Consider the following 123,094-nt stretch of genomic DNA (forward strand, 5'->3'; position numbering starts at 1 on the left):
AGTCTTTTGCTAATGTCATCAGCTTCCAGCTACGCGGAGCAGCGTACACGCTTCAGAGCATGTATCATGCAAACCTCAAATATGCACAGCTTGAACTCCTTTTAAGTTCATTGACCCCATCTGCAAAAATCCTTTGAAAATCCATAAAAAATTCCTGGATCACTTCCTTGTGTCATTATCAACTTTTCCTGCAAGTTTCGTTCAAATCCATTCTCAGCTTTTAGAGTTATTTTGCAAACAAACAAACCAACACCAGTGAAAACATAACCTCCTCCTTCCTTAACGGACATAGTAATGGGGATAGCTACGTTTCAATGACTGGCCAATCTCACAGCCATAGGAGAATAAAAAGGAGCAGATACCGTTGAGCTTTGAGCTTAAATAATTTTTCCATGAAATCAAAAACTCTCATTCCCCGAGGATATTTCATTGCATATATTGCATTTCTCATAGTCCATCGGATATGACATTAAATGGAGGTCCCCTTTGCTAGCCATGACACTTCATCAATTCATTGCACAGAGCAAGGTGCCAACCAACCCAACAGTCAGCAGACGGTATCAAACCAGGCACACTGTGCCATATGCCTGAATGAATATCTAACAAAACCACATCCTCCACAAAAACACACAAACAAACAAACAAACACACCTATATCTAGCAAGCACACTCTCAAGACTAATACCGATACAATACACGTAGTAGAATAATTCTCCATAACATGTTTTTCTTCCACAGATCAATGGCAAAATGGTCATTGTTATATGACATAGTACAATAGTCTTGTGTCCATTGGCAAACCCACCAGTCAGGTTGTTTGCTTTCCCCAGGGCACAAATGCAGGTCTACACTAGGGACAACAATGAAAGCCCTGGCCTTGTTTGCAGTGCACTCACTGTGTCATCAAATATTGCTGTTCAAAGTTATCAATCTACCATCTTCAAATTGTACATGTTCAGTGTAGCTTACAATACCACAATAATGGAAATCGGAAGTGCATAACATTACGAGGCTTCCCCAGTGTCCTCCCTCAATGTGAAGATTTCTCTTTTTATCATATTTACAGCCAGCTGTTCACACCAAATACTCCTAAAGTACATGCATATTTTTCAGTCACACCCCCCCCCCCCACACACACACACACACACATATCTCTGGTGGGTTTGCCAATGGACACGAGGTCACAGAGACATCTTGGACATCCCGCAGACAAAATTACTGTCAAACACAACATATTTGCGGTATGAAATTTTTTTCGCATTGCCACCAACATTCAATGCACATAGTTAATAGCAAGATCTTTCATGTGCAGTTTAAATCTTGGCTCTTGTGAAATTTGTGGAATTAAAATGCACACAAGCATACCTCATTTCACAGTACTCATATATGTATTTTGACTTGGGCTTGACATGAAGATCCATAGCCACGTGCTCTTAGCCAGCACACATTATGAATGCAAAGCACAACATCCAGATATCCAAATCTAGGAATCTTGTGTATGCAGATGCTTTCTAGTGATATCAACTTAAGCCTAATTTACTTTACAGCTTTAGAGATGTACTTTGGGCAAGATAACTTTAGGTAAATTAAGAAGATTAAAGACATACACCTGATGAAGGTCACACACAGCGGTAGTGGGGGAAAATTCAATCATGAGTGGAAGGTCTTGAAAGAAAAAAAGGCTGCGAAGTGGAAGAGTCGGCATCTCTACTAGGATACATTAGACTACTTTTGTAAACACAGTCCTAACTATGCAAACAATCTCTTAGTTGTTTTGTTTTTTCCCTTTTTTCTGTTTCTTTCATGTTTTTCATTTGTATCAGTTGATATCGGCTATTGTATTCAAAATGAAAATTTGTATTCCTGTATACAGTGTAAGTGAGTAGTTAAATTTACTATGCAGGAGGCATTAGGATATGATTTGGCAACTACAAATGTATTTTGCTGAAAAAAAAAAAAAATAAATGAATTTACAGACTTCCATCTCTGACATGATCTCCATTGCGTTATTGCTGGTCAATATTATATGTTTGTTTGGGTTTTTTGTTTTTTTTTCATGATCCCTCTTCTGGTCTGGACAATAATTCCAGCCGCTCCCCCCCCCCCCCCAAAAAAAAAAAAAAGAAAGGAGATAAAAGATAAATAATCAAAATCAACTTGCCCCTTCAATTACAGGTAAGAACAAGCTTTTGCTTATAATCATGTAACACAAGAATCTCTGTGTTTGAAGAATATAATTCTGGAGTAACCCCTCCCCCTCTTTATAGATTAAAAAAAAAAATGATGTTGACTGAACAGGTTTCCATTAACCATGACAAGTCAAAGCCTCAGCTCAACTTTGAAGTGTGAAGTTCATTGTACTTTCAAGCTTAAGAAAACTGAAAAAGGGAAAAAGGACACTGCCATATTCCACTAAGATGATGCTCTTCCCAGATTTACAAGAGAAAACAGCATTGCCAGCTATTATCCAATCATCCCTTAGCAATTATTCAAACATTCCAGGATTCACTAGAGAAAGCATTGACATCCTATATATGAATACAAAGTATGTTAGATGTTTTAGATTTTCAAAATATGCCAATTCCTGCTCATACATATGTTGAGTTGATACCATGTTCTTTGCTTCAAGTTGTCGAGCTTTTGTGCATTAGATCTATTTTCCCTCACTCATTATACGGTAAAACACAATATACATGTATTTGTGGCATGAAAATTTGGCGAATTGGAGTCGACAGCCTTTCTCGCAGCATGAAATTTTCGCGACTTGCCACTGGCATCCAATGCATATTGTGTAGGCAAGAACTTTTGTGTGCATTTTAATTTCGCGAATGTTGCCGCTCGCGAAATTCGCGAAATAAAAATGCACGCGAACATTCGTTTTACAGTACTTCTTTATTGCCATGCCTCATTTTCTCCACCTTGCGTTGTACCATCCTACAAATGTACATCTCATTTCCTGTTGTGCAATAATTTGTACAGTCCATCTATTCCATTCCTGAAGCTTATGTCCGATATATAATAATGCTGTATTTTATTCTCATTGTATAATCAGTGTTATTGTACATTTGCGATTTCTGTCCTGGTGAATCCCATGTAAAGCAACTGTATCACTCTTACAGCTGCTTGATTGTTATCTTACATTTTCATGTTACATGCACCCGACAATCACGCATATCGCAAACTGTACAGTTGTGAATTTTACAGTGTATGAACAAATTTTCGGCAGACTACAGTACAGGACTACCTCACCCCCATATATCAGATGATGATGATGATTTGAACAATCAACTAAATATTATTATTATTATTATTACTGTTATTATTATTATATCATTATCATCATTATTAATATGAAATATTGGTGAGCAACATAATTTCGAGTCTGTATGAGGCTGAAAATCTACATACACTGTACAATGTACATGTGACTTTCACACTGTACAAGTTCTGTAATAACTCCCCACAGGATTAAGATTTGAACCATTCTTGTAGTTGAATTCCTCTCAAAAACAGCTGCATTTCAGTGTATATACATAGCTCCCTCCGAATAACTCAATATCAAGATAATATTTGCTATATAGAACAATATAATGATTTATCCAACGAAACTTCAAAAAAGTACAGCAGACATGGTTTATGGAAGTCCAACCCTTCACAAGTAAATATTCCTTGTTGAAATCTTCTGTACGTATTTCCATAATTCCTATAGTATTGTTGGTTGCATCTTTCACACATAACATAGATCTTTTTAATTTGATATGCATGGTTTTTACACGACCACCACACCCCCCCCCCCAAAAAAAAAGTTTTATTTATGGGACATTTTATTTGTACACACTGCAAAAGCCTTTTTCAGTATGAAAGGACTGAAGCACACTACCCAGTACTACACTACACATAGAGTCAGCTCTACTTTAAAGTACTTTGCTGATTTTGAGGCAGTAGCAACTCATGTAGAGGTCTAGTTATTATGTTGCAACTGATTGACAAATTGCCCTACATCGACATAGTAAATGTGTCTATGAGCACTGAATTGATCAGTGTTTTAGTAGTAGTCGTGATTTTTTTTTTTTTTTTTTAATCATGGGCACCCATTTCCTCAAGCAGGATTTGAACCTACGACCTCCTGATCTCCGGACAGGCGTCATCTCCACTAGACCACTGAGCTTCTGCCCGACAGCAAGTGTTGGTTCTATTAAATCCTGTATGCAGCGGGTACAGCGTAATTATTCAAATTCATGAAATTCTTTCCGTCGAGGTGTTCTAATTGTGAGTTATTTTGAATGCATTATCTGCGTTGAACAAATATTGCAGAAAACTGGGGGTTTTACTCTATAAAACGCCATTTGATTTGGTGGGGCTGCATTCACGAATATTTTTTATGCTGTGGTCCATGTGGAATAAAGCTCTATCACCACCGCCGCGCCGTGCTTCATGGCTTACATGGCATGGGGCTGAATTCATTCACGAGTACGAGTATAATTCAATTTCATTTAATTAAACGTTGATGTAAAGGTAATGAAAGCGATGAGAACGGGAAGGAAGGTCGGTCATGACCATGCACGCGGGCTATTCCAAGTTTGTGCCCTTCATAGCAGTCAGTGAAAGCACTAACGACACGTTAGGCCTACACCACCATGACCACCGAGTGACTACCCGGCCGGCCGGCCCATGAGCCATGCATTGGGCCAGCAGGCGGCAAGCACGCAAGCGGCTTGCCACAAGACACTGTGCTGCAACAAAGTAACGCTTTTTCGGCTCGTGAAGAAGCGAACAACCTCACTCAGTCCGCACATTCACAGTGCAGTGCGGTACATGCGGCTTTAGCATACAGACAAAGCAAAACGTTTGAGCTTACCCATCCGACTATGAATGAAAACGTTGGAGTGGTCTGACTGTTTTTTTCGTTATATTCCTCTGAGTTGTGGATGACCGAAGTAAGAAAATTGGCCTCGTAAGGTGGGTCATCTAACCCACGTGTGCAACAAGTTTTTAAAGTTTACAAACTCCAAAACTTCAAGGAGATTTTCGCACGGATCCTCGATTTCTACGTGTCGTGTGCACCGGCTTCGAGCGAAAAGATGGCGGGTCGTGTGTAAAGGTTCCGCACCGCCTGAAGTCACGTGACTTATATGCATAAATTAATTCACTATATTCTAGAATTTACCAAGAGGCGGCTGTTCTGCGCATGACAGATATACAAATAAGCTCGAAACAGATTGTCATAGAAAAGTGAGTTAGCCTGCTATCTTCAGCAATTCCAGTACAGTACTTGGTTCAGTACTAGTGGTTAGATGCGGGCGGGCGCATGTGGTGAGTGTATACGATGCTCCACGGGCAGGACCACCGTAGTGTTTTGCACCGATATCAACTTGTCATCAAAGAACCGAGGTTTAGTAGGACCTAGGGGCATTTTCATGAAGCATTTTGTCCGACAAAGTTGTCTGACAAATTTGCTCTCAGCCAATCAGATGCAAGGATTTCAGTAGCTTGTAACAGTTTGTCAGAAAAATATCCGACCAAAACGCTTCATGAAATGCCCCCCAGATGTTGACATTCCACATGATAATGTAAAGGCAACTTGAGTTCCATTTTCATCACTACTCGATTCATTCATTTGCTTGGTTCGTTTCAACCCCTTTTGAAGGTTGCATGCATTTTTTTTTAATCCACCGACGAATGCAACAAATGATTAATAAAGGCCATCATTATACTCTCAACTTGAGTCTGAAAAACTGTCGTCCATCAACAGGCCAAAAATGATAACGATAATAACAAACATGAATGATGATACAATGTATAAAAGAAACTATGTACAATTGTGAAATTAGAAAGACCAAAATGTTAAGGTATACTGTACACTAGTGCGTTTATAAGGTTATCATCTCGCTGATTTACACTATTCCGTAAGCAAAATATTTAATTATGATCCTTAGTGCTTTTGACAATTCACTTTTCGTGGAATTTGCCTACCGTAATATCACGTATAAAGACAATTTACTGATCAGTTCAAATAATTCTAAAACGAAGTATATAACCTCATATTTTACGCTCTCAAAGCTGATTTTTCTGGGAGGGGGGATGGGAATAGGTTTGACGATAAAGACTTGCCATTTTTTAATAGGGATTTAAAAAAATACATTTTTATTCATTTTTTTTATTCATTTTTTCTCCATCACAACATAATCAATGACATACTGTATACGTGAAAGTAAAGAGTTTCAGCTTAATTAATCAATAAAAATGGAGGTACATTATACATGCAAATAAGCATTAAAGTGGCAAATTAATCAGAGGATGGAGATAAGAAACCCACAGAAAAGCTAAGCTTAAGAGATTGTGGACCCCTATTTGCAACATACAATGTACTTATAAACGAGAGGGGAAAAAAAAGAGAAGATATTCGTGGTCACCAAACCCATGATTCATATTGCTTGAACGATTGACCAGATTAAACATCCGGGATACACACAAAAGTTCGTATTCATTCATTTTCAATACACTAAATGAAACACAAAATTATCCAGCGTAGACGAGACTAACAGCTCAAACAAGGAAGATTATGAGACAAGTGCATGAACTAAGACACATCGAAAGAACACAGTTCCAGAGTCTCACAAAATTTCACGATTCTGCAGCTTTCTCATGTTTACCTGGTTTCCATTCAAATCTTTGTTGTTTTCTTTTCTGTGTTTCTGACATTTTAATCGGAATAAATCTTAAATGATATTCATCTGTTCGTAAACATCATTACACATGAACAATACCGAGCGGGGAAATATACACATGCTTTATAAAGGATAAAATGAGTCCCAAATTAGATAGTGGATTGTAGATTGAATGAATTCAAAATATTGTAGAAATATCAGTAAAGTTTGAGGAAAATCGGACAATCCATTCAGATGATATGAATGTTCAACGTTTCAGTGTAGAGATGAGAAAAGTATAACTCCCGTGGATAACCCATTCTCTTGTAAACCTGAAGAAAAAAAAAGATTTGTTTCATTTAGTATAGAAGCAACCCCACTGATAAAAATAGACAAAACATGTGAATTATAAAAACACGCTCGCTATCCCAGAAGAGAATGTTTTATGTTAACCAGATAATCAATTATAAAACTGATATGAAGAATATTTGTAAAACAATAAAAGAAGTTATGAATACACCTAATGATGTGTATAGTATTTCAGAAGTATGATGGAGTAAAACCTCAAGCAATATACCCGCTGGCATGGATTATTTTTATCTATTCATTTTTTTTTTTTTTTTTTTGTTGCGTAGATTGGGAAAAAATTGTCACAATCATCCCTCTATCTAGTAAAGTGTTTTACAATTTTTTAAGATACACCTAATCCCAAAACTATATTTTTGGACCCCACATATAATGAAGAAGATATCAACATTGTTTATAATGTGAAAGAAGGGAAAAGCCCAAGTTGTGATGGAATCGATAATTATTTCGTTGAAAAGTATAATTCCCCAAATAATAGATCCCTTAGTACACATTATTTTAACTTACCGCTTATGACTGGACTTGTACCAAATAAGATGAAGACTGCAATATTTATTGCTATGATAATATTATATAAGAAAGGGGAGAAGAATGATGTCAAAAATTACAGACCAATATCGTTATTAACTTCAATTTCCAAAATTTTTGAAAAAAAAAAGTATTTATCCTGACCGTGATGGGGTTTTTTTTTTAAACAAGAGTAATATATTTTCTAATTTTCAATTTGGATTTAGAGAAAATCACAATACCACACACGCTTTACTTACCTTGCTGAGAAGATTATACGCACTCGATACATTTTCACATACGTTAGTAGGCATCTTCTTGGACTTTTCCAAGGCTTTTGATACGATTAATCATGATGTACTTCTCCCACGTAAATACGGCATACGCGGAAAGCCTTACAGTGGTTCATGAGTAAATATCTAACAGATTTCTATATTTAAATGTTATCGGTTTTGATTCTTCAATTAAAAAAAAAATAATGAATGTTGCGTTGCACAAGGAAGTTTGTTATGCCCACTGTTATTCACAGTTTGCATTAATGATTTTTTAGGTCTTCAGATAAGCACTCTTTTATTATTTGCGGATGATTCCAATCTTTTTTATTCCCATTCTGACCGTAATATTTTGATTATATAGAACATACAGTGGATCATGAATGTCGCACAATGGATTTATGCAAATGAATTGTTACTGCATATTAAAAAAACAAAATATATATATACGTTTTTCAATTCCTTAGATAGATTTCTAGATAATGTCGTATTGACACTACTCCCCTACACTGTAAAAACATCGGTGTTAGATTTAACACCATGAATGTTAAATCTAACACCGATCAAACTTCAATAGAGGACCACACCCACATAGAAAATGTATTGTGACGGTGTTAAAAAGTGTTCGCCTGGCACTTCGTGGTGTTAATTTGACACTGTGGCTGGTGATATTTTTGACACTGCGCTAGAGTTAATTCAATAATGACACCGCATGGTGTTGATTTGATATTGGTGGTGTTAATTTGATTCTAGATATGTGTGTGTATATACTTGTGTATCTATATGCTATATTAACTTTTTACCCTGTTGTTATTCCTTGGGTTCTTTTTTTTTTCTTTTTCTTTTTCATCTCTTTTATTTTCTTTTTCCTTTGTACCTTGATAATTTAGTTTTTATATAGTTTCGTCATTATCACTTTGTGTCCTATCTCCATTGAATGCATATCAAATTTACACTGGTATATTTTCTTGGAACCTGCGTTTACAAGCTTTGCTTTTGCGGTTCCATCATATTTCACAAGTTATAGAGAATTGTCTTATGTACGTTTCAACTTTTGAAAAAAATGTTCGGTTTTGAACATGATAAATTTATTACGTATTTGTTTCTTTTACTTAAATACTATATTTATGTATGTAAATTTCAGAATAAACCACTAAGCTTCGAAGGATATAAATGCCTTATTATGACCAATAAAGAACTTGAATTTTGTATCGCAAAGAAAAATAATAAGCTCCCTTTACATTTCCAGAAATGGAGATTTGTTTTTTGAATACATGACATTGTATAATAATAATCGTTACGCTGTTCAATTTGTTTTTGTTTGAATTGATGTACCAAGGGACACCACGCGTGGGGGTGCATGGGCCGAGATTCCTTTCAAGTGATATGGGTTTTGCTTTGTTTCTTTTCAGTTATATCCAAATGTACTATAGAATTAATTATGTCTTGAATATAATTGTTCAGTTCTGTGATAAAATGCATAGAAATCAGTCCCGTGCCCTCCTGTGGGTGTTGATTAACGGTTCTTTTGGCATTTTAAAATCATTTCCTCGTATCAATTGTACGTAACACAAATTTATAATCTATGTTATTTTTGTGTTATCTACTTCCAATTTTCTTTAAGAATATATTATATCGTATCATATTAAACCTTGTTATACATAGATATTATCTTGTATGAGACAAAGTGACTGCTTTTAAAGCACATCTAGAACTATTTGCTATTACATGGGTAGTGCTGCCTCTTTTTTTTTTTTCCTTTTTTCCCTTTTTTATATTTCTCTTTTTCCCGATGATTGTTCTTATTTACATGTTCATGTATGTATTGATTTGTTTTTTACTCCAATAAAACACATAAAAAAAATGTACATTATATACGCTGACACACTTTCTGTCCATGCCCCGATTTATAACATATTTTGTATCTTGCTTGGTTTGTATTCTTTTTAGTGTATTTTGATGAAATGTATATCTCATGTGAAATATGAAAATAAATATGCTGGAACTGTTTACTGTGTCTCGAGTGTAAGACCGGTGCAGTTTCAGTAATTCAATTCAATTCAATTCAATTTCAATGGTATAACACCCGTCCAGCTTCAATAGGGGACCACACCAACTGGTGTTACTGTGGTGTAAATGTATTTACATATTTTTTTTTTTCAAAAATTAAGTACTTTATCGGAAAATTCTTTATCGTCTTGTTCAAGTTCAAAATTAACAAGAAGTGCAGTAACTAAGAAACTATTCAAAAAACAATTTTAAATTTTGAAATGACACCCGGAGGTGTTAATCTAACACCATGAATGAGCACCGGAAATTTAACACCAGCTCGGTGTTTCATATTTAATACCGGACTTTTTGCAGTGTAAAAGAAGTCTCGTCTATCAATTATTTAGGTGTTTGTGTTGATTACAAGCTTTCAAGGAAGTGTCCATATTTGTAATGTAATTTCACGTAGTATATAGGTATGATAAACAGTTGAAAAATTATCTCCCTTATCAAGTTTTGTATTACCGTATTTAAGTGTATGGAATTCTTGCTTGGGGGAATACATTTTGACATTGCTAGACAACCTTTTATCCATCAAAAAGATGGCGCTCAGAATTGTTTTTAACCTTCATATCCGAGCATATACTGATAATTTCTTCTCGGAACATAAAATCTTGAAAATAAAAGATTTGTATTTATTTACACTTGGTCAATTTATGTTTAATTACAACTTAATACCCAAAATATTTAATCTTTTATTCTAACGTAACAGCCACGTATACATAACTATCCCACAAGATTGATTGATTGATTGATTTTATTTCTGCCTTTTTCCAAATCACACATAACAAAAGAATACACATATTTAGAAATTAACGTTACACGACATTTAAGCAAGCATATACTGTCTTGCAAATTAATTCAAGGTACATATACACACACACTATGAACGTGACAGTATTCGATGTATAAGACGTGTAGCATATCATTCACCAAAAAAAAAAAAAGTTCGGAGGCGAATCGTAAGATCAACACTTGTAGAGTATGTAAATAATAACTGATTATTCATTCAGAGTATATCACGTCGTTTCATTAAACGAATTTTAGAAAAAAAAAGATTATAACACAGGGGATATGAATAAATTGATTTTTAAAATTCAATATTTTTTGGTTATTATAATAACAGAAAAGTAGGAGACCGCGATCATAAGCAGCAGCTTGACATGGATCGAGGCCTCGGGGTAAAATTCGAGACTTAAAATCGATTTACATATCTGATAATCCAATGAATTCCATCTTCCATCAATGAGAACTGTACACACTCAAAATACATTTTTTTTTTTTTTGTATAGCTTAGATAATAATTTATAGGAAACTGTTAAGATAATCACATTCAAATATAAACTGAAGAAATACTTGCTTTCCACATATACCAGTTAATTGTGTTGATGAAAAATCCTCCATATTTTTTACTTGTCCTTGAGATTGTGTAGCTTGTCCACGAAATCTTCCATTCCTTTCTTCTTCTTTTTCTTTCTCCATTCTTCCCTGCTCCTCTTTCCTCGTTCTTCGTTATCTCTAGTTGCGTGTGTGCATTTTTCTTCATTTCTGTTATTTCTGTGTTTTGTTCTTGCTGTCATCGTTGTTGTTGTTTTGTGTGACCACGTGTATAATTTATCTTCTCTTTAGGTCACATTCTTCTTCTTCTTCTTCTTCTTCTTCTTCTTCTTCTTCTTCTTCTTCTTGTATATTTCTTCTTCTTGTATATTAAGATTAAGAGTTTTATGAGTACATATATGATTGGTGTTGTATTATATTGGTATCACATATTCAGATAGGGCCTCATCCACGTCAAGCTCTTATGATGATGGTCCCCTGTATTGATTTCTCCTTTGTTAATAGATACAGTATGCCTTAATATATGTTATTTTGATTCATATGTCACTTCAGACTAATGTTGTTACGCAAATGATATTTTTTTTTTTTTGTATTGATTTGTATGTTATCTGTATCATTCTGTTTTCATTTGCAATTGTATTCGGAGAAAGAAAATGGAAAAATAAACCAAACAAACAATAATGTTACTGTCCAACACCCCTAAGTTTGTATAGCGGATCGAGGATTCGGCTGTTTTGAAGGAGTCCTTATTTATAATGCCGGTGACTGTCGGTGATGGGAGTGCGTTCCAATCTGTGATTGTTCTTGGGATGAATGAGTACAATAATAACAGTATTTTGTTTGTGGCGATTGGGATATCTCTTGTAGAAGATGACTTCCGGAGAACCCTTCGGACCGGACGCAGGGCTTTCCTGGCATTTTCCTGGTATATACACGGCTAAATAGTGTCTCTGCCATAACATTGCTATGTTATGATACATTATTATGTTACATTCTGAAATCATTGTAAATTATATATGCCTGTATTATCAGCATCCCATCAATGATTAAGATGTACAATGGCATGCATATTGATGAATTTAATGTGAATATATATTGTCGGTATATTGGTGTTGCTGTCGTTTTCATTCCAGTGTTCCACGTCCTACAAGCTTGGCTTATTTAGTGAAACACTCTTTTCCGTCGTTATGATTACTTACTTATTGAAATTCAAAGATGTGATGCACACTTTGTGTGAAAGATTTGGAAAACTTTCGATCAAAACAATAAGATTATTGATACGTTGGTTATCAATTTTAAAAAAGAAACCAAAGGCAACTAATTATTGTTTCTTGACTTTTCCGTTTACTGCTGAAATTAATTGAAAATATATCATCTAAGTGCAGCGACTGAAAGGGCTTAAGGGGGATATTTCTTTCGCAAGGGAGGGTTTGCATTTTTACAATTGTATTTCTACAATTTGGTGCAAACTTTGGGTGAAATATTTAGAAAATTATCAATCAAAACAGTGAGGCGAAACGATGGTTGAGTTGCAAAGAATTTTTTATGCTCTATTATTATCATTATTTTTTTTTTTTTCAAACCGAACCCAGGATCCAACGATTAACTGTAGAAAGGTCCCTTTAAATTCATGCCGCAGTCACTGTGCGCCCGGAAAAAGCAGATACACCAGAGATTAACAGAAAGTTTTAGAAGGAGCCTTTTTACTTTCACCTGTAGAGTTTTGACCATTGCTGTTTCATTTGATTTGATTTGATTTGATTTGGTATTATTCTTTGTATGGCATGCTTTACAATCACATCATCTTTTATAGTATACTTATGTATATAATTATGTACTAGATATTACCAAAAAAAAAATATTCCACTTTTGATCCTTGATAGTTTAAAAACAATATATCAGATAAAACTTGCATTTATTGTGCTCTATTGTCAACCCTCAGTATACAAAACTAACTTTGCACAGGGGTCATTGGTATGTGTGGCAGTGTGTGGTTAACACCCAGACGATGGTCCTATAAACAAGGGCTATAAGGTTTAATGTTTTATTATTAACTTATGAGGAATTTAACTATGAACAGCTATCTATTATCCTGAAATGTGGTGTATGCAACCGCATTGAAACATGTGCTTACTTTTTTCATGTGCAAGCATTTCACCCTTTACCATGAATTCACACCTAACAGTGTCCAGAGCACTCCATCATGAATAACTAATAAAGCATTCATGTTCCTTGGAGCAAGAGATCAGAAGCCTTGTCAGGAGAGCCCTGAACAGGTGCTGGTATTCATGTCCATTGTTCAGGGTCATTGTAAGCACACACTATACACATCAGTTTGTCATTGGTTCCTGTATAAAGTTTAAGTTTTGTACAGAAGGCTGAAATAAGAGCAAAATCTGAAACTTAACTTCAAGTTTAACACTGGATTTAATGAAACTGGTTTATGCTTTTTCAAATCGTCTCCAACTAAATTGTACACTATTCAGCTATTACTCATATCAATGACACTATTATGTATAGAAATATATGAATATATAAATTATATATATATATATATGTATATATATATATATATATATATATATATATATATATATATATATATATATAACTTATTCATTATTTACTTATCTGTATCATCACGGTATACATCTTATAATTTCCATGCAGAACAACTGTCTGGCAACTGTTAATGTGGACAACCTTATATGACACCATATAATATAACAAAACGGAGGGGTCCAATGTGTATGACGTTCTTGGAATCAAGGGTTTAGGAAGAGAGAGAGAGAGATTAAGGCGAGAGAGAGAAAAAATGTGGAAAGGGATGATAGAAACCTTCCGATGCTAATCTTGCCAGATCATCTCGCCACGCATTTTACGTGTATTATTATATAACATATATTTTCATAAAACACAGTAATGCTGTTGATATATTTAATGACGTCATAAAATTAAATTCAATAATTTCAATTCAATTCCGGGAAGAAAAATTAATCAATATACAACAAAATTCCCATTTAAATAGGCATGTTGTAAGGCGTAACCCCTCCCCTTCCCCTCCAACTTGTTTCAATATATAATTTGAAAACGTTTGATATATTGTAACAATGAGGTACTTTAAAAGAATAACGCAAGTATTAACTCTTTTGTTGTTTTTTTTTTTTGCCAATGAGTCAAATGTGCATAAATTTCATGCCCAAACCTGTATGGACAGGCAACTAATGTGCCATGCAAAGGGTTAAAAAAAAATAAGCAATGATGTGATTAGTTATTGATCGATGAAGTTATTTAAGGTTACATTATAATGTGTGATGTTGAAACGACATCTGATTTGTCATTGAAATTAATTTGTCATGGCAGAGTTACAATCCACTACGGAGGGCTTTTAAGAAAGCTGCACAAAGTCAAATTGGGGGGAAAGCATCAAAAGTAATCAATGTGCAATCAATAATACATGACGTCATTGCAATTAAAATAACAAACAAAACACGATGTTCGATTCGTTTTAAACAGAGCAAAACGGGTCAACTCCAGAACGCTTCGAAGCTCGGGGAATTCACCTATCTGCAAAAGATCAAAATAAATGAGGGCATAGAGTTGCGAAACACGTTTTCAGTCACCGAACCAACCGGCGAACCAAGGGCAGTTCAGTGCAAAACTGGTGAAATTATTCAACGAGTATTATCTCCAAACCATTATGTGTGACATTTTCATGAGGAGAAAACTAATTAATTCATATTCGAATCAGCATGATTGGCTGTGTAATGTTACTGTGAGTTTTGGACAGTGCTGTCAACTCGCTTTCATTCCAAACGATATTGAAAAAAAAGAGGTAAGCGTACTTGAACCAGAACTCTGTGCTTTCCCTTGATATGAATTATTGCTCTCTTCCGTTGCACGGAAGATCACAGAGTACCCTGAACCGTAAAGGTCTCATCACCCTGTACACAATGTTGACCAGCCCGAGATCCATTGTATTGTTATATGAATGATGCTAAGATAAATTGGTGGGGGAAATAATTCTAAAAATAAGCTAAGCCATGCCTGTCAGCAATTAAGTATAGGTGTGGTTGATGAGGGAAAATCCTTCTCCAAAATACACCTCATCAGGAGGCTGGACACGCTTCATTGTATATTAATTATTGCAAATTAAAGTTATTTTGGCGTATGCTTTAAAAAAAGAATGTATACCTTTAAACCCGTTGAACCGTTCTTATAGAACAGTTTGAACAGGAAAAAAAAACTTCAAATTTCATAATTGAAGACGTGAAACAAGTTGGTTTACTTAGACAATATCAAATACGAATTCAGACAGTGAATCTTTCATGAATTTTATACATTTTTGTTATGATCATTATTTTAATCTATAACACTTGTGTCTGGGGATAATAGAACTGCAGGTGAGAGACCTGAACGCATCCCATCCGGCAAAAAGCATAGGCGAAGTTTGTCATAGATGACGCACTTCAATATTAACGATATCTTGACACGCATGGAACCGATGTACACTGTCAGAATCGTCGCTTATGTACTTCCATCATACTAACCACACCATATATACGTTACCAATTGGCCTTCACATGGCCGGCGGAACCGGAGGGGGGGGGGGGGAGGGGCAGGGAGGCTCGCCCCCCCCCCCCACTATTTTTTTTTTGCCCCATACAAAGGAATACATAAGGTGTCACCACTCCCCCCCCCCCCACACTTTTTTTTTTTTTTTTTTTGCTTGTCAGCTGAAGAAACCCGGAAGTGGCACCAGAAGTTGCGCAGAAGGCCTTTATGAAACCCGAAAGTGGCATGACATTTTGAAGTTTTGCTAATTTCTGCAAACAGTTCTTGTAAGGTGGATATGAATATGTCTGAGCTAACCATATTGCCATAACCTCACAATTTTCCATTGATCGTGTAAAAAAAATAATGAGAATTCACTGTTTCTGTCATTGAAGTCTGAAACATGGTGTTATTCCTGGTTGAATAACTTCAGAATAGTGATCAGTTAGATATACCGGGCAGGATTTGAGCCTCGGGCATAATAATTGCATTGTAATGAAAAACTGGCAATTTCAAAATTGTATGTACAAACTATATGGCAAGTTGTGAGGGGATGACACGCTCGCTTTGCCATTTGCATATTCATATTGCCCGTTCAAGAAAACTGAAAACTTCAAAATGTCATAACTTCCTAATTTTTCACCCGATTATATACAATCAAAATTTAACCGTTGAACTCATAATATCTTACTCTTTCTTATCAGACTAACTTATATTTGGACTGGATTTCCCCTTTAAACGTATTTCGTGAGGGTGAAGATAATAAGTATGTGAAGGGGGGGGGGGGGGGCATATGCATGCCTGGCTGCAATTTCAACGTCTAACAGAAACATTTTATAATATAGTCCCTTGGATTTTTCTTCCCTCTCTCTTCCTCTCGCTCTTCAAAATGCCAACAAACAACCAGAAGTAAAATAATTTAGTTATTGCAACAACCGAAGTTTCTCCATGCATTGTCTGTCCTCTCCAAGCACGATCAAAGCATCTCTGAGTCAAGAATATACACTGGAATATCTTGGGCCCTGATGCATGTGGGTTATTTGCCAAATCAAAAGGATTTGGCCACTTAATACGTCCCTCTACAATTCCTCATTCATGTTGGTACCCTGAAATTTTAGATCTATTAAGAGATTGTAAAGTGGAGTTTAGAACTAGTAATAAAAAATCATGCAAGGAATTAGAATTGAAACACTAGATGGCGCTGTACATAAAAGTTCGCTGGGAGGAGATGGGTCTTTTCGGATTGTCTCAGTTTTAGGTGGTTTTCAACGGGGAAACTTTTTTTTTTTGTGGGGGGGGGGGGGAGCATAGATATGTACCTTGTACACTGATATTGTTTCATTATTTAAAAAAAAAAGACATACACAACCAAAAAAACCCTTCCCCCCCCCACAAAAAAAAGGGAAACAAACCCCGGAACTTGACTTCCATGCCAACAACTCTATGCCAACAACCCCCCCAAATGTATTCCCTTAGGCCTGGAATGCAAGAACCGTCGGTTTTGTTTTCCCTTTTTTTTTGTGGGGGGCGGGAAGGGTTCTTTTTTGGTGGTGTCATACGGTCTTTTTTTTTTTTTAATAATGAAAACATCATTCAGTGTGTACAATGTATTATTATCTATGCTCCCCCCCCCCCCAAAAAAAAAAAAAAAGTTTCCCCGTTGAAAACATTCTAAAACTGAGCCAATCCGAAAAGAACCCATCTCCTCCAAGCTTCAGCGAACTTTTATGTACAGCGCCATCTAGTGTTTCTAATTCCCTTGATGATTTTTCTCCATACCGTACCCTCCACTCCACTTTACATTCTCTTATTGTAAATTTCAGGTTCAACATGAATTAGGAATAGGAGGAAGGGACGTATTAAGTGGCCAAATCCTTTTGATTTGGCCAAATAACCACATGCATCAGGGCCCAAGATGTTCTAGTGTATATTGTTGAACTCAGAGATTGTTTGATGTGCTTGGAGAGGACAGACAATGGAGAAATTTCGGTCATCGACGAGCTTCTCTGCGAGTACGAGCGTAAACTGCGTTTCCAATGGTGGCAATGTATTATCGCCAACAACAATAGATCATCTGCCTGTCAACAGGGCCATGTCCGTGTCCCCTTCCCATGGCACCAGAGCAAGCACAGCTCCACAATCTGCTGTCCAACAGAGGGGATTTTCTTCTACTGGACATGAGGGAACGCGTGTGCCCGAGATGACTGGCAATGAAGAATCTGTCTCTAGCAAGCTGGAAGCTTCAATAAGGTTTGTTAGAAGCATGTAACATGGCAATGACACAATGTCGTGTGTATGACATGGGCCATAACAAATCATTATGAAATCTGACCCTTGGCTTGGCCTTACTACCCCCATATTTGCTAGTGACAACATAGTGTTGACATAACATAGTGTTGACTTTTTTTTCTTTTTTTTTTTTCCAGAAACTTGGCTTATGATCTTCATATGAATCTGTGCTTGAAATCATGGAAAATGCCAATGTGACACTGCCATCATCATAATGCATCTAATTTACAATACTGTAGGCCCTAGATTACTAGAACTAGGCCTATGTATGGTTGAGGGGTCTAGATATCGCGCACGAAAATTTGAAATGCTCTTATAATAGAAGTTGTTCCATAATCGTACCTGAATTTCTCCATGAAAATCACGAAAATGCAGAAAAATCACCTCCCAGAATCTCCTGATGATACGATAACGGAGTAGTGCGCTGTCGCCGTTTGTATGTCGCACTTTTTTTTATGCGTTCAATTTTTCGGGGTATGTAAAGATCGCGCAGCTGCCCTCTGTAGTTTCATGCGTGAAAGTATCTGCCCCTCTGCGGCTGTAACGTGCTCCGGCTTTCGTAGAATATTTTTTCACTTGATATTAAATTTGTCCCTGTTAAGCAACAGCAGTTTTACCTAACTTGTGTATATTATTGTTATTATTATTATATGTGTTATTATTATTATTATTATTATTATTATTATCATCATTATTACTATTATCACCACCATCACGCATCGATCATCATAATCATCATCATTATCATTTTCATTATTATTATTATTATCACTTCCACCACCATCATCATTTTATCATTCTTATTATCATTATTTTTTATCATTGATATTTTCATAATATATATATTTTCATATATATATTTTCATTTATAAAGTTTTCTTACAATATTTCTAATCACTTCAACCAATAATATACACGTAATATAAAATGGAAAAAAGTAAAATATGAACATATATTTTGTGTGTGTGTGTTTGTGTGTGTTTGCTTACCCATTCGTCACCCTCTCATTTTCGTCACCCATTTGTCACATTCTCATCTAATTTGTTTTCTTCAGTATCATTATGGCCCTCCCCTGTCACAAATATATCACAAGTTAGCGCAAGAAATCACAAGCAAATTCAAATTGAAATCACACTTCAACTTCGATAGACTGAAATATTTATTCCTTTGTAATATTATAATCGTTGTGTTAAAATTTGACTTAAAACAACATTTATTAACAGTATTTCAGCGTAGCTGGCAGCATACATTGTTCTTGTGTATGATGACGTCACGTGGTAAACGATCGATCGAACAAATTACGAATTCTATCGACTACGAACGAGACAAGCGAGACGACACGTCTAGGCTACAACATCCTTAGAACAGATTTTAAGGGAAGGTAGGTTTGTACAAGGTAAAAATTTCGAAATTTAGTGGAAAATTTGTTGGAAATCAAAATTTCTTACCTGCTTCCTTCTCATGTTGAGCGGTAAGTCAGGTATGTTTATTCCATGGGCGTATCGGCAAATTTTGCGCTTAGTCCTACGCGTAATATCGCTTGCTATACGCAGTTACGCTATGCGCGATCATTAGGTCCCTGCGCGAGACCTAGTACCCTTACTATACATGTAGGTAGGACCTAGGCCCTAACGTTACATTTGTATAGTGTATCACTATGGAAGGAGGCTGGATTATTATAATTTGGTCTGGTTATAAATCCAGTGCTAGTGCCTGTTTAAAGATGTTTCTCTTACATTAGCTCTGGTAATTGAGCTGGAGACACTGAGTTGAGACTGATTCTTTCATTTTCACCGTCCTATGCTGTGCTTGTGGTGTTACGTAGCATTCGTCATTCAGCACTAGATGGCGCTCTGGCGTATGTACATCGTTTTCTACACACACAGTGTGCTCAGTTTCTGAGCCCATCACGACGATCGCTAGCTGTAGCAGTTATGACAGGGGTGCATTAATATCATTTTTTTCAAAAGTAATACGGCCGTACTGCAAACAACATGTTCGAATCACAAACCTGAACTACTTTTGCCATCCTGTGTGTGGGTTTGCGTCTGCTACCTACCGCTAGTACACATCTCGAGGAGGACGATCTGTTTGGCATGCTAACTCGAAATTTCGCACTTATTTGTCGTGACCTTGGGTGTATTTTTGTACCTAGTCCACATTGCGCAAAATATGGCAGTATCGAAACTTCACTTTTTTCAAAATTGAAGTGTTTTTTGATTTTTTGAAAGGAAAATTTATCGACCTCACGTAGGCTCAGTATGTTACAACGGTACACGAAATGGACCTTGCAATGCCTGTTTCAGTGAAATTGGCTGGCCTGATCGGAGCCCGTGAAGAGCTTCGCGCTTGCTGCCGCGGGAGTCGCTATGGGTGTTGTGTGATTTACGACTGCCCGCGGACGCCGCGCGCGCTGGCTCAGCTCTCTACTTACTATGATCGGCGAATCGAAGCCGCTAGGCCCGGGGCGCTCGCTACTACAATGGGAAAATTGTAAACGCGAAAAGTTATTAAAATGCAAGATTTTTACAAGAAAACGAAAAAATCGGCTGATTTCAACACTTTTCATGTGTATATTATGTATCAATCTACTGATAATTCATCTCATTTCATGGCTTGGTGTACATCTGATTTTTATATGAAAAACGCTACCTGTGGTAGGTGGTGTACATGAATTTCTTTGTGTGCTTGCGCTTGTCGGCTAAAGCTGCTTTCCCAGTGCCTCATGGTTTATTTCTGGACAAACTTGGGTTTGAGTGGTCACCTCAGCTCTGTCCAAGTTCCATGTCAACATACAGTATGATGGATTAATGAGCATGCTGGCTATTAATTAGAAAAATATTATGCATTCGATTCTCGCTATCGCCAATGACGTAAAAAGTACCCGGATGTGGCTTTTTCGTCAAGATTTAGTGCACTTCTGGGACTGGGGCACTTCCGGCGCAGGGCATATTTTGCACAGCGCTAGCGTGCATCAGTACGTGTACCTTACCTCACGGATACTTGTACAGTAGGCGGCTGTACCCGAGCCAGCCAGTGGCCAACCCTGTGATACTCGTACACTGTAGCTATAGCCCCCGCATTGCCCTAGGCCTTGCATTAGCATGCACCACCCACCCCCGCATGCATACAAGCTAGACATACCGGTACATCGTACTGCTTGATCATGCGATCGCACTAGTGAATGTGCACGTCACTGATCAGTCATCTCTGCATACGCTGAAAATATGCTGGAAAATATTCACCCACCTGCATGGATATCGTCATGGAATGCCCATCTTTTTTTTATTTGTTCTCTGTCGAGGTGCCGCGAGCACAATCGGGAACGAACCGTGATCTCGAACTTATCTTGTCTCCGAGGCATATTTCTTCCAAGCAAGTACTACTACTAGTAAGTCGCGTGCGCCCTTGCGCTGTGGAGTCACCCGCAAACTTCACCCACGCGGCCACGTCACGTCTCGCATGCCAGTAAGGGACCTATTTCTGTAGAATTTGTTCATTTATTGTTGTGCGAACAACACATGGCAGCTTCGCAGTAACAGCAATTCCTTAAAAACAGCAATTCCTTAAAAATGGAGAAATTTCAAATCATATTAAAGCTAAAATTCTAAGTCGAGAAAACAGTAAGTACACGTAGAATACAGTCTGTTGTATGTGTAAAAAGCATTAGTCACGTATCACGCGCGTACGAACGGAAGTGACTTGGCTCCCGGACTATCCCATAATGCACCGTAAATGACGCTTAAATCAACATCCGGGTGCTTTTTACGTCATTGGCGATAGCGAGAATTGATACGTAAGCAGCATTTGATAAATGAACCCTTGAGAAACCATTGTCAGATATAGATTTCAATACTGTTTTTGAACAGATGCATTCAGAAATAGAATGTAAGTTTTGACACCATTGCACAAGGTGCTGGTTATACATATAGAAAATGTAAAGCGATAACATTTGACTGTGTGACAACGATATCGCAGGTCAGTATGTTACAAAAAGTAATCTACACCATGATATTGAAACGACTCAGATAGCCTTCTTGACATGGCCATAAATATCTCCTGCCTCTGATTTCATATATTGCTGTGGTTTATAGGGAAGTTAAATTTGAGCAATTGATGCAGAATATGAGCAGGAAGCGAAGTTGATTGTTGACTTACATAAATGTATTATCTTCGAATTTTGCAGAAACATGCATGACAGACACCAGAACAACAACAACAAAAGTAAAGAAAGAAAGAAAATGAATGGTGTTCAGCTTATCTAGTAATGTAGAAGGTCCAGTGCAATCTGAGATTATGTTACATTTTTGTTAGGGACCGATACTGATACCAATATCGATGCTGCACACTGGCACTAGTCCGACAATCCCTGACCAGTAAGATTTTCGGGAATGGACCACTAAAAATGGAAAAACTGGGTACCTACTCTCTGTCGGACCAGTAGGGAAAATGGTTTAGTGTGCAGCCTTGCATATATATTTAAACATGATTCCAAGGTCATAACATTGATATTACATACGTGTGTGTACATGTAATGATGTCAAGCCCAGTACAATGGCTTAAATTTGAATGAGTAAGGCAGGGCTCCACACTAACTTTTATTTTTGGTGGCCGAAAGGCAAACATCCGACCTTTTTTGGTGGCCCGATCAGGCTACCACATTCTTAATTTCTGAAATTTTGGTGGCCCGACGTGCATTTCTTGGTGCATCAGACTGTATCCTTAAAGCAAGCTTACTCTCTAATTTAACTCCAGTCACAAGCTCGAACATGCTGTTTACCATTTTCACAACATGTTTCGAAGCCTCCAAGAACCGGTATGAAGGGAAGGTTGTCATAGCAACACTAATGCCTTTATGGTGCAATAAAGAGGACCTAGTCATCTTCCATACCTAGCATTATGTGTCCTGATTACAAATGTAGCATCATTCAAAACTTATGACAGCACTTGGATATAAGAGAGAGAAATTACCCCCCCCCCCCAAACCTGCTTCACAGATTTTTGAGATGGTATTTTCTAAAGTCATTGGAAAGTTTGTTGAAGAACTCTGGGGTAGTATTTTTTTTTTTCTGCTGTATTCAAGTTACAGTGCTACTGCAGATTTCATTCTCTTGATGTTTGTTTGTTTTTCATTAGTTGCTTGATACAGTGGCTTGGGCCCTTCTGCGGACCAGCCAATACCTCCCCATTTTTAGAACCCTCAGTTCAATGTTACTTGCCTTTGTATTTAATTGATTTGCCTCCTTCTAGAGTGTGCAACATCTGCAAACATCTTCACTATTGACTCAGCCTTGGCATGATCCGGATGAAGGGTATTGGTATACTCCAGAAAACAAAACAAAACAAAACACAGAAGATACCAGCCTCCAGCCACCAACCCCCCCCCCCCCAATAAAGAACCTTACTCCCACTTCATGTAATGACACACCCATACACATTACGGTAATACCTCAATCTTACACTTAGTTTGTACAGACTGTGTCAATGATCTGTCATTATTGTACAATGTACTTGAGAAAACATACAGGGGTACTCGGGTCTTTTCTTCCATGTGTACCATACTCTCACACAGTGACACACACATACAGTCTGTACTCACACACAAATGATAACGATTATTCGTTCTGAAGACAGAATGATTTTCTTTAAAAACAAAGGTATCATTTTAAAGTTAACGCTTGGTAGTCCTTACGTCAATATTAACAGTATCACTTATGGAATTATGTGACTAGAGAATGATATTCACGTTTGTGTGAAAAGAGGTGCTCTGATATTGGTATGATTTTGACATTTATAAATGTTTTAATGCAATATACTTATTGATGAGGTCATTTTTATTGGATTGAAAGATAACTTCCCTTTCCCAAGCTAGGACCTTTTCATTTAATGCTGTCATGAATCTTTGTTTTATTACATGTAGTTAGTCTTTGTCTGCTTTGTTAGTATTTGTCTGCCATGGTACAGAACTTTGTACTGTACACGCCGTTATTTTCGCGAGGGTTTAATTTTCGCGAAATTGGCGAATTGCAGTTGGATCGCGAAATTTAAAAACACGCGAAATTGTCTCCATGCGCTTTGTTAGTAGAGAATTAACGTAAGCGTCGGCGTCAATTCGCGAAAACAACATCTCGCGAAAATGTCTATGACCTCGTCATTCACGAAAATATCTGTACGCGAAAATAACGGCGTATACAGTATTTGTATTTATAATGGCTGATTTACATGCATTTTGGTAAAGTGAATAAAGTACAAAATCTTCCCCCCCCCCAATATTGTATTTCCCACTCCCATTTGATATGACTTTGTTTAGATATGTCTCAGTACATAAAATGTGTGGTGTTCTGATGTACAACTCGATAGAGATTGGCATCATGTTCAGAATCAGCACTTGGCTCTTAAAAGTCTGCATTGTGCAGGCAAACCCCACGTGCATCAATCAGTGCATCACACTGTAATGTTCAGGGAAACCCCATGTGCATTAACCAGCAAATGCACAAGATACAGACAGACAGACACACACACTTACTGTAATCTGTCGGTCTGTCGCTCTGTCTGTCTGGCGCTCTCTCTTTCTACTTCCCTCTTGCATGGACATACTATCGGTCTGTTGCTCTGTCTGTCTGGTGCTCTCTCTTTCTACTTCCCTCTTGCATGGACATACAATGTACATTTTACACAGACACCGCATTGCTGTGCTATTGTACAATGTAAGTTTGACCTGGGAAGTATTATAGTTTCTCTGCCAGGCTTTTTCCTTTTAAATACGAGGCTTTGTCCCACGGTAATATGGTGGATCCAGCGCAGTGCGTGCCTTCAATATTTTAAAAGGCATAGGCATAACATGTAATGGTGGTTCAAATTCACAGGTATTCAGATTACATTTTAGTGATGCATCAGTTCCAGTGAGGGAGTGTGATGCAATTGTTTCAGATTTATGTACATTGTTCATGTACTGTAAAACCTGAAACATTTGCGAATCAGCGCCAACGACCTTTTTTGCAGCATGATACTTTTGCAACTTGGCGACCATGAAAAAGTTACAAGTATTCACATTGTTCATACCAAAACTTTTTGTTTCCATTTTACTTTCATGAATCTTGGCTCTAAGCTAAATTCAGGAAGTTTCACACACCTGAAAATTTCTGGTTTTACAGCAGGGGCCTATAGTTCAAGAAGCGTTCCGGAGCCGAAGGAAAGTGCAAATTAAAGATTATTTAATAATTCAGCAAGCTTCTGACATACTACATTGTAGTTTGTAAAAGCATAGTGGTCATTCAAAACAGTATGCATTTCTAGGGGTGGGGTTGGGAAAAAAGTTAAAGTCAGTAGAACTGGATGCATTTGTAGGGAATACAATGAGAATTGTTTAATATGTTGCTATGTATACATGGTCATGGTGTTAGAGATCTCATAGAACTGTAAGAAAGTGTAACACCTTGTAGACCCATGACCCAAATCCACGGAAGCATTCTCATAAGATGGACTGCCAAATGAAAGTAGACATAAAGAGAGAGGGAGATAGACAGAGAGAAAGAATTAGAAAGACAGAAAGATTTATAAGAAAAGGACACAGATTGTCATTCTAGCAGCTAAGATTGATCCCGATATGTGATAATAGTGCTATTCTGTGGTCTCAAGTATAAGGCCAAAAAAAAAAAATTGTTGCATTGGCGTAACATGAGATTTTCAAATAGGGTCGGTCGGGCGGATTTTTTTTTTTTTTTTGCTACCTGCATTTTACGTGTAAAACTCGTGCTCAGCTCAGTAAACAGTTACAACTACTGCACCGAATGTGCCGTGTTCATCTATTCTACAAATCATTTATGAGGCCGATATTACTGGAATTATACCCCTTCACAGAATTTAAAGATGTTGAAATCCCTATCCTGAATGTTTTCACTTCATATTTTACTATTTTGACTTAGATAAGATAGATGCAAATTGACCCATATGTATGATCTTTTCATCGCACACGGCGATCTCTATTACAGTCCCACATATACAGATTCGTGTAAGTTCTCCACACAAGAAACCTACGGCAAAACTGTGCACAATACATCGCAGTCTGAATGTTACGTATACACTGAATAAATCTTGTTAGAGTACGTGTCCGTGTTGGAAACAGATGACGTACTGATCAAGGAAGGCTTATGCGAGGCGCTAGATCTCTTCCTCGTACATCCGATATCCCCAGAGAATTTCCACTTCCGGGTTTGTGCGATCGCGATCGCAATCAACAAGATATTTGATATCGATACCAAAAAAAAATAATAAAAAAACATGGGGTCGGCGGAATTTTTAGGGTCGGGCGGGTTATGCCAATGCAACAATTTTTTTTTTTTTTTTGGCCTAAGTGGAATCTTGTGGTTTGGGAGCAGTTTTATTTGCAGTGCCAATGAAGATTTTGCAGCTTGTGGAAGTACCTGGTTCTAAGAAGGATCCTTAAAAACTACTTACCATCCCCCTAATCCTCCCTTACTTCTCTCCACATTTCAAGCTTCAATGAAAACTACTTTGTTCTCTTCTGAGTCATCATTGTGTCATGTAAATGTGTTGAGTGTACACGTATTTGCTTGTAAAACTGTGGTAACAACGGAAGTAATGATTTTGAAAAAGTCGTGAGAACTTCCATTATTACTTTTTTTTAGTATTCTTACATCTAAATTCTCCAGCTCTTTTGACATTGTATTTTATGAGGCCCCCATCCATTTCAAGCTTAATCGCTTTGATATGTTGATTATGTTAGTATTCTGTATAAACTTTGAAATTTTGGTATGATATTGGCCTGTTAAATGCTGTTATCCCAGTCTAAAGGCCCGGTCCCACTGGCCGACGGACACAAAGCGTATACAGAAAGGACACAGCGGACGAGCAAAATTTCGGGGATGGCTTCATCCGCTTTCATCCGCTCCAGAAATTGACAAAATTGGCGAAAATTGGCGGTAACAGAACGGAAATAGAACGGACGTGGGTAGTATGTAGCGGGGATGTTAAACGGATGTTCATCGGAAGCCTAGCGGATGAAAGCGGATGGAAGGGGATGACAGCTCCGAAGGGGTTACCGGAGATAATTGCGAAACGGACGCATAGCAGAAAAAGCGGATGCAGAGTGGATGCAGAGCGGATGCAGGGGGATGCTTTCGAAATGCTTTATATACGAGATGCATACGCTTACATCCTTTCTATTAACGTGCTATTAACGATGTAAAGACGTTCCACGTACCATATCTTTCCTCCCTCTTTCCTTTTTTAGCTGCAGCGGATGTGAGTTGCGAGGATGCCCAGAGGATGCAGAGAGGATGCAGCGGACGTTTAAGGGATGCCGCACGGACATACAACGTTTGTTGCTCGTATGTCGCGGATTTACATCGTACACAGCGGAAAGTTCATCCGTTCTAAAAGTTTTAAGCAGCTTAAAACTTTTTGCGCGGATGAAATCACAGTGGACGGATGCTCGATGGATAGAGCTGATGAAACACGTATGCGATGGGTACACAGCGGATTCGTAGCGTTTTCCAACGGATGGCAAGATTTTTTGTACGCTTTACATCCTCTTTGCATCCGTAAGTGCAGTGGGACCGGGCCTTAAAGAACCGAGTTTAATCATTTCTATGTGTTATAGGTTGTGTTGTCTTAATAATATTTCCCCCTTCCCCTTGTTTAACAAACAACAGTGTAGTTCACTGTGATTATGGACACACATGTAAGAGTTTTCTGGCAGAAATGAGGACCAAAAGTGAGAGTGCGATGCCCTCCTATGAGTACTACTACCCGGAATAATCGTGACGATTGGTGGCTGTATGAATGGGCATTGCACAAAGGGGAAATGCTGTACTCAGGGTTATTAGTTTTTTGGAAGGAAAGCTTCGAATCAAAAGCAGTAGATGGGTGGAGATGGAGTAAAAAGGGTCACTACTGTACAATCGGAAGCGCAGCATGCTCGAGTAGGAGTACATGTATTAGAGCCATGTGACATGTTGTCGTTAGTGAGTCTCGGCACCGCAGCCGCTTGCTCGCGTGACTCTGCCAGCAGTTGGTCATACATTTTCTCTTGTTTTCATTCCATTTTGCGTGATAGAGATGTTTGTCGGGGACCCCTTTTCTGGTATATCAAGGACGTGATTATATATTCGTACATTGCATCCTCAAAACAAGGAAGTAAAATCTTCGTACAAATTCAAGGAGAGTGAGACCTAGTCCTCTTTAGCACAATGCAAACAAATAGTGCAATGTACGGGAGGTGTTTTTGCTCCATGAACAGTAACTACAATGTACTGTGGGTTCTTTTTGTATTCTTGAAATTAACATGTACAGTGTAATTATCAAGCAGCTAATGAACCAAATACAAAACAAACAGATGGATCGAAAGACATTTTCATTAAATCACTCTTATGATACAAAAGATACATAGAGAAAAGTTCCATGGGTTTTTGCAAGTCAGTCATACAGCCTGTAGTGCTCTTTGGCTTAATCACAGATGAAGTTGAGTTCCTTTGGCCTATATATGGATCTGTACTAGATTTGCTAAAATGATGATATCCTTTGTGTCTTATTGCAGAGATGTTTGTAATAACTAGGCACATGTGTAGCACCAAAGACTTTTAGGCATAGGGACACGTAGATGTTGACCAAAACCTGGTTATGTAATATCAGCAGTGTAAATACATTTTTGAGGAGTCTAGATGATGACATCATAGTCCTGTAATTTAAATATTTGGTTGTGACCAGCAGCTCCATAATTTTTAATGAAACATGCAAGACACTTACGTGTAAGTTCTATAACTTTCTCATTCTATGTCTGATTGTATAGTGAATTTTCTCAATCATTCTGTACAAGGTGTATTTGCACTATACATTACTGTATACACCAATATTTTTGCGTACAGATATTTTCGCGAATCACGGTATCAGTGGCATTTTTGCATGTTGTTAAATTCGCGATTGATACTAGTAGTAGTAGGGTCTACTGCCAAGCCCGAGAAACATGTTCAAAGACTTGCCAACGTACTCATAGCGTTTTTTTTCCGTTTGCATTGTGACTTCCCAAACATGACAATAGAAAAGACACAGTAGAAGATTTATAAAATGAAACAATAATTACAGGAACTTGCAGTGAGACACTCACACACAGCATTCACAAGTACCTACCAAATGTTGCAACAAATAGATGTAGACTACAAAGTTTCAGAGCTGCGCTAGCGCTAGAGAAAGATTTACGTGCATCCCTAACTGTTAGGCATCACCCAACCACGTCGAGCTGGTGTTCGTTCGCGTAGGGTAACGTAGCACGGAGATTGCACATTTTGATGCATGTTTATCATCGTACTGCACTTCCAGAATCGGTCGCACCGTACGCACTGGATTTTGTCATCAATTTGTACATACATGTACATGTAAGGTATGACGGGGTAATATTTTCGCGTGTCTTTCACGGAAATAAAACCCTCGTGAAAATAACAGTGTATACAGTAGTTTAAAACATGGAGTAGGTCCCCCTATGTGAGTTCTGTACACTGTGTACTTCACAAGTTTGAGATTGTGTGCCACCATTCAGTAATGAGAATTTGTCGCTATTCAATTTTGCATGCACTTCAACACCTTGGTGCAAAGTGCTTGTTTCTGTTGGCAGATCCTCTTGAGAAAGTCCTAATCACTGGCTTTGACACCATTGAGCTTTCAAAAGAATTCAACTAGTTCTTTTTTTCTTTTTTTTGTTGTTGTTGCAATGTGCAGCAGGGGTCGCACTTAACTTTTTTTTAAACTAGCCAGGCGGACTACTTAGAATCAATTTTAACACTGAAGCAATATTTTGGCTAGCCAGACGGACTAGTAACTTCAGAATTTTATGATTTTTAGCTAGTCCGACATGATTTTGGGTGGCCAATGGCCAGCGGACCATCGCCAATTTCGAACCCTGCGCAGGTAGGTGTTCTTGCATCATAGGCAAAAGCACTGGCTGAACCATGTGCTCTTTCAGAAGAGAGAATTATGGCAAACAAAATTTATTGCCATTTACCATCTTACCGTTAGAGAAGGAAGCCTTTGAAAGACATTATTATCAAGGAGCTTGAAGCTCCTTGTTATTATGGAGCATCTGTCACAGAGGTAGGCAAAAGCCATCAGCTGCATAAGTGCAGTTTGACCTTGATTGAAAGATGGTTTGTAGTTTTGTCTCAAGGACAGCCACAAGATGCCAGAAGCATTCAAGGAAAGACACATTTCAAACACTTTCTGTCATCTTTGCCAAACGATTGTATTACTTGTTTGATAGTCAGCATACATAATTGTATCTGTACAGGGAGGTGAGACAGTCACTTCATACTCTGTTAGTGAAGGAGCATTTGTGGGGAGTTTTTTCTTTAATTTTATTCTTTAGAATCATACATGTGTGTGTCAGTGATGATTGCTTGTAACTGGAGCTACCGCACTGTAATTTCTTACATACATGTACAGTGTACAAGTTGTAGCTTGTCAGAATAACATTGAAGAAAAAATATTTTCATTATATATATCAAGTATATAGTGGTATTTTAGGTGAGGTTTGAGTTCCAAAAAGCGCTACTTTGTGTTTGTTTGTGTGTGTGTGTAAGGGAAGGGCAGAAAGCACTCAGAGAGCCTATAGCACAATGCGGTAACAGATAATGCTTTGTTCTGAATATTTGTTGTTGTTGGTTTTTTTTTTTTTTTTTTTTTTTTTGGGGGGGGGGGGGAGTTGCAAAGTGAGCAGCAAGCTTGTGGCCAATTTGAGCTGTGATTTTGACTCGCTTTCCCGAAGTGCACAAAACACCTGCCTGACACCGATTTTCACTTGCCCCAGACAATCGGGCAAGCGCTTGTAAATGTAACACCTATTGCACATTTTGCCTAACCTGAGGAGCATTCAACGATATCACCCTCAAATAATGTATGTTTACCTGTAGTTGTCCTTTGAAAGTGCCATGCCATAGAGCTAGAGTATACATGACTGATGGGTTGGGGTTAAAGTTCGTGGTCGTCATTCCGCTCCATACCAGCAAAGCCTGTGATGGTACTGACAATCATCTGTCATAGGATAGTGGCATGTACAGTATGCATGCATGCTGTGACTACAAATAGCTGAACTGTCCCATATGCCATAGTTCCAAGTGTATTTGACCTAATTATGTCAAACTGGGTATGTGCAGTGCCATGACAGTATTTTAAAGACAGGAGTCAAAGGTCATATCAAATTAGCAAAGAGCAGAATGTAGTGATCTTAAACATAATATATTTGACAGCACGTATTTTGAAAGTTGCTACGGTGCACAACTCGAGATACACTGTGGTGAGATGGCACATGGCATATTTAGTGGATGCTCATGAGTGCCATGTTACATGATATACTGTCGCATGAGGTGAAAGATGAGACGCTAGTCATTGAGGCAAAGCGGAGTTAGAAAAAGAGCGTCTCATTTCGCGGTGGGGATAGCAAATCTTAATCCATTGCCAGAATAAAGACCGTTCACTGTTTGTACAACACTTTTCAGACAAAAACGAACATGGTCTCCAAGCCAAGGCCTAGGTATTAAAAACAACAAACATTTTTTTTTTCTTTTCTTTTTTGTCAGGGCAAAGCAAATGGGAAACTGAGGTTGTTAACTTTAGACTCGATGCAAAACTTTTATTTGCATGCTGTGTAATGGCACTGTAATAGAGGATGGATGTGATGAGCACTGGACCAATTACTGTACTTACATGTATCATACAAGAAGCATGTCAGTCAACATGGTTTGTGTACATGTAGTAGAGTTGGCATGTTATATGTATTCTATTACACTCCACTTAAGCCAAGTGGGTCTAAATTTCTAGAATGAAATAAAACTTATTTTGATGTTTTTGTTAATACTGTATGGTCATTAGGTAGAGCAGCAAGATTCACTGCAGTGTTGCGTCTTTGTGTCTTTATATGTTTGTCCATGTGTGTGTGTGTGCAGGTGTGTTTGTTTTTGTGCTTGACCGTTACTGAAATGCAATATATGGCATGACGGATAGCCCCCTGAAATTGACTTCTGATGACCATTTCATCAGGCCAAAGCAGCCATTAAGGAGGGAATGTAGAAGAAGGTGTTGCCATCTTGAATAATTTAGTGCTGCTCCATTTCAGGGTCAGCCCTGCTATCGTCAGGCGCACGCGCAACGTCCCGAAAGTAATCTTTTCTATCGTTGAGAGTCGTAATTGGATACTCCTGCCGTGTAACATGTCTGTCATGATCTCCTACTAAATCATAACATAGTGTCCTCTGCTAGTTCGATTGGAAACTGACAAACTCATCATACATCATACCTTTGCAGCAGGTTTAGAATTTTGTGCGCGACGTTGAGCAGAATGTGGAGGAATTCAAAGAGCATGAAATTACACACGAAAGAATTTTTCTTCTTTCTCCAGCCTGAAAATAAAAGCCTGAAATGTAAAAAGGTAAACTTTGGGTTTCGAAGTTAAATCTGTAGTGTAGTTATGAAAATCCCAAGAAAAAGTAGTGTCGAGGTTTCCCCTGAACTTTCTGAAGCGTGCATACCAGGTACGATGTGCAGGATTAGACAAGAATGTTTCTGAGAGATCAAACATAAGAAAATCCTCTATTTTAAGTACTACCACTCTCAAATCCCTGTTTCTATGGTAGAACTTTTTGCAAGTCTGGCAGTTCAGTTCAGCTTTTCAGTCGTCATCATTGGAAATGTGTATAGTACCAGTGTGTATACTTTCATATTATTTTATGTACAAGTTGTAAGTTTCTGCCTGTTTCTGCATGCACTTGCCACGCCATGCAACTGTACATCTACAATGTATGGGGCTTTGCTGAATTTCTCCAGCTACGGTCAAAGTGTCAAATGCATGCATAGCTGACCAGTTGATGGAGAAAATCGGATGAAAGCGTGGTGCGTAGCTCTCCCTGGTGTCATCAGGAATGTGCTTGATTATTCTCTGTTTATTCTATTGTTTTCAAAGTGCAGCTAGCCGTTCTACTTCACTTTCACGTTTATCTTAGAATGATTCATTGATTAATGTACTTGGTACTCTGGATTTTCAGTGAGACATTTACAATGTCTTCCCATTGGATGCTATAAGAATATTAGGTGTGATGCAAATAAATCATTCTCACTGTGCAAATACATGTTGTACACAGATGATGGGAAGGGGGAAAGGCTTATGCGGGGAAAATATATTGACCTATCTTCTTTCTTTTTTAGACCCTTCCTGTTGAAATGTACATTTGGTAGTACATGATCTGTGGAATAAACTGATGTTGGCCATGCGTCACCTCTCGTGCATGCATAACTCTTTGAATCAGCCCAACACGGGGGATGGGGATATGTCATAATTCAGATTGTGGTTTGCATTGACACACCTCTGTTGCTGTGTTGAAACAACCCACATTTTTCTTGTAATAGCAGTACGAGGACAGCTGGGGCCGCTGTTTACGTCAAATCAGTAGGCCTACATTCCATGTTGTGGTTTGTTGGGTGCACACTTCAGACGTCAAAAGAAGAGTTTTCCCCATCTTCAGCTAAGTTTGTTTTGTCAGTCTTCTTGGAAAGTGTGGCGTCATATTGAACAGGAGAGTCCCATGGGAGAAAAACAAAATACGGGGACCTAAATAAACATTTTGTGAATCTCAACTCGGGCAGCAAAGGGATTCATTTGCTATAACATGAATCTGCTTGAATTTCTCCTTACGTGACATGAAAGCTAAAATCTTAAGCTCTCTGATTCCAGATGTAAGCATGTTTTCAATCCATATCAATTGATGAAAAGTAGCAAGGATAATTTTGATGATGCAGTGTAGATTCATTCAAATCTGCTTTCATTTTTGAGAATATAACTTTGTGAGCTCGAATTGTCTTTTTCAGCACATTTACAAATGAGTTTGGTTCCAAATCCGAAAGGGCATTGGATGTCATGTTGTCATGGTGATTGATTCCGTACAAAGCTAGGGTCAAATGCAAGCATTAGATGATGAACTCACACCCCCCCCCCCTCCCCATGTTCTAAGTTAGTGGGTCACAACTATACCTGTCTACATTTTACCACTCTGTTGAGTCTTGAAATGATTTATGGCGCATGCTACGAGACATGAAAAGACACATGATCACTGAATATCAATTTCGTCGGGTAGAAGAACACTAGGACTCACTGAAACCTGCCATTGCTATCACATTAGCCTATCAATTGTCAGCATTTCCCAAGGAATCACTTTAGAGGGCCATTTACGTCATACACTGTATAGCTGCTGCTTACATGTCGGCCCGATTCCCCCTCCCCCTTTCTCCAGTATTCTCTCAAACTTGTTGAGACATAAGAGTCCAGCATCATGTTCAGGTGCTGTAAATCAGTGGCTCGTTATGTGAGCAAGGGGAGACCAGAACATTTTATCACGCCACACAGGCTCGTGGAGTGCACTGTTGATAGCAGACTTAGTTGAATCATGTGTGCATACAGTGTAGATGCTATCCATCAGTTAGTCAGGTGGGACCATCATACTTTGCTATGTTGCACTCATAATGGGCTTTTGTAATGGTATAGTTATTTTATTTTTCCCACTTTGTGCCCCCCCCCCCCCCATATGGTAGGGCAAGGAGGAGGATGAAGAGGGGGGGGGGGGGAAACAACAACCCAGCAGAGAAAGAAAACTTAAATCCATTTGGGAGTCAGAAAACTTCACAGCAACCTGTAGAATATGCTGGACAGTGTGAGTGCAGGCAAAGCAGAGAAGATTTGATGATTATGATGCCTGTACCCTGGTAATGGCATCTAGGCACCAGCATCAGGCCAGTGGGACAATGATGGCCATGCTCAAAATAATGTCTTGTACATCTTTTGCTCCTCAGCAAGCACATGACATAAACTTGCTAGACGCTGCATGCAGAGTTTGGCTACTTGCAATCAAGTATGGCAATTCAGCATACAACTGTAGTAAAATTACTACATACGGCGTATGTTTCGTGAGGGTTTCATTTTTGTGAATTTTGTGAGTCGGGTGCTCTTCCCGAATTTAACAACACACACTCTGATCTCGATATGAATGGGATGTGCACACATACAAGTCTCCGTTTGTTGTTGTACTCAATGACTGTGAATTTAACAACTCGTGAAATTGTCTGAAAGTCCCGACTCATGTAGAATTAAACTTGCTGAATATATGGTGTACACAGCAAATAATGCAATGAAGAAAGTACAGGACAGGTAAATGGTACAAGCTATTATTTTAGACTACAGATACTTTCGTGAATGAGGTCAGACATTTTTGTGAGATGATGTTTCTGTAAATTGACACTGAGGCTATCGTAATTGCACTATTAGCCCAGCACATGGTGACCTTTTCATGTGTTCACTTTTCATGTAAATTTGCGGTCCAACAGTGATTTGTGAAATTCACAAAACTTACATCCTTGGGAAAATAACAGCTTACACTGTATACAGTTTTTTTTTTTTCTTCTTTTTTTTTTCAGAGTGGCAGTCACATTCAGAATGCATTATTCAGCAGTGGGGTTTACAATGAAATCATATCATTTCTTCATTGATTTTTACATAATATGGCACATTCTGTAAATTTTGTTGGTGTTTTTTTTTTTTCTAAATGAGTTATTGCATTAGTGCATATCATGGTTTGGGTTTGAGCAGATTCAATTTTATTTGCCCTATGTCCTAGAGCAACCACTATTTTGAGATCCTGTTGTTTGACATCATAATTAGATTGAGATATTTAACAATTGTGTCTGTGTCTATAGCACAGTTATAGTGTAGGTGCCCTGTTTATTTTATTTTGTTCTTCTTCTTCTTCTGTATAATCAAGCAAACAACGTACAATCTTTGACATTTCTGGCTGGATCCACACCCGTTGCCATGGCTACCCCTGGATATCGACCGGTGGCGTCTGTTTATCAATTGATGCTTGCTTTGTGTGCAACCAAAATAAGTAATATCGCTGGGGCGATCGTTTTGTGAAAGGAGGAGTTTCTATGATTTAATGGAAAAACAACAACATTATACAAATGTAAATATCATATTTCTTCTGTCATTGTTTGTCCACTGTTTTCTTCTGATAACTATTGATTCTATGTTGGGGTTTATTTCTTTCACAGTGATTTACTGTACAAGTTCTTTTCTCTTTGATTTCTTCTTGTTCTGACTGATTTTTTATTGTGAATGGTAAATCTATTCAGTGCTCTCTTGTAACTTCATTGATGCTACCTGTATGAACAAGTGATTGTAAAAGTGGAGCATTTGATTTGTTGTCTCTACCACAAAGTGATGTTAGGGGACTCTGCTGAGTCTGTGTCTGTTGTATTAGCATAGTGTGACTACAATTATCGGGAGGGCGACTTTTTCCTAATGGAAACTTGGTCAATATACATGAGCATACATATGCTATACAGACTCAGGAGTATCAGGGACATGAGGTCAAAGGTCAGAGGGTCTGGGTTAAAGCTGGCCATGTGTTGTATTGCAAGCATTTCATACAAGAAGCATTTAAATATGAATTTTATATTCAGTTGGTAGAGTGATTAGCTGTATGGTATCATAGGCATTCCATTCACTCTTTGTGTACAAGTATGCAGAGCCTTCATATGGCGAAGTTATGGTACAAATATAGTGGGTCTAACGCTGAAGATCAACATCTCGTGGGTATGGTTAAAAATGTATGGTTTATTGAAATGAACTTTGGTACTTTTTTTAACCACTAAGACATTAGCTAGAAAATGGAACTAGAATGCTTTTAGTCATTAAGAGAGAGAGAGAGAGAGCTCTATTTCCTTTTCTAAACATGCAAATGCAAGAGTATGTGTTGAGCTGTGTGTGATGTTAGGAACCCCCCCCCCAAAAAAAAAAAAAAAAACCAAACAAACAGACAAACAAAATTAAGTCAAAATGAATGAGAGTGAACAAGCACTGTGCATGCAAAAAAAAAAATAAAAAATGGAATGGGTGTGTGTGTTTTGCTTCAAAGAACAGTGAATGGGATTTAATGAGACTGTCATGTACTTTATTGTTTCTTGTTTGTGTGTGTGAGCCTTTTTTTAGGAACTGCTTCACATGAAGCTCGACCTTATCGTGACTCAGGGTTGTATGTATGAGCAAAGAAATTGCAATGACATCATTCATAGCAATTACAGCATAATCGGCTACAAATCAATTATAAGTGGGCCATCGCTGGTTGTACGCTGGTTGTGTGTAAAATAAGTAGTCCCATCTTGTGATGGCCAGACTCCGACAACAGATTGACAATGCGCGACAAGACATGTGGAATGATGCACATAGGACACATTGTTAAGCTATGGCCATGTCTGCAATAATTAGATTGAAACAGGGAAGTGTGTGTGTCGGGGGGGGGGGGGGGTTGAAGCTGAAAGTGCTTATGAGGTGGCTAAAGATGATTGCTACAGCCTTTATAGGTGGGCAGTACGCACTTTTATTAATTTATTTTATTTTGCTTTGTAGGAGTCAAGAGGAATCATGCAGTTTTGGTTGAGACCTAATTTCAGGTTTCTAACATTTTTTTTTTTTTTTTGGTGAAATAATGAGGAACCTCTCATGAAATATGAAAGAGCATGTATTCTATGAGGAGTTCAACATTTATTTGATGAAAATCGGTTTTGAAATGGCTGAGATATCCAAAAAAGAGCAATTCTAATAGTGTGGAACCCACACTTTATAATGATCTTTTTGTTTTACTTTGTTTTTGGATGTTTCAGTCATTCCAAACCCAATTTTTAGCAAATAAACTTTGATTTCCTCTTAAAATGGTATGCTCTATACTATTTCATGAGTGTTTTCTTGGTGGTATCTTGCAAAAAGTTAAAACCCCCATTCTCATCTCCACCAATACTGTACCATCCCTTTAAGGCTTTCTGCCTGTGAAACAATCAGGGACTGTTGAACGTGACACCGAACTGGTCTAGTGTGGTGGCCCTCGCTTCTTTTGTTGGTGCCCTTGTATGTGTTATGCAACACCTAAACTGCCCTTCCCTTTTGTGTTCACTAAAGGGTGTTGAGAGGTCACTTGGAGGGCATCGTACCTGCAAATTTAAGACAACATTGGCATCACAGGATGTCTCTCAAATATTATGATTTCATGTTGGTTTCCGGTGTGAGATGGCAAGCCTCAAACTCGTGAATAGTTTGAATAGCAAAGAGGAACTTGACAGCAGTACAAATACACGTACGGTATAACGTAACAAAATAATCTAGGATGGTAATAAAGCTGCCCGGTTATCTGCTTATTAACTGCTCACATCATGTGATGTCTACTTTTATGGCATCACAAAAAAAAAAAAAAATATTTCATTTTTTTTTCACCTTGTAGCTTTCTATTAAAAAAACAACAATGCTGTAGTCAGACATGAAGCACTAATTACCCTACTGGGAATTTAAGTTAAGATACACATTACTTGGGCAGTTTTTACTTTGGGTTTTATTGGCAGAACTCTATTGTGAGCGCAAGGTTAAGAAGAAAGTTTCTACCAGGTCAAGCATTCTGTAAAGAGTTTTTTATATTGTATGGCTTGAATTAACAAACTTTGATAAAAAAAAAAATTAAAAAAAAAATCTCGCGCAAATTACTTGAGATGAACATGTAATGTCAGCAGTGTGTGAGGCCATCCACTACAGCTCCCATGCGGGCCTTGTTTGGAGAAAAGTCCTCAAGTTAACAATAATTTGCAACTATCATGACACCAGCGAGGCAGCAGCCAATCAGCCAGTAAGCATACTAGTATTTGTTGTTGCCGTGGCCACAGTGATAATGCAACTCGTCATAATTGCTTGCAAGCATGTCTGTATGAAATGAGGCCTTAGAGATTTTCAGGACTTTATCCTGATGTGTATTAATGGCATTTACAGTCTGTAGTATATATTCCCCAGGCATGTCTCACCTCAGTGTATAGGTTTCAGGAAAGATGTGATGAGAGAGATTCTTGGTGGTAGGAACAAAATGGTCTCTGGTTCCCCCTTTTTTTCCTCTGTTCCTGCAAAGACGTCAAATCTTGATGCAATATAATGCAATTGGTAAAAGGGATCGTATAGATTTGGTTGATACCTAATTTCAGGTTTCTAACATTTTTTGGTGAGATAATGAGAAACTTCTTATGAAATATGAAAGAGCATGTAATTCTATGAGGAATTCAACATTTATTTGATGAAAATTGGTTTTGAAATGGCTGAGATATCAAAAAAAGAGCGATTCTAATAAAGTGTGGGACCCACGCGTTATTATGCTCGCTCTGTTTTACCTTGTTTTTGGATGTGTCAGTCATTCCAAACCCGATTTTCATCAAATAAACTTTGAATTCCTCTTAAAATGGTATATTCTGTACTATATCGTAAGTGTTTTCTTAGTATCTCGCAAAAAGTTAAAAGCCCAATTCTCATCTCCACCAATACTGTTTTAAAGGCACTACAAATTCAGGATGACACCACAAGGTGGTACTACATCAACCAACATGAGGCAGAATGAAGGGAACCACCCCCATGTAACCCTTGATTGGATTCAATTCTAGTAATCCTGCCCCCCCCCCCCCACACACACACACACAACATTTAGTAAATAACACAATTTAAGTTGTAAAAAGATTTGTCTATCATTGGGATTGGTGGATACATTTGCACTATTTAGCAACAAAGTATTCCTAGGGTGTTGGTGTTTTTGTGTTTTTGTGTGTGTGGTTTTTTTTTAAACATTTCTATTTCATGTAGGGCCTATACATAAAGTGCCCCAAGAATGGTCTCCAAGCTTGACACCTGGTATTTTGTCCCCTGTGAGCATCATTTAATTGGCCAATCACAGTAAATTCTGTGGCCTTCAGTGGCAACCAGAAAGAAACGAGGAATCTCTCAGTGAACATTCAAGGGTTACAGAAAATATATCCCAGAAAATGCCCTTGGTGCAGTTTATCCACTTAAAGTAGGAAAGTGCTGTATTGGGCATGTAGGCCTACTTGTAAGCATGTTCATTATGTTAGATTTGGTATGATGCTCAGTCATGTCATTTTTGATGTGGTATTTTTGAAACAGCCTTTTTCCAATCAGAGGTGATATAGATCTTGCAACGAATACCTTTCAATTTCTGTAATATTCATTGATGCTGGTTTTGAACAAAGAGAAAAAAAAAAAAAAACACCAATTAACATGTACATGAAAGTTATAAGATTGAAGACCTAGACATAATTCTATGTATACATAAACTTTGCATGAGTTAGACTGCAGTAAGTAAAGACTGTAGACGTTGGAATGTCACTGTGTTTGACCATTTTGATCAGGTCAAAATGGCTGACAGAATGATCATTGGAATTGTGATGTATCATATCAGTGCTTTATTGATATATGCTTTATTCAATTTAGGATCAAATTATGTTGGTTTTATTCTTCTTCATCTGTTTGAGATGGCAAAAAGTCAAAAGTTTGTAATCACGTTTGTGAAATGCTTTCTCAAACGTGTGAAGAGTTCTAACATTGTTAGATACGCCTCGTTGTTGAGAGCAAACTACTAACGACATGCCGAACCACACAGCTGTGTTGCAAAGTCGTAGTCTGCTGTCATTTCAGCGTGCAGCTTGTGGAGCGCATGCATGCCAGAGCATAGGTACGTACAGTGTAGTATACAGTGTACTTGCAAGCTCTGCACACATCTTACACAAGCTAGTATTGTCCAAAGACTGTACAATTTATTGCAGAAGTGTTTGAAAGGTCAAGTAAAACTCCACTGCCCCGAATGCATTGTCTTTCTAAGAAACTAAACGCATAGAACCATTCAGGTGACCAGTATGCATTGGAATCCAACAAAAACTTGATTTGGAAAGGGACTCTGGCCTACTATTGGATTGAAATCAAACTTCAAAAAGTAAGTGGTTGTGTCAGAGTCAGTAAAGCAGTCCTGTTATAAATTGTTATACAATGTACATGTAATAACTGTAAATTGAACAGTAACATGAATTTTCATGTGCCTGTCACATATATCAGGTAGTGTATATTGCATCACAAGAAGACAACCTGATATAAATGCATTATATTCATGAGCAAAGATTCAGAGGTCAATGATTAGATGGAGGTTGGAAGGAGCAAATTATGAATATTAGAAAAAAAGGGGGGCAAAAATGCAAACACAAAGGTACAGATAAAGCAGAAAAGAGAATGGATAGCTACTCTAGTAGTATGTGTATGATACATGCACAGGTGTAAATTACAAACTAGACAATAGCACACAGATGCTTTTGTGTTATTTCTAATATTGCATGATTTTGTGAGACAACAGAGTGGGACCTTGTAAACTGCTTTTCGACATTTGCTGGTGTTTTTGGAGATAATGCAATATAATGGTCAACCGTATTGGGTGTTGTAGACAACAAACATGTAAGCCTACATTGTAGTTGTACAGGTAAATGACCTGTAAGAGTATGATCATGTTGTATATCATTATTAGTTAGCAACCAACAAGAAGGGTTTGTGTGGTAATGTTGCAAGGATTATCGCCAGCCTGCAATGCATCCCAGCTGATAGTATCAATAATGTCTGCATTTTGCCTGATGAGGCTGCGACTGACGCTCACAGTTTACCAAACTTGTAATCCACAAATGTCATACATTCAAAGTGCATTCTGTTATTTGAAGTGTTAGCTGCATAAACAGTATATTTGCTGTGATACAGGGTATGGTGTATACAGTGTCTGTGCAAGCATCCATTTGGCGAGTCCAGAAAAACAAGCTCCTCTTTACTGTTGCTTTGTTCCTCATATTACGGGTCCAAAGGTCAGGCGATTGAGTCACGTCCCTGTTGTTTTTACCCACATGTGCCATGCACACACACACACGTGTTGATATTTCCCCATTGAGTGCTTGTCAGTCGGTCTGTCTTCGGTCTGAGGTCTGCTCTCTCTATACCTGGCTGGCTTATTGATCGGCAGGTCAGCACGGGTTGATGGTGGCGTAGTACATTTGTAACTCGAGATGGTCATCACAGGGTATAATTTTGCAGTCGATATGTCGTCAAGCGTTAGCCAAAGATTAATCTAGTGGAGCGGAGCAAGTTGAAAAGCAAGAGAAGACAAACGAATGAACAAGTGAATGAGAAAAACAGAGCCTAAAATTAAAGGGTGTGTACAGTTCTGGTCGAGGTGAAGATTTAGCTTTTAACGTTTTGCGAGATATTCAGAAACCACTCTTTGAGATGTCAATGAGCATGCAGTTCTAAGGGGTATCAAAAGTTTATTCGATGAAAATCGGTTTTGAAATGACTGAGATATCCAAAAACAATGTGAAACAAAGAGATCCTAATAAAGTTGTGGCATGTCGCCTTTTATTATTAGCACTTTTTTGGATATCTGAGCCATTTGAAAACCAATTTTCATCAAATAAAAAGTTGAATCCTTCTTCAAATTACATGCTCTTTCATACTTCATAAGAGGCTTTTCATTATCTCACTTAGGAATGTTCAAAACCTGAATCCCTACCTCAACCAGTACTGTACAGTCCCTTTAATCCACAGATGTAGGTGTAAGGTTGATTTTGCGGTTGAAACAATCTTGTCACAACAGATTGTCTATTGTCATGCTTTTATAGCCCTTTCTCGACAAGTTCATCTCATCTTTTAGAATCAAACTTGTATTTGCCTTTGTGTGTATGTGTGTGTGTGTGTTTGTGTGTATGTGTGTGTGTGTGTTTGTGTGTAGATTATTTTTATTTTGTTTTCTCATGTCTTGGATGTACAGTAATCTGAATGCCTATTTCTCATGATGTAATTAGTATGTCTACATGTACGTTGATGGCAATGTTATTTGACATCACCACTTGCCAGTGTGCACTTTTCCACAGAGGGGGAGGTTTACACAAAAGGATTGTCCTAATGTGCAGCAATGTACAGTGTAGATTGTCAAGGAAACATGTCACATACCATAGGAAAGAAAGCACTCAATCAGCTACAGTGTAATCACCCATTATGATTTAATGTCATGCACTTGTGTATTTTTTTTTTTTTTTACAACTGATCATGACCTTCTCTGATGTACTTTTTATTTTCAGTGTGCGCACTAGCTTACACTTGTACCTTTTGCATGCTTGCACGATGCCTAGCATCATACACATGGTGCCAGCTGTAGCAGAGAATGCAGACTTTACACCCGAGCATGGTGCACACGTGTGCATGTAAATAAATGGAACAGCACTCTGCACATCACCACTGGCACTGCCAGAGCCTCTTCAGGATAGCATTAGAAGGAGCTTTAAAGGTCCAGTTTACCTTTGGGAGCAGTGATTTCAAAAATTTTCAAGATATCACATTTGATGCATATGTGTAGGTCTGTTGTATCATAAAACATCCTACCATATGAAATATTTGCAATAAAACCTAAAATATAAGGAGATATCAGGTTTTTTCTCAGTAAACCGTAACTGTATACGGTTTAGTCTGGAAACATTTTTATTATAACTATTGTTCACATTTTGTGTATTTAACAACACTTAACATCGATTATACGGATTCAAATTTTGACAGTGGTTGTTTCTATCCCTAACTCACATTTTAGAACTATGTTAAAGCACTAATGCTTTCATCTGCAAATGGTAAATTATGCCTTTAAAAGGGAGATCATCATCGTCAAGTATGTGGACACAATGACAGTGAGCACTGAAACAGTTTTATGGCTTGTCTTTGTCTGAAGACAGATTAATCCATTCCATGCCAGACTCTTCCCTATCAGCACAGGATCCATCCAACTTTCAGTGGGAAGTGGGGTCCATCACGAGCTGTACAATGTAATTCTTGTGAACACATTCTCTCAGAAAATAGCTACAAGTAGTCATCCTGGTTGTTTTATTTGGTGAAATTTGGAGGTTTTAATTTCCTTTATATGCAGAAAAATATTAGATGGATGAAATATGTATCTCATATTGTATTAGAGTCACATGATAGAGATTATTATTTTCAGGCACTTTCTGATTTATTGTGAATTGACATTAAATGGTCATTAACTTTTGAATTTATATAGTTTGCTTGTTCATTCAGTGTTGGAGCAATATAGAAAGAAGGAAGAAAAATCCCACTTTGCACAATCAAGCAAGGGGGAAAAGTTGTTATTAATTAAACAGGAAAAGTTCTGGTGCAAGCTATAAGCTGCATGCCCTGCAGTGAGTTGTGATGACCTCTTGCAAATGGATGGTAAATTTGCTAGTAACTCTCTCTGACTGGCCACAAAGTTCCCCTCCAGCAGTTCTAAGTGGGAAAATGATTATAACCTAAAACTTTATAGTTTTGGGGTTCTCTGCATTATTTGCATGTAGCCAAAAAATAGACTTGCCAAAACACTTTGCCCTAAGAATTACAACTTGTCCATCACCAGTGTCAGTATACTTTTTTTTTTTTAATAAGCCAATGTTTAGGGAGTAATCCCTTTGTCTGATATTTAATATAAACAACATTGTCGTGTACTGTACAAACTATAATCTTGGACCCTACCATAATCAATTAATAGCACCATCGTGGTTACAAGTTTGGGATTGTTGAAGTTTCGAAACCACGACCCTCAAACAAAACGACACGGGTTCACACGCATTTAGACTATACCGCTAACTTTGAGTGAATCTTGACGTCGTGGTTAATACCGGAAGTAGTACATGTATACCCTTGGCGTGCGCTTCAGATGAACCTCGCACAGGGACATCTTCCAGCTCAAATGTATAGCTGCTAGCCACGACCACGCCTTGGTCTGGGGCCTGGGTACATGCGGCGCAGGTAGCTGCTGCAGCTGGCTACCGTACTACTACAGCTGATATAGAACTCAGAGCTGACCCAGAAACGCACGGTGGAGGGAGAGATCACGCTTAACTTTAAGTTTCAAAACTTTAAGGTTTGTTGTGTCCACACGTACGCTTACTTCGATGGAGACCCCCTGCAGCTCGTTTATCGTGCTAACCGTAAGATTTTAGTTAACTTCAAGTTACGAAACCACGAGTTGTTCACACGCACTCTAAACTTAAAGTTAGCTTTAGGTTTCGAAACCACGAGTGAAACTTAAAGTTTAGGGCTATGTGTGTGAACCCCACTAATGACTTCAGAAGAAGTCTTCTCAGAATTCTTTTCCATTTCTTCCCCACCTTCCACCCCCCCCCCCCCCCCCAAATCAAGACTACTGCATCATTCGAGGAGTTGAATTCCCTGTGCATTAATAATCTCTCCAACTACACCTGGTAACTGTGTGCACATCCTTTTGAAGCCCTGCTGTTTCATCTGGGCCCGATATCTTTATTGCCGTCAATTTGTAGCACTGGAGGCGAGAGATGTGCACGCACGGATGATGACGAGATCAAATGCGCTCTTTGTCACGTAGTTGGTGAGAGCACCCAAACAAGTGTGCATTACTGAGACCCGTGTGTGTGCGTGGCAAGTGTGCACCCAGTTTCACCGTGCTGCCAAAGTGACGCAATTCAGAGGGCTTCGGATCATCCCATGCGTAAACATTGCATGCATGTGAAGGTGTGAGTCAGTGTATTCAAAATTAACACTTTGCTGAAACGGTCAGTGCTGATTTGCGTAGATGTCATTTGTTCCTTCTAGTATTTCCAAAATTCCAGCTCAACATTTTTATGTTGCTACGTTAGACCTCTGCAATGGAAAACGTCTGTGCCACTGTGGACAAAATGTTTGTGCCATTATTGATCCTTAGGATTGAAAAGAATGCACTTAGTTTAATTAGTGCAGTATTAAGTTAGTTGGTAGTTGAATTCAGCTAGATTCACAACCCTGTTTACGTTCGCATTATGTGCAGTGAGCTGGAAGCAATGGATTTGTTTCGCTGGGGTGGATGTGGTGGCACAGTCATTAGAGACTTGACGTGACTATGTATACAAAATATGGGAAAGGCCCTGCACTGGCATCATTGATTTGCATAGCATGTTTCAGTGTGGGAGTTGTGTAATTTGAAAGTGCCACATATTTTCCTTAAATGGTGAAAATATTGTTTGTCAGCAAATTTGCTAAGGTAATGATGTCATCAACTCGTTTTATTCCCATTGGCTTGTGCAAAAAACTAAAGCCTTGTTATTTTTCTATATATCCATCATCTAGCAACATCAGTCTCCCTTCCATGCAACATAACAATCATTTGATTGGCCAGATACAAGTTTTGTTTTGTTTTGTTTTTTTTATTTCACATTGAAACAAAAAGATAGTGTGGTCTTAGAGGAGACATGTGAAACTGTGACGTCGGTGTGTGGTTGCTTCTGATATTTTGCCTTATCTTGGAAACACATGGAACTATGGAATTTCCCAGCGTTCATATACTGTATCAGGTCTGGCTTCACTGAAACTCCTGTTTTCCTCATTCACTCTATTCTTTTTTTTTTTTAATAGGCCAACATGAACATGGCTTGGATCTGTACTCCAAAGTTTTAAATGAATATTTATTTGCTTTTATGAGCAGAAATGTTGTGAAACATGATATGAGCAGCTGGGTCAGCAATTAACCCAGTTTTGCAGAAACATTTTTTTTTTTTCTTTCAGCAAGTTCACTTCAGAAACTCTGTGAAACATTCGTTTTGTAGTATGAACGGCATGGTCTGCAATTAACCCAGTTTTGCAGTAACAATATCTTTTTATTTCTCCAACGGTATGCTGGGTACATCGGCCCGTTTCAACTAATGGCTTCGAAATACACTGCTTTTTTTTTCTTTTTTTTTTTTAAATTCCCATTTTACTGTTGCCTGAGAGCAAATTTAATGTTTCTCAGAAATATAATTCCATTTGTTTTGATTGTAGAACGTGATCAGTGGATTTACTCCAATGTCTGAGAAAGAGCTGTCATTTGTCCGTATGATTCATGCAGACATCCAATTTGACATTTCTAGATAATACTGATTATTGGGATTTTATGGAAATAGGATTTTAATCGTCAGTTATTACAATGTCATCAATTAGAAATATAACAAATAGGATGTTCATTAATCGTGTATGAAATAGAGATTTGAATTTAACTTGGGTTGTGAAAACAGTTCTTGTGCTGCCCATATGAACAAGAGCTACACTGTAGTAAGCAATCATACGTGTAAATACAAATTGTAGGAAGAAACAAGAAACAAGAATTAACTTTACACCGTGAGCTTTAAAGGGACATTCCACACGATTTTCATAATTTCACATCATGTAGTACATAAATCGACAACTTCTTGTATAGATTTGTGGAATTCATTGTGGTTCTTGATTAGAGAAACAATACTTTGAAAAACCTTAAACAAATTACACTGAACAAGGATGATGAAATAGAAGGTTCACATATTTCAGAAATGTAGCAGTGTTATTCCATTACAATACTGCTTGCTTACGAGTTCACCTGTGTATAATCTATGCATGCCTTTTTCTTTTGTTCTGCTTCCTTGAGCCCCAACTCATGCATACTTATGGTGACTCTGCCATGTCATCATCCTTGTTCATTGCAATTTGTTCTAAATTTTGAAAATATTCTTATTCTTCATCCCAGTTATCATAAATTCTGAAACTTTTTCCTCAGTATAACTAATTTATAGTTGTTCAAATGCAAAAATCTGAAAGTCATCCGGAGGTCTCCTTTAAAGAAATATCTGGACATAAAGCATTGTTACTGACAAGATGTCTCTGTCCTTTGAACTTTCCCAATGCAATTGGTATGATGTCTGCCCACTAATGCCCTCTCTGAAAGCTTGACTACGTATACTCACATTTTTTTACTGTATACGCCATATATTTCGCGAATTTGGAATTCCCGACAATTTCGCGAGCGGTTAAATTTGCGATCGCGGAGTCCTGGACTGAACCGAGAAGTGTACACGCATATGTCACATTCACATCGGGATCAGAGTCAATATTTTGGCGAATAGCACCTGACTCACGAAATTTGCGAAAATGAAAACCTCGCGAAATATTTGCCGTATACAGTATAAAATAGTCTGTGAAGTACGTTGCATTTCTATTGTCAAAGCATGTTAGAACTTATCTTGACTGACCATGTTATTGTACACTGCTATTTTGATCAACATTCATATGACATGCAATAAAAGTAGATTACAAATGAAAAAAAACAAAAACATTTGCCCTTTTTTGTCATCATATATTATACATTGTACATGTATGTAAAGTAACATAATATTTGTGTACATGGATGTGTATCCCTGATGCACAATGTGAGTGTCATAATGATTTGCAAAAGTGTGGCATGAATAGATTTTCATTTTCCCTGTGTAATGATGATCTATAGAATGTATGTCATCAAACCCATCTATCCTTCTTATCAAATTCATACCAAAACTGAAAATATGATTCATTGTGATATGGATAGACGCTTGGAATGTTATACGTCCATGTTTGCCAACAAGCTATTAATTCAATATGTATCACATCTCCCCATTCTTTATAATTTTGAAATGACAATGTAAACAAATTGCCAGCGCTCTTATGGTGCATGGGATGTAGTTTGTAGGGTTTTTTTGTCCCCGCCGAACGAGTTCGAGCAGGGGACTATGAAACGGGCTCCGTACGTGTGTGTGTCCGTCCGTCCGTCCGTGTGTGCGTCCTTGTGTGATCAAAATGTTCAAAATGCTACTCCTTCGCCATTTCTAACCCGATTTTGATTCTGTTTGCTTTATATGATAGCACTACATGGGAGCTTTGAAACTTCTATACAGAATTTCAGTTGTGACCTTTGACCTTGACCTTTGACCTATATTGTACATTTTGCTTCAAAATGCTACTCCTTCGCCATTTCTAACCCGATTTTGATTCCGTTTGCTTTATATGATGGCACTAGGTGAGGGCTTTGAAACTTCTACACAGAATTTTGACCTTTGACTTCTTTGACCTTTGACCTTGATTTTTGACCTGTATTGTACATTTTGCTACCAAATTGTACTCCTTCGCCATTTCTAACCCGATTTCGATTCCGTTTGCTTTATGTGATGGCGCTAGGTGAGGGCTTCAAAACTTCTACACAGAATTTTGACCTTTGACCTTGATTTTTTTACCTATATTGTAAATTGGCTACAAAATGCTACTCCTTCGCCATTTCTAACCCGATTTCGATTCCGTTTGCTTTATGTGATGGCACTAGGTGAGGGCTTCAAAACTTCTACATAGAATTTTGACCTTTGACTTCTTTGACCTTTGACCTTCATCTTTTTACCTATATTGTACATTTTGCTACTAAATGCTACTTCCGGCGGGGACATATATTTGTGTACTTTTCCTTGTTTTTTTTTTTTTTTTTTTGGTTGTCTTTGATGATTCACAGTGAATTGATAAAAAACTTTTGTTTCTGCTCTACAAGCATTATCTGAAGGTACAGGGTACTATATTAAAATGAGGGATTTATGAATCCTGGCACTGTTTATCTCTGACCAAGGAATGAAGATCCTTCAGTGAAATTCATGCATAGCGTTCGCATGTGCAACTCTCTGTGAGTTTACCTACAATGCAACTGTTGCATCTACAGTGAATAAATATATCAGACAAGTCCTTTTCATTGTAGAGATGTGATCTGGTGTAAGGCTGTTTACATTATTAGAAAGGGTTGGCAATAGATGTGTTTTCAAACTATCAAAGTTTATTTTGACAAATCTGCGAAGTGTGTCCCACTGTGGAAGCGGTACATTCCCACCTCTTAAAAGTGTACAATTCCCAGAAATTGGGAGGGATTCCAGTAGAAATGATTTCACACTGGGCTGCAAGAGAAAGACCCATCCTTCCCCTTGAAGTTTTCAAAAGAAATTCCTTTTGTTAGACAGTGAGCCATGTCAATCCATCGTCTCCCGACCACATTTGTGCGCGAGGTTCCGTGCAATGTTTCTGCTGAGCTCGGCCGGCCTTTCATATATTTTATTGCTTCCTGTTGATGAAAAGAAACAAAAATAACTTGGGAATTATTCTGTGGTACTGAAATTTGATGAAACTTCCCAGGGTATGTGGAACCTGGGTGAAGAATTATTTCTTCTTTTTTTTTTATAGGTTTTATGCCTGTCTCAGCTTGTGATGAACACATTGATGATAAAAACAGTTTGTTGTACCTTTAGTTTGCATGTGAAGCCACACAGAAATCAGCTTTCAGTTCTTAATACAATATTGTACATACTATGACAGCGAAGGAGGGAATTTCCGCAAAGAAAATAAAAAAAAAATAAACCAGAGATGAGTTGGTTTCAATTCAACAAAATGAAAACAACAGATGAGAGCAAACTTGCACAAAATTTGTAAAAAAAAAAAGGTAATGATAAGGCTTATACAGTTCGTTTTAATAAGAAGCATGATCTGCTATGAGCTATCAACGCGTGCCTTCCTTTGGCCCTGCCAGTGTGTGCAGCATGCTTTCCAGTGCTCTCGCTATGTACCATTCCTGAACTGTGCGCCGCAGTGTCCAAGTAGGGTTGTATTTAAAAGATTGTTTCCCCACCAGAATTTGCATGTGTTCTACAGCAGAGAGTCTCGACCGTGATGTGCTGTGACGTGATAATCAAATTTGATCGCACAGTAGAGGATCTTGGGGCTGTGTCCAGTGGGTACTCGTGCTGGAGTTCATGTGCAAGTGGGTATTACCAACGACCTTCCCGAGGATTTTTATACAGCTTTCAGGGTTTTCTATGAGATGCAGAAGAAAGTTGCCTGCTGCTCCCAATCAGACTTTTCATACAGAGCCTCTAGATTAACAAGGGAAAACCTGACAAATGCTTCCAGAGTTGTGGTGGAAGTAATTACAAAAGAAATAACCATCAAATGTAAGGGATTGCCTTTTGTTGGAATCATGTGTCAGTTTTATATTAAAATTACTATATTTTTTGTTGAGAGTGTGTTATGCCTTTACCAATCTGTTGTAAATGCTACATTTGTCTTTGCTGTTCTAGCTGCAAACTATTAAAACGAGGAAAACTTGGCTGACAGGCACAAATGTTCTTGGATTCAAATCAAACTATTCTGCCCTGTTTTGAACAGCTATTTTTCACCAGACTCAGATGGGTGATGTACATGTGTGTGCTTTTCACTTTAGTTAATGGCACAGGAAGCAGGATTAGTTTATTAGTTTGTTTTGTATAAATTGTATTTCCCAATTCAACAAATTTCTGGCCATCTCTAGGATCTTTGCTGCAATGAAAGTGCATTCCATGACCTCTCGATAGCACTTGGTTCTGCTGTAAAAGACTAAGTGCAGTTTCACAAAGTTATAGGTTGTAGTTGTGGTAATGTTTCCTTGTGAATAACAAGAAACTCTTCAATAAAAACCTTTACTGAAGTTAGCAAATTGCCTAAACAAGTCCATATATATCGTCTTTAGTATAGTATAGAAAATTGATGATTCCAAAAGTACTGGCGCCTCCCCTCCAAGTTCTCCAGATTACATTCAATTGCGATTACTACTTAATATGAGAAAGGACATTTTTTTTTTTCAGATAAAATTTGATCATACAGTAATTCTTATACATTGAGTAGTTGCCTTTACATGTAAGTATAGATACCCTTTTTTATTATATTAAGCTTTTAATGAAAAAAAAAGAATTTTAAGGAAAATGGTTTATACTGCTTCCTGTTCCATTTTCTATACCATTCAGTTGAGCATAATGGTAATTACGATGGCAATTGACCTTCCCCTTTCATTTGAGGAGCTTCAGTAAACCTGTTGCATCTATAATGACTTTCTGATCTAGATGACATCCCCCAAAATAGTCTCAATGTCATAGTTTCATCACAGAATGCACTGTAAAATTGTTGCTGTTTATCAGCTCTGGCATAAAAAAAAATGTTGACCGTTCAACGACAGGCTAAATGCAAGTATTTATTCATTTATTTTTTTATTTATTTATTTTTTTTTTTTGGGGGGGGGAGATGGCTGGAAGGGGGTTAATTGTATTGAGGATGATAGGTTTGATTGACAAGTCATATCCTTAATGACACAGCTGAAGTGTCGTAGCCATCCTATAGCAGTTGACGGATGACACCCATTTTTGTTTCTTAACACTCTGCAAGTTGAAATGCATGATTTTAGAAACATGTTTCAAATACGTGGTATGAAAAACAGGACTACAAACAAGTTCTTTGACAAGTCTTGAAACCCCTGTGGATCAATTCCGCATTTACTCATAGGTCTCTATCTCTCTCTCTCTCTCTCTTTAAGTCTGGCTCTGGAAAATAATGCATTTGTTTTGAAGAACAGTTTCCTCTGTCTGAGCTGCTTACTTTTTCATCCATTGTCACATGGTATGTGCAACATCACATCTAAAAAAATATTAAAGGGATATTCTAGACCGGTCAGAAGTTAGTATTTTAAGAAAGAGAATAATATTTGATACAAACAGCAGTGTAAATTTTATTACAATCAATCAGCAATATGTTCACAAGTTCATTGCATAAAGATTGAATTTTCGTCTTTTTTTTTCTTTCTTTGCATACTATCAGCAGAAAATTGTGACATGATGACATCATCAGCTAACTCATTTGCATGTTCTTATCAATTGTTTGAGAACTGTTCGAACGGCAAATATCAGCAAATTCACAATTTCAAAATTTCTTTATCTGATTTGGATTAAATTTTCGCTGTTGTGCGTGTGAAATTGTATTCTTTCTTTTCAGAATACTTTTTTTTAAAGTCTGAAAGAGGCCTTCAACTGCATATATTTCAAAGAAAAGGAACAAATACCATACAATATAAAATATGCCTTTTGAGATCACTGGAGATCCGTGTCTGGACCTTGAAACGTGCTTTAAACACGAGCTGACATCGTACAGTAGGATTAATTCACAGATGTCACTTTTTAAGGGATCTCCATTTGGCCAACAATTGTGTACATATGATTCGTCACACTGTACAGCGGGGTACTGTCGTAACCCAGGGTACGGCGTTGTGTAGCACCGTCTCATGTCCATTATCAAACAGTTGTACAATATTATCATGACGACTATTTTCTCATCATCAGCACCGGCATAAATCGGTGTGGCGATAACAATCGCAATGCCGATTTTCCTTCCATGTCAACTTTTAAACAGCGAAGAGTACAACAGAGCATGTAAATGAGAAAAAAAGTTATTTTTTGCATGCATTGATTGTTGCTTAATCACAAACAAAACATTTTTGTGCATAATATTACTAAGAATTATTTTTACACATTTTTGGTAACCCAGGGTACAGTGCTGAAAAAAAAAATAATTCAACAAAATGGCAAATTTTCATTTGGTACCCCGGGGTACCAAATATTGCATCATATGCTGCTTGGGTCTAAAATGAGTACACAACATTGCACAATTTTCTAGACTAGAACGAAAATCAAACAAACAGTGTAGGGGGACAAAAAACAAACAAATAAAAACCATACATTCCTGAGATGCTATACTATATGTTTTAAAACCAATGTCCCTTTTAAGCTACTATGTAATGGTGATACGCACATGTAGATGAAGCGCTAAATGGAGCGTAATCCAAAACTTAGTTGCCGAGAATCTTCAGACCTTGGTAACGTGGCTGCATGCACACATGATTGATGTAGTGTAGTCATTCATGTCGCTTAGGTAGCGCTCTGAAGAGATCATCTTGCACACCATAGCTTCGTTGCCATTGGGATTATGTTGCAGCGACAATCGAAAGACGGACCGTCACACTCACAAAGTTTGACAGTGAGCACTCGTGTTCACCGTTGTGTCACTGAAACAGCCATGTAGTTTGCTGATACAGCTAGCTCTGTTGTTTGTTTGTAATGATTGTATGTGGCCACAAGATAATAGTACACCTTGTGATTCCCCTGTCACCCTGATGCTTAATAATCTCTAAGAAACTGTTGATTCTATAAAACTTTGGCAGATTGATGTGAGAATGACATTGCTTATGATTTATGAAATGATGTTGTATCATATAAATCAATCAAAATTTATTTCAAAAAAACCCTATTTATCATTGCTCTTCTCTTATTGGTAGTGATAAGTGAAGTTTGTGGTATAGTTGGCTCTCACACATGTTTCAGGTGATTTTTCTGGAGTTCCATCTTTTGAGATGCTCGGAAGAGAGATAGTATTTTTGTTCTACGTTAATTAAGAGTGCCACCAGGCAAGGACAATTTTTTTGCTGTCAGGATGACAGAAACAATACACCACTCATAAACATGTATTGCAGTTATTTTCATCAAAAAATTTCCTGCAGACTCTAAAAAAACTCAAAATCTGTCAGTGTTCTAATTCGTACAACATAGTGTCAAATCCTATGGTGACATACTGCTAGCAGTCCCCCACATTGCATTTACTGTCTTCCCACCCGAAGTGCCACAATTGCTCAATCATCAACAAAAATAAACAATTTTACATGGTCTGTCAAAACAGAATACTTGCGGTATGCGTGTACATAAGCATATTGTGCACAAATGAAAGTGTGAGGCTGGACAAATGAAGGAAATAGGCCTAAGCATCTGTTTTCTTTTTAATATTGTCAGCGCTACGTTTTGGCTCTGTCATTCATGCGAAAGTGCTATTAAAGAGGTGAAACTATATTAAAGTGATTCGAGTGCGTTTCCAAACTTTCTGTCCTGCTATGCTTCTATCCTGAAGTGAAAGTATCAATAAAGTTAACTAATAATCTAGAAGCACCAATGGTAAACATGTTGGATCATTGAAATGCACAGACAGACTAAAGTTGCACATGGAACCCAAAATATACTGGATATATACTCCTCTCCATTACATAGGGGTCCCCTTAAACATTTTCTGTCCTAGAGTGGCACAAAATTATTAAAGGTTTCACATACCAAATTAAAGTATAGCTCCAGTAAGATTCTATGGGACAGCTACTTTGTAGCATGCTGCATCACAAAGTTTCCAGATTAGTTAACCCTTTATCTGCCCAAAGGCACTTACCTTGCCAAATTTTTTCATCTGCATTCAAAAATCCATCCAAACTTGACCTAGTTGTAATAATAAACAAGTGCATTCGGTTGTAGAAATGTGCATTTGTCCAACAGGAAAACCATGGTGACTCAATAGGAATTAGGGAGAAAAGGCAATCTACCTTATGTCAAAAAAAAATAAAAATAAAAATAAATTACCACGGTATCCTCCGCAACGATAACTTTAAAGATAGTGAATCAATCCAAATACAATTTCAGGGTATGAAACTAAGACCCCGTTTACAGTGCGAGGCTCGGCCGCGGCCGAGCCCAGCCCCGCTTCAGTGTAAACGCGCAAAAGGCCAAATGCGAGGCCAAAATTGGCCTCGCATTTGGCCTCGCTCTGGAGGTGGTCTCGGCCGCGGCCGAGCCGCGGCCGAGCCCTGCCTCTTCTTGGTGTAAACGCAAACTGGGCCAAATGCGCGGCCAATTGCGCGGCCAATTTTAGTCTGGCTTCCAAACCCTCTGCCTGTATCTTTCGCTATTCAGGATATTAACCCCCTCAACGTCGAAAACTAGTATAGTTTAAGGTGGTTTTGTCCTGCAAAGGATTTTTCCTTCGGCAAAGGCCTTTGCCCGAACGGCGACTTCGTCGCCACGGAATTCATTTGGCAAAGGGTCTGAAAACCAGACAACACCAAATTGCCTTTGTTTACAAGCAGAGCGCCACTACGACAAAATATTGAAAGGTTTGAATCAAAAGCGCGGCCGAGCCCAGCAGTGTAAACGGACAAAATTGCGAGGCTCGGCCGCGCAATTGAGGCCGGACTCGGCCACGGCCGAGCCGCGGCCGAGCCCGGCCCCGCACTGTAAACGGGGTCTATAACTCATTGCCCACATTTTACAGAAAACCCCATATGATTTGCTTCAGTGCTCAAAGAGAAATGAGGAATTTTGTAGAGCATGTCAGGAATCTCTTCCCTCCAAGTTCTGTCTATTGTGTTCACACATTAATTTGCAGTTCCAAGGGCATCCAAGTGCTTAACTTGGAAGAATCAGACTCATGACATGCTTTACAACAATCCAAATTTCTCTGTAACCGCTTAACCAAATTGAAATGGGGTTTTCTGCAAAAGAGAGCTAAGATGTTGCATTTTAAGAAGCTGAAGTGGCATTTAGAAAGTTTAATCATATTGGTTTTATCTATAATATGAAAATCCAATCGTAATTTTTTTGTTGTTGGACATACTGTATACTTATGGACAATTTGTTTCTAGATATCAGTGCCAATTGGGCGGAGAAAGCACTCCAGTGTGTACACCAATCAATGATGAACAGAGCACAGTAAGGGTTTTAAAAATGAGTAGGTATTTTAGTATTGTGATTGCATTGGTCTATTGGTTGATATATATGTGTTGGATAAAAAGCCACAGTCGGGCGAAACATTGAGTAAACTGGGGCAAATACATGAAGTGAGTTCTTGACAGTTGCGTGTCAGTAAGTCATAAAACATGCATTCTTGTCGGCTTCCCAACACAGCTGTTGAATCTTGTGTCACTTGAGAGGCATACACGCTGCTCTGAATTTTACCCTCGTTTATGAAGATCCGTAGCATGGAGTGATCATCTTCCCGATCTGTGTGATATAGTGGCTGCTTGTGAAAGTTACAGATACAGAATTGCGTCCTGAATGTCTTTCTGGTCGTACCGGTTGTCGTCGTCAAAGCACATGCTGTATAAATCTAGGCAGAACTTGTTCCTTCTTAATATCTTTAGAAGCATCATAAATGAGAGATTTTCGTCAAAATCCAGTAGACTCTGACAACTCCAGGACATTGACATCAGGAAATGCAAAAAACAGTTGAGAGAAAAGAGTGCAAATGGGATAACATGGATGTAGGTTTTTCTCTCCTACAGGTACAGTACAGAAGATCTCGTTTGTAAACATGTTTCATGCATGTCCAATGGAGGAGTTTTAAGTCTGGAAGCAAACTTGATTCAGATTCCTCCTGTACACTTTTTTCCAATCATGTTTGACCCAGGTGTGGTCTGGAGGTATTGCCAGTGAGTTTTCTTATTTCTAGGTGTGTGTTTGTCGTATCAGTAATTTATTCTCTAAAGTGTTGCTCATTTAAAGGAGGTAGAGCATGGCTTAATCTTATATCAGACAACTAATTAATTCTACAATGATGATTGTCTGTGCATTTAAACATGGTACTGTTGCATGTTAATAAGCCCCCCCCCCCTCCCATTGTTGCATAATTGGCATAACCCACCCAACCCTAAAAATACCCCTGACCTTATGTATTTTTCATACTGCTATCTATCTGTATGGTGTATGATCATGCTGTCTTTGCAATTGAACTTGCTGAGTAGAAAACCCAGAAGTATTGCGGACAGAATAGCTACATGTATTGCAGACTACGTGCTTTGAGGCAGTTTTGGCGAGAGTTGAATTTTTGTTTCTTGTAATCATGCCTAATGGCACTTGTTTGGGCGATATCCACGACTCTTTCCATGTCTAGCTCAATGAAACCCATGCATAATACATACATGCTCCATTTGGAAAAAAAAAAAATGCTCGACCTACACTATTTTTCAGTGACCCATTATTCCATTTCAATAACAACAACAACAACAGTGTGTGTGTGGGGGGGGGGGGTGTATGTGTATCGAGGATTGTATGTTTGATTGACAAGCTATATCGCTAATGACACAGCTGTTGTATGAATTGAAATGTCGGTGACAGATAGCAGTTGATGGAGATCCTCATTGTTTCTTAGTACTCCGCAAATTGAAGTGCATAATTTTGGAAACATTTTTAAAATACGTTGTATTAAAAAATAGGACTACAAATGAGCTCTTGACAAGTCTGAAACCCCTCAGGATCAATTTGCATTTAAATACTTATTGGCTATTTTTGCTTTTCACTAGGGCATAATTTTCGATTTTTACCTTGCAGTGCCTTGTTAGGTGCATGGAATATATCATTTGAAATGTCTCGGCACACAATTTTGTTCAGAATAAGGCTAAAATACAGTACATGTATTGTAACCTGTGGAAATATCAAAGACAGAATAACATTGCGATTAGCAAAATTGTCATGATGTCTGCAGCCACTACGACTGTTCAAATCAACTACAAATTTGTCTTATTTGGCTTAAATGATCCGTTGACAGCCATCTTCTACTGCACAGATTATTGTAAGAGTTGAATTATGCCAATATTTGACAGTCATTGGTGATTAGCAAAGCATAACATATACATTCATATATGAAAGTCTGAAAATGTTTGTGTGCTTTTTTATACTATGTATTTGAACTGTATGACAAGTTCTGAGTGATTGACAAAGTGGTTTAGTAGGAATGCCTGCAAAGACTGAGTGGGACATGGTTCGCTGACCATACGGAGTAAGTCAACAAAGCTACATCTACTTTATAGCTTCATGCCTTATATCCAATTTCTTTTTTTCTTTAACCCAGTTAAAACATATGTGGGCCATATTTAACAAGATATTGTTAGGCCATGTTTTGTTCACGAATATTGTGACCCTGGACTTTAAGATATTTTCTCATTCTTTTTGGTGTTGTTCACATATTGTTGCTGGAAGTCTTCTGAAGCTGTCTGAAATGCTGTGAGCAGGCTTTTCAACATTGCCTGGGATAGTTTTTATGGCTATTAAAATGTAAACAAATTAAGGAGTCTGAACCCCCCCCCCCCCCACACACACACACACACCCACACGCCCACAATTATAAAGTGGGTTTACAGTGTGAATAGTTTTACAAGAGACGTCTATTTTGTTTTGTTTTGTTTAACAATAAAGACATGATGACAAACAAACCTCGATTTCCCTTAAATTTCCAAATTGCATTCTAATTTTTGGATTTGAAGGCAGAGTGATAGCAACAACAAGAGGTCGGTACTGTACACTGTGAATTACATAGTGAAGTATTGGGAAAGTGACCTGCAGCTATATGTCTTCATGTATTAATGCATACCATGAAAGTTTGTTCTCATTAATTTCTGTGTTATCAACTCTGCGATGGTATTGCCTCAGCGGAAACCAGATTTCAGGAATGTGTGGGTGTAAACAAACACATTAATCATTTCTAATATGAAACTGAAAAGTACAATTTTGCAAAGCTGTAATATGTCGCTCCCGTTTTCGTGGGCACTGCCTGTGTTGTGTACTGAACATACCACCTGCCCCTAGTGCACTCAAGTATAAAACAGCTTGCCTCCGCTCCGTTTGGTGACAGGCAGATGTTTTGCAGTGACTTCGTAGCTATACAACTGGGATTGGGTGGCATTTGTGGAGATCATCGAGAACAGTCGGGGTATTTCCTGATTGTGCGCTCCATATTCCCTTCTTAGTTGTCTTTTTTTTTCCATTCAGTGAATGATCAGTTTGGAGCCATCTTTATCACACACAGAAAAGTCAGCATATCAGTGGTTGATAGCAACATTATTTTTTTTTTTTTTAAGAAAGAGGGTGTCTGAATTGTATTGTGCCTAGCAATTTGATGAATTCATTTTTTTTTCTTTGTTATATTTTGCTCTGTTTTGTAATGAGACTATTTTTTTTTAGCTAAACAGTTGTAAGTAAGTGGTGTAATTAATGTTCTTGATTAGAAAACCCTGCATGGGATGCTACAAAAGGGATGCTCTCCGCACCTCCCATCGAGCGGAAATGGGGAAAAGTCATTGTAGCAGTCGCAGTTGTATTATGATGAAACAATTCCCTTCCACCATTCATCCTGGAAATGATAATCTGGTGGCTGCTGTGGTGTATAGTTTGATGATCTTTCTTTGATGGTCAGTTCTTAGCTGGACATGACAAGCTGGACATCTACCCTGCCAGTGTTATACTAACCATTACCTTCCTACTGGATACTCCGCACACAGTACCCCATCGAGATTTCGAACACCATATATACAAGCTCCCTCCAACCTCCCCCCCCCCCCCCATGGAATGCTAGTTGCATGTTGCTAGGTGATAGCTACACAGAAAATGAAATATTCCATACAACCAACAAGGTTTTACCCGCTGCCAGTAGAGGGCAAACTTTGTAATACGTCTGTGATCACAAGGAGGGTTGCAGTGCCCGACTTAGTAATGGCGGCTTTCGCTCCATGCGTGTGTGTGCTGTACGCACTCGAGTAACAATTTTTACAGGGTGCACTTGAACTTCTGAAGTCCACACTCCTTGGTTTGGCTGCTCCTTGGTTGCTTGTATGCTAGCTTGTTAACATGAGGGGTCAGCCTAGCGCCACGCATCGCTCTGTGCAGTCACAGAGCAATTATACAGGGCGTATTGCAAGTTAGCAATCTAGTACCTCCTCATACATAAGCTCTTTGTATACAGTGGGTACCATTTGGCTGTTAATGATCCAAACCCCACCTCAACCATGGACCTCAACTGTCCCAGTATTTTGGTGAAATGACCCAGTTTGGCTCAGTTAGGGTCTCTGCAACTGATTGCAGAAGGCATCGCTAGTAAGACACAAGGAATGATTTTATGAAGATGCTTATGATTGTTGTAGATTGCAATAATTGAAGTTACCATGGCAACAACCAGAGATGCAGATTTTTTTTTCAAATCATTATTTCCTGCCCATTGCCCTGGTTATTGCAATTAATCACAATTTAATTGGCAAGCTCTTTTTACTTAATTGGTTCCTTAAAGTCAGTAAAGTTTTTTTTTTTGAAAGATGAAATGATGAGCTAGATTTTGAAGATTTTATTGTATTTTCAGTCTGGGCACTCAAGGGCTATTACCTCTGCCACTAGGTGAAACCTGCTGCTGGGAGTTATGTCTTCTGTTCAGTGTGTTTGTCTTTCTGTTTGTATGAATGTAGAATGGATGAACAAATTTTCACAAAATTTGCAGGATGTGTTCATAATGAGGTAAGAAAGAAAAAAGGTCAGATCTGGGGTCATGAGGTCATAGTTCAAAGGTCATAGGGGTCACAAAGTACAAAGAATAAGCTTAATTTCCCAATAAATCAAGAATGGGTGATCAGATCTTCACCAAACTTGTAGAGTGTGTTCATAATAAAGTAAGACAATCAGGTATATTTGGGTTCATGAGGTCAAGGGTCAAAGATCATAGAGGGTCATAAAGGATAAAACTAAGCTTAATCTCCCAGTAACTTAACAGGGGATGATCAGATTTTCACCAATTGTATTGTTTAGACGTCTCTATACCTCTATTTTCTTGTTGAAGATGCTCCCTACGAAATGATAATATTTTAATCAGGGCTGTTTGGCGGAGGTCTGCTTTCTTGGAGCACTCCCGTAGTTTGGTATTGTATTAGATTTTTCCTGATAGTCAGCTCACATCTTTTGTAAACTCCTGATGCCTCCCTTGTTTAATAAGTCTTACAAACACACACACACAGACACACCACACACACACACAAACACACACACACACACACACACGCACACACACACAAGTCCAGCCAACCAAACAATTACTAGTAAGCACTGGGGAAAATAGTGAGTAATGTGCCTGTAAATAGGCTTTGCTCTTTTCAGGGGTAATTTTTGCCCAGGTACGTGTAGAGGTTGTCAGATTTTAACTGACAAAGCTCTGAAACAAGTCTGCACCAAGTGGTACAATGTTGTCATTTCATTTCATACAAACTGTAGTTAATCTTTGCATATTTTGTACGTGTCACAGTTGGTATGAAACATTCTTAGCGTAGTGTGGCTATGCATGCTTGTTATACATAATACAATGCATAGTGCACCGCCTTCAATTGATTGATTGGTGAGATTCGGATGCATAAATTAAATTTTGAATGTTATGATAATGGCCTCATTCCTTAAGATGATAAGTACATCCAGTTCCACTGATTTATGAAATAAGCTAGTGCATCTTTATTTCCAAGAGAATAGGTACCTAGAAATTGAGCCTATTCTCTAGTATCTACGCTATACATTGCAGAAATTCTGAGACCCCCCTCCCCTTATTTTTTAAGAAGAATACCGATCATTGATGCTGATTTTACCAATCATCCTTCCATGATGGACACTTGAGGGCATTACCAAACATTTATTTATATACATGTATCTCCCAGTTGCCAAAATTGGCACGTATGAACAGCTATTAAACCACCCCTTTATTGCCTCGGACAACTGAGTTAAAGGGATGGTACAGTATTGGTGGAGATGAGAATTGGGCTTTTAACTTTTTGCGAGATACCAAGAAAACACTTATGATATAGTACAGAATATACCACTATAAGAGGAATTCAAAGTTTATTTGATGAAAATCGGATTTGGAATGACTGAAACATCAAAAAACAAAGTAAAACAAAGCGATCGTAATAAAGTGTGGGTCCCACACTTTATTAGAATTGCTCTTTTTGGATACCTCAGCCATTTCAAAACCAATTTTCATCAAATAAACGTTGAATTCCTCATAGAATTACATGCTCATTCATATTTCATAAGAGGTTTCTCATTATCTCACCAAAAGATGTTAGAAACCTAAAATTAGGTCTCAACCAGAACTGCACGGTCCCTTTAAAGTAAAGAAGGAGTTGATAGTTGTTCTGTAGTGATTATTATGTTTGCCTTGATTTGATGAACTAATCGTTGTATCCTTGTTTTCATTCATTCTACAGCCCTGATGCAAAGCAAAAAGTGGAGAGCCTCTTGGTGAGTATCCCCCAAACAAACTTTCATAGTTTTTCTCATGGAATCACAAGTTGCATTCACACATATCACAATTACTTGCGTCTGAATCGCAATGCCTCAGGCAATTTTATTTTCCACTGTTCACCCACGTCTGCAATGGCTCCCAGGGCTAAATACAAACTGGTGAATCTCCAAACTGCCCATGCCTACATACTGACCCTAGCATGACCCCCAGCCACCCTGCCCCATGGCTTATAGCAGCAAGTTGGAGCATGGGATTTAAAAAAAAAAAAAAAATTGAAGACTGTGGTTTTTTTTTTTCTTCTAATTATCATTTTGTAATAGTTTCTTTATAAACATCACCGGGGCTTTACTGCTACATCCTGTGCCTTTCCAAGAAACACATGATGCAGTACTTTGAAAACTGTTTTGGTGATTGTGAATTAGCCTAAAATTTGCAGCAAAATTCCCCAGGGCAGTATTAAACTCGACATCTAGTCATGATTCTATTTCGTACTGCAATCTGAAATAATCAATGCACAGTTAGTTCCCCTAAACCGACATAGTCATCGTTTCTGCGTGTTTCCTTGACAAAGGCTATCTTTGGCAGCGTCAGTGGCACTCGATGTCCCTGTGAGACATCCGTGTACGTAATGTGTACAAAATGAATGCCAGTTTGAGAAAACGAAATGAAAGAGTCCGGTATCAAAAGTACAAAAACTTTCATAGTAAGTGGGCAACAGTTTCAAATACAGAAGTAACTTGGTCTTTTTGTCATCAGTTAATACAAAGTCCCTCACCCAGTGGTAAAGAGATGACAGCTTTTTTTTTTTTTTTTTTTTTTGAAGAGCATCATTTTAAGAATAATTGTAAAATGCTTTTTATAGCACTGTGGTATCCAGCAATATGAAAACTCTTCCTCCCCAGATTGTGCTTACCCATTCAAAAAAAAAAAAAAGAAAAAAAAAGAAAAGAAAAGAAAATAAGTGAACACTGCAAAAACGATGCTCTAGATACTGTGTGTGGTACATGTAATCCTATCATACATTCAGATAAATATGTAAGATATTGCAGTTTTGCTGTAATAGATAGTCTTTTGATTCTATGATTTCCGTATGATTTTTTTGTGTAGTTTTTGTTTTTTGTTTTTTGTTTTTTGTATGGAGAGGGTCAGGATCTTAAACTTAAAGGCATAATTTACCATTTGCACATAAAACAAAACCCCAGCATTAGTGCTTTAAAATAGTTCTAAGATGTGAGTTATGGATAGAAACAACCACTGTAAAAAATGAATCCATATAATCGATGTTACGTATTGTTAATTACACAAAATGTAAACAATAGTTATAATAAGAATGCTTCTAGCTTAAACCGTCTACAGTTAGGTTTATTGAGAAATATACTGATATCTCCTTATATTGTAGGCTTTATTGCGAAAATTTTATATGGTAGGATGTTTTGTGATACAACAGACCTACAAATATGCATCAAATGATATTTTTAAAATCACTGCTCCCAAAGGTAAACTGGACCTTTAATAGAGAGGTTACCCCTAATACTGATGATGATTTGTCCTACGCAATTGTGTTATATGACATATCCAAACAGTTGTGCCCGTCTTATTGCTCAGTTTACCATATTCGCCAGCAATGAGGCCGCAGTGCCAGAAAAGCCACATCCTGACTTCAAAAAATTGCTGAAAAAAATAAAAAATTGATGATTTTGTTCTGATCAAAACTTGATTCAATAATTTATTTCTACAAGTTCAGTTAAAAAACATACAGATAGACAATCAATCAATACATATACATATATCAACATATACATATGTATTTACAAACCAAAAATTATTTCGGGTAAGTACATAATCATAGTTAAAGAGTGTGTGTTGAAGATTGACATAACAATTAAATTAAAGTAGACATTCAAAGAGATCATTAAATTCTGCAATTTAGGCATCAGTAGAAAGCTCAGAAGACATAGAAGGCAATGGAATTTTGTTACCTCGCTTTCGCGTTGCTAGAAAGAAGTAAACGCTCACGAAAAACTGCGGTTTTCTGGAGCCTGATAAGGGCCAATTCGTCAGGAAAGATGCCCGCTTCGCCTGACGTCACGCACTGGATTTGCGGACTCTGCCCAGTGAATGTGTGTACAATGTTAACGGAGGTACAACCTGATTCTTTTGCATTTTATTTCCTTATGTAAAAGTCGAATTGAACGAAATATAACTTTTTATGGTTTAATAGTAATGAAGAAACATTTCTCTCTCGATTTTTTGTAATTCTTACAGATATTTTCGTCAATATTCAGGAATTCAAGCTACTTAGGTAATCTTATTTTTCTTACGTTTGTAATGTTAGCACGTTCAAGTTTCACTGGTCATATGAAGCGTTTAATTGGAAATCATGAGGATGTCCGTGACAGGATTGATAATCTAAGACATGGTGATGTTGACTATAACAAGCAGACTTACGAAAAATGGCGAAATATCAAAATAGGAGAGATTTTAAAACAAGGATCGAGATAACAACTTGTGCAGCCCAGTCTCGTAGCTCGCGATTGCTCGCATGCAGTATGTGCTTGTATTAATCCGCGGTGAAGTGGCTCTACTGCTCCGACCCGCATTGGTAGCCGCTCGCCGCACCACCATCCTCACTGCCTGCGTGCCTGGCCTGTTACGTGATTAGCCAAGTCATGGAAGTACTTTCATTGGCGTAGGAACATAGACGTGAACTACTCGTAATTGCCATGCTTTGCATAACCACGTGTGTTTGTTTACGTTCGCGCCCGATACTGTAATATTGTACGACGACATTCTGACCAGGGAGGTGGGAAGAGGAGTGGAATCTTCGACATCGACAAGGTTCGGTGTTTTCGCGAGTAATTACATCACTGCTTCACCAGTGTGCACACGCTCGTAAAACTTCCGTAAATGACATCTGCTATGATAGCTATCACGCCATTGCGTCTGACTAGTTGCTGACCTCAAACCGGTCAGACCAAGGAGGTACAATACTAGGCGAGCAAGGTCTAATAGCAGGGCGGACATAAGCACTTCCCGATTGCTCGGGCAAGTGAAAATCAAAGTCGTACAAGTGTTCTGAAAAAGGAGAAAAATGCTTGCCCGAATCGGGCAGACAAATAATTTTGAAGCCACCTTCTTTCTCCACATTTTCCCTTCAACAAACCCATGAAATCATGCACACGCAAGCCCAAAACTAATTACTGTTTAGCGATGTCACGATTTCAACAACTGTCGAACACTGACTTACTTGAAGAAGCCCGGGTATTGCATTACGATGCCACATCAACGCTCATCGATATCGAACAAAGTTTTTATTCCAATACGATGTATTAGCCTATTTTGGCAGTAGAAAATAGCGACAGCAGAAAAAAAAAACTGCCATTTTCTGCTCGCCGTTAGCTGCCTACATGAGTCGGGTAGTCACTGGTTGTGCGTGCTCCATGTGGATACCGAGCACAGTGCGCGATTCAAGATAAAAATAACACAAATCAATAACGCGCGGTCAAAAGTGAACACCAAGTTTACCAAGAAACAATAAAAATTCCACGACGGCAAGGTGCCCGACTTGGGGATGGGGGGGGGGGGGGGTAGAGGAGAGAGACCATTTGACAAAAACAGAAACCGCGCGTACTGGCACATTCTTGGCGGTCATGAACAGTCTGGGGCCTGGAGGAATGAACAGGGAAAATGTTTGACAAGTCGAAGACCCAGCCAGGATTACAAACGTAATGATTCTTTATTTCTCTCATTTAATTTGCCTAAAATAGGGCTATCTCTCTCTCTCTCTCTCTCTCTCTCTCTCTCTCTCTCTTTCTCTTTCTCTCTATTTCCTTTTCTATTTCTTGTAAGAATTGTTTGTACTTACGGATAAAGAAAAATGAAATAAATAAACAGTGTTAAACTTGAAATGCCTTATTTTCCTGCTTTTAATACTTCTCCATTTTGTACATTATTTCTATTCTGAGTTATGAAAAAAAGAGAAAACATGTTCCTGATTGTTACTCTAAAAGTTGTTTATTCCGAAGGTTCGCTGATCTAAAACTTAAGAAATAAGAAATTTAATCTGGGAACAAATTCAATTCGTTTTCAGATTAACAAGCCTTTTCCCGATTTTCACATTACCCAAACTTCAGAATAATGCTACAAATGTTTGGATTAACAAACCCTCTTATATTATATAATTTCGGATAAACGAACTTTCACAGTAACGTGCAAATATTATTTTTTTTTAGTCGGGCATAAGGAAATGTTCAGAAAACATGTATAGACGGGTGGTAAAAAAAGGAGAAAAAAAAATAGGTTTGAATTTTAGTTTAGCATCGCGTCTCTTTGCGTGGTGCTCGTTATTCCGAAACAGAATAAGATTCACTATCCCGACGGTAGTTATTTCGAAACACGCATATTGCATGTGCGGATGTTTGTTAATCCGACAAATATAATTATGGTTTGTTATCTATTATCCGAATGAAACAAGCTAGCTCGAGAGTCGATATTCTGAAGGTTTGCTAATTCGACAATGAAAAAAGAAAAAAATATGTTAATCTGAAGGTAAGATTAGCTTTGATTTTCTGATGGTTCGTTAATAATAATAATGATAATAATAAAGAGGTTTTGTAACTCCTTTTTTAGATTCATGTCCGGATAAACGCAGCTATGGAATCACAAACATTCTTGCATTTTTTTAATTAATTAATTTATTTTTTTATTTTTATTTTTTTTTTGGGGGGGGGGGACGAATCATATTTCATTGTTACACTTGCGATCATCTACATTCATTAGACAGGGCTCGACACTAACTGTGGCCCGGGGCCACCAAAAAATGCACGTCGGGCCGACAATATTTCAGAAATGAAGATTTTGGTGGCCCAATCGGGCCACCAAAAAAGTCGGATGTTTGCTTTTACTGTTGGAAATGAACAGCGGTAACAATCGGCTCCGTAAGATGCTAAAATAATTGGAGTGAATATCGGTAAGATTCAGCTCCTTACAATGCAAAAATTAATGTCAGATATTTGATTTTGCGTTCGGAAATGAATAAGGATAACATTCGGCTCAGGAAGATGCTAAAAGTAAATGTCGAATGATCCCTTGTAACGTTTGGAAATGAATAACAATGATATTCAACTCCGTACGATGATTAGATAAATGTCGGATGTTTGTTTTTACTTTCGAAAGTAAATAGCAATAACATTCGGCTCCGGAAGATGCCAAAATAAATGTCAGATGATTGCTTTTTCGTTTGGAAGTGAATAGCAGCAACATTCTGCTCCATATGATGCTAAAGTAAATGTCGGATATTTGCTATAACATTTCGAAATGAATAACAGTAACATTCAGCTGTGTTTGATGGTAAAGTAAATGTCTGATGTCTGCCTTGGCGTAAAAAAAAAATGAAAAACAGTATAACATACGGCTCAGTACGATTTAGAGTCTCGACGATCAGTATGTACGATGCATGACGGCGGCGGTTTAGACAAAAAAAAAAAAATGTGGAAAAAGAAGTACTTCCTCACGACTCATTCTTCCACCTCTGTAAGTAGCAATTCGCTTCGTAGAACAGTATACGAAATACACAGATTACGTGTGGCGAACATTACTCGTACAGTATTGAGTTTATGTACGTTCATCCATTATTATTACAAACAAAGACATGCATAGAGAGCGAGTGATCAGCTGCAGGGAGTCTTGCGTCGAACGTCGAGGGGGCATGGAGCTGGCGCACATGTTCGAAGTACAATGTATGTACAATAGTACAGGTAGTACATGTTCCCATACACACACGTGTTTACGCACAGCTCTCACTAGACCGAGGAAGAAATCAGAGCACGAACACTAATATATTCACACACACGCAAACACACACAACGCAGTGCGAACCACACACCAGCACAGTGCATGAACAGCCGATGCAGACCAGCTGAGAGCGAGACGTACCATCCAGCTTGCTGTGACCGGATCTACTTTTTGAAGGCACGGAACCGAAATGCGGACAAAAACGTCTGAAAGAAATCTCTTTTATGCGCCGCTAGCATTCACAAATTTCATACTTTATGAGGATGAAATGTAAGGAAAAACTGTGAACTACAAGGAGACATGCAAGAAAACTGCTAATAAACTAAATAATTGGACTTGCTAGGCTCCTAAACACAACACTGAAAACAATTCACGGTAGTAGTCTATGGAGCGAACGTGTACTTTCAGAGTACCAATCCAGTGCGTGACGTCATCTGGAAGGGGTATCGGCAGACCGTTCATCGGGGCATTTCGGGTTCACTTTTTCGTCCGATTTCAGTAATTAATCAAAAATAGTTGGGATTGTTCTTTTCTCTCGATATTTTGTGTACACCTAGGACAGATGTTCAAATTCAATATTTTCTTATCAAATTTGTGTTTCGTGCTCTTTGAATTTCTACTTTAAATGGCGGTGGAAATCAGCAGAAGTCCATTGGCCTTTCAAGGCTGATCCCACGAACAAATTTACAATATTGAGGCTGTATGTCATTATACACTTATACACTACACCAGGGGGGCATTTCATGAAGGAACTTGTCGGATAAAATATTCGACAAGTTTTGAGAAATTCTTTAGTCTGATTGGCTGATTTCTCTGAACTTGTCGGATATAATTGACTTGTCGGACATTTTATCCGACAAGTTCCTTCATGAAATGCCCCCCAGGTATTATTTTTGCTAAGAAGCTTTGTCATTTCTGTGTGTTTACACATGTTTCCTAACAATGATTTCTGTTTGTTTTATCTTATGTTTTTCCGGTTGATGCAAACTGCGTATCAGGATTTTGAATGATATTTCTGTGTGGAGGACCCTATTGTGAAGAATGACTGAGCGTGTGTACGCTCATACACACTATTCAATAGCACTAGCAGATTACCGGTGTATCTTCATTCATACACATTGTACTATTCAATATTCAATAGCCGAGTATTGCATGAGATACTGCTATTGTGTGATGCTTGCAGGATGGCAATCGCCGTTATGGCTGCCTAGGCATGCCAACTTGTAATCACACTGTGCTTTCTTTTTTTAGACCATTTTTTTTTTTTTTTACGTACCAGCGACAGTGATTTAAAGTAGGTAGTGAAAAAACAAACCCCCAAACATGTTGTCACTTGATTGCAGAACATAGCATTGTCTGTAAAATTGATTAATCCAGTGGTTGATATTGCATCGCTCATTGCATAGTCCCATATACATGATTATGTGTGTTGGTTAGGTAGATGATTCTCTCAAGTTGGAAAGACAGTAATTTGCCAAGTACTGGCATATAGGCCTCACCCCGACTTTACTGCTTTATATTTGTTAAAAATAAGTGCAGCCTTATCGCCGGTGAATATGATCAATGTCATACTGCTCGACTAGCTTGCTTATCAACATACACACCATCTTGAGATATAACTAGTCAATTATGGAACTGTTTGACTAATAGTCATCAATATGCTGATGCATCAAAGGGGGCAATATTGCAGGTTATCCTCCCAATTAGCATCTAGTTTCCACTGCCAGCAGCACACCTTGTGAATACCTTTGGATACAAGAGCTAGCGCTGTGTCACGATGATGTCCACTGGGTGTGGAGATGGGAGCGGATGACATTTTAAATGAGCAGAGAAGATGGAAGTGGCAGAAGTGGTGAATTCATTTCAAAGAAAGCTTTAAAGCATATCGACTTACGTGAACAGGCTTGTGGAATGAATGATGTACAAATGTAAATGAGATTATCAAAATTATTTTTCACACAGGTAACGTAAAACCTAAAAACGTAATTTCAAAGCTGAATTACAATTACGATGACAATCACGATTAAAATTATTGTCCGTATACTCAACTGAGGAAGGCTGTGCAGATTCTGCTGTTTTCAATTTCAGAGCAGGGAGAGGAATTGTGGCTTCTTTCCGACTTTCCATCAATCACCCTTTAGCAGCAAGTAGCACATGCTTTGACTGCAGTGTGAGCATTTGAGGAGCGTGGTTGAAAGGTCACTGTAAGCTCTGCCCCCCCCCCCAAAAAAAAAAGACGATTTGGAGGTCAATCCGTACACACACGACTGTTTCGTTCCATAATTCTGGAGAGTCGTGATTGGAAAATACCTCTGGACCATGATTCCAAGATGAATACACATGGCCAAAATGCGTCATTAAAATCGTGTTTCAAATTAACCCTATCTGTGTCACGGGCCGAGTAAATCGGCCCAAAACCTGCCATGTAAATGCTTGGGCCGATTAAATTGGCCCTATTTTGATTGACAGATTACTTCAAAGGCTATGACACTACCACTCTACAAACTCATTCGTGATTGGCTGACAGTGTAAGGAAACGATATCCAGTGTGCAAAAAAGCTTCCCCACCTTCAACCAATCAGGAAAGCCTTCCCAAAGTAAAAAAAAAATTGTGGTGGCCCCGCCCATGTTTATTTGCATTCAGACTGCAATGTATTGTGTACAGTTTTGCTATAGGTTTCTTGTGTGGAGAACTTACACGAATCTGTATATGTGGGGCTGTAATAAGATCGCCGTGTGCGATGAAAAGATCGTACACATGGGTCAATTTTCATCCATTTTATCTAAGTCAATATAGTAAAATATGAAGTGAAAACATTCAGGATAGGGATTTTTCAACATCTTTGAATTCTGTGAAGGGGTTTGGTTTTAGTGATATCGGCCTCATAAATGAACTGTAGAATAAATGAACACTGCACATTCAGTGCAGCAGTTGTAGCTGTTTACTCAGCACTAACAGAGGTGCAATGGGTCTCTAGTTAGCCGGGGCTAGCGGGGCAGGGTGCTAGGAGCAATAAGGGTACAGTAGCCTCCTACCTGAAGCTTAGAAGCTGAGGTATGTTTGACTGTTGATCATTATTATCCAATAAACCGTTACTTTGTGAAACTTATGTTCAATGTAGGTTTATCATAAAGCAAATGACCACAGTGATGGTTCAATTCTGTTCAATGAGGAGAGTGCAAAGGAGTCTAGCATATACTCGACAGGAATGGACACTCTGAAGACTGAATATTTTCAGTGACAATTTTTACCCTTAGATTATCTTACCATACATGGCAATATTATAGGACAAGAATAATCTACACTACAAGTAAAAGTCGTATAATCAATTAATATTTCAATCCTGACTAGATGTTAGCATGCTTTATCTACTTTCATGCCAACATTTCATCCATAAAATCAGAAATTGTGCGAAGTGTGTAAAATGTAGGTTGTACTTGCCACACACTTTTGTTCATCAAATGAAAAGTACTAATGCTACTGACAAAAAAAATCACATCATCTGAAAGCTGAATAAATTCTCTATAACATTTGTATGACCTTTTTGGGGTATAAGAGCATATTGTGTGAGAAAATTAGGTGGTAACATGTACAAGTAAGTCTGAAAAGATAATTATGTGACATAAGAGGGCGTCCTACTTAAAATTTGAGGACGCCCTCACTCAGATTATTATGAGATATGAAAGTATAGACCATTATAAGCTTTCAAATGATGTATAACATGACACATTAATGTCAATAATAACAATCAGAACTGGCCAACAACAATCCCATGTCTCCGCACTGCAAAATGTCTGAACATTCTGGCTTCGTCTATGTGACAGAGATAGGGTTAAGGCATTCTCAGTGTGTGTGAAAACAGGCAAATATTCCTGTACAGGCTCAACACCATTAATCTGAAGTGTGACTATATGGCCTGCTCCACAATATGTTCCTGTTTCCACATGCATAGTGGGCACCATGGTGAGGATTATTTTGTTTTTGATATGAAAAATATGTTCAGATTTGATACTTATACGCTGCATACCACCAATTTGTTTTTGTTGTTGTCATTCCATTCCACCCTTCCGAGGGTGCCAAAAGCAGTAATGTCATTAGTGGTATGGGTGTCCTAGATTCGTAAGTTGAATGGCTTCTTTTTTCCATTTTTTTTTTTTTTTTTTGGGGGGGTGGGCAGACACAAGAATGACTTTCATGTTCCATGAGATGCACAATGATGACGAGGAAGGCAGCAGTGAATTATGGCAAGGAATATATGGACCCCATTTAGAGTTTTTCTATGTCATGCACAAATGTCGTTAGCACAAATATGGTGGAAGAATTGAACATAGCTCATTTAAAAAAAAAAAATGATTTGCAAATCATATTTAGGCCCAATGGAGGTCAAGTCTTCTGCGGCCATAAGGGGCTGTCGGGAATTGACTGTGTAATGCACGTGCGTAGGACGCTTGTAAAAGTCATGTGACATGTCAATGATGGGGGGGGGGGGGGGGGGCTAACGATCGTTTTCTAGAGGCAGTGTCTCCATCTTTTCGTCAAAAAGCGGCCGTCGACGTAATATCGAGTGGATGGCAGCCTCGTGTGCAAAGCATGCCAGCCGGCAGTGCTGCAGTTATTATGCTCAAAACTTTCCCTGTAGGGTGAGACGAAAGGAGGTCGGTTTACTCAAGCAGGGAAATGCACATGGCCACACGCGTGTGCAGTCAGTGCTTGGTATGGATGCCAATTCTGATGGTACGTCAGTGTGGATGGACCTGGAGATAAAAACAAGGCAAAATGACTGTCAAAAAAAAAACCAAAACAAAAAAAAAAACCACACAGCTCATGTGAAATACCATAGAAAAGTCATAAACATTTTATTACTATTATTATCATTATCATTTGATGATGATAACAATGATTATAATGATAACAATGATGGTGATTAGAATTCTTGATATGCCTGCTAACAGATGATCCACAAATACATGTAGGTACCTACATGTAGGCATGTACACTCATGTTGGATGCACCTACTTTTGTTTGATTTGGACTCAGATGGGAACTCTTACGTAATGGAAAAATATCACAGCAACGTTCCAAGGCACACTATTTTGACCATGTAAATGGGATAAAAATTGTGGCTTTTTTCCCCTCAAACATTTATATAGAATGCATGTTTTAGACTTTGTGCATTAAGCTCTTCTTTGAATACTGAAGGGAAGCAATTTAGTAATGTACTGTGAAATGTAACCACAGGTAACAACAAATCCTTGTTACCAGTTATGGAATCCGCATGTATTAAATGTGTAGTGCCTGTACTGAGTGAATGCACCTATATCTGTAGAATACATCAGTGAAAGTTTCAGAAAAATCAGGCAATTTGTTCAAAAGCTATGAATTTAGGAAGTTGCAGTACCGCCATTGCTGGTTGAGAAGACTACCGCAGTTTGTGATGTCACATGCTAAGAATGAAAATTCAATATACATGTATATCTTCCCTTTTTTCGCATAATAAAAGAGCACTTGACTTGCCTCTTTCAGAAATCAGGGGGACTAATATTGTCCGTAACTTATGTCATTAATTAGTCAACAGAATGTGTACTCTAAAAAGAAAGAAGACATTTTACGGAATTCTCGTTTTATATTTTCTTTATATCATTCTACGCATACAACATCGTAAGCTGTAGTAGTCTTCTCTTCTACTGATGGTGGCACTGAAACTTCAAATATTCATAACTTTTGAACGGATTGTTCGATTTTCCTCAAACTTTCACTGATTTGTTCTACTGATATTGCTACATTCACTCAATCCACACACCACCTTGCCACACACATGTATATGTATTACATTGTAGGTGAACTTGTCCTCCCTTAACCCATCGAGGACGAGTCCCGAGTATATATACTCGGGTAGTTGTCTATGGGAAATGTGTGTTGTAGCAAAATCAAACGGTCCTCAATGGGTTTCTTTTAAAGCAACTTTCAGCAAAAGCTCTATATTAGACTGCCAGCATACTGAACCCAACATAGCCCCAACTTTGTCCTGCGGCATGGTGGTGCAAAAAAATTCTGACCTCTTGTTATTTGGACAATTGGGTGATTTAGACAAAGGATTTACTCCTGAGTCATCATTGATTATGCAGCAGTGACAGCATTAAGCTTCACTGCATTTTTCAGACAAATCCTTCCCATCAAATTATTGCAGTCTGGTGATAGCCAAGCAACGGTGACATTTGAGGGGAAAGGGGGCTGAATTTGTGTCACCTTTCTATTTAAGCATGGGAAACTTCCATCTCCTGAGTGTGATTTGCCTAGCTGTTCATTGAAGTCAACTTGAATGTGGGCCCTGCATTGAACTTCAACCCTTTTTAAGACGGCAGTCGCGAAAATGCTATTGTTGTATCCTACACAAAAGTCTAAATGGATCTGTTTTGTGTTGAATGTTGTTGCTGTTGTTGTTGTTGTTTTTGACTGACTAGGGAATTCACCCTGTCCTTTCTGTTTTCTCCCTCCTTGCTTTTCCTTTTTTCATCCTTTGTTTTATTTTCTTCCGCATCCCCCCGTTGTGGTCGTCAGGCGGACGTGAGGAAGCTGGGAGAGAAGGAGAAGTTGTGGCTCTACCTCCAGCTACCCTCGGGGAACCAGGAGCAAGAGGCATCGTACAAGAGGTAAGCAGTCCAGTCCAACCTCAGTTTAAAGGACAAGTTCACCTTTATAGGCATGTGGAGTAAGTGAATGCAGCAATATTAATAGAACACATCAGCAAGAGTTTGAGGAAAATCAGGTTATCCGTTTAAAAGTTATGAATTTTTGAAGTTTCTGCTCAGTCACTGCTGGGTGAGAAGACTACTTCAGCTTGTGATGTCTCATGTGTATAACAATATAAAGAAAATATAGAGAAAATTCAACGTATTTTCACTTTTCTTGAATAATAAAAGAACACTTGACTCCCCCTTTCAGAAGGCAGGGGGGAATAATATTACCCTTAGCATACGTCAGTGACGAGTGGAGGAAATGCACACTTTTTTCACCAAGTAAGATTTTGTGAAATTCTCTTTATATTTTCCCTATAGCGTTGTACGCATGTGTCATCATACATTGTAGCAGTTTTCTCACCCAGCAGTGACTGTGCAGATACTTTAAAAATTCATAACTTTTGAACGGATTGTCAGATTTCCCCCAAACTTTCACTGATATGTTATACTAATATTGCTGCATTCACTCAATCCACATGTCTATGAAGGTGGACTAGTCCTCTAATATTCAGCCATGTCCGGGACCAATGCTCATTGGATTGGTGACATTGCTGGATTTACGTGTAGGTGAGATATGTGCTCAAGCCGGATGCTTGTTTTGGGGTATCATACCTAGGACGTTATTAATTTACCATTTACTATGGTGATTTACGTGATACAGTACGTGCATGTTTTATGATTTTAGTGAAATGGAATATGAGTGGAAATGCTCCTTTCCTCTCGGTCTTTGTTCTTCAAGCATCGGCATTCTGGTTGGTATCAATGCACATCACATCTGTCATAATTATCAACATTCATGTCCCAGATTTCTAATTTTCTTGTAATTGCAAGAGAACTGTTATTCAGTTCTTTTAGTGAAGTTTCACATTGGAAACATAAAGACTTGTGTGCCAGTCCATTTCTGAATAATAGAGAGATTCAGAAAAGAGATATGATTTGAAGTGAGATAATCAAGGTTGGACTGTAATCGTATTGCTCTATCTGTCTGGGCAGTGCCTGCATTTATCAAATTTCCCTCGTTAGAAATGCGTTTCAATACCCACTATCAAAATCCATTTGTGAATGCCTTTTGGATCACGTTTCTAAAGTTGTTACGTTTATCAACTCTGTCGTGAGTCGATTGGGAGGCCTTGTCACTGCGCAGCTCCATTGCGCAGTTTGACCCGAGGATCTGAGATGTGTAGTTGGCAGTGATTGCGTTGCGTTGCGATGCGTTTATCAACTGCCCAAACTCCCTGAAAGTTGTTTGGAAACCTTAATTCTGCGCCAGAAGTGAGCTGATAAATGCACCCAGCGTGTTGGTTCTTCAAACACTTCCATAGAAGTCATTACTCAGTCATAAGAAAGTGCAGGGTTTTCCCAACATTGTAGTCACTAATATCACTAGAAATGGAATCCAGAAGTGTTGAAAATATTGAGTAGGAACGAGCAAATGGAATAACTTGTTTCAAGGTCATACACAGGGGTGGAGTGTGATGGGAAGGGAGGGGGAGGGTAGACGAGAAGTAGAAAACCATTTAATTTTATATATGTCAATAAACTGGTCTATTCACCTTATGTCTGGTAGTTTGATAGAGAGAGAGTTCAAGGGAAGGTCAGTCATAATGCTTTGAAAATTGTTTTTATCACAGCACAAAAGCTTTAGGGATATTCATAACAAACTTCAGATGAAATAAAAGATTAAAAATATTTACTGACATTCAGTTACCTGGCAAAGCAAATTTACATGTGGTTGATCACATGGCATAAGGCAGTCAAATGCAACTTATAATTATTTGTTGCAAAGCTTGAATAAATCTCATTTGTGTTCCATGCATGAAATAATTTTGAAAAAACAAAACAAAACAAAAAACAAACAAACAAACAATAGGCCTACATGTCATGAAAAAAGGTGAATCTCTGTATGAGAAAATTATTTCAATGACCTGAGCTCTGGCCATTGGTAAACATTTCATTTCCAAGGTTATTAAGATTAACAATGGGCCCCTTGACTTGTGTATTCATATGTATGGATATGAAATTTATGCATTTTTTTCATATTGTATTGACCTTGTAACTGCAATCAGCCCCTCTAACCAATTTTATAGTTGATGCTGTGCAATACTATAAATGCCATATTCTTATATTTTAAGCTAGAGTTTCTTTTTTTACATGAATTTTGCAGGTTGGGTGCTCGTCACAAATCTAACAACATTTAAAGAATGTTTACTCTGATCTCAACATGAAAGCGGCATAACATGTGCACATTTCTTCATCTATTACTGCACTCCAAGATCATGAATTTAACCACTCGCCACATTATTGTGATGTCCTGATTCATGAAAAATTGGATATGGTGCATACAGCATTTTGAGTCCAGTTTGCATGTATTAATTGTTGCTATGTTAGATGAGCTTCCTGCAAGGTCTCTGGTCTATGATTATCAGAAGCAACTTATATTTCAACAAAAGATGTGTGCAAACTTTCATATCTGTTAATAAACTGTTCTATCATTATGTTTTATTCCTCCAGGATTGTTTGTATTAAATTTGCTTCTGCCTCATAAAGAATGCTGTTTATTTGTATGCATGATTTAGTTGTCACGGAAACCAAATCTCAGTTTTGCTGGGAAGTGCTTGAACCTGGACTTCAGTCCAGCGCACAACATTATTACAATAAAGCTCATCTCTGGTGAAAGAAATATAGATTTGTATTCGGAAAGAGGCAAGAAAGGAAACATTTACAGGAAATGCATAGTACATGATTGTATACTCTGTACACATTTTCTGTGTGATTTGAATAGATGGAAAATGCATGTAATGCATAGCTCGAATGAGAATGCATACTTGATCAATTGTATTGACAATGACATGCAATCTGCTTTTTACAACATTAAATAAAACAATTCACTCTTCCTGTTGAAATCTGTTATTTGTACCACATTCAAAAACTTTTGACAGTGGCAAAAAGTTCAATCTGTGGTCCCCCCCCCCCTCTTCAAAGCTGTTGGTGTTTATTGAAACTTTGTTTTTCATTGAAGAGTCATTATTGGTATTGATACATGTGTTCATGCTGTAGTGAACAGTTAAAGGGGAATTTAATCTGTTAAGAAAGAGTAAAATTCAGCAAGCGCAACAGTGAATATTTGATCAAAATCATTCAAAAAATATGGAAGTTATGAAATTGTAAAGTGTCTTTAATTTTCACAGTTCAGTTCTTGAACAATCAGTAGAGATACAATGTGTATGTGCAAATGCAAGTAGTGAGTTGAAAATGCTGTTGCCACACAATGTGCCATACAACTTGTACAAAAGCATTTGAAATATCAATTATTTTTTTTTTTTTGTTTAAACACAATTATTGCCCCAGTCTCAAATTCTAATATATATCTGACTGATCATTATTTTCAAGTTACTCAGCCAAGAATTACATTTCATGTACAGTATGCTGTAAACTTTTTATAGCTGAATAATTGAATTTCTTTTCTTTTTTTTAGCACAATCAATGGAAAATTATGGCATAATAACGTCATCAGCTCACTCGTTTGGACATTCATATCAACTGTTCGGGAACTGTTGGGCAAAAAACAGCAAATCTTTAAACTTGCACAATTTCCCTTACGTGTAGTCCATTTTTTATAAACAAATGTCTTGCTGTTGTGCTTGCAAAATTTTGCTCTTTCCGTGCAGGCAAACTTTCAACAGGTCCAGGATTTCCCTTTGATTGCTGTGCCTCTCATGTGCTGTGGAGCACTCTGTGCATGTTTTTGAAAGTTGTGATGCCTTATTACATGGATTCACCTCTCTCATTTGAAACAGTACTGTATGCACCATGTACACTGTATATTGTAGAGTTTTTATTTTCGTGAATTTATATCGAGTTGGGTGCTAGTCGCACATATAAGAACTTGCGGAAATATTAACTGTGATCCCGACATGAATGTGACGTGCACACATACAGGTACTGGTATGCAGTGCACAATACATGAACAAGGATGCATGATAATACTGTACATGTACTCTGCAATCGCAAATAACTATTCAACTACTCGCAAAATTGATGGAAGGTCCGGATTTTAAAAAAAAAACATAGACTCACTAAATATATACCATAAAGAGTAGTCTATCCTTCACCATACTTCCCCTTAACAGTTGTTAAAAACTTGGCAGGCATGTTCTGGCTAAAAGCCATTTTATCCATGCTGCTGCATTTATAGCCCAGGGTCTACACATGTTGCTTGGTAACAGGATATGGAGAACTTATTCATGTGTAGGACATTTCTGGTGAAACTAGAGTTAGAATGCAGGAAAGAACACCCACACTTTGTCAGAAGGATTGTTATCAATCATATGTGCCTGCAGCACAGCACTTTCATCAAACAGACTTCTAACAGCAACCCCTTCCCAGCTCTTCCCCATAACCCTTCCCCCCCTCCCCCCCCCCCCCCCCCCCCCCCAATCGAGGGCAAAATTATGATATCCTTGATCCGGCTGTATTGAGATATCAGCTTCCCTGTATGGAACAGAAGTTTGTATTTGTATGTCATGTCACGTTGCTGTTGCATGCGTCCGTCCGGCAGATCAAGACCTGCTTTTTTCCCTCTCCCGGCCTGCATGTGCGGTAGCCATAACCCCTGGAGCAGTCGTGTGTGCAACATGATGTATAATTACCTGACTGCAGATTTACAAACCTAGACAGAATATTGGATTTTTTTTTTCTTTTAAGTATTCCTCTCTTTTTTTTTGGGGGGGGGGGGGGGGACATACTGATGAGAAATATGCGGGTTATAACTACCTGTCATTGCCCAGTCAGTGTTGTTTTTTATGTAATGAATGTTACAATGTTTTGTTTAATAGTGATATCACTGTTATTGTGATCATTACAGAATGTACCATCATCACATACATTATCATCGCAGTTTGCATGGTCATCAGTTTTAAGCAGTTTACCAGTCATGTCATTCACTCAACTTGTAAAGAACATTTTCTATGATATGAATCATATCAGATGAGGCTATACAATTGTAGGCCTAGGCCTACACGAATCCTTATTTCACCTATCGTGGGCATCAGTACACATACATTGTAAAGTTTTTCAATAGATTCCCGGTTGATTATATTGTTGACACACGTGGACATGTAGTAAGACTTCTTTGCCATTAATAGATCTTGTGGTAAGTTTTTTTTTTTTTTTTTGTGCTGTTTAACTGCTTTTTGATATGCATGTATAATAGCATTGTGTCAGATTTGATAAATGGGCAGTCCATATCTGTACATAACAGGGGCTCTATGTCATCAATTATCACTGTGATATTTACTCAGGAAAGGTAAAGAAATCCTTCAATTATGAAAGAGCTCTGGTATCATGAAGATGAAAATGATGTTGATAGCCTCACAGCATGCATTACCATTTAATTTTCTAGTTTCATAAATGTTGCAGGTTTGTTAGATTCCCCCCACCCCCATCAATCTTCTAAAATCCATGGCCCCACCACCAAACAGGCATTTACTTCGTGAAATTTTCCAGCGCTGCGATATTTCGGAGAGTATGCCCTGGGAGGCGCATCACCGTTTTGTAGACTTCAGCCAGTGGCAAGCAGAATGAATTTATGGCAAACTGGGTATATTTGATTTTTGGGAAAGTGGTGGGAGGGGGGGGGGGGTGGGCTGGGGGTGGGGGCTGATGGGGGGATGGAGGGAATTAGAGCTTGTGTGTGAGTGTGATACATTGACTCACTCGCGCGCATTGTTCAACTCGCGCTGACACAATACAGCTTCATGAGGGCACAGCATTTGAAATCGCTTTCCGGAAGATTGCACACTGTACAATACCCTGGAATGATGGATAATTTCGTCTCGGAATCTATTTTGAGCAGGGGGAGATGATCTCGACCCGGTTCTCTCGCTTTTTTTTTTTTCCTCTCTTTTTTTCTGTGGAGGGATTCCATGAGGGGTGACCTGAGATTGAACTGCTTTCGAGGCAAGTCCCGACATGTTTCGTTTCTCTGTTTTTGTTTAATAATGTCTTTACAGGCGGGGGCCCCGATTAAAGCAGAGCGAGAACTTATCACTTGCTTTGTTTGAAAAAAAAAAGGAAAAGTATGGGGGTTGTGTCACCTTTCCCATATCACTGAAAGACAACATTGATGTAAGCGTGCTCAAAGATGAAACCGTTTGGGTGTACTATGTCCCATTGTGTGTGTGCAGTGTGCATTGCATGATATTGAAATGCTTCCATGAAAAACAAAAATAAAGCCAGATATACATTGTACAATCACTGTTGGAGCAAGGGTTTTATTTTGTCATGGTATTTTGTTTAAGGTTTTTTTTTGTTCGGGGGGGGGGGGGAGGGGGGCTGATGGAAGTTTCTTATCAGATATATGGGCTCATTGGAATTGGAAGATGTGGTACAATATCTTTATGAAGCTCATGCAACAGAAATGAAACACAGCACTAAAATTAAATCTTGCTGTATTTGAGTCATTTTCAGAGACGACGTTGAAAGAGATATGCTGTATACGGCAAATATTTCGTGAGGTTTTTATTTTAGCGAATTTCGCAAGTTGGGTGCTATTTGCGAATTTAAAAACATGCGAAAATAATGACTCTCATCTGACATGAATGCGCAGTACTCAAATACATTTCTCAGTTCAATACTGATACTCCACAAATGATGCACCACGCGCTACACAACGTGGTACCCCGGGTTACTACGATACCCCGGGGTACCACGTTGTGTAGCGCCATCTCACGTTCACTCGAGTACAACCGCAGAGTTACTGCGTTACGTATGCGCACTGTACTGACCCGTGGTACGGTGCGATACTCAGTATAGCGCTTCATGCACTGACTACACGCACTATTATAATAGCCCGCTAGCTGTGCCAAAGTTACGATCTCGTAGACGTAGTTTCGATCCCGTAATTTTGTAAGCTTTGTGCACTTTGTGCCGAACAAAATATGCATAAAAGACAATAACATTTGATTATTTAATGTTCTTTTTTATTATTCAATTGGATTGTTTTTTCTCCAATATACATGAAATTATTATGACTGTTGAACATAGATAGCATCAGTACACAAGATAGCTATTTCATGGGGAATCAATATAAATAATAATACAGGGTGTACAAGTATCATAACAGCATGAAACAATATCAATGATACACTGTAAAATAGTTACTCATAACGTTAACAAGGGATTAATTGAGAAAACTACAGGATGAAGAGGTTTTTTTTTACAAGAACAATGGCCATAATTGAATGTTGAAGAATTAATCACACACAAAAAAATTAATTTCCCACTTTTTGGTAACCCAGGGTACAGCCCTAAAAAAAAATAAATAATTCAACAAAATGGCCGATTTTTTTCTGGTACCCCAGGGTACCATTTATGTCATCAAATGCAAATTTAACCACTTGCGAAAATGTCGGAAACGCCTGATTCGTGAAAATTTAGACTACTGTAAAAGTGGAAATTTTCGCGGTGTTCAAATTTTCGCGCATTTCGCGCAACCAGAAACTAGCGCGAAAATAAAAGCATGCGAATATTTTTGCTTGCCATATGTGCCTGTGCGTGATGTCTTGATTCCGCGGAATTAAAAACACGCGAAACTCTTCCGGCCTGGCCAAGCGCGAAAAATTAGTCACGCGAAAATATCCACTTTTACAGTAAGTAAATATATGGCGTATGCAGTTGAACAAACTGAGCTCTAATATCTCTGTAGCATTTGCAGTATGACATAAAATCACACACAGCCTGTGATGACCTCCTGTCCATGATAATTCTCTATAGTTTAACGTGGGCCTTGCCTAACTTGGCACCTTTGTTGCAATATGTTGTATAGTAGATAGCACAAAGGAACTGTGGTAAACAAATGGATGCTGGCTGGTAATAGTTGACATGAAACATCCATACATTTGAATACACTCTGAAACTTTGCTGCCAACTGTGTATCAATTTTAGGAATTGTTTACTAGCAATGTATTCATGTTTGATTGATTGACTGAGTAGAAATCATTTCCTTCTTTTTTTTTTGTTCACAAAAACAAAGAAATAAACATCACTGAGTGACAAGGATTATTAGTATACAATAACATTTTGTCTTTTTTTTTGGGGGGGGGGATGGGCATACAAAAATAATTGAAATGTTTATTCTGATAATGTTATATATTTACAACAAATGATAACTATGTAGTTGTCATAACAGCCAGAGTGGGGAGCCTTAATCCAAAGCACAGCTTGTATTACTTGGGCTCCCCCCCCCCCCAATATTAAATCACATGATAGTGACACAATTAAACACACAACAAAGTATATACCAAAATGGCATTAAAAAAAAAAAACAGCAACAACTAAAACCTAAGCTGTGCATTATGAGAAGAAGTTGGTAAGAGAGGATAAGAAATATAGGGAATAGATAAGACAAGCTAAGATGATTAGGGAGAGAAGAGATGTAGAGAGGAGAGGATATCAAGCAGGAGGTGATAATTTCAATTAGAACATCTTTGTATCACTGTATTACAAAATTCCAATAAATTCCAATCCCAGAATAAATTATTGAATAACTTATTCCTGAATTATCTCCATAAAGTTACGGCAAACTAGATAATTGTAGGTATTTCTTTGAAACTTATGTCCAATGAATTCCTGAGTTTAGGCCCAGTGAATGTGATTTTTTCCTTCTTCTTTTTCTTCTTTTTTTTTTCAGCAGACACTGTTCTATTAAAAAGTAAAAAAATGTAATGAGTTTGACTATCTTGTCGGGTAATTGTGAACATTACTATTTTGGGGTTTGTTTATCAACTCACTTCTGCCGCAGAATTCAGGTTTACAAGCAAATTTCAAGCAGTTTTTGATAAATGCAAAGCTGTTCTGATTATGGGGTTAGAAATGCATTTTTGAAATGCCAAAAAAAAGTGCGATCGCAAATATGTGTTTGAGCCAGAAACGCGTTTCTGTAGAGTTGAAAAAAGCAAAGTTGTTTTGAAACGTGTTGATAGCTCGGACCTGCCCAAGCCGACCACTGCCAACTACGCATCTCCGTTCCGCGGATCGAACTGTGCAAGGGAGCTGCGCAGTAACAATGCCACCTAATCGACTCACAACAGAGTTGATAACGCACTAACTCAAGAAATGTGTTCTGAAAGACGTTTGCAAAGGCGTTTCGATAGAGGGTATTGAAATGCTTGATAACGCCGCCTTTGATCAATATTTCAGACAATGTTATTGGAAGGTCATTATAATTGAATTTATATCTGTGCTGTCCTGAATGAGAATCATATAAATCATGAATTTTGATAATTTGATGTTTGTGAAACAAACAATTGGTATGCAAATAAAAATCAGTATCACAAATAATACAGAGAACTTTCTTGTGCAATAAATCTATCAATCAAAAGTTTACCTGATTTACCCCAGGCCAAAAGTCAATAATGAAGAAAGAAGGAAGAATCAAAGAATAAGGTTTGAAAAAAAAAACAAGGAAAAATACCTCATAGTTTATTTAGGTTTTTAGTTTATTTAGTTTTTTTTATTTATTTAGTTGTTAGTTTATTTAGTTTTAAAATAGACGTGTATTACCTAACTGCCTAAACTGTCTTTTTTTTTTACCCAAATTGAAGATTCTAGTCATGTAAACTGATATGATGATGTCTTATTCATAAATTTTTCATGTCTGGGCCATGTGACTTCCATCCAGTCCCCGACATAGTCCCAACTAAGTGTACATTATTAAAAGCCAGTAACTTTTCCACTTTTATCAAAGAGTCTGTTTTCCCTCTCAATTTTCTTATGATTTGTTTATATCATGAACTTGAATACTTTCGCAAATCCTCGAGATACATAAAGTTTGATCATGAAGGTCAAATGCCATTCCCAGTTAAAGTTTACCTTAAATGTAACTTGAGTAAAATCAACTGAAAAGAACAAAAAGAGTATCGTCAAAATTTGGCACAGTGAGTGTCTTCAAAATTAATTTTGGTACAAAATGAGGAAGTTTAAAGTTTCATGTTTTGTTGACACAGTTGAGTGGTATTTGTGCCAATGTATACATAAAAGTGTACATTTCGAAAGTTTTATTATTTGTTTTTATTTCTGGCATTAACAAGGTAATTTTATTCCCAAGTACTGTAGTTTTATATAATCAATGTTTTTATATGATTGTGTACATCTGGAAAAAAAAAAATGCATTTTTGGTATTGGCAAAATGGCTGTTGGTATTTTCGAGAAGCAACAATTGCTTAGTAGAACACATCCATTCTCCATAGAATATCATTCCAGAATGGTATCTATGATTGGAATGATGCCTACAATACCTGGCGCAGAACTCCAACAAAAGACAAATAAAGTGTTTCTTGCTCTGTCCTTTTTGAAATTTGATTGTCAAATGTGGTGACATTCATGCCACTCACTCTAGCCAAGCGGACCCTCAATTTTATTTAATCAATCAATTAATGAATTGATTAGTTAACTAGTTGATAATTGTTAATTGTTGCTAATTATTTTTTCTCAGACAAATATTTGAAAATTTGTAAAATTGTCAAACTGACAGAGAATGTAAGATGCGTGTACCGTATATACTATGCTATGTGTGCTTAGAAACACCCATATAAAGCGCCATATAAATGCAATTATTATTATTCTTATCATTTTTATTATTGTTATTATTATCAACATTATCATTATCATTATTTTATTATTATTATTATTATCATTATTGTTATTATTGTTATTATTATTATTATTATTATTATTATTATTATTATTATTATTGTTATTATTATTATTGTTATTATTATTATTATTATCATCAGCTTACCAGGTGACATGGGATTGAATGTGTTGGAAGAGTAAGCACACAAATAGTATACACTCAGTGTGCCTTGAGTCTGCATTCCAAAATAATGAGCCCTTGAACATACTGACTAATCATTTTTTTTTTGTCTAAACAATGAGCATGAAATGCTCTATAGAATATGTTGGGCTCTTGCCAAGTACTTTATGTGGCAATAGATATTTTTAACAGCCTTGAAATAATGTTTTTTCAGTAAAATGATACCCTGCACTAGTGTTATTATTTATACAGGTCTCCTTTGTGATGAGTGAATTTCCAACAACCGCTTGGGCCTGAGCCTTGATTTCATACCAACTTTGTAATTGTAATGTAACATGTAATTCATTGTGGTTTATTCACAGGTTTAAATGTTAAAGAGTGGAACTACTTCTCTTTTTACTAATGATATGTCTTAAATTTGATGGCTGTGGTGGGTGGCACTGTTAAAAAAGTGTTTTTATGCAGTCACCGTTACATTTTTTTTGCATGCTTTATGTTTTAGTTTTTATTTTAAAAAGGGGCATTAGAGTTGAGCTGTAGATAAAGCCCTGGCCTTTATTTCGGATACCATGCTTTTTATCAAAAGTGGCCTTACTTTGCTTACAAATGCCTAAATGCCTTAAACTTATGTCACTGGAACCGGTAACATCTGCATCCTCCAGATTTAAGCTTGTCTGAGTCGAATTGGGAAGCAGGTTGAGATTGTAACTGAACAAAAGGGGGCATTACAGTACTTCTAGGACATCTGCTTTTAGGCATAACAATTGTAAAACATGAACAATATCTGGTGTTTTTTTTTTTTTAATTCATTTTTTTTTCTTTTGAGGGGGCACAGCAAGAGTGGAGGGGAGGCAGCCAAGCTAAACATGTATCAATTTATCTCCTCTGCAACACAGCGAAGAAAAATACATAGAGTAGAACAAGAGAGAAACAGAGAAATAGGGAGAAAACAAGATGGTGGGGGGGGGGGGGGAGAGGAAGGAGGTTGTTGAGGAAAGAGGGGGAGATGGGACCATTACTGCTCGGAATAGGGGAGGAAGAAAAAACAACAACAATACAGAATGTCACGCATATTGTACTGTGCACCTATTGGAAAACTGCATGCATGTGTTTCTGTGATATTACACAAGGAGACACTCTCCTGGAAATTGTCCATGTGTGCGACAGAGGATAGGAAGGGTACTGAAAAACCAGAAACATTCACTAGCCAGCAACCTTTTTCACGGCATGAAACCTTCATGAAGGGCTGACCATGATAGTGTACAGCATCATAGTGGCAATTCAATGCATTTTGTGGATGAAAACGTCTGTGTGCATTTCAATACATATGTACAACGTACTTTCGCAAATCTTGGCTTGCAAAAACTGTCAAGTTTTAGGAGCAAATAGGAGCAAAGACAGCATTGGTATTATTCAAATTAGTGAAATTCTTTCGTCAAGGTTTTTTCATTGCAACTGATTGACAAATTGCCCAACATCGACGTAAATAAGCACTGAATTGATCAGTGTTTTAGTAGTAGCCATGATAAAAAAAGCATGGGTGAGCAGGATTCGGACCTACGACCTCTTGATCACCGTTGATGTTGGGCAATTTGTCAATCAGTTGCAGCATTGGTATGTTGTTTTTGTCCATTCTGCAAAGAGTAGGCCTACTGGATGAAGTTAACGAGCTGTCAATGTTGAAACATAAACTTGCATATTATATGGACCATATCATGGCCATACAGGAAGTGAAGTACATGTGTGCCATCTACATTGTATCTTGTGGTTGATAGGCCTACAGCAGACAGCATCAGCACTGTGAGAGATGTACAACTGTGTACACCCTGTGTGGTCATGCCTAAATATCAGGTTTCATTCGCATTAATTGCTTAAGGGGGAGGGGTGCGGGATGGTGTAGGCACATGCACATACTGCAGGTAAAAAGTTGTGGTTTCTCTCACATTCTAGATGTAAAGTTAGAAGTTGCTAGGCAACTGTCCACATTATCATGGGAGAAAAATTATGAAATGAATTTTCAACAGCTTGGCTCGGTCAATACTGATTTACAGTGTGAATGGTTTCTCTCTACTTACCAGTATCAGTTTGATTTTTTTTGTTGTTCCTCTTCTTCAAGTCGAATGACCCTTTTGTATTGATCATAAAGATGAGAAACAAGGCAGACAGACACACAGACACAAATACACACACACACACACACACACCAAATGACAGGGAGCAAACACTTTCTTTTTTCACTTGTATGGCACTTTAAAGTTTGTGTACAGTTCTGGTCGAGGTGAGGATTTAGCTTTTAACGTTTTGCGAGATATTCAGAAACCACTCTATGAGATGTCAAAGAGCATGCAGGTCTAAGGGGTATCAAAAGTTTATTTGATGGAAATCGGTTTTGAAATGGCTGAGATATCCAAAAACAAGGTGAAACAAAGAGATCCTAATAAAGTTGTGGCATGTCACCTTTTATTATTAGGACTTTTTTGGGTATCTCAGCCATTTGAAAACCAATTTTCATCAAATAAACATTGAATCCTTCTTAAAATTACATGCTCTTTCATATTTCATAAGAGGCTTTTCATTATCTCACTTAGGAATGTTCAAAACATGAATCCCCACCTCAACCAGTACTGTACAGTCCCTTTAAAAGGTAAACAAAGAATACCCAGGTTTTGTCATATTCGGTGTGGGGCAATGAAAATTGACTTTTTGATTGGAAATTTTAAGAATTGAAAGTTTTGGTAACACTTCACATATTTCTTATTATCATGAACACAACACAGCAAGTGCAGAAACTACAGAAGGCCAGTATCATGGCAAAACGGGAAAAAAGACTGCATAGTCCATAGCTGTATTATTTTTATGTGAATATTGTAACATGATGACATAAATGGTACCCTGGGGTACCAGAAAAAAATCGGCCATTTTGTTGAATTATTTATTTTTTTTTTTAGGGCTGTACCCTGGGTTACCAAAAAGTGGGAAATTAATTTTTTTGTGTGTGATTAATTCTTCAACATTCAATTATGGCCATTGTTCTTGTAAAAAAAAACCCTCTTCATCCTGTAGTTTTCTCAATTAATCCCTTGTTAACGTTATGAGTAACTATTTTACAGTGTATCATTGATATTGTTTCATGCTGTTATGATACTTGTACACCATGTATTATTATTTATATTGATTCCCCATGAACATCGGCGGCCCCTTCCTTCCCCAACTTCCGAGTGGCGCGAAGCCTCGCGTTTTCCAGCCTCTCCTCTCTGGAAATTTTCCTTCTTTTCCGGCCCTTTCCTTTCAGTGCGGCATAGCCCCCATCACCTGCTGTCATTTTTGCAGCTTTATCCTAATTGCGAAAGGATATTTTGTTCGGCACAAAGTGCACAAAACTTACAAAATTACGGGATCGAAACTACGTCTACGAGATCGTAACTTTGGCACTACAGCTAGCGGGCTATTATAATAGTGCGTGTAGTCAGTGCATGAAGCGCTATATTGAGTATCGCACCGTACCACGGGTCAGTACAGTGCGCATACGTAACGCAGTAACTCTGCGGTTGTACTCGAGTGAACCTGAGATGGCGCTACACAACGTGGTACCCCGGGTTACTACGATACCCCGGGGTAGCGCGTGGTGCATCACATGTAATTGTGGTAAACTGAGGGAATTTCAATCAGAATCAAAGTGTATGCAAGTATTGTCATTAGCTCTGATATCTGATATGCTTTTTTTCTTTTTTTTTTGTGCATTTGTTTGTATCTTTCTCATATCAGCTCGTCTCCAATGCTGAGTAGCTCTCGGGTGGAGCAGACAACGGCGATCAACTGGGTGCGAAGTCACATCGAGGAGAGCGCGGATACCTCCCTCCCAAAGAAGGAAGTGTACGAAGAGTACAGGTGAGAGGTCACACCCCCAGTAACATCATGTGCTATTATGTTAATTAGGAAGGTCAAAGGTCAACACTAGCTCATGAACAAAATCCAGCTGAACACAATTAATGTTTGGTGCCGTGTGGGATTCAGAATCATTCACCGTCACGGCTGAATGGGGCCTCGAGAATGCCGCGACGGATTTGAGAGAGTGAATACGATTCATATTTTTGCGCTTATGGATGGATTCACACGAGGATGGGAACAGTGAGTGTGAGAAAAGCTTTGCAAGAGATTTGGAATGTACACAACATATGTGCAAGGTACATTGCCAGGGGAAAAAAAAACAAAAACAAAAGGAAGTTCTTTCAGTAGGTACATCCCAGGTTGTGTTGCAGGTGTCAGCCCCCCATGGAGCATGGCTTGTCTTGGTATGGCTTTTAATGAGTTGTTTACGGAAACATCTCTTTGCAATCCGGCTTTAAAGGGTGTGTACAGTTCTGGTCGAGGTGAGGATTTAGCTTTTAACATTTTGCGAGATATTCAGAAACCACTCTATAAAATGTCAAAGAGCATGCAATTCTAAGGGGTATCAAAAGTTTATTTGATGAAAATCGGTTTTGAAATGGCTGAGATATCCAAAAACAAGGTGAAACAAAGAGATCCTAATAAAAGTGTAGCCTGTCGCCTTTTATTATTATCACTTTTTTGGATATCTCAGCCATTTGAAAACCAATTTTCATCAAATAAACGTTGAATCCTTCTTAAAATTGTATGCTCTTTCATATTTCATATGAGGTTTCTCATTATCTCACTTAGGAATGTTCAAAACATGAGTCCCCACCTCAACCAGTACTGCACAGTCCCTTTAACTCTCCTTATACCATGGGTGTAAGCCTCCTTTGTGCTACATTAAATTCTAAGACAACAACGCATGAGTACTCTTGAAAAACATTCTGTTTTTCAAAGCCATGTAACTCTTTTATAGAAGGATTTATGCTGGTAATGCAGTGCAACGTGGTTGTTGAGAAGATTTGCAAGCTTTTGCTGTGATGTAAATCTTATTGACAAAACTACATGGCTATTTTTCTTATAAATAGCCAGTATTCAAGACAAAGGGGTTTGTGCTTGGTTATGCATGTGAGCAGAATATGCAAAGTGGCAAGCAGTCACCCGAGTCAGGCATATGGGCATGGCACTCAAAGAGTTAATGGGTCGTGAAGGTCATTGTGGGTAACTTAAAGTCTTGTTTTGTCATTTCCGTCAGTACTTGTGTCCTTTGAGAAAGGCCAGGGTAGTCGGCCATCTTTTTGTCATTCTTCGTATATAACTTGATGTTTGTTTGAGTACGTTGATGGCCAGTGATGATGATGATGATGGTAAGATAATAACAGGAAGTGGTACACTGTAGCAGTGATAGTGTTTGTGTAGTTGTATCAACCATCTTCAGTAGTATTTGTAGGAGCAATGACACAGTGATGATGTAGTGATGATTAATAGCAATAGTGATGATAATGACAGAGATATAATAATGATTATGATAGTGATAATAAATATGGCAAGATTTAGAGATCCAGTCAACCTTGCTTATTAAAGGCAACCTCACATAAGTCGAATAATCGCCTAAGTCGAAGGTCCTTTCGAGTCATCATCTCTTAATATTCTACTGATTTTAATCCCTCAAAAGTTGATTTCTCTCTAAGTCGAGGCCATTTCTTCAGTCCAAATAGATTTGACTAAAGCAAGGTTGACTGTATTACAGCAACATCAGTACTGATAGTGATGTCAAGAAACTGATGATGGCATCTTTGGAAGACTATGATGACAATGATCATGATGACTTACATGATAACACACAATAGAGAAGATGTCAAGTTTCATCTTGAGTACTGGTAGCATCCATCACACCACGACACCTTTCCCTGGGCAGAGCAAGTAGATGGCTCTGACTCGCAACTTTGTGCAACAGTGTTTTTGGCGATAGCAAAAAAAAAAAAAAAAAAAAAAAAAAATGCTGTAGATTGATTGACAAGATTTAGCCTCGGATTTGATTTGTGGAAATTGTAGAGGAGGTATGTCATCCCTTGAGCATGGTAACATAATGAGCTACATTAATTTCCTCATAAGGAAAAATAAAGAAAAAGAAATGGCCATGCCAAGCTGAAAATGCATGTGTTAGACTTCAATTAAAAGAAAAGGGAGGGGGAGTGGAAAGTCAAGGCTGTTTTGCTATGTTGTATAATGCAATTAGCAGGCTCTTTGTGTTGTTTCTTCACCCATAGAATAAGAGCCTCTTTGTTTGCGTAATCAGAAGTCATTATTCTGAGCTAGTAAAGAGGGAGTTACTAATGAAATTTGAAGAAAATTGGGCAATCTGTTCAACGGTTAGAATTTTCAAACTCTAGTCGAATCCATGTGCCGTCATTACTGCCCCTTGCCTTACTTGCTTCTAAGATTTAAAATATATATATATATATATATATTTTGGGTGCATGTATTCTGTCAACTTAATGTTCAAATTTTCAAATGCCAGGACAGATAGATGTTAATCTTTGGTCTATTCTTTTCTCCTATAAAAAGAACAAGAAACAAAGAGGACTTCAATTAAAACAACAGTTACCCAGGAAGGAATTCCAGTGGGCCTTCTCAGGTCTGCTACTCCCAGTTTAATGCAAAACGGACAAACTGCTCAGTCTACTTGCTTTGTAAACACACAAACAACACGTTTATGGGGGCCTCCTCACCTGTAAACATTCTATGCTTTGTTAGGAGGTGCTTCCGTCTATTTATGTTAAGATGGTATACATGTAAAGAAATACTTTCCCAGTTGCTGTAAGATTACATACTCGGATTAGATGACATAGTTTGCAAGGTCTTGGTAGGATGATATAATTTGCATGGAACCAAATCAAAAGAAAAAGAGGATTTTGGTTTCATTCTGATTATGCCCATCCATGAAAGGAAAGTATGAAAACTGATTAGAATTATCTCATATGATTCACAAATTTTACGTGAATTTGTGTCATTCTGTAAAATGATATGAGCATGCATTTTGTGTGGTACCCGGTAGCCTTTATTTTTATAGATATCCCCAGCTGAAGTCATCCACACTCAAACATTTAAGGAGCCACATTTTGTTCTTTTTTTTTTTCAGGGGAGGGGATGGGGTTGCTGTTTGTTCATTCTAATATGAAGTGACCTTGCAATTAAAACTATATAACTTTAGAGCCTCATCAAATTTGTTGTCAGTGTTGTTGGTACCATGGGCTGATAGATTACATTCCCTGCTAATACGGGTCTTCCCTAAAAGAAGTCAGTGACCCGGGCTCTAGGTTACAGTGCAGTCCATTCATCGCAGGGCACCGATCCTGCAATTCATACGCTCGCCGTCCAGTCATCATCTTCTCAAGTGGAGGAAAATTGGGGCTGAGCGGGACGGGGCGGGATGGAGGAGAATGAAGCGCTAGTACAGGGTGCAGCCGGGATTTCAGTTCACCGCCGGGGCAATTTCTCCAGTGCCTGAGCTGCGGGGCGGGGTGACAATGAGCTGCAGTGAACAGCCATCTCCCCAGGCACACGTGGCAAACCAATTTTGGCACAATAGAAGGCGAACAAATAAGTCACCTGAGGCCTGCAACACGTGGATGGAATATCACCAGGCTGGCCTACACTCCAGTGTGTAGGCCTATGTGTGTGCATGTCTATGGGAATGATTATCAGTGAAACTGCCTCGTCTGAACCAATGATCAAAGTATCGCATGCGTTTAGCAAATTGCAGTTTTCCACTCCAGGTTCTAGTTGGCTTTGGCAAAGCTAATAAAAGCAAAGAATACATATTAAAAAAAAAAATTGTAAAAGTCCATTGGAATTGGACTGAAAATGCTACAAATTTGGAACTATAAATCTGCACATGTTGTCATTAAAAAAAGATAATTGGATGTAACAGCTACATATTATCATATGCAAATGCGATTGGATGGTGAGATGTTACGATGTCATAAGTCTCCCTACTGATGAGCAGAAAAATTTTCACTAATTTTCTTATGCTGCATTCATATCAGCAAGAAAACTTACAGATTTTTTTTTGTTTTTGTTTTTGTTTTTTTTTTGGGGGGGGAGGTGGGAATGTAATCACCTTACGAATTATAACTTTAATGGGGGGAAGTAAATGATTCTATGACAATTTTTGCACAAACCTATGAGTAAGTTGTGAGCTGGTGACATCATTGCATTAGGTAATTTGCATATTTATATGTTGTCGCAATAAAGTTTTGGTATTACCTCAAAAGTTTCCCTGAATTTCCTTGTCTTAGTTTGTGTTTCAGGTTAAAGTACCTTTCATATAACTAACACTGTGAGACTTACTCGCCTCAAAGTGCTCTCATGTCTTAGTAATCATGCAATAATGGTTTCGTACCAGAGCCGCCGCCGTACGGCGGCGAGGTAGTACACATATTGTACGAAACCATTATTGCATGATAACTGCGACCAGCAGTGTGCAGCCCCATACGCATACTGAGTAGCTAACTGCGACCAGCAGCCCCATACGCATAGCTAAATGGGGCTTCGCATTGTTGCTTACAGGATCATGACAGATTTAGTATCGCGGGTAAATATCAACTTAAAATCCAAAAATTTCTTCAATTTGAAGACTTACCAGTTAAGTTGAAGTATTGAAAACAGGCTTTGGGTAACATTTGGTTTTGCCAATAGTCCCTTTCTGTTCGAATTGATGACTGAATGTGACTCAGTCGAGAGGACCTTGGGAGAGCTACACTGAATTGACGGCCAGCGCATGCGCACACAAACATCTTATCCGTTCATGGATTTGAAGTTTGTTCGCCTGACGTGATGTGTGCGTATGCGCTGGCCGTAGTAATCAGTGTATGTAGCTCTCCCAAGGTCCTCTCGACAGAGTCACATTCAGTCATCAATTCGAACAGAAAGGGACTATTGGCAGAACCAAACGTTGCTCGAAGCCTGTTTTCAAGACTTCAACTTAACTGGTAAGTCTTCAAATTGAAGAATTTTTTGGATTTTAAATTGATATTTACCCGCAATACTAAATCTGTCATGATCCTGAATGCTACAATGCGAAGCCCCATTACGCTATGCGTATGGGGCTACTGGTCGCAGTTAATTGCATGATTACTAAGAAATGAGAGCACTTTGGGGCGAGTAAGTTTCACAGTGTTAGTTATATGAAAGGTACTTTAACCTGAAACATGGACATTCAGGGAAACTTTTGAGGTACCAAAACTTTTTATTATCTTTAAATTTGAAAGATCTGTTATTTCTTACAAAGTGGAATTTTGATGAAACTTCTGCTGATCTCCGTATCTGTTTTAACTGCATCAATTTACCAAAGACAGCCTGAAGGTGGTGGGGAATGGCAATTGGAGGTAGTGCACCACTCCCAAGCACCCCCACCCTCCCAGTAAAGACCAAAGTTGATCATCTGAGTGCATTTGCAAGTTTGAAATGCCCTTCAAGGAAACTTGGTGGTAGATATAATGGCCGGTTCTCATGCAAAGAGACATTGAAATGTTCTATGATTGTGTGGTCAGACTTTGTCATGAGTCGAGAAAGATAGTAGTTGCAGAGCCTTCCCTTTAAACCCAAGATAGTGCTTGGAGATGAGGACTTCTCATTAGAAGCCTGTTTGCCAAATATTAACGGAATTTCCTCTGCCAGTTAGCAATGAGAAGTGAAAGTGTTCTCCTGATTTCCTCCTTTTATATTTTTGGTGATGTGTCACCCTATCACGTCTAAAAAGAAAAACATGTTTTGTTTTGCTTTGTTTTTTTTTTTCCCCTGATAGGTACATGTTACATTAGCAATAAAAATTAAATGTTATAATCTAGTTGGACTCCTTACACAATCTATATAAACTTTACTGGTCGCATTTCAGATTTGAGGCCCCATACATTGCAGTGCTCATGTCAGTGCGTAAGCTACATTGTATCTCACAATATCCAAAGGATTATTCTGCGAAACAGAAAAGGAATTTGAGCATGTTTTTGACACTCTGCGTACGTGGCTGTCTTCTGATCCTGACGTGGAGTAGTCACGTGTGAACTTGATGACCCACTCTACAACATTGGAGTTTTAAAGTCCACAGTCAAAAAAAAAAGAAAAAAAAAAGTGTCGGTGTATCTGGATACCACGTTTGGGAAACAGAGATTCAGTATTTGCGGGATTGTTGGAAAGTGGCATCACTTTTGTTTGCATGATCTGCAATGTGCTCTCAAGTGGTAGTGCTGTATGTTTGACCTCTACAAAGTGACAATGCGGTGCATTCTTCCAAGTGACATGTGCCACCAGAAAGATATAGGTGCAGGGATCATGCTCCCAAAGCTAGGATATGTACATTGTTCCATACTCGTTGCTCTCGTCTCAATGATGAAGAGTATGTCTTTTTTTTTTTTAAGGACAAGGTCACCTTCATTAACATAAGGATTGAGAGAATGCAGCAATATTAGTAGAACACATCAGTGAAAGTTTGAGGAAAATCGGACAATCCGTTCAAAAGTCATGAATTTTTGAAGTTTTTGTGCAGTCACCGCTGGATGAGAAGACTACTGCAGTGTATGATGTCACATGCGTACAACAATATAAGGAAAATATAAAGAGAATTTCACAAAATTTCATCTTTTTAAAAAAGTACACATTCCCTTGACTCGTTACTGACATATGTTATGGTAATATTATTCCCATTGCCCTTAGAAAGAGGCAAGTCAAGTGCTCTTTTATTATGCGAAAAAAGTGAAAATATGTTGAATTTTCTTTACATTTTCTTTATACTGTTGTACTCATATGACATCACGAGCCTTAGTAGTCTCTTCATCCAGCGGTTCCAACACAAAAGTTTAAAAAATTCATAACTTTTGCATCGATTGTCCAATTTTCCTCAAACTTTCACTGATGTGTTCTACTAATATTGCTGCATTCTCTCAGTCCTTATGTTAATGAAGGTGAACTTGTCCTTTAAAGTCAGCAAGACACAGTCTGATGCTTTCAAATCCAGCCCATTTTGTGCTCCTATTGTATGTATGTATGTGTGTGTGTGTGTGTGTGTGTTTGTGCTTGTGTGTGTGAGTGAGTGCTGGGCAGCCACAAGTTCCTTGGGGGGGGGGGCATTGCAGGGGATTCTGGGAGTCCAACGTTTTCACAGTCTACTGTTCCAATGAAACGCTCCGCATCTAGGCTCTTGCACAGAATATATTTTGTCACACTTGATTCAACAATGTTGTCCATTTGCAAACAAGGACGTAAACTTTGAAATGAAATATCTGGAATCCTGTCATGTGCTTTACATTTAAGAAAACAAATGCAAAGCTGTTAATATTTACAATTGTAAATCGGTAAATTGGCACCTCGTCTACACCCACCCTGTCCACTGTCCACCTAGTCTAATGCCATCTCGTCTAAACCCACTTCGTCTACTACCAACTCGTCTACCAACCATATTGTCTATATGCCAATTAGTCTAATTGTCATTTCGTCTACTAGCCATTTTATCTAATGTCCAATTTGTCTAAGTCACATTTCGTCTAACACCCATTATGTCTATTGACCATTTCGTCTAGTAATCATAAGGTCTATGAATAGAATAGTCTACAGCTCATTTTGTCTAATACCCAATTGGTCTACAACTCATTGTCTAATAGTCAATTAGTCTAATAACCAGTCAGTCTACTGCCAACTAGTCTACTGCCAACTGGTCTACTCCCAACTCGTCTACTCCCAATTGGTCTACACCCAATTGGTCTACTCCCAACTCGTCTACTCCCAATTGGTCTACTCCCAACTCGTCTACACCCAAGTGGTCTATTCCCAACTCGTCTACTCCCAACTAGTCTACACCCAACTTGTCTACTGCCAACTCGTCTACTCCCAACTCGTCTACTCCCAATCGGTCTAAACCCAACTCGTCTACTGCCAACCCATATCTACTGCCAACTCGTCTACTGCCAACTAGTCTACTCCCAACTGGTCTACTACTAGTTATATATATATATATATTTGTTATTTAAGTTTACTTCATCCATTTTCTTTTTTCCCAGTTAAATAGGTTGAACACTCTTGGTGCCCCATTTGATTTAAATTCTTATGTTCTAATTATGACAATTTTTTAGGAAAAAAAGATAATGTCACAGTGTGAAAAACTTGCTTTGTTATTTTTGTGTTGGATGTGTAATTTATATCAGAAGCAATCATGCAGCATTTATATGTCCAAACTTCAACACTCCATCCATTCAACTTTGATACACAATCATAAGTATGGTAAAAATGAAAAGGAACACATTAGAAGTACATTATCAGTATTCTTTATTCTGTGTGCCACGTACTGATGTATGTAAACGGTTAAATGCACAAAAAAGGTTGAAACATATACACAAAAATATGATTCATGTACAATTTATAGCTACTACTAAGATGAATAATTTACTTGCCTGCAATGTACTCAATACACGTTTCGCGAGGAACCCTAAATAAGCATTTATATGTCCAAACTTCAACACTCCATCCATTCAACTTTGATACACAATCATAAGAATAATAGTCCATCCAACTACACGCCCACATCGTAACAACTAGAATAGTCTAATATTGATTTTTGTGCTAATCAAGGGCAGGGTTTGATATGAATAGTTCATGACAGTGAGACGGACTGGACACTAGACAAAGTGGTATATTCATTATTAGCATGGCCAGATGGAAATGATCAGTTTGGGTAAATTGTTGAGAGTAAAACTATATCAGTTGGGAGTACACCAATTGGGTATAGACGAGTATAGACCAATTGGGAGTAGACCAGTTGGGAGTAGACCAGTTGGGAGTAGACCAATTGGGAGTAGACCAATTGGGAGTAGACGAGTTGGGAGTACACCAGTTGGGAGTAGACCAGTTGGTAGTAGACCAGTTAGGAGTAGACCAATTGGGAGTAGACCAATTGGGAGTAGACCAATTGGTAGTAGACCAATTGGGAGTAGACGAGTTGGGAGTAGACGAGTTGGGAGTAGACCAGTTGGTAGTAGACCAGTTGGGAGTAGACGAGTTGGGAGTAGACCAGATGGGTATAGACCATATTGGGTATGGACAAACTAAGGGTTGGACGATATGATAACTAGACAAAGTGAATGTAGACTGAATGACTTGTAGACGAGGTGGGAGTAGACTAACGAGTAGTAGACAAAATAGATATTAGACGACATGGTAAATAGACATTGTGAGTGTAGACGATTTGGCTATTAGATCAATTGTTTTGTAGACGAAATGCTCCTTAGACGAGTTGGGTATTAGACAATACGGGTAGTGGGCAAAGTGACTATTAGACAATATGGGTACTGGACAAAACGAGTTGTAGACCAAATGGGTATTAGACTAATCGGTAATAGACGATATGCCAGTAGACCAATTGGAAAATAGACATAGTGGCTGTAGACGAGGTTACTATAAACCTGTAAATCCATCTGTCAGTCTCTGGCTGTCTCTGTCTGTCTGTTTGTTTGTCTGTCTTGTGCCTTGTCTTACCCCCTCTTTCTCCCTGGCACAAAGCTATAATTTTCCTTCAGTCAGATGGTAAACATGTTTTGAATCACATGTACTTTGTTTGTGATGTAATTTGGTCTCAAATGGTCTTCTACCCAGCTGTGAGCAAACACGAGAAATATATATATATTTTTTTTTCTGGTTGATTTCAAGCCACCGTAGTAACCTCACATTTTGAACTGGTTTTATGCCTGCCTTAAACTACTAGATCCACTGAAAGTTTTTATCAGGTGGACTGTAAATTTTATAGGCTTTGCCTGTCTGAATGAAATGGAAGGTCTGACCACTGCATGCACATTCATAAATCATAGCTCAGGGCACCAACATATCAACAGAATAAGGGGGTTTGCAGTACAAGCTTGTTAACACAGAGTAGTAATATGTGTGTGTATGTAGATCTTGTGTTTTTTTTTTCTGGTTTGTTTGTTTGTTTGTTTTTGTGGCAAATGAATTATGCATCCAGTGAAGTTGTGGCCACCATATTCGGATGAAGATAAATCTGAGAAAGTTCGATTGGCCGCACAAGGAGACTAAACTTTTGAGGAATATTTCTAGTAAACTGACAATTAGATGAGATGGGAACATTTTTTTTTTTTTTTTGATCAAGTTTTGGAATTCTGGCCATAAAATGGATGTTTCAGATGTGTAGTAGTTGCTAACATTTTTTTTTGGGGGGGGGGGGAAAAGTGATGAAAGTGAATTAATGACAAGATATTTTTTGTTGATGCAGGAATAACTTTTTTTTTTCCCATTCTTCTTCTGCTCTTTTGTATGCCACAGGTCATTCTGTGAGAGCTCCAACCACCGGGCCTTGAGTACAGCCGACTTTGGAAAGGTCATTAAAGGAGTGTTTCCAATGGTCCAGGCAAGGCGGCTCGGAACGAGGGGCAATTCGAGATATCCTTTTCCAAACTCCGCCATTACTCGAGGATGGATGACTTTGATGCAAAACCGCGCCATTGGCATTTTGAATATGTCCTGGTCCTTTACTGGTTAATGAGCTGATCAAATGTCTTATTGACTGCATCATGATTTTGAAGGTCATTTGCTTTAATTTTTAAGACATAAATCCTAATGGCAGGTTCTCAGACGTTGTTTGCTATTTTTTTTTCTTCTGATTATTGTATTAGCTCTTGCTTTGTTCAGAGATGTAAGTCTCATTGTGCATACAAAGTGACTCCCTGTATTGCAGGTATTAAATGGAACGCAAACCCAAAGAGCAATATGGATTGAGAAAAAGCAGCAACATTAGTAGAACATATCAGTTCACAAAAATTCATTTTTCATGAAAATTACAAATTCCATGAACTTGTTACTGACATATGTTGAGGGTAGCAATTATTCTCCCTGCTTTCTGAAAGTGGTTAGTCAAGTGCTCTTTCATAATGCTAGAAAAATGAATTTTTGTTGAATTTTCTTTATATTTTCTTTGTATTGTTGTCCACTCATGCGTCATAACCTCTTTTAGTCTCCTCATCTAGCGGTTCCAACACCAAAATGTTAAAAATTCATATCTTTTGCATCGATTGTAGATTTTCCTCAAACTTTCACTGATGTGTTCTACTCATGTTGCTGCTTTCACTCAATCCACATTGCTCTTAGGGTTTGCGTATTCCCTTTAAAGGAAACATGGTCCATTCTTTGTGAAATATATGTGACCCGCTACAACAAAATGATTCGAAAGTAGGGGTGGGGGGGGGGGAGGCGATTTTCTAAAAATGATGTGACATCATTCCCTTACTCTTCCGCTTTAATTTCATGTATACCATGACTCATAAATTTCAAGTACTCTGTTGCAGAGATATTGATGATTTTATGAGACCGTGTTGAGTAGTGTAGGAAATCAGCATTTTGAGAAAACTGCTTTCAACGTTTTCTTTCCCACACAATCTTGATCACGGGGAGGGAAGACAGTTTTCACCGATTTACAATCTGCTCATAGCAACCTCCGCGATGTTCATTCAAGCTGAGTGCCCACAGTCTACACATGATCAATCAGTAACCATGATGCCACGCACTGACCAATAAGATCACTCCCTTGTTGCTGGAGGTGGAGTCTATCTGTGGGGCTAAATCCAGATCTTCAGACACGTTTCTGTTCTGTTGAAAGTCAGAAAGTCATGGCCCAGAAAAACGCTGATTTCTTGCCTTTCCTAGATGATCATCTAGCTTCGAAATTTCGGCGGATGATAGAAGAAACATTAGATTACAACATTATGCCAAAAGCAAAAATTCAATGGTTTTGACCGATTTTCATGATCTGACTTCAAACTTGATTTTCTCTGCTCAGCCGTCAGCGACTTTCAGCTCCTTTTGTTGTGGCAGGTCACATATATTCCTCAAGGATTGTTCTTTATGTCAAATTTTTGCTCAGACATGTGTTATGGTACATTGTCCTTGACCTCCGTATTCCACGTATTGCTACAGCGGTGTGAAGAAGAAGACTGATTTGACGTCACCCTCTCTGTCTCTCTTGGATGCACCTGCTATAAAGTCTGGGGTAAGAACAATTTTTGCTTTCTCATGCCTTTTTCTACTCACATAGTAGGCTTCCCTGCACACTGTACAGGCCATATAAATTTCACAAGAGTTTTGTTTCTATGAAATTCACGAATCAACAGATAGTCGCAAACTTAACAACTCGCCAAAATATTGCCCTCCTTTGAGAAGTAAGAACGCAATGTACATCATTTCCAAGGTGGAGTAAGAACAAGTTTTGCATTCTCATGCCTTTTTTTTTACTACTCATATGGTAGGTCTCCCCACACACTATACAGGCCATATAGATTTCACAAGAGTTTTGTTTCTGTGAAATTCACAAATCAACAGATAGTCGCAAACTTAACAACTCACCAAAATGTTGCCCTCCTTTGATAAGCATGAATACAATGTACATCGTTTCCAAGGTTTAGGTGGGACAAGAACAAGTTTTGCATTCTCATGCCATTTTTTTAATGCTACTCATATAGTAGGGCTCCCCGCACACTGTACAGGCCATATAAATTTCACAACTTTTTTATTTCTGTGAAATTCACAAATTGATAGATAGTCGCAAACTTAACAACTCGCCAAAATATTGCCCCCATTTGATAAACAAAAATGCAATTTACATTGTTTCCAAGGTAGGAAATTGCTATCTTTTCTCTTGAAACGAGATTAAAGTTTTGTCTGGGATTCTTGATCGTGAATTCAGCCACCTGCACAATTTTTGCTAGCAGAATGTAAGTCCAGATTCTCAAAGTATATGATATATGTAGTTCATTATTTGCCAGAAATCTATTAAGCGTTGAATATGTGGTTCTGTCTGTATATCAGGAACAGAGCCATTTCACACCCCTCTCCTTACCTCCATGAAATGAATACTCACTACTATAAATAAGTCCTATAGTGTCAGCTCTATTCAATTACTACAGTATCATTCTTGCACTGTTTGTACTTCAAAATTTTGTAAATCAGGTACAATCGGGGTCATAGTGACGGGAGATGGGGGAAAAAAATTGTCACATTCCGAAGTGTAGACATTCTGCTAAGTCAGGTTTGTCAATGTTGTTTTTTTTTCTCTCGCTGTTACAGGGTGACATTCTTCAAGGTCAATGCACCAATTGTCCTGCCTCCCTGTGCAGCATGGATGATGATCACCTGCAGTTAGCAGCTACCCAGGTCATCTGCGAGTGGGCGTCCAATGTCACCAGCAAACCCTTCACCGATTTTGTGGAACTGGCCCAGCATCTCACCAGCAATAAGCTCGTCACCAGGTGTTCCAAGTCCATCCTCATTGTCCAGTCGCACACGATGGAGAACTTCCGGCACGACCTCACGCCAGAGATGCGCCACCGGGAGACCAACTACCACCTCAAGCAGGCCCTGCAGTATCGGCAGGAGGTGCGCAAGAAGCAGGCGGAGGAGAACCAGCAGCGGCTTCAGGGCGTGCTGAGCCCGGCGCAGTTCAAGCAGCAGGCGACTGCGGGGTCGTCAGAGGAGCTGACAACGCCACAGCCATCGCAAACAGACAAAGCTACACAGCTGGAGCAGAGGGATGTGAACGCTGTGAGAGATGGCACCTCATCTTCATCATATGTTGCCGAGGGAAACGACACCAGTACTAATGTAGAGAATAACATGTCTTCGAGCAACACCTCTGGAGAGAGTAATAGTGCATCCAAGGAAAGCCCCGGCAAACGACGCTTTGCACCAATACAACCCAAAACACCTGTCAGGGACACCAACCCCGCCCAAATGGTTTTGATCAGTCCATCAGCGAAACCAAATGGCCAGCAAATTCAACTTCTAGTGGTGAAAGGACAGCAGGCCATACAGATGCAAGGTGTCCCAAAGCTACCAAACCAGCAGCAGATGAACGTCGTGCTACAGGGGCAGAATGTGTTTTCAAGTCCAGTGCAGACTGTGGCAGCTGTGGGAAACCAGACTCCGGTCAACGTAGTGCAACCTGTAGGGAATCAAATAGTAGGCAATGCCGTGCTCAGCAGCCAAGTCATACCAGCAACAAGTATTCAAAACGTCATCAAGAGTGGTGGTCAGGTTGTCATCGTTGGTAACCAAGTCAAAAACTTACAGGGTGTGTGTGGTGGATACAAGACTGTAACTAATACTAATGCTGCAATCCAACAGAATCCTGGACAGAATGTAGCGCCGAACCAGGTTGCGTTGGTCGCGCAGGCCGTGCCTCCACAACCCAATACAGTGGTACCGACCACCAATGTTGCTTGCCAAAAGACTGTTCTGTCTTCTCAGGGAATCGCTTTCAACACGGGTACTAGCAACACAAGATCGCAAAATGTTACCCCAGTTTTCGTAGAAAGAACTTTGTCTAGTGTTGTTACATCTGACTCAAGTCCAGTCACAAAGCTGACCTCCGCCACCACGACCCCTGTGAGAACAACAGTGTCATCATTAGTGCCGATGCAGAACACTCAGTCAGTTGTAACCAATGGGCAGTCATCTTTACCTACGACTGTCACATTCGCCACCCAACCCATGAAACTTTCTTCTGTCCTGATCAACCCTGAACCATTCCAAGGTAATAGTATACCGATACAGACCAACACTGTGGACCAGAATAGGCAGGCAACTGGCCAGCCCTCCATCGCCAGCCCTTCAGTCCAGTTCGGCAAACTGGATAAGGCTCCAGCAGCAGGCAGAATAGTGAAGAACACAGTGAACATATCGGCTGCGGAGCTCATGAGAAGTATGTCAAGTGGTGGTAAGGCTGGTATGACACAAAATGGTGGGGGAAAGACCGTTGCGACCCTGCTCAGTCAGCGAAGTGCTCAAACTATCACATCTAGGACCTCCAGTCCATTGACTTCGTCATCATCATCATTACTATCACCAAAGGAAGCCACCACCAGTACTCTTGTTAATTTGCCTGGAAACGTGGTCTTAGCTCAAGTCCAAATGCCCGCTCAGAATTTACAGAGCCAGCAGGAGCAGAACAAGCTGGCGCAGCTGGTTGTGCACTCTGGACGCGAAGAACCAACCCTGGGCAATGACAGCAGTGTGACATCTGCCAACAATGCTGAAATTGCAATTGGACGTCAAGACCTCATCCCTCAGCAAAATAGCTTATTATCAAGGATCATGCTCCAGCAGAATGGAGGTAAGCAGCTTCTTGCTGGTAACAACAATGTTGTGCCCATCCAGCAGATGACTGTGGATGAAACCAGTGGTATTCTCGGTCCAGATGTGGCCCAGCCATCGATCTCTCTGTTGCCTGATGCAGATACGAGCGCCAACACCATGTTGACTGTCTCCGGCATGTCTGCCGCCATGATGCTTCCTCACAAATCAAAGCCAGAACAGCTCGGCCTGGTCAGCAATTTACCTCAGTCTCAGTCATCTGTAGCAATAAACAACCAAAGCCTCAGTAACGACAGCCATCCAGGAACGGCACAGTGTCCTCAGAGTACAAAGGTAGCGATCTTCAACCCGAATGATAGCACTCAGCCCAAAATGCTGGAGAGACTGCTGACGTTGGATGACCTGTCTTATATTGGTTCCACTGTTCCCAAAGAAGTAAGAAGTGTCCCTACAACACCGATCCCAGAGCTGCCTGCTGTTGGGCACATGGTCAGGGCTCAGAGTGCTGCAATTCCTATGCAGCAAGGGAGCGAGAGCATTCCACCCAGCCCCAGTGATGGCAAGTCGTTTTCTTTCACACCGATCAACACTGTGGAATTGGATGGTGGGGAGAGTCCACTGAAGCTCAGGTTCAAGCCCAAGCCAACACATCCTGTCACAAGTACCACACTGAATCAAGTTCTGATGAACACAGCAGCCCCTGATCAGGGCCAGGATCTCACTGCTGGGGGGAAAGGCAAGGGCAAGCGTCAGCAGCAGTCGGAATTTGTTACACCCACACGTAAGCGGAGACCATCAAGTAGTTCCAAGAGGCCCCCGACTGCCAGTCCCGTCTCTCTTCAGTACCAGCAGCAACAGCAGCAGCAGCTTCGCCAAAATATGATATCCCCAGCCCCCAAACAAATCATGCCCCCGCAAGCTACATTCCTCCTGCAAAGTGCACAACCTGGTCCCAACATTCAGCTATTAACTCAGACGGGTGCCATCGTGACTGCTGGTGCACAGAGCCAGCAGGCGATGTGGCAGAGGCGCCGTAATCCCTCCGGACCAGCTTGTCCCACCATTAACAACCCAGTCACACAGGAAGCCGTGGAAACTGAGCTGAGGAACTTCTTGCAGAACAGTGCCAATGTTTCTGATCTGCAGGCCATGATTGTTAACAAACGGGTCCTGCAAAACCGCAGTCAGTCTGTGCCTCTTCCTGAGCAGCCTGCCAACAGGCTCCTAGGACAACCCCTCACCTCCCAATACCCAACCCAACAGGACTATCTGCCAAGTCAAAGTGATATGGTTGCTACCCAAGTCATGCCAACTATGACTGCAGACCAGGTAAGGCAGATCCAAGCAGTCCAACTTAACAATTTCTCTGCCAAGCGCAATCTGAATCAAGACCTTTTGGATCTGGAAGTAACGGAAGCAGACTTTGAACCATACAATGACCACATGGGCACATCATCCAGCAACATCCAGGAGATGAGCGACCTCTCGTCGCAGTCTTGGTCTGCGGGCCAAGAGGAGCCTACTGTCGTGACCTCAGAGAATGGTGCCGATTACAACCTCAAGTATGACATTGCACCACAGAGGGTAAGCCCCGCGGAGATCGCAGAGAGCCAGAATCTGTTTGCAGAGGCGCAGTCATTCAATGACACTTCAAACAGTACAGCATCATCCATCGGTGACAGCATGATGATGGATGACCTGCCGGAGAACATGTTTCAGGAGATGGGTGAGGAGCAGGGATGTGACCTGCCACTCACACCATGGCAAATGGGTACTCGAAACACCAGCCTGTCAACACTGGAATGTGGCATGTAGGATTGCGTAGCAATACAGCCCAAGACACAAACATGTGACAGAGTCAGAGACTCCAACTTGTCCACAGTGTGATTCTAGGCGTATTGATGTAAAAAACAAAAAAATGATTTGTAACTAAACCCAATCCTTTTCATCATTCATAGAGAATATATGATGTATGATCATACTCATTTACTTAATTCAAGTGTTGCAGTAAAAAAAAAAAAATGTGTAAGGTGCATTATTAGTTGATAGAGATTCTTTCAGTAGTCTAGGCAAATATTGCCGGACAGCATTTTTGCAAGAAGAGTTTCTAAATGCTGTTGAATGAGTATGAAATATTTGAATGTGTTTCAGTTTTAACGTAGAGATCAATTGACTCTAAGTATCGGAACATTGCAAGACTAGCTTCTGTGGTTCTGGGAATCTAGTAATGGAGGAGTAATTGTTTGAAGTCAGTCTGTGAACGATGCGCATGAAATTAACTTTGTTTTTGCTGATGTTCTTTTTTATACATCGGTGAAGTTGATCCTAGAAGAGTTCAGAAGTTATACAGACGAAAAAAGTTGAATTAATGTTTATAACTGCAAAGATAATGGCATTTCAACCGGCGATAGAGTAACAATGGCGGGAATTGGTGAGACGAGAAAAGAAATTCAAGAGTGAGAGGGCAAGAAATGTTCAAAATTGTATGTGAGTTGTGTGTGTATGTGCGCGCGTGTGTGTGTGTCTGAGTGTGTGCGTCCATTCGTTTCTCTCCTTTAGTAGTTGTGTGTGGTGAAATACGTTTGAAGATCAAACCAAAAAAGGTGAATGAATGGAAGTCGGCGAGACTTTGTGATACACGTCAGTATTCATTAGGGAAAGTGGAACATTTTGTCCATTGCAGCAAAGAGTGGTAATGCATGGCTCTAGAGTTTTTATAGTCACGGCAGCATCTTTGTTGCCCGACATAGTATTCTGCAAAAAGTCATTGAAAGGCAGGTGGAGCAGTCCCGTCATAATTAACCAAAGTGCTTGATAACGTGGCCTGTTTGTCATACGAGAACGATTATCATGAGCGATGTTTCCAAAAGGGACAGTTAGTTAACAGAGTCGTCTTTTTTTTTTATTTTTGCATTGCGAGGCTGAGAAGTTTACATATCCATTCAACAAAATGTTCATCAGCTCGCATGCATGCAGATGAAAGTGATTTTTGTTGTTTCTTAACAAATTCCATTTTAGATTTTGAATAGTGTAAATCTGGGCAGGAGCTGTCTTGCCATTTTTTTTTAGGGGGGAAGGCCATGAAGTTTGCAATTTTGTGCATTCATAACTCTACACACAGTGCTGGCAACAAGCTGAGGTTAAGTGTTGACGCATTGCATTGTAGGATAAGTCTAAGGTCACGCCCCCGTGCAGAACCATCTGCATGCGAGGCACACCAGCTGATGCAGAATCAGTTTTTTGCATTAAGGACGGATTCACTAATGACTCGGTGGGAATGGTCTGACCTCCGGTGGTTACCGTTGTGGAGCCTCCATTTTGGCTGAAAATTATATATGGACACAATCATGCATGGCTGGGACTATGTATGTAATGATTACGTCATACAATGAAATACCATTTTGATGTATGATTAGACAATTAAATGACCTCTTTTTCTCCTCAGTTTGCAACGGAATATTTGAATTGGAATGGAAGACAGAATGAATTTACCAAAAAAATAATAATAATGATAACACCAGCATGATGATGATTCTGCAGACAGTGGACTTAATTGCGTGGTCAACATCAGGACTAGTTTTGTCAACTCGTAGCCCCCAAGCTTGATATCTTGGCTTGCTGTGCAGGCCGGCAGGCAGGCGCCCGCGTTTGTGTTTAGAATTGTGAATCCGCAAAATTGTTTGTGAATCTCATTTTCAGCTCTCTTGCTTCAGTGAGACACCATATCGTGTATGCGCAAGATGAATGGTGTTCTGCACACGAGTGTCGGCTCTTGTTCCGACTATTGCACCTGTTGAATTCTTGACTTGAAAAATTCTATTCGATATCTATTGCAATTTTTGTGTTGTGTTCACACGAATGTCAGTCACATGTCTGCTAATGATATTGTTAGAGAGCAAATACCTGAGTGTGATGTTGAATGATTACAAAAACGTCAAAGTGACACTTGTATCCCCGAAAGGTAGCCACATTAGTTTTCTTGCCATATGTCAATAGTGGTCCCCCCCCCCCCCATATCACAGTGCATGTGAGGAATAGCTCAGTGATGCTGTCTTGCAAAGACCTTTTTTTTTTAAGTGTAAATAAATTTGATGCATCATTGAGGATATTGTCTCCTGTAGAAATGTTAACTTTGCCATGATTGATGACAACAGACATTAAGAGATGTTTAACAACATCCTAATTGACAGTACACTTGAATGATATGTGTTATCACCCACATGATGGAGTTTGCCTAATTGTCACATTGCTTGACTCAAGTTTTCTTTGTTCCCTGACAAAATGGCATTCTATGAGAGCATTCAATGAGATATTTGGTGACCACCCTGTGCTGACATAATCATGTGAATGTACGAGCATTGTAACAGGGGGAAAAACAAACAAACAAGAAAGGCTAATTTGAGATTGAATAAGATGTTTAGGAACTTTTAATATGAGGGGTGCAAAGCATAGATTGGAGCTATTATGAAGTGTCCATTGATGGCTGTTTTAGTGGGTATTTTTTACCGAGGATACACATTGTCAGATGAAGAGAGCTTGAGAGTATCTTATGTCTGCCTTGTGTAGATATAGCCCTGCTGATGAATTTTGGCATTTTCCCAACATAGTGTGTTTTGTGTTGTTTTTTGACAACTAGAAAAAGACAAAGACAAAACTGGAGCCTTTACAAGTTATATTTTCTTACTGTTGTCGCGGGAAGTTTATATATATGATCCAGTGACACTAGAGTTCAAATTTTGCTAAAACTTTCACATTGGATTCAGATTCAACCCTCTACACTATTGCGAAGTCGTCACTCGTCAAATATGGATCATCATTCACCATCATTTAATTGGTTCCTTGTTGAAATTCAGTCCACAGTAGCATTCTTTCTTTCACGTATTTTAAAGCCCCTACTGCATACGTTGCAAAGGAGCAAAATTTTTGGACTTCGTGATGAATAGAACCAGACCAATAGCCCAGGAGCCTGGCTGGAGGTATTGTGATACCTGATGAGGACTCGGAGCTTAGCAAGACGACACTCGGTGTCACGCAGAGTGGGTCCTAATTCAAGAGTGAGTTTTGGTTGCCCCTGGGGGTAAGGAGTTAAAGTTGGTTCTGAGCACCCATCACCAGGAATGTTCTTCCCATCTACAATTTGGGACTTGCATCTTTGCTAAGTGTTTTTTTTTTTTTTTTTATGCGAGAGATATGACCCTATTAAAGTATGTTTGTCAATCTACTATCAGAGGAGACGGGATCTAGTTGGGTACTCGTGAGAGCCAACCAAGTCCACCAAGGATTTGATGCGACATTATTCTGAACTTTTTGAAGGCAATGAGCAGGAAGAATTAGTAAGTTGAATGTATGACTGGTCAGAACATTTGTCCCATGGCACTAAAAAGCATCCCCCATGTTTTAATGTCTAGATAGACATAGATATGATGATGTGATGACATGTCTGATATATGACATGTCATCAGATGGGTTATTGCACTGTGCAAAGTCTGTTGAAATTGTTATCCTAAATTTCCCTGCTATGGTGTCAAATAGCCATGGAGGATTTTTTGAACTTCTCTGCTTGTTTTTGAATTGACTGAAGTTAGTAGGTTTGCACATTCCCAGCTTAATATCGTGTTGCTATCATGGCAAATCCCCATGCAATGGACAAGTAGAGATTTGTGTTCTCAGAGGGTGAGGCCTGAGATAACTGTTTGCAACCAGTAGCCTTTCCCCATTCGTAAATGTTGAGAAAAATTTGAATGAGCTTCTTAAGCATTCCAAACTGCGTGACGTATGTGTTCACTCTACAAATATCTTTGGTCGTATGGTGGTGTTTGTTTGTTTTTGTGTTTGTTTATCCCTCTTAAAAAAAAAAAAAAATCCAGGACAAGTTACCAACTTCATAGTTCTCTGGTTGTCAAGGAGAGGAATTATTGCCATTGTTGTTTTTCTCCCTCCCCCCCCCTTTTTTTTTTGTTCCAGAGCAGTATGGTAGACAATAACTTGAATGCAGTACTGTGCATGTAACGTGCAGACATTTTGTTTGGAGAAACTAGTGAAGCTTTACCAACAACTTAACTGTTTTCTTTTTTCTTTTTCATTTTTTAATGCAAAGACTTGTACAGCCTCTGTCCTAATACTTTCATTTCTGTGTATTCAATGGCCAGTTGAGTTTTCTTTACTTATCATATGTAGGAAGAAGAAAGGGGATATGACAAAAATTGCTGTTGAGATGGGTCATTCACTTTTTTCTTTTCTTTTTTTTTACATTACATGAGTTGTCACCACATCTTACATCTTTGTGAAGAGAAATGAACCCGTTTGTTGAGCGGGGATACTGAATTTGTTGCATGAAACCTCTCTATTCTGCTTCTTTGTGAGAGTTTGCTGGTTAATTTTGCCACAAAAATTTCATTCACGTTTTCACATTAGTCACATTACATCATTCACATTATCACATTCTTGCCAAGTTAAAAAAAAAAATGTTTTTTATCATTATCATTTCATTTGTTTTAGAAGTGAGCATTGACAGTGTATTTGGCCTATGGCAGAAATTCATCAGCTTTCAGCTTCAGGGTGGGTGGATGACGGAAGGAAAAAAAATCAGGCAAGTCCTGAAATTTGTTGATGAAATAACACTGGTTCTGAATTTTACTCCCATCATATAGCACTCTTGGGGTAGACATGCCAAAAGTTTACTCGATCGTCCTCAATTCTATGCTCACAACCTGCATTTTTAACCTCTGCCAAGGAAGGAGGAGGTTAAGTTTTCATTGGCGTTGGTTTGTCTGTTTGCAAAATAACTAAAAAAGTTGTAAAATGGATTTGAATGAAACTTACAGGAAAAGTCCATTATGACATTTAAAAAAAAAAATCTTTTGGCAGATCGTGTCAATGAACTTGGGTGTTCATGTTGCACATATTTTAGGTTTGCATGCACGTGTGCTCTGCTCAGAAGAGGCACCGCATAGCTGGAAACTGATGATGTAAACGGAAGGCTTCTATATTGGGAAATTAGACGATTTTCAACATGCGTGTATGGGTGGATTAATGAGCTGCTTGGTTGAGGTCTGCGCGCCACGAGTGCTTTTCTAATTGTCTCTTGTTTTCTTTCCTCTCCATGAGCACTGCAGTGCTGATAACATGCCAAGCTATTGAGTCTCCCTGACTGTGTAGGGGACTCCCTGAAAACAGACACTTTTCATGCCCCAACAAGAGTAAAGTAAAAATACCTCACTGATGTGGAGAATTGGATTGCCTTTTGAAATAATTGCAACACACAAGTATCTCTCCAATATCTCTCTGGAATCTCTCTGACTTTGATATTTGATAGTTCAGGTATATGTCGGCCACCCTGAAGTATGAAAGTTGTTCCTTTATTAAGATGTGGCTGCAATCCTCTCCACCCCCCCCCCCCCCCCCGACCACTGTTAATGGCGGAGTTGCATTCAAAATGTTCCTGTGACTTAATGTCGATACTGTTAACCCGAATGAGAGAAATCTTGTGGACGACGTTAGACTTTATGCTTTATCTCCTCAAGTTGACAATAGCCACCGCCATCATATTGGAGTGAAAAAACATGTAGCGGAGAATCACATAATTGAAGACCTTTTGCTAGCAATGCGTGTTGAAGTTCATTCAGTTCATGAGTGCATAATACAGCTTTTGAAATGGCAGTACCACCTGTACTAGGTATTCATCACAGAGGTTGTTCATTTTGTTGTTGATGTTGTTACCCCAATTCTTTACTCATACTGACATCTTCATGGATGTTTTGGTACAGGTTCATAAATGTCAATAGTTTTTTCCCCCTTTTTTTACATGTAGACTTTGCTCATGTCATTTATACTTTTTTTTTTCTTCTTCTTACGAAAGAGGGGAGGGAGGGGGAAGAGAGAGAAAGAAGTGTGCTGATTGTGCTTCGTGCTGCTCCGAGGGGGAGCCAAATATACACAGGTACATGAGCTGACATTCCGGCACCAGTAGAAAATAATCCCCATGACCTCACATAGTGTTTGGGGTCAGAATAATCCTCACACCTGAACACCTGTGCACACACACACATACATATATATACAGACATGCATGGACACAAACATATGTGAACATTTATGTGCAGGTATAGGATTTGTTTTGCTGGTAAAAGTTGTGATAGTTCCTGTTGTTTAAACTTTTTATTGGGGGGGGGGGATGGTGACCATGCCTGTTCACACTGCTTGCATGCAGTGCTGGGATGTGTGGAACCCAGCCTGTTAGCTTCTTTTGTTCCTGTTCCCAGATTTGTTGCAAAGATTTTCTGTGTACCATGCATAGCTTTAACAGGACCTGGTGAGAGTAGAGTTTTGAAGGGGGTGGGGGATGATAAACCTGAACTTGACTAAGAAGAAGAAGACAGAAAGAAAAATGAATAAAGTCTTCCTTTTCCCAGGTATGCAGTTTGTCACCAATTACTGGTAGTTGTACTTTGAGAGTCCAGGTGTGCTGCTTGCCATTTTCATGAATGTTTTTATGAAATTTCAATCAATGCATGTTAGAGTATTATCAGACCTTTTTAAAAGGATTTCCCTACATGAAGTTTTCAATTGGTGCATCACAAAAACTGAGAATTTTTTAGCAAAGTAATTTACAGATCAGAGAAACACAAAACTGGTTATTAAATGCTGTGAATTGATGTTTGGCCGGTTACTGTTCTCATGGAAACACCTAGTCTTGCATACAACTAGGTCTGCTGTGTCTGACTTTGCAGATATATTCAAGTTTTGAGTTTGTATGAACTGATGAATCTATTCAGTATGTGGGACTTAGCAATGTAAGCACTCACAGTGAGCTATTTTCCGTATTTGAAAACTGCAGGGTGTTTGTGTTGTTTCGTGGCAAGAGAAATTCTTAACAGGATTTGCAAAGCTTGTTGTAGCCACCCAATACAGAACTTGATTCAAGGAGGGATAAATGCAGTTTTCTAACTTGCTTTCACCAAATTAGATGGACTGTTTGTTGATGATGTTTAACAGGTGCAGCACTTGACTCCATTTCCTAGTTTTGGGTTCCCTTGCATGTCTACAACATTCTACCCTCTTCAGAAGTTAATGCCCAGTGGATGAAAGACACGCAAGAAGGTCCCAAGTGGTGCTGGTTACCCCCCTAAAGAAAAGGGCCTCACATAGATCACAGTAATTTGAGCCTGGGTAGGACACGGGTATTAAACCATTGTTTGTATTAAATGTGATGGTACCTATGACGCAGTATTTTTTTTTTTCTTTCAGTTGATTTCTTCCGTCACATACTTCCCTGGTCATTAGCCATCTTTATACGTACACATGAGGCTGATGCAAGCAGCAGTAGGCATACTGTATGTTCAGCGAAGGTTTGTCAGCTTCCCGCCAAAAGGCCACTGTTGCCACACCTTGACGTCGGATAAGTGAGAGGCCTCCTTGCAGGAAAAGTATCACAGCAACTTGACGTGGTCCCTGGTTTCGATACTTGCTCTTTGTTATTATTCTCCGCGTCTGCCTTCTTTTTTTAAACATCTTGACTCTGCTGCTATGTTTAGTGGTTCATCATTCATGGCTTGTGTTAAATGTCACGGGATGATTTGACATTAAATTAATTTTGTATTCTATTATTGTTTTAAAAAGTAGACAAATCATCAAGCCAGAACATTTTGCATCCTGTATACAGATGTACAGTTCAGCCAGCGATCAAGTTCCCGCTAGATCGCAATCACGGGTGATCAGTGATCGCATACGCGATATGTCGCAATCAATTGATTGTATGCCGAATTGCATACAATCAATGATCGCATATGCGATCACTGATCGCCCGTGATCGCGATCTAGGGGGAACTTGATCGCTGGCTGAACTGTAGATGACAAAGCAGCGTCACCAAAAACATCCGGATGTGATAATGATCGTGAAAGTGTATCATCTGTTAAGATGATAATTCCATATCTGGGTTGTCTGCACAAGACATTCTTAAGTAGTTATCAAATCTAGGCACAACAATTCTTTTGCATTTTTTAAATTGATTTTTAATCTTTTGTTAAATTTGGCAGCACGAGTCCATACTGTAAGACACTTGCTAACATGGCGATGGGTTTGCACAAGAGCAAGAATATGTTGATGTAACATTCCAGGGGCTGTGGAGAGTTGAAAAGGGCTTGTGGCGGGCAAATCTTTGAGCGGGAAAGTGTGATGGTGCATCCCAACCTCAAAAAATGGAGATAACTCAACTAAAATGTGTACAAGTTAGATTCTCTCAAAAACAGTCTTATGGTAATAATGCTGGTTGACACTGACACAATATCTGTCTATTTGCAATGTGATTTTAAGCATCATTTCCCCAGTCATTGCATAAACTTTTGGTAAACGGGGTACCTGTATTTGCAAGGATAGAGACGAAATTTCTATGGTGTATCGTCACAGTGAGCCTTTGCTGACATCATCACAAGCAACATCGTCATCATCCTCATCCTCGTCGTCGACTTGGCCATCCTGGCCAATTTTGTGATTAAGTGAACGGAGTTACGCACCAACTTTTTTCCTCACAGTAAACACAGTTATGGCTGTACGATAATGAAGTTAGGATAAGCTAATGAAATGTATGTCTCTCAGGAGTCTACTGCTCACCCTTTTCAACACTGTCCTGCCAATGGACTGTAGCTAGGGTTATTTTCTTTCTTTTTTTTTTTAATGTATAGTGCACTATGTGTTCTACAACTAATTTGCAAAGGCACAACCGTATTTGTATGAATTATGTGTGTATACTTTTTTTTTTTAATCCCTCTCTGATCCGCACTTATTAAGGATATAATCACTAGCAATAATACCCTATATATATATATATATATATACATATATATATATATATTTTTTTTTTTAGATTGTTTTACATTATTTAATTCATTTTGTGTAAGACAATGATGCCGTGCAGTCTGAATTACACTACACTAAACTCTGAGAAAACTATCGTCACTCCAAATAACAATGAGTAGTTACTCATTTTTTTGCTGACTGATCCTGTACCTGTTCTGTAGGATAGACATCATCAACAGATGTCCTTCAATCATTAAAGATCTGTTGACCTGTATGTCATACTATATGATTGACTTTAATCATTTGAATTTTGCATAGTATGCATACCTCTTGCTTGAAAAAAAAAAAAGAGGAAGAGATTAATGATGATGATATTGAAATGTGTTTGTTGATATTCAAAGAGGGCATTTTTATTTTACAAGCTTTGCATCAAAACAAGATGACATTAGTCTGTAAGCCCACCCACTGCACAAAAATGCAAGACTTTGGCATATAATAGCACTCTTCTGGTTTGATTTTAATCTTTATTATGACCCCTTTGTTGTGTCTGTGTGTGCACATGCCTTTTAGAAACCATAGTGTGAGATTTTTCTTGTATCTAAGATTTCTTTTAAAAAAAGTGTAACCTTGCCACCAATGTGATTCATCTTTTTTTTTTTCGATATGATTGAAAATCCCTGGAACATAATATGTAGGTGTTATGTAACATGGTGGCAGATAGTGCGAGTCTGAACGGAATACCAGCTTTTTCGCAGACGGGTTTGGAATCACTTTTTTTTTTCTCTCTCTCTCGCTCTCTCTCCCCCCTTGAAATTCACCATTGTGTTTAGTGGTAACATTTTTTGCAATCATCATAACCCGTTAAAAGGCCCAAGTTTGCCAAAAGCATTCTGGTGTCAGAGCTCTAGGTCAAAGGTCATGTTGCATGTTATCTGAACATGCTCTCTCCTACATTGTATATGTTGTGAGAGTCTCTGCCATCATTAACTGTAAAAGTGGATATTTTCGCTCGAATAATTTTTTGCGATGGGCTGGGTAAGATGAATTTCTCTTGTCTCTAATTTTGTGAAATCAAGACAAGTAATAGTGGTACAAGCAACAAACAATAGTATTTACATGCTATTATTTTCATGCTAGTTTCTGGTCGCACAAATTGCGCGAAAACTTCCATGCCACAAAAGTGTCCATTTTTACAGTAGTGGTTTTTCTCTTGCACTGACTTTGTGAAGAAAAAAAAGGTAGAAACAACACAATTGTAAACATTCCAGTTAAGTTTATACCCCGATTCCACAGACATTTTCTGTCATTGGTCACGCATCAGAAGCAGAGGTTATCGCTTCCGGGCCACCCACCGAAGTGTATCGGATCGCAGTCCGATGAATTCGACATGTGTTGGTCGACTATCAGGTCAGTGTCAGACATGTCTGGCGGTGATCTGATGAGGCAACATCGTCCAATGAGGATCATGAATGGCATGTCTAATACTGACCTGATAGTCGACCAACCAAGTGGGATTAATCAGACTGCAGTCCCATACACTTCAGTGGGTGGCCGGAAGCAACAAACTTTGTTTCCAAAGAGTGACCGATGAAAACAAATCTCTGTAGAATGGGGGTATCAGTTTGTGTCAAGCTTATCCCGGTTGTCTTTGATTAGGTCCATTCACACATTGCAACGCAATGCAAAAACTAATCGTCCTGAAATGTGGACACAAAATATCATGAAGTATTGCGATACTTGTCATGATGCAAAATGAGTCCATCTTGATTTTTTGTAAATCCCTGGATGTGAGTGCCCAGGATCACGCTCCAGTCATTGTTTAAGTGTGCATAGATTAGAGATTTGAAGTACCTGGCATGCAGCAGCGCAAGGTTTTGTTTGTTTGTTTGTTTGTTTTTTTGGGAGGGGGGGGGTGGGTTCCTTTTTCCACGTATCATGGCCATGTACGTTGGCAAATCAAATCTATTTCTGCATTTCCATCCCAGAACCAATAATTTACATATATGTCTATGAATGGGCCTAAAGTGAGCTTATGTTACGAGAAAAATGAAATTAAGCAATTTCATGTTCATGTTTTGGTCTTGAAAAATGAGTGTGTTAAGACCTGATCCAACGTGTACTTTACATTGATACATGTATATCTTCTTGTAGAACATAATAAGATATGAGAAATTCCCCTATGAGGACGTAAAAATCAGATCAGAGTTTTTTCACACGTTTCCTTGTCAAACTTTTAAGTGCATTTTATTTATTTTGACTTTTTAGTGCTCAGGCAATCTGAGTTCATGTCTGCATCCTTCCTTGATAACTCTCTGCAAGTTATAGCTACTCTCTCTCGCAGCGTCTTGCTTACATTGACTTGGTTGGCTCAATTTGCCCATACCGGTAATTGACACAAGTTACATTCGTTCACAGTAAGGGTAGGTTGCCATCCCCCCCCCCCCCTTTTTATTAGCTATGTAGCTGGATTTTTGCTGTTTTGTTTTTTAGGGGAATATCGATCTTCATTGAGGCAAAATTTACTTGAATTCGGCTGAGACTAGAGTACAATGTATCTTCCTCCTCAATGTAGTATCTCACCCCATCATGTACGTGATGTCATTTGATATGGACTATTTTAGGAGGTGTTGTTCTAAACCTCCATGCGTATGAGTGTCGTGTGAAACTTGCTTTATACTAGTTTGTGTGTCAGTGGCCTAGAAGAAATGGCAGGGATAGAAATTGTAGGAGGGAAAATGAGAAGTATTATGAAATCCTTGGAGGTACCACTTGTATACTATTATTTATTTTGTTTGCCAAATTGAACTGCGTTTTGTATTCTCTGCTCTTTTAACTGAATCAAGACAAGCTTAATTTATTCCAGTTTGAGAGCACTAGGACGTTGTTCGTTTGGCGTGGTGCTGTACGCAGTGCAGGAGTTGGCGTGAAGCGAAGTGAAACGAGTCACCAAATGCCATTGAAATGTTCCAGTTGGTGGAAATTAGACGAGATCACACAATATTGTCATGTGCATTGAGAGAAAGTGGGTAGTTCCAAAGCATGGGGTAATGCACATAATATTCTTGGACTTTGCCACAGATAGATTAGGGTAATGAATACAAAATTTCTCCAGAAGTCAGGCTGTACTTGGCAGGTATTAGCACGCTTACTTCCGATACTGTGAAATTTCCCTTTGTTGAATTTTACCAAACAGGAAACCCATTTTAATTCAGCAGAGACCTGTAGTTTGCGAGTTGAAGTATTAGAGCGGGAGAGGAGAGTTGTAGTGGCTGTCCTTTATCAGTCGTTTATAGATTTTCTTTTTTTGGTTAAATTTTTAGTAGGCATTACTGTTATGCTACATAGCTTAGAAGAATGATTACATTTCGAACCTTGCAGACATTTGCGATACGTTCACCATATAAATCATTTCAGTATGTGCTGGCATCGTGAAACATGGCAGTTGTAGTTTGCCTGACGGGTTGCTCTGTCCATTGGAAATACTGGTTCAGTATATGACCAAAAAAAAGAGAGCTAGTAAGATTTTGCAATTTTTTTCACCCCACGTCATGTAAGATGTGCCGCAGCAAAACGTTGGTGGTTACATGTGCCATAGAAATGATGCAAAGCAATCCTTCGCTGGGCCCCCTTGTTGGAAGAGTTATAGTCAAGCATAAGGCTTGTTCGAGGCGGGGCTGGCCAATTTGTTACGACCAACGCCAGTCTTGCAAGTCAAGTGCAACTACACCGACAATTCATGTGAGACCCAGATTTTTAGGATTCACCGCTGCCACTTTGGTATCTGCGACTATGGTATGTTCGAAACTTTCTGTGACAAGACAGTGTTTACGAGTAGGCTCGCTTTCTCTGTTCCAAAGTTCAGTCAGTATCAGTAGGGGGCCATGGCTTTACTACGTGTTAAAAGTGTTTCTACCCCACCTATCATCCAATGTGTGTTGTGCTGTGGTAAATGCTTGCTGTGTTGGCGGCAATTGAATGTGGACACGTACGTATATATATTTTTTAAAAATTTCTCTTAGTGGCCAGTGTGAGGTCAGTAGTCGAGTGCATCTACGCAAGCCATCCGCCGTGGTCTGGGATGGAACGTCCCTCTTGACCATACCCATTCATTCGTATGTACGCAAGGATGGCTTTTGTAAGATGACCTCTGTCAAACAAGGAGACGAAATGTTGACCGGACGTTGTCATTTGGTCCTATGTTGAAGAATTACAGAGAGCATGTTCCAGCTGGTCTGTGTGTGTGTAGTCTGATTTAAAAGAAAAAAAAAAAGAAAATGTAATTCACCGGAAAAGGATGCCTCTTGCATATTTTGTGCAGAGACATCTAAACATTTATGTTTTTGTTTGTGTTTGCAATTTTAAGCTGAAAATAGAAAATTTGGGAAATATGATATTGTGGAGAGCATTTTTACATTTCCTATGTCAAGTTGATGTGTTGGTTTTTTTTTTTTTCCTTTCTTTTTTTGCTCTACCTGTCCTTTTTATCCCCTGTCCACTTTTACCTGTATTTCTGTTTTGAGTGTGCAAGAAACTGAATTTCTTTTGAAATACAGAAATATAGATACAACCACTAATCTTGTGTATGACGCGTCTCTCTGTGTGTACATGTTTGTGTGCCTTCCTTGCCTATTTCAAAAATTGTATAACTATTTCTGTTAATGTAAGTACTCTGTAAAGTATTAGGCCATCTTTCAATATGCTGGTTACATTCAGTAACCATCATAGGAGATGGGGGAGGGAAAGATGATATTCTGCATGGGATGGATGGGGGGGGGGGGGGAATGAAACCCAAATATATATGATAGTGAATGCAGCAATTTTAGTTGAACGCATCAGTGAAAGTTTGAGGAGAATTGGACGATCCGTTCAAAAGTTGTGAATTTTTTTTTTGTAAGTTTCAGTGCCGCCATCGCTGGATGAGAAGACTACAACATTTTGGATGTATTGTATTCTACTGGTATTGCTGCATTCATGCGATCCACTTATTGTATAATTGGGTTTCATTCCCCCCCCCCCCCCCCCCCGTCACGGAGATGGTGTAAAAGATGTGTCAAGTTTCAGTTCAACCAGATCAATGAACTTATCAGATATCTCGTAAACTTTTGATGTATGTGCAGCATCTCCTAGTCGTAAAGATACATCATTGCCACATGTACGGTCAAATTCAAGAAATGTCTTCATTTCTTTCATCCCCGTTTTGATAAATCCCTGTTTTGATAAATCCCTGTTTTGATAAATCCCTGTTTTGATAAATATGGGGCAACTGCAATTCAGGTAATCACTCTGCCACTATTGGATATGATTTGGGCAATGACGGAGAAGGAAATGTAATGGAAGAGACCACCTGTAGTTATATTTGAAGAGTTTGTTTGCAAAAACCGATAAGTCCATATTTGCCAAATGGAGATATTTGCGATTAAAGGTCAAGAAAAATAAAAATAAAAATAAGAAAATTTGTGCTTCTTTTGACCATAACTTCAAAAATATACCTTTATATGTAGTGACCAATATATCATTTAAAAGGTATTATTTTGTACATTATGACAGAGATCGTACTTCAAAATCTTCAAAAATGGACTTATCGGTTTTTGCAAACAAACCCTTCATTTATTACAGTATTTACATACACAAAGGAAACTCTTTCCAGGAATTCCTCTCTCCATTTCAGAGGACTTTTGGTCACATTCCGAGCCCAACAAGATGAATATATTTCAGCATATAATCCCGCAGAGTAATGAGTCAATGATACCTTCACAGCAATGAAATGCTGTCATACATTCATTAGTAATACATGTAGTCACACATCATGTTTCTAGTGGGTACCCCTTTCATACTGGGATGGGAAAGGTAAAAGTCGCACGCCATGCTTCCAGTGGATACTCCTTTCATACTGGGGTGGGAAAGGTAATGGACACACCATGCTTCCAGTGGATGCCCCTTTCACACTGGAGGGGGGGGGGGGGAGGTAACAGTCGCACATCATGTTTCTAATGGATACCAATTTTATACTGGTGTGGAAAAAGTAAGTTTGTGAAAACATTTTCCCTTCATAGGAACACATGAAAAAAATGTGACCAATTAGTGAATAGGTTTTGAGCAAAATGGTGACGAAAAAACAACACACACACACACATCATAACGTACCACGCTATTTGTTAGATATGTATTATCTGATTTTATTTACACACAAAGATATTGTAGTTGGTTCAAACATGATATACCCCTGACATGAAATTTGACCATTTATCTTCCAACATTTTCAAAACAAAACATAAGGACACACCAATGGTATGTGGTTTAATTAAAATTTATTACACCAGCTTGGTTTGCCAATTTGGAGATCACCAAGTTGGACATGATAGAAATCACATCTTTTCAGATGTAATAGTTACAACTCTTCCATTGGTGTATCAAACCACACAGGCATTGCAGCTTTTGAATACAGGTGTTAAAAGACTTGTGCTTCATTCTACATTCCCGCAAATTAAAATAAATAGACATGGATATGTAAAACGACCTACCCCATGCCACATAATGGTTTGGCTTGCCAAGTCCTCAAGACTTGCTAAGTCCTCAAGACTTGCTAAGTCCTCAAGAGGCATAGTGAACAAAACAAAATGAAAACAAAATACAAAATAAGATTTAAAAAATCAGCAACACACATAAACCAACATATGACATCTACCATGAGTAGTTGTAAACATTATTGCCTGAAACAACATATCTCCATTTGCACATTTTCTGTGCATTCCATTTGGGTACGATCAAGCCAACTTCACTTTATGATTCCCGCCATGCATATGGGGGGAAGGATTGTCTGAAATCCATTTTCATCATCGCCTCCACTTCCAGTCCCGTTTTCACCACGCTCTGTTACATGAAAGCTGCCTCATTGGTATTAAGTTACACGCTCTAACGACAAGATTCCTCCCTTGTCAGTGGAAGTGTACTGCCTGCCTCACCACTCCTGACCCATTGTACACTGAGCATGACGGTCAACTTGCCCCCACGTCCAACAGGGGTCTAGTTACTGGAGACCACATTCCATATTGCGACATGCTCCTCTTCATTTCTACTCCTCCCACATTTCCAAACACTTAAGTTGCCCCCATTTCCTTGTAACGAGATTGGATATAGTGCGGTACCTGGTATATTAAGCATGGTAATTGTGCAGGTCCCATTCTTTTTATACTCGCTTGTTTTCATCCCTGATGTAGCGAGATACCAAATATCATGAGGAAATTTCAGTTACAACAAAATTCCTGTGTACTCTGCCCGAAGGGAACGGAAGCAGACTCCAAACATCACAATCCAACAATGAATACTTCACTGCCAGTAAAACCAGACACCTTACAATGAAGAAAAAAATAAGACAAAAATACAAACACAGTTCTGCTACAGACATTTCACTGATCTTCGTCTCATAATTTC

General features: G+C 38.7%; 1 protein-coding gene across 1 annotated transcript; it reads left to right on the plus strand.

Moving 5' to 3' along the window:
* The first annotated feature begins 17,708 nt into the window (after positions 1-17,708).
* Positions 17,709-107,005, plus strand: LOC140237754 (uncharacterized). Its single transcript, XM_072317683.1, has 7 exons — positions 17,709-17,983; positions 62,473-62,506; positions 74,863-74,954; positions 89,620-89,742; positions 100,051-100,167; positions 101,686-101,770; positions 102,844-107,005. Exons 1-7 carry the CDS (start codon positions 17,709-17,711, stop codon positions 106,681-106,683), a joined length of 4,566 nt encoding a protein of 1,521 aa, XP_072173784.1. The 3' UTR covers positions 106,684-107,005.
* Positions 107,006-123,094: the final 16,089 nt, after the last annotated feature.

Source organism: Diadema setosum, chromosome 14, assembly GCF_964275005.1.
Source record: "Diadema setosum chromosome 14, eeDiaSeto1, whole genome shotgun sequence".
In the NCBI taxonomy this organism is placed as follows: domain Eukaryota; kingdom Metazoa; phylum Echinodermata; class Echinoidea; order Diadematoida; family Diadematidae; genus Diadema; species Diadema setosum.

Coding starts and splice junctions, on each gene's coding strand:
- LOC140237754 (XM_072317683.1), top strand. CDS start 17,709: ATGGAGAAATTTCGGTCATCGACGAGCTTCTCTGCGAGTACGAGCGTA. Junction 62,507..74,862: donor AAAAAGTGGAGAGCCTCTTG/GTGAGTATCCCC, acceptor TGTGGTCGTCAG/GCGGACGTGAGGAAGCTGGG. Junction 100,168..101,685: donor GGAACGAGGGGCAATTCGAG/ATATCCTTTTCC, acceptor TCCGTATTCCAC/GTATTGCTACAGCGGTGTGA.